The sequence below is a fragment of the Aythya marila genome, assembly GCF_965140915.1.
Source record: "Aythya marila genome assembly, chromosome: 4".
Taxonomy (NCBI): Eukaryota; Metazoa; Chordata; class Aves; order Anseriformes; family Anatidae; genus Aythya; species Aythya marila.
In genome coordinates, this window is record NC_139045.1 from 48362417 (window position 1) to 48506595 (window position 144179).

Here is a 144179-nt window from a genome sequence, read left to right on the forward strand (position 1 = left end):
ATTTTCAGCCTTGAGCAACTAGGCAATAAGATTGTCCAAAGAAAAACTTCAGCAGGCGAACATTTGGATAACTTTACTGATAACTCCTCTTCTCATCATAACTCTGTGGTTCTTTCCTCATTTAAACCTTTAAAAGTCAGAAGCTGTCTCTGAATTCGGAACTTTTATCACAAAGGACTAACGACAGAAATGTCAGGTCATGTATGTCTAGTGAAGTGTTAGCTCTCCAACCCCGACATACACTGAAGTGGTGGCTTTAAAATAAAAATTTCCAAAACAGACACTAAATATATTGACAACTGATTGGGCTTCATCAACTGTTATATCAGTTTAAAGCTGGTACAGCTCTGTTGTATCACCTCTGTCAAACCAGGGTAGCAGAGCAGGAGTCCTTTCACCAGGGACTGACCAACAGATGAACCGGTGAGTATATTTTATATCTACCTTAGAAATGTAGCTATTCAGGTGGCAATTGTATTCCCATTAAAAAGTCCATTGCTATACGATTCTGAAATAAATACATTTTCACTAATTGCAACCCTCAATCTCTTTCTTTTATTTCTATCCTCTTTTCCTTAGTGACATTTTTTCTTGTCAGGGAAAGGTCGCGACATTTCAAGGTGTTCACTTCCCGAAGCATGACTCCTTGGAGTAATGAGATTCAGCTGATCTGTCAGTAAAAATCTGCCACCAGGGAAGACAAGCGCAGCAAAAGCAGAGCTCAGAAGCATCCACCCGTGGTCACTGTGATGGCCGATGATGTTGGTGATGATGTTGATGGCCGCCCATGATCTCGGTGTTGTTACTGGGTTGTCCGGAAAGGACACGAGATACATGATTCTGTGTCACTGAGATTTGTTATTATCTTAACCTCTGTTTTCAAGCATCCTGCTAATTTACATACTGATTCAAACTCAGACTAACTTTGTGTTGTTTTAACCTTAAACAAGGTTGTGTCAAAATTCACCGTAGAGATTTTTGGTTCCTTGGAGAGTATAATTAGACTTCAGACCATGAGAGTCAGCTTGATCTTTCCTGACTGAAATTTGTAGGCCTTTTTATAGGTGGAGCAAGATGTGAGCTCTCACCTTCTTAACCCCCACAGAGCCTGCCAGCCAGCAACATCAGCCGAACAATCCTTGTCAGAATTTTCTTTGGCTCTTGGAGGGAGAAAAGATGCAATTTGACCACATACATACTGTATTCGTCTGGCCTACTATATAGTATTACGAAGTATTATATAGCCAGCTTCTCTTTTAGCTGCTGTTGTGCTTTAGGCTGATGGTTTTTCTTTTGAAAAGTTCCCTTCATTTTATAGCCCATTTAAAAATAACCAATATATATTAAGTATATAAATTAATATAAAAATTGATTAAGTATTATATGGCGTGATTATTAAATTAGACTCTTAATATATGCTAATAATATATCAATGTGATTATATGTTAAATAATTAATGTTTATTAATGCATATTACATACAATACATAGTTTAAGCATGCAGTTTGAATTAATTTGTTAATTTGTGACAGAACTCTCAGCTTCATAGTTTGCTTGGTCTTTCTGACACGCTTGCTTTCTGAGTCTTCATTTCTAATATTTAGCAGAAGACACAAATGATAACTTTTTACTTATGTCACCAATAAAACTGTTGTGTTTTTTTTTTGTTTTATTTACATATATTATATGTGTGCTTGAGGAGCTCTTTCAGTGGAGAAGGCAGCAATATAAAATCCGAAGTTAAAGAATTTAGGAAGGAAAATCTCATTACTGTAAGATGAATTGATCTTTCCCTGGAGGATATGACACCTTATGCTCTTCCCAACAGCTAAAGCTTTTTTGTCCTAAGCTTCCAAGAACATTTAAAAGAAAAAGAGAAAAGCATGCTTTTCTCCTGGTTGTGATTTTTGCGCTTTTTACCTACTAGGATATGATCACCCACTTTATTCTGCTTTGTTCTCAGGCTTTGGCAGCCAGCAGGTCTGTTACGTGGGCTCCTCAGCCCCCAGCCCACCAGGATGCTGGGCTGTAAGGCACAGGGTGTCCCTCACATCAGTGAGCAACACGAAAGCTTATGAGGGAATGAAGCTGACAAAAATGCTGGTGTAATGGCAAATGTCCTGACAGCAGTTTCCAGTATCTCTTCCACTTTGCAACAGTGATTTCCCAGTGACAGAATAGTGCTCTGCATAACCCAAGCAGAAAGAGGGGCAGCTAAAGCACAGGATGCTGTTGGGTGCACACCCCAGCAGCCAGATGTGCTTGGTGGGAGCTGGTCATGCCCCTGAGAAGTGATGCTGGAGTCTGACCTTGGCAAGTGTCCTGGTTTCAGTTAGAACAGAATTAATTTTCTTCCTAGTAGCTGGTGGAATGCTGTGTTTTGGCTTAGGATGAGAAGAGTGCTGATAACACCCCGATGTTTTAATTGTTGCAGAGCAGTGCTTATACCAAGCCAAGGACACCTCAGACTTTTGCTCTGTCCTGCCAACAGGCAGGCTGGGGGTACAGTAAGAGCTGGGAGGGGACAGACCCAGGACAGGTGACCCGAACTAGCCAAAGGGGTATTCCATACCATCTGACGTCATGCTAAACAATATATAGGGGTGGCTAGCCGGGGGGAGGGGGCCGGACTGCTCGGGGTTAAGCTGGGCATCGGTCAGCGGGTGGTGAGCAATTGCATTGTGCATCACTTGTTTGTACATATTATTAGTAGTAGTACTATTATCATCATTGTATTATTATTATTATTATTATTATTATTATTATTTTCCTGTCTTATTAAACTGTCTTTATCTCAACTCACGAGCTTCACTTTCCATTTCTCTCCCCCGTCCCAGAGAGGGAGGGGGGAGGGTGAGCGAACGGCTGCGTGGTGTTTAGCTGCCAGCCGGGTTAAACCATGACAGTCTTTTTGGCGCCCAACGTGGGGCTCGAAAGGTTGAGATAACGGCAGATCTGACCAGAGTGTGTTAAACTAAAATTGGTATAAGTATTAGACCTGCTTAATAGTCACTTGTCATAATGCTGATTGCTTTAATCTCAACTGTGCTGCGCCTGTTTTCCAAATTGAGTATTATAGCACGTTATTTTCCGTATGTGCTCTCTGTCATGTTGTTTATCCTCTCCGGGCCCTGGTTTCAGACCATTATGGTACTGTGTGTTGTATCAGTGGCTTATGAGATGATGAAATATCTGGCCATGACTCTAACCTGGTATTTGTACTCAGTAACATCTTCGATTCTATACTTTGGAAACTGTATTTTGGAAACTATTAGCAATTGTATCTGTTGCCTTTTTTCATTAGGGAGTCAATCTGTGGAGGGGAAAGGGGAAGATAAGGGGAAGATAATTTTTCTTACTTGATCACTCTCCCTTCCTCCTTCACCACCCTCTTATCCTCCGAGTTTATTACAATAGCTCTCCAAGATATTGAATATCCTTGGGATACTCAGACCAGCATAGTCCTGTTGTTCTGCCTCCTGAATGCACTTCAGGTTCTGCTTAAAGTTAAACAACTACTTAGGAAGCTCATCCGGAGATCTGCCCGGAGGCAGTATAGTTGTGGGTGGCAGGGAGTATGGGAGGATATGGGCAGGCATCTAGACCAGTTGGCACCCCCAGTGTTTTGGAAATTTAGCTGCCAGCCGGGTTAAACCACGACAGCAAGTCAGTCTGAGCCTGGCAAACTGACGGAGCTGACTGAGTGAGCAGGAGCCTGATGCACTTTACCACTCATGTCTGCCCAAATGGAGGCTGTCTGGTGCTACTTGTTTCCCTGTGACGCAGGGAAACAGCAACCTGGAGGTCTAAAAGAAAGGATGGTGCGCTCCTGACACACAGCATGACTCCTGCAGGCACGTGGGAGTTCTCTACCAGAAATTAAATTCACTTTATTTCATCTGATGTAAAGGACAAGAAAAGAAATAAATATAAACGTTTCCTACTGTTTTTACAAAATTTATTTCAACTGGCTAGGCTTCTGTTAAACTTATTGAGTTGACAAAAAATAGTGGAAGGTATGAGAGTGCTGAAGGATTTCTTTTCGTGTGCCTATGTATCACATAGCCATATATACAGGTATATTACGTTCACATGAAGGAAAGTAGTAAGCCTGTTTTTTCCACTTCCACTCTCAGTTGTTCATCCAAAATGTCTCTAGAAGTCTGAAAATAAAATTTCCCTCCTAATGATTTTGTTTTTTCCATCTGCCTACTACTGATTTTGCTTCATTTTGTTTTGGCCAGGTATGAGGTTAACAGTACCTGCTTTTCCTTGATTTCCTTAGTACTGTGTCAAAGAATATTTGTTTCTGTACCAGAAAAATCAGTTTTGCCATGGCTTTAGTAACAGCAATATTAATCATTATTCCACATCCAGGCAACAGTGTTCAGTGTAAATATGTTCCACTAAAACTTCACTTATTAAAAAGTAATGATCTCAATAGGAAAATACTTTCTTAAAAAGAAAGCTAGTTATCTAACTATATGTTCCTGTAAAAATATACTTCCATGCTCCTAAATCAACTTGTGCTGTGAAATCTTCTAGGCAAGAACTGATTTTTCAAAACTTTTAAAAACTGTATGAAAACCTCTGCATTTGTATTCTTTTCATAGCCCTTACCTCCATACTAAGAGTAACAAATAACGATCCTGACAACTGCAGGGCTGCCACTCAAGATGCAGAGTGCACCAGCAGTGCAGAGGGTTTAGGTTTATTTGCTGTTGCAGGGAGAACTACCACTCGTAGTCGTAGTTGGAAAAGTCTTTATTTTTCTGTATTTGTAAACACTTCTGCATGCTAAGTAGCATTTTTCATAAGAAAGTCGCCTCCTGTTTTTCCAGGAGGCCCCTGTGTGACCCACCAGATGCTATGAGTAGATGAGCTCTTAAGGAGGAAAACAGGCTGTGGTTGCTGTAGCTTACGTTGGGACAGTTTGCTTGGAGGATTCATTCCTACTACTCATATGCTGTAAGTAGTTACGTATATAGCTGTGTGAATATTCATGCAGGTGCCAAATGTCAGGTAATTACACAGGGAAAATGTCGCTTTTGTCATCCAAGACATAAGAACTTCCATACAGAGTCAGTCCAGCAGCTCTGCTAGTTCAGCATTCATAGTTTTTGGATGCTTTTGAGTAGAGCCAGAAATAAGGCTACAGCTTTGCAGTGTCAAAGAGCTTGCGACATCTTGAGTTGGTTGGGTTCTTCATTTTCCTCGGATGAAAAGAGGAATGAATTGATTTAAAGTTGTTTCTTACTGCATCTTCCCAATCTGTGCCATGTACAATATAGAACCTAAAGAAATTAGGTGTGGTACAGCAAAGAAAGTAATAACTAAGCATGAGGTCGCTGTTGCACTGTACTTGATACATAGATATAATGACAGCATGATGCCTGACCCAAGAACTTGGCCATAAATTAAAGCAGTTTTGATCTCAGTTGTCTCAGATATCAAGTCCAAGGCATACTGTTTGCTAACATCAGTTCAGAGGGCTGCCTCAGCCTCTTATAAATTGGTCTTGCTCTCTTCCATGCAGCTCTTATTTCTTCTCAATGACTCCTGGTAAATGGTGGGGCATTTATAATGTCCCTTGTAAATTCTGGGCTCCCCAGCACAGGTTCTGGATAGTGCTGGTGATGGAGCACAAAGCTCCCATGGCAATTGGCATGGGGTGAGGATCCCAAGGCTTGAGGCTTTACAGACAAGCGCATGTTCCTGGTGGGTAGACACCAGAGGCGTATAGGGCTGGGAGGAGCCATGGGGATCAGTACATTCAGTATATAAGCAATCACTGATGTGCAGCATTTTGCAGGATTTAAGTTGATGTGAAGTGAAGCTGGTGACAGCCTGAAGCTCAAAATCTAATCTGGCAAAGAGCGAGCAAGGGACAGTGAGCTGACCATCAGTGACATATTTGAGCAGTCTCTTCAGAACTCCACTCAACTTTCAAGATAATCAAAAACGTGATGTGTATAAAGGTTTTAGTCATTTCTGAGTTGCAGGTTATCACTAGAAAGCCATTGAAAAGTTCATGTGGCAGATCATGCTGTCTGGGATTAGATAGGTAAGACACATTACAAAACTTTCCTATGATACTTTATTTTTCAAGACATTGCCTCCTAGGCTAATGACTGCAGCTCAGTTGATCTCAAGAGAAGTGAAAAGAAGAGGTTGTCTCCCAAAATACAGCTTTGCACAGAAAAATGTTTTATCTGTTAAACTTCAGAGATAGCATGAGACTCACAGACTCCAAAAATCTAAAACCAAGCAAAGAGAAATTTATTTAACTTTGAGAATTGTAGGGCAGGGTTGAAGGGCTGAAGACTCTATGGATGATGGTGTTTTTTTGTTTTTATTTTTATTTTTATTTTTTTTTTGTACTCTTCAGCATTTCATGGTTGGTTTAATAATAATCTTAAAAAAAAAGAAAAAGTTGTAGGCAGTGTATCCAGAAATAATATCCTGCCAGGTAAGCTGCCTCACAGGATAACCCACAGCAAGAGCAGCTTTGTAGTGCTGCTAAATTGGATTGCTAGAATTGATTTTGTTTACCATTATTTTGACAGAACAAAATCTATAAATTATTCATCTGTTGCCCGATCTATTAACAAATAAGATTTCTAAGTAAAATTGACATCTCCTGAATGCTCTGTTCTTAGGAGGAGAATGAACAAATTAACTGGGGAAACAGCAGCCTGCAGGGATCCCCCTCGCCCAACACTTTAGGCAGAGAATCACTGAATGATTCAGGCTGGAAGAGACTTGCAGGAGGGTTGTTCATTTTTTCTGCTCACAGCAGTCAATGCTGAATTAAAACTGTGTTGCTTGGGCCTTTGTCCAGCTGGGTCTTGAGGATGGAGATGTCACCTCTCCAACCAACCTGTTCAAGTCCCTTCAGATGACTGAGCTAATACTGACGTGGTTTCTGTGCAAAGATGTCCTCCAGTAGGTATTAGTTATACCTCACAAGCAAGCTGTGAGGAAACATGGTGATTTTGAGAATGTTCTCAGGTAAGATTAAAAAAAATAAAGGGAAATGTTCAAAAGTGTTTACATCCCTTCATCCTCCTTCCTTCCTTCCTTCCTTCCTTCCTTCCTTCCTTCCTTCCTTCCTTCCTTCCTTCCTTCCTTCCTTCCTTCCTTCCTTCCTTCCTTCCTTCCTTCTTTCTTTTTCTTTCTTTCTTTCTTTCTTTCTTTCTCTCTCTCTCTCTCTCTCTCTCTCTCTCTCTCTCTCTCTCTCCCTGCCTGTTGCTGCATAGTTACAATGCGGGAAGCATAGGTACAATTTTTGAAAGATTACAATATTTTTGCTGAATTTAGACACCGTAACTTTCCTTTAGTCATTAAAGAGCTCAACAATATATCTTTTATGGAAGAGCAGTTTATACCAAACAGGCTGGGTCTTCTGAAGACAGCCCTGAACATTTGCTGCAAGCATTCCTATCACTCTTTCCTAATGTAGTCCTCTCCTAGCCCAGGGGCTGGGGTCTCTCTCTTCATCTCCAGCAATCCAGACAAGTTATCCTCAATAGTTCATTATAGACTCCTAAGGCCATTGAAATGTTACTTACTCATAAGGGAAGAGCTGAGAAATTATCTTGGCTAAAATAAGAAAAGAATATTCTGAGAAAATACAGGCCCTTGTACACTTTATATGGCTTGGTGGTGGTTGTTTGTCTCCTATTTGTAGGGAGATAGCTCTAAATACTTCTATGAAGTGAAAGTCTTTTGGGGTTAATTCAATACAGCCATGAAAGCCTATTCAGGGAGGCTGATTCTTGAACTGAGTCCCTAGAGACTTTACTTCATGGGTCTTTTTTCCAGGACAAGCTTCCTGTGCAATATTAGTAAATAATGAAGAGAATGCCTTGAAGAAGTGCAATACCTAAGCAGGCATTAATTGATGATTGAGACTTGCCTCCACAAAGTTTAATTCTCTGGAGCTTAAACAAGAAGGAAAGCCAAGTATGCACCTTTTTCATTGTAGAGAAGAAGGAAGATATTAATGGGCCTACCTGGACTTGTGAGAGACATCAGTACATGTCAGCACACACTGACCTGCTTCAAGCAGTCTCCAGAAAGTTTTGAATATTTTGTTGAAAAAAGTGCAGTACAAACCAAAACTCTCTTGGTGCTTAAGTTCAGGTGCAAATGGAATGATTTTTCTTTATTTTTTAAGAAATTAAAGTCACAGAAAAAACAGCATGCACTGACCTCTTCTCAGGCTTTGTGCATGTGCCCAGCAAGGGAGTGGATTCAGTGACGTGCCTCCTGACCTTGATTTCTCTGAAGACGGAGAAGATGGTGGTTTCACATGCTCAGCTGTTTGATTTCCTTTCCACTAGCCATAATTAACATTTATTCAAGCACCATTAGGAAGAAAATAAATATTTCAAAGCAGCTAATTACAGCATCCAAAACATCCTCCAAGCTATTCTTTTAATGAGGATGTGCTTTGTTCCTGCAATAGTGTAATATTAATTTCATCAAGCAATTAAACAAACCAAAAACAGATACAATGCAGAAAGGCGTATTTTTTTCTCCTGTTTACAAGAATGCTCACTTGCATTTCAATGAGTTACTTGTGTAAAGTCAATCATCATAAGCTGTGTAAACCTCACATAAATTGAGATCCAAGCTTGGAGAACTTGCTTTGATCAAATTTGTAAAGATTTCAGTAGAAATTTTGTCTGGATATAAACTTGGGCTTAATGCAAATGTGCTCTTTTGTTGAAGTGCATTAATCTGTACTTTTAACAAATGATTAGTTATGTTTACTTTACCCATACACGAGGAAATGCAAAAAGTAAAAGTAAAAAGGCATAATCTAAAATGAAAAGCAGTTCAGACTGGGTTGAAAGTACTGGAAGAAGCCAGCCTGCTGGAGTTCAGCTAATGTAACTCAGGGCACAAAGAGGATGACATGTTTAATGGTTGCTGCTTTTGCTCAACAGCAGCAATCAGTTGAAAATAAAATTCATGTTGCAGGTGAAAGATGATGGAACAATACAAATCAAAGCACAGAGAGAAGTATTAGACGGTTATTTTCTGGTAAATGGTTAACCAGAATTCATCTACCTGGAAGTTTTTCTCATTATCTTCAAAATCTGTTTTAATGTGTTCAAGCAAGTGGATTCAGCAAAATATTTCAGTCTGCAATATTGAAATAGATATCATATAAATTCAATTTCTGCGCTAATCTGAACTCCTTCAGCTGAAAATAATGTTTAATTCAAGAGGTATCATTTTTTTCACTATACAGGAAACATTCTGTGCACCACTCAACAGGGGAAGAATTTTTACAGGTATTTAACTTTCAAATTTATAAAATACTGTAATTTATTTTGCCACACAACCTATTAAATATTTAACAACAAGGTATTAATTAACAAAATTTACAACATATTAAATCCTTCTATAGGCCAAGGCTTGGGACACTGATTTGTATTTGAATCAAGATAGATTAGGGAGATATTTTTCAGCACTGGCGTCTTCCAATTTATGATAATGTCTTCTAAATAAATATATTCTGTTTTTATTAACAGACAACAGAACCAAATGCAGCTCCTTGTTTTGGATTGTTTTAAAACAACTCATTTAATTAGGTAGATACAAATACAGTAATAAATACAAAATATGTACATCTTTAATGTTTGTACTGTTCTATCTGGTGACTGGCTTTCCACTGGCACAAGGATTAACTCTGTACCCAGCCATATTAAGGAAAGCTTTGCTATTAAATCTGATAGAGAAGATCCTTCTATTACTGAGAGAATTTCATAGCATCCTTGCGTGCTGGCTGGCAAAGCTTGTGAACTTTTGATGGCATGTCAAAGCGTGCCTGGTGGCAGAGCAAAATTTGTAGCACATATGACTGATAAGAGCAAAGGCAAAGAGCAAGCACAAATCTATTGTTATAAATCAAAGTTGTCTTTTGTTTTGCAGTAGCATCCACTGCTCTTATCAGGCAGGTTTTTGTTTGTTTGTTTGTTTGTTTTCCACCACCCACCATTCACTCCAGATCAAAACCCACCAAGATGGTCAAAAAGCAATTCATGTTGCTTTGGGAAGATAACAGTCCCTAATATTACACCAATGTCTCATTGCTGGACCATTGTGTAGTGTTTCCTTTGCAAGTCCAGCCAAGCAAATAATATGAGAGAGTGGAAAAACAAAAACAAAAACAAAAACTGGGAAACGGATTGTAAAGCTAGACTGTGACTTGTGAGATGCTGCCCCAAAATACACATTTGGAGAAAGCCAGCCCCTGCTGCTTGGCTGGCTATGAGGGGCCACAGGTCTGCTAAGCCCTGTACTAAGATTTAATGCCCAAATGCCACCATATTACTGAGTTCTGCCTCATGGTGTAGCACTGTGTGTGTGTTTGTTCTCTCCTGTGTCCTAGGGGCCATTCAGTTTCAAGTTATGAAGCTGGTTTCCATGCTGACAACCTGTTTTGAGTTGCAACCAGCTTCCTCAACCGAAATACTGGAGATGAAAAGCACCAGCACTGCTCTCTTTTCAGCATAATCTCTCTTCCCATTTGTATGATTTGCAATTCTGCTATGAAACCTGTATACATGGGGAAGAAGAGGTGGCCACAGCTCACACCCGTGTTTCACCAAGTGGCTTCCTCGCAAACTGGGCTTGTCCTTCTCTCGATCAGAGGGTGCCCACACCTTTCCAGCCACCAGGTGGTATGTCCCAGTGTTAAATTGTGCCCCTTCTCCCCAGCACACTGGGGTTGGGCTGTCCCCAAAAGCCCACCTTCACCACCCCAAGCCATCATCTTCAACTTCCAAGTGTGGTGAGGGGGCAGCGGCCATTTTGTGCTCCATCACGAGGCTGCCAACACAGCTGGGGGGCTTTTTTAAGGCATAGATGTTTCTCTAAGAGGGAGGTCATGAAGAGAGGCCCTAGAGGCTGCCCAGCCCCGTGTCTGGAAGCCAAACAGGGCCATGCCCCCTTTGCAGCAGGTTTGGGAACAGATCTGCCCCCGAGGTGGGAGCGGGGCTGAGTCACCGGCGGAGATGAGGAGGGTCTGGGCCTGGGTGGGTGGGTGGCGGGGAGATGGGCAGGGGTGGGCAGGGCGGGTGACGTGTCCTCCGTGAGTCAAGCTGATGCTGGTCCACGTGTCAGGGAGACTTAAAAAGTTTGGGAAGGGAGCGAGGGCATGGCCAGCCGGCGGGGAGGCAGAGCAGGGGGCACCACGGTCATGGGACAGCTCTGCCACCAGCAGCCCCCCACGGCCACCCTGCCACGCAGCCCGGGGAGCAGCGGGGGGCTGCCAGGGTCCCCGCTGCTCCTGCTCCTCCTCCTCCTCCTCGCCTCCTCCATGTGTGCTTGCAAAGGTGAGGAGCATCCCCCTGCAGCCCCTTCCTGCACGGCCACTACTGTAAATTGGGGGGCTGGAAGGGTGACCCCATCATTGCAAGGGGGCTGAGAAATCCCAGCCCAACAAAATCCCTGCGGTGCTCTGCTTGGCTGCGGAGCCGGGGTGGGATCGGATGCTGCCGTGAGAGATGCGGAGATGCTCGGGAGACAGCAGGCTGGGAGGGTAAGGGGGTTAGGGCTGGGAAGGGGGGGCTCATCTCAGCACATTTTGGGGTGGGGAGGTGGGGTGCACCTTCCCCTACCCCAGCAGGATTGCCCCGTCCTGCCCAAACCGTGCTCCGGCAGCTGGGGGAAGTGGCTTTTGTTCCAAGCGGAGTCACTAAAGGGTTAAGCGGGGAAGGACAGAGTTGGCAGGCTGCTTTAGACACAGAGCCTGATTACCTTTGATTTAATTGGGAATGCTGAGTTACACCTGAAAGTTGCTATTTTTGTAGGAGGGAGTGCTTTGTGAAGACAGCCAAAGGCACCGTATTTCCAATTGTATTTTCCCACTCCAGCTGCATTAAATCCTTGCACCCTGCGAAGCAGCACAGCACAGCAAGCTGCTGTGCAATGAGCAGTTCTGCTTTGCGTGTATTATGAGTGAGTGAGTTACTTTCATCGGGAGCTTTTGTTCTAATTTTTTTATATTTTCCTTAATATCAAGAAGCAAAGAAATCTAAGTAGAGCATACTGCATGCTGTGTTCAAAATATATTCTGGAGATGTGGAAGAGGGGAGGGAAGGAAAATGAAAGCAAAGAATGGCAGTGGCACACGGTATTTTAGCATCACTTGTATAGAAATGATAAGAATGAGCTTGGGTATGGAGAGCAGTGGTGGGGAGAGATGATTTAAGAGGTGGATTCCAGGTTGAAAAGTGACTGAAATTGGGCACCCGGCACTCTGCTGCCTTGCAAGAAGTTTGGTTTTTTGAAGCTGGCAATATTGAAGTGAACAGATATGTCAAGTGTTAATTTTATTGAAGGGCTTCCTCCTCTATGTTCCTTTTGAATAGGACTGCTTTCCTGGAGAGCACTCTTCCCCTCCATCATGGATATTTTGTGTGTCTTACTAAATAATATTGTATTTCCTTGTGTGTGCCATTGTGTGTGTGTGTAAATCAATGAATTCCCTCCAGGCTGAAGCAATATTCTGCATGGGGCGATGTGGGGATGATGCTTGGCACTGGAGGGGACATGGAGCTTGCTGTGAGCATGAAACACAGGGGATAGCACACAAAATAAGACTTTTGTGAATAAGTGCAGAAGGGCTCAAGAAACTTAAGAGCTGGTGAAATAATTGCATCTCCTCTGTTCAAAAGTTTATGCTCTGGGCAAAAAAAAAGCTCCACAAGTGTCATATTTAGGCTTCCTCACCTGCTGCTCCAGGCCTTACAGGCTGCTGGGTTTCTTCTGCTCCCCCCGGAAAGCCTTGGGAGCTAGGCAGGAGCTGTGAGGGGCAGGCAAAGATTTAAGTGTGGTGACATGAAGGGTTGCCCTGTTCCACTCCTGGCAATCCAGACACCAGCTCCAGGGAATACTCCACCATGATCATACTAACTTAGGAATAGAAAACAAAACAAAATTTTTCAAATAAGGGAGTTGTAGCACCTTTATTTATTTGTGTTTTTTGAGTTTTTCCTTGAACTAAAACAAACATCAAAAAAGCATTTTTTTTTTCACTGGACAGCAGTTTTCTTTTCATGTAAATCTTTCAGAGATTTCAAAAATATCTCACTCCTCCACAGGATGAAATCAAGACACCCTCTATAATTCTTTCTCTGAGGAGAACAAGCATCCATAATAATTAACCATCTTAAGTCTGTGCCAGTACCAAAATGTGGTTTTGGAATTTACCCTTTTATGCCTGGAAGTTACTCCTGTTGTTATTTGTGGTACTTCTAAAACAAGTGGGCATGATGAGCTTTCACATCCTGCTCACCTGGCCATTCTAGCTATGTCTAGCTTCAGCATTTTTGTGTTTAATTTGGTGCAATTCTTTGGAAAAAAAAATACTACTAATAAAAAGCAATCACAGTTAATAATAGACTGTCTGGGAGGTTATAAAAACTGTTCACCTGAGGTGTGGTAGAACAGTGTATAGAGCTGTCAGGCACGGGTCCTGGGCAGTAGCTTTAGGAGAAACTGGATGGCTGCTTGGGGTTCCCTTTCCAGCACCAGCCCCCCTCCTGGGTGAGATGGAGACTCTGGTAACACAATATAATTAGGATTATGCTGCCAGATAAAATTACAGTAAAATAATAACTAGATAAAATAATAACTTCCCGCACTGGCACTGCAGGTGAGCTGAGCCCTCAGGACACTCGAGGCTGTAGATGCCACAATGTGTTTTCCTAGCATTCAGGTCCTAGCGTTCAACAGCAGCCAGACAAATTTTTTTCCTGCTGCTAACCACTGAGAACAAACTAATGCCAGCCTGACTCGTGATGAAAACTGAGTGGCTTTCACACTGCTTATTCTCAGAGACATGAGTGTCTGTATTTTGGCTTTGCAGGTTCTGGGGACCCTGTCACCCTCAGAGTTTTTATTTACAGCACTGACATGGGATACTTACAAGATGAGCCCTACTGTACAGTATTGCTAAGCAGTGTTTGTGCTTCCAGGTGCACCGATGCCATCCCAAGCACTTGATGCAGATCAGGATTTGCAGCTGTGGAAGGAGGTGAGCATCGTGGGCAAGCTGGTTCAGCCATGCCTGGGAAAAACCCTTGGCTGTGGGGTGAAAGCTGGGAATGTCTGTGGCAATTTATTGCTACTAGAGCAGGGATACAAGATTAAAAAAAAAAAACTGTTCTAGTCCTTGCTATGGTCACACCTCACTCTCCACTGTTTCTTTAGCATGGAGTTCAGGTCCTTCTTCTTCCAGTCTTACTTCTCCTGTATAGACCTTGTCCCTGGAAGCAATACTGTGTCTTGCCTGGTATCTTTATAGTCTGTGCATGACAGGCAGTAGTTGTTTCAACTCATCCAATCCACCTCTTGCTTCTTCTGTCTGCACGCAGTGCTGGGACAATGCATTTAATCACATCCTAGCATGTTAATTTACTAGATGGAGGATAATATCCTGTTGCAGTTTGCCCCTTCAACATTTTATACCAATTACAACTCTAACTTCCATTCCCATCTTTGAACTTTGCATTTTTTTTAGCATTTTTTGCATTCTTGGATGTTACTTGTGTGTCAACATGGGCTTTTTTGTGCCCTTTTGGAACAGACAGGACAGCAGGGCATAACACAGAGAGGGTTCAGCCTGCGAGCTGCATGCCCTGGCATTGCTGTAATCTTCAAGCGTGCTGCTGACATTAATTTTGTACCTTCTGATAACATTAGAAAGCAAGTGACTCACCATGGGTGCAGATATACGGAGTAAATTTCTTCAAATTGAGGCCATTACAGAACACACTGCCTTTTTGTCAGCTCATTTTGGAAGTATTGACTCAAACACTGCCTTCTTCCTAGACTGGCACTTGAACAAGCCCTGGTGGTACTTTTGTCCTGGGATAAAGTGATCTCTTGGGAAGCAAGATCCTAATAGCTAGAAGGACTTTATGAGAATGAGTTGTTTAAATTCCAGATTAAATATATACTTTTTTATATATTTCTACATTTATTGCTAGGATTTGCTATTTATGATATCGGATTAACCCCTATGCTTACTGGAGGCAAAGGCAAGGTTCCTATTGATTTCAGTGAACAAAGAAGTATACATGAAATACTAAATTCTGTGCAAAATTATGTAACACAAACAGTATAAAACTCAATTCTATAACAGGAATAATACAGGACTGGAGAGGATCTAAGAACTAAAAAAAAGAGAATTTGATGTGTAGGTATATACCTGAAATCAGCCCGGCTACAAAACCATAATGGAGTTTCTTAGAGTGTTCTTCCCTGCTTGTTACTTTATTAGCTGATCACTCATGAGAAGCACTGCCTCAAAATTAAACAAGTATTTTCCAGGAATGGTTCTGAGTTTAGAAATATAGGACCTTTCTAACATCCTTTCATTTCTTTATGTTATTTAACCAACCCCAAATAACTGGCAGGCTCCCACCCTCAGGCCACACTTCTGAGGAAGGAGAGAAAATTACTGAAAAGAAGCATCAAGGACCATAGGAATTATTAAATTAAAAAAAAAAAAAAAAAGATAAAACACTTTTTTTTTTTTTTAATTCTTTCTTTCAATTTTGAAAAGGAGGAATCAACAGAAACTGTGGGTTTTCTCTGGTCCTTGCTTTTTCCATGCAGATTTTAGCTGAGAGATGCATTGCTTTGGACTGTGTTGAACACAAAGTAGTCTTTGGTTTGTCCTGCCGTCGAAATACAGTAGATCTCTACTTGACACCTCAAACCAAAAACCAAGCAGATAAGCCAACAAATAAACAACCACAAGAAACAGGACATTTTTAAAATAGGTTTCCAAAATGACTTAAGCTTGGTTTAGGTCATTCACTGCTAATTTCTATCTCTACATTTTCTTACCCTGAAAGTGGTGAAGCTGAACAAATATACGCGGAGACAATCATCTGCAAGATGAAGGGAAAAGAGAGCAGGGAGGTTGTGTTACCAACAAAAACTATTTGAGGGGGGATCTTGTGAGCTATTAGCTTTCCCACTATCTCTGCTAATGCTTTCTCATAGGTTGTCTCTAGAGAAATGAATCATCCCTTGTCTTGGAGTACTCAGATATGCATTATTTGTTTATTGCTTTTTTCAGTTAATGTTTTCTTCACTAAAGACTGCTGTTTAGGGCTTTGTACCTATAATAAAATCATAAGACCCGTTGCATTGCCCACTCTTTATTTTAAAACCAAGCATTTTGATGCAGTCTGTGAACATAATAATGATTGGCAAAGCTTTTTGGCACCTAGAATAACAGCATCAAGTATTCAGTGGAAAAAAACCTGGCGCATATCAGTGCAGCTTGCAGTTGATACAATTTAAAAGTTAAGCCTCTTTTTTTCATTATTATTAAACTGTGCAACTTCTGTTGGAGCACTGGAGATTTTTCCTTTTCCTTACAGAATACTTTGAGCTCTCAGCACTTGTAAAATTACTTCCATGAATTCAGATGTCCTTTATCCACTTCTCCCTACCTGATCAATACTTCCATCAAAAATGGTTCAGTACTGTAAGACTCTTTCATCTTGGAAGAGAGACAATAGAAATAAGGTATGACTGTCCATACAATGTCATGAACAGTAAGGAGAGGATGGCTAAGAATCACTTATTTGTTACTTCTTCCAAGACAAGATCATGATAGCACTGAATGAAGATAGCTTTGGAAGGACTGATCGAGACAAACAAAAATGTTATTTCATGTGGTGTTCAGGAAACCCTTACCACAGGTTGTTGTGGGTGCTAAAAGCTTACAGCGTGTCACACAGAGACTATTCAAAGTCACTGAACAGAAATCCTCTGAGCTTCAGGAGAAACGGTCTACTTCCAACTCAAAGTATTTGCACTACAGTTTTGCTGGTGGTTGGAGAGCACGGGCCTTATTAAACCGTGGTTTTCTTCTTAGATTCTCTCCCAGGTGCTGACTGGCTTTTTTTAAGAGATAAGCCACACAGCTAAACAGACAGGGGCTTCTTGGTTTGGTCTGTGGATTTTTTTATTATTATTATTTGTGTCTACTTGTGTGTCTACACACCTCATGTTCCTCTCTTTGATGATGGGTCTAAACTTAATGACAACAGCTTCTTCAACAGCACACTTTGAGTTTAGATCCCTTGAACTATATCAAATGTGTTTCTTACTAGCATTGTAATTTGGGAACCATCTCCTCTAAACAAAATATTGTAAGGCCCCTCATGTGCCAAAGAAATCAGTGCAAACCTCAGATATTGTCTGCTGGGTGACTCACACAAATTGAGTAGCATGCATAAGATGTGCTGGCACATATCATAATCACTCAAGAGATGCGTGGGTCATACACCTGCAGGGATGCTCGAATACAATTTGCAGAGTAGTGTTTGAGGACGGTGTATTGGATCACTTGCTTTAGTTTTATCATTTTCTTTGCAGTTTTGTGTAATCCAAAGATTGTATAGAAGGTATCTATGTTCATAGCCCATGCCCCAGATGCTTACAATCATCATTTAAAATATGACTTAGTTAGAGACAATTTCAATTAGCAGGGGTATGAATGGTATAAGAGAATAAAGGACACGTATATGTGGTTGTTGAGATCAAGCATATATAAATTTGCTTTCTTTTTTCCCCCTTGCATTCAAAATATTTCATGAATGCTCCTATAATCATTCCTTCTAGTGGAAAAGCTTGACATGCCCCTGGCTGCACCAAACTAGTTTTGAGAATATAGATATTTAACTTGTTTATATTAATCTGCAGTTTTAAAAAAGGATTGTGTCAACTTTTACAGATAGACGATGCATGTTCTACCTACCTGTCCACAGATTCTCAGCCTCAGGTGAGTCAGACAGAGGTTTCTTCACTGTTTATGATGTTTATCATATGCAGTAGGATTGGTAGTTTGATACTGAGTTCCTATTTTCTTTTCATTAGGTGTCCAGTGCACTGGAAGAACTTTGTTTTTTGGTCATGGGATTTCTCCAGAAACCGCAGGTAACACACATGAAAGGCTCCTTAGCATTTCTGAAGCCTGATGTCTCCATGTGCCAGTGCCTACAGTGAATTCTGAGGACCCAGTACCTGAAGTGCCCAGCAGTGCTGGAAGTAGTATGGCAGTTCTTACTCTGAAAAAAGGAGCATCCACTAACCCCTTCAATTCTTCTAGTAGAAATAACCAATGCTCTCTGCCAGGTTTCAAAAGAGTAGTTATGTTGATAAGCAAAGACCTAGTATATATGTGTCAAGGAAGAACAATATTTCAATCCAGTATTGAAGTTTAAAATGTAATTTCAGCCCAGAGCAGAGGAACCCAAGGGGAGGCCTCATGGCGGCCTGCAGCTCCCTCACGAGGGGAACGGAGGGGCAGGCGCTGAGCTCTGCTCTCTGGGGACAGCAACAGGACCCGAGGGGGTGGCATGGAGCTGGGACAGGGGAGGGTCAGGCTGGGGGTTAGGGAAAGGTTCTGCACCCAGAGGGTGGTCGGGCACTGGGACAGGCTCCCCAGGGCAACAGTCACAGCACCAAGCCTGATGGAGTTCAAGAAGCATTTGGACAACACACTCAGACACAGGGTCTGAACTTTAGGTGGTCCTGTGTGGAGCCAGGAATTGGACTTGGTCTTTCCAATGTGATCTCTTACAGCTCAGGTTCTGCTATGATTCTATGAATTAAAACTGTCCAATATATATATATGTACATACATATATTTAATAAATAAAAGCCTCTCTACTGATTATTATTCCCACAGGGTTTAGATGAAAAAGACAACACCAAAAGGGTAAGATTTCTAAGTCTGTTTTATGATCACTTTAAAATTGTCAAGAAAATCCTAACTCCCTTGCCTTGTTTTGTAGTAAAACCCCACTTTTAATTTTTTTGAACAGTTCTTATTTCATTATTCTAAGACTCATGACTCAGGCAACTCAGACATCATGGTAAGTGGCATAGCACCTCCTTGTGAATACATGTGTGCCTGTCCATAGAAACAAGATGTTCCTTTCTGCAGTAATCTCTCCATCTGTGAAGCTTGGCACTTGGTGTTTCATGTTTAAAATACAGAATGTGTTTTAATAACATGGAGAGGATCATCAATGATGTAAAAGTGTGGAAATGGAAAACAACATTTAGGGAATCCCAACTGCATCTTAGTCTCGTAGTTTCAACATTAAAGAATAAGATCAAATTCTTGCTTCTAGAACATTACATATGCAGTGAAACAATGCTGATTTACAGAAGTTGAGAACATGACCCTAAATATTTAAAGCTCTTAGTGCATCTTTATTAATTCTTAATTAAATGGTATGTTTCTATTTGTGCATGTCACAAATATAAGGCAAAAGAGATCATTCAGACTTTGGAGTATATTATAAATGAGAAATATCATTTTAAAAAGAGACTAGTATTATTGTTATAAAAATATTCTAATAGCCAACAAATAAACTATGTGTGATCCACCCTTGCTTTTAAAGTGAAGACATAATCTGCTATGTCTGTGCATCTATTTTTTTTTTCTGTGTACCACAGAACTTGAGAAAGTTAAACATGTTCATGTCTTCTCATTTCTTAACAGTCATTTTTATATGTTTATGTCCATTACTGCCTTGTTGCTTAAATTTCTTCAGAAATAAGCTCTATATTCCTTAGAAAGTGATACTGTTTTCTAGGCCTCCTGAGAATACTGCTGATGTTGCAGTCAATATTTTCACAATAGAGTTGCTCTGGAGATTTTCATGACAATCAGGGCACAGGGAAATTAGCTATTTCTGCTGCTGCTTCTGCTTAAGAGGTTACTGCAGTGCCTTCTTCCCCATCCTGAAGACCTTTGCCTCTGCCTGCCCACAGAGATTACTGCTTTCTCACTTCTGGTTTAGATATTCATTTGGTTGTCTTCTAGCCCATTTCTCAGAGACAGTAAATTATATGAGCTAAATATTTTTTTGGCTTCATTAATCTCTCTCCACTAACTGCAAGACAGAGCCCAGGTGTCCAGGTGGGATGCTCTTTAACTCCTCCACTCATGTCAGACTTTTACTTTAGATATTATGGTTCTTCATTGAATACCTTAGGCAGACAGTGCAAAATTGACTCCAAGTAGGCAAGAAATTTTACCTATTAAAAATGTTATCACTTCAGTAATTCTACTTATTCTGTAAATTACATTTCTCTTTGCTGCATTACTTTTCTAAGAAGTATTGTATCAAAAATACATCATCTTTTAATTATGTTTGTAAGTAATTCACATGAGTTGAAGGTTTGACTTAGTTTATGGCATATAGGTTTTTCTACTTTCTCTCTCACTGTGGGCCTCTCTCTACAGGCCCACAAGGTTCTGTTTTGCTAGTCACTGCCTGGGGCAATACACACAATGCTGATGCACTTATCCAGGCTGTGTGTGAGCATACAAAGTCTTGTCAAGCATAAGGAATTTCAGGATTAGAGTTTGTTAGGGAGAGTGACTGGTGCCATGGTTACAAATTTTACTTCAGGTTGGATCCCTCCTTTGAACTGTTTTCCAGTTAAAAAAAAAAATAAAATCTTCTTTAAGTGTAAAGTAAAATGAACTTTTCAGTACAATGAAGATTAAAGATGTTACCTTCCATAGCAGATGATCACAGTCAGTAAGTGTAGCGTATGGGAATGTTCTCTGTGCCACATGCAGAGGATGATCAAGGTCTGAACAATTGCAGTTACCTGGGTAGGAGGACTGTAAAAAGTTCTTTCAGTGAGTAAAAGTGAGGATGCGTATCTTGTTCCTCCATCACTGTGCGAGCCACATTTGTATTGTAAATATAAATGTTGGTATCAGTTTATTGTCAATTCAGAATGTTCAGAAACAAGTTTCTCAATTAACATCTTTAGTCCTTTCTTGGTACATGATTGGTCTATCAGCCAATACTGCAGGAATAAACATTTTTTGCATCATGAGGTCAGAATTTCATTGTTGCTCATGTGTCTGTGTTCGTGTCCTCTCAGTCCTCTGTCCTGCATCCTTTGCTGCAACTCGTTCCCCAGCTTAATGAGAGAAGACTGAAGAGACACAAAGTGGACGTATGTAATATTAAACTCTGCATGCTTGCATTCTCATGTTTGATGACTCATTAGCACATCTAAAATGTCCGTGTAGACATTTCTGCTCATGGCACTTTTATTTTCAAGGTTTAATGTCACACTGATGTGTTTTCATTGGAAATGTGCATTGTTTTTTCTATTCCTTAATGAATGAAAAATAATCCTGCTGATCTTTACCATTTGCAACTCTAAAGTAATACATGCTTAACATAGAACACTGGTAGAGCCTAGATATCAAAATGGACCTGGTACTTTCTTCAAAAAAAGAAAAATACTTTCAAATTGATCACTATCATTATATTGCAGTTGAATTATATTTTCGAGGGGTGGGTTCTTTTTTTCTCCCCAGATGGAATTCAAACCATATTTACTCCTTAAGCATGTTATTTATGACTTATAGCATGAAGACTTTCCAAGCAATTTATAGGCAATGTTACTATTCAATTTAAGGTGCAGATAAGAAAGTTCTTTCTTTGTTACAGTTTTTGCCCAGAGTGTTTTAGCTTTCTGAAGCAAAAGCTATAGAAATGAGCCCTTTGAGAATATAATGACATCTCTTTATATGGAGATTTTATTTCTATTTGTTCTTATCAACCTTTAAGGGATGTTAAATTACTATTTAATTATCTTATTACCTGATTTAGTATCTGCAGAAACAAAACGTAAGAAAAGAAATATATCTTCTCACTTTGAGTATCATAGATGGAGATAAACATTTGAAAACTTTTTTGTTTGTTTGTTTTGTTTTTTAAATAATAAAATAGGCATTAATCAGAGGGGCACAAAACTTGGAACATCTTTTATTTTGGAGTTTTCAGTTTGGGAATAAAGAATGAGCACTCGCCAGCTGTTTAGCAGATGTAAGAGCTTTGAATTTAAGGTATTCTTCTAAAACCATTAGGGTACACAATTTGAACCCTATTTTAAAAGGTGCAGAATAACTTTATACTGTCATGAAGACAGCTAAGTCACTCAGTGCTTTGTAAAGTCTGACCCTTTCATACGTATATATTATTGAGCCCTGGAGGCATTGTAAAACTTATTTTCCATAGAAAAGTACTGTGTTTGGGAGCAAAATTTTCCAATACACTGAAATAGTTTTTTTTTTGAAACCCATTGTTTCCAAAATATTATAAAATTTGGGTGTTTTTGCAGCAAATACACTTTCCAATTTCAAAAATCAAAAAGCAGAGGTATATTAATGCCCTTTGCATGGATGCAGCACCACATCATAGCATATGTGACAGCATTACTGTCATTATGTAAGAGTGGTAAAAGATATGTATGCATACAGAGCCATCTTTTACAGAAAATAGCTAACTTTTCTTCTTGTAAGTATGATTTCAGTTACTTAACACTCTCCCTGATTCCATCCTTTTCAGACTGAAAACAAAACAAACCAAACAACAACCAAAAAAATGCATCCTTCTCAGGTTTCTTTAACCCATGAAGTTCAACTAAGGCAGAATGGATTTTTGAAAAAAGAAAATCAACAGCAACAACAGCAAAACACCTTCATTATTTTAAAGGTTATATGGAGGAAAACTGTCACGGAAAAGAAAAAGGCAATACTAGAATTCATGCAGAGACTTATGCTTTCAGTATTGACACAGCAGCACAGAATGAAACCTCAGGAAAAGCCTTGACAGTGAAAAAGTGAAACTGTGAGCTGAGCTTTGAAGGGCCAAGGTTACTGGAAATAGAAGCTGGAAGGAAGGAAGGGAAATGTAGTCACGATTGGGATGGGCACAGACGCTTTAGGTCTCTTTGATGAGGAACCGGTAAGAAGAAGAATGGTTCTGGCTAGCAAGGACAGTGAAAACTAGTGGGCAGGGCAATAAAGAGGCACGCACAGTTGACCTTAAATCTGGCATTTCACAACTCCTGAGTGGTTGATTTAGGGTTTAAAGGGTATTAAAGGTTAAAAAGGTTTAAAGAGATAAAGAGCAGTTCCTGGTTTAAGGACAGTGAGTTATTTCAGAAATTCTTTATTCCACCTATTAAATGTTTCTGGTCTAGTCTGACCTCTGAAAGGAGAAATAGTCTTGTTTGATATTGCTCCGATTTTCTGGGTCCATCAAAGTTTTCCAGTCTTTGACTTGGGTCTCTGTTGATCTTATGTCTTAAGACATAAAAAAATTAATGAAATAAAAGCATTTCTTTAACACTCTAGAATATAACATGGAAAAAAAAAAAAAAGGTGTGGAAGTAATAAAAGTAGTAAATGAAATTCAAAGCTTAGACTAACTTTTATTTGATTGTAAATATAAGCCACTGTGGCGACAAGTAGATGTTTGATTTTTTTCAACAAGGTTAAATGCTTCTGCAATTTCTTTTCAACAAGATTAGGTGAATCATTGATTAAAAAATAGAAAGCCAAGAAACGGTGATACATGGCATGATAAAATTCCTTGATATTTTAAGTGTTTGATGCCAGAGTTTCAAGTGAAATAAAAATCTCTGTAATTGCTGCTCTTAGTCAGACTTTTCCCATTATCACATTGAGTGTTTTTTTTTTTCTTTTTTTTTTTCTTTTTTTTCTTTCATTATCTTCCTATGTGCAAGAACAGGACATAGCCCTCCTCAGTGGATGGCTGCATGCTCCGTAGTTGAATGTAGTTCTAGTTTTCCTCATGTGAGTGAGAAGGAACAGGGTAAATATTGAGCCAGAGGTCCTCATGAGCAATTACAGACAAGCTATAAAATAAAATAATAATTATAAAAGATCAAACATTAAATTTATATACTCAAATTTGTCTAGAAAAATAGCATAAGATGGATGTCCTTAACAGTGCAGTGCCCACACATATATCTAACTCACCAAACAGTAAAGGACAAAATCTTTGCAGTAAAAGGCAGGTAAAAATATGATCCAATTTATGAAGCAGCCCCTACTACTTTAATATGCGTAATATTCTTCCTGACTTCTAAATTTTAAATGGAGAGGAACTGTGTAAAAACTAGACTCATTTTTCTTATAATTTATGTCAGTCCAGTGACATAACCTGGCCACATATAAGAACTTTAAGAGTTGGCACATCTACTCATGAACCACTCTGCAAGGCTAAAATTGTTATGAAAAAAATTAACCCATTACTCATCTAATTGGAAAATACAGGTTGAAATTTACCTTCTGTGACAGCATTGACTTGAACTGCTGTTAGACCTTCATATTGGCAGAGAATATTCTTCTGTTTTTGTTTTCAAAATAACCATATATGCTAAATAAGACAAATAGTAAGGACAGCATAAATGAAAGAACACAGAATTACTATAGGTGAAAACAACCTGATGTTTAAATCCAATAAGGTCCTTTTGCTAGAATACTTTAATATCCTGAATTTGCTTCCATTGAGGATGGTGGCACAATTCATGGAAACAGAATGAATTCACTAATTAAAAGACAGCAACCTAAAAGTCATAGCATATTTGGCATACTCCAACATAGTTCAGCTTCTTCTGGGCAATTTCATTTTTAGTGGAGCGTTTCTCACCTGGGCTCAAATAAGAAACTGTAAGGGTATTTTTTCAAATAATAAGAACACAAGTAGAAAAATAATGAAATATAAACACTGTAAGACACTCCAAGTATCTGAAAAGACAGAATATAGCAATGTAGAAAGCTCCATTAACAGACAGTAAAATAAAATTTAAAATCCTGTAATATGTAATGGATTGTAGATCTGAGATGGGCATTTCAAACTCAGGTAACTCCAGAATGTGGTGGACAATATAAAAATCACACAGATGTTTTACACACAGCAAAGAAACTGTGTATAATGGCATACGTGATGAACGGAAGTCAAAATTAAAAGCAAGACTCAAAAATTACTTATAGTTTAAGCCCTGTTTCCTTTGAAAGTTTTCTTGGATTGAAGATATTTCTGTGTTTGGAAATGATGGGCGCCATCCTGTTTTACACAATTCTTACAGCATTAGAATAGAGCATGAAGTGAATTCTCCCTGTGACAACTCTGGTTATTATTATTACCACAGAGATTTCACATTTTTAAATTGAGAAACACTATCGTTGCTAAGAGAGCATACAGTAGATATATTCCATCTAGATTCTATGTTCTGCTAAGCACAAGATTTGAAGTATTTAATTTCTAAATTGGCCTGTGTCTCCCTCTACAGGACAGACATAGAGGATGAAAATTTTTAACATAGAGGATGAAAATTTTGTGATTAAGTTTATATCTTGTCTAATCATGAAGGTCTCATTAAAACAGATGGATACTTCATTCCCTTTACTTGCTACATTTAAACAGAATTTCTGTTTTCTTCACTGATCTTTTTTTGCTCCTTTTTGTGTAGATCAGCAGACAGTTTTTTCTCAGTGTGTGCAACATGAGTAAAATAGAATAGCATAAGCACTGGTCTTTTCTTTTAAAATAAATATTTCTCAGAGTCATTCTGAGAAGGGTGATCTGGATATATCTCTGGGATCAGTCTGCGATCTCATTCCTTGTCTGGAACCCATATATTTACAATTTTTTAAGCTTTACATTGTTGTTGTGCTGTGAGGTGCAAAGACCAACTCTATATGGAGACTCCATCACTATGGAGAACGGTTGTATTTGAGTGATGAAACCTGGAAAGTCAAAGACTGCTCATCATTACTAGTAGAATTCTAAAGCAATCTGAACTGATGCAAAACCTTAGGTGGATTTTGGCCCTCATTCATGTGTTTTATTCAGTTCCTACATGAAGATATGATCTTCCTTGTTACCCGAAGAAACATATATACCATATGGCTTAAGGGGGCAAGACTATATAGTAGTACCGAAGAGATTGCGTACGTACTTATGATAAGCATGGGGTCATTCACAAGACTAGATATGATTTAGAATACTCTCTCTCTCTCTCTCTCTCTCTCTATATATATATATATATATATTTTTTTTTTTTTTATTTTTTTTCAGGAGGACCTTCAAGGAGCTGGAGGAATTCAAAGCAGAGGCTACTTTTTCTTCAGGGTATGGTTTATTCTGCTTTTTATTTTTATTTATTTTTTTTTTTCCCCCAGGCTGAGTGTTACCCCCAAAAAAGTAGAGAAAACAGTAAAGTAGAGTAAGAATTGTTCTTACTTTTTTTGTAAGAGCTTCTCTCTGTAAGCAATTCCACTAGAATTGTTTGTTTTCTTTGTAAATGATGAGAAATACTCAACCAATGACTTCAGGTACGTTTTGTATAGCACAGAATCTGTCGTTGCAAAGTAATCAGAATAGCTGAGCTAGTTTGGGACTTCTTGGTGAAACTGAAGTATCAAAAATATATTAAAAATCAAAAGAGATTAACTACTGATACTTTTTTTGCTGTGGTAAATATTAACTGTCTTGGAAAACAAGTATTGCCTCTAATAGATCCATAGGAGGATCTTAACGTATTGAACTAATATTCTAAGATATATCAAAATAAAAATTTCTAAAGTATTTAAAAATTGATTTTTTAGAAGTAAGAGTGCATAACTACTGTACTAAACTGATGAAGATTTACAGTCTTCCCTGATAATGTAGGGCTTGAAATAAGGTTAGACATACCAAGTTCTATGGGGCTTTGCTACTGAAACCACTCAGCTTTATGCAGTGCTTATTGGATATTTGTCTTTCAGCCACGCAACGGAAAGAGATCAGTGGATTTTCGCTAAGGAGGTATTTATTTAATGCTTTTAATCATGACCTATACTGAAATTACATTATTCTTATACAAATATTCCATGGTACTTATGTTTAGAAGTAGATTTCTGGAGACAAACTTCTAACAGATGTGCTAAACTCACTTGTCTTTGTCTAAAGTGAGTAGAAGCTATAGCTACTCAGTTCCTAGAACAGAGAACACAGAGGGGTTTTGGGCAGCAAGAAAGGGAAAAGATCCCAGATTTGTAGACAGTTTGGAAAGTTACCAATGATGATAGGTGTACATCAGGAAAAACTGATTCAACCTCCTGCCAAATACATACTGAGAAGTAAGCTGATGACCTGGTGATAAACCTACTGTTCTTACACAGAAGAACTGCTCTCACATTGAAATTAGCGAACTTCAGGACTTAATTTCAAATCATGCAACTCTTTGGACAGAAAAAATAATAAATCTGTGCCAATATTATGATATTCTGTTTTGTAACATAGCTTACACCTCTGTCATATTTTAAGTATTTTGTGCAATACCATACCAACAGCTAAAACTTTTTCTTATTTTGCAGGATTTTAGACTCCTGACCTAGAACTTATGCTGCAGGAATGCCTGGGCATGGTGTTTTCCTTACAAAAATAGTTCCTTACTAATGTACAATTAAAAATCACTACAATGTAAATGTTCTTACATTAGATTCAGTAAAAAATTAAAATGTTTCTTTACTTCCTTGATTACATTAAAAGCATATCAAAATTATTTGTTTCTTAGTGTTATGTTTATAACTGTGTGTAATGAAACTGTAAAATATCTCAATGTATGCATGCAACTGACATTGCCTCTAACAACATTGCTTTGTATGTTTATTTGCCTTTATAAATAAAGGCCCTGAAAGAATTGTTTTAATGAGAATGTTTTCATTGTAGACTATTGCTTTTTTTCAGAATATTTTGCAAGTGGCTTGTGTAGTCTTTAGAATTACAGATTAATTTATTCTCTTGTGTTGTATTTGAGAGGTCCTTTTTTTATAATTATGCACACTTATGTAGCCAAAGTGTTACATTTGCATATAATTGTTCTCACATTTATTGGAAACACATTCTTTCATTATCTTAATATGAGTAAGCTTGGTCATACAAAAAAAGACATACACTGAAGCCAAGCTTTCATTCACCTACTTGATAAAATACTACAGTAAGTGTAGTTCATGTGTTATACTTTTCCCTGCTGTAACAGCAAATAATACCACATCACAACAAAATTGAGGGAGCAGAGAATGAAAATCTAGGAGAAAATGCTACACTTCAAAAACAAACAAACAAACAAAAAAAAATCAGCAAAAAAAATCTACGCAGATAGAAACTTTTCATAAGTGGTTTCTATAAAAGCCAAACAAAAAGTGTGGTTTGCTTTTCTAGATGATGTCCTCTGCCCCTGCACTTCCTTCATGATTGCCAGTGGACTTCTGGTAGCCTGTAGAGCCAAGATAAGTGGTCTACAGGTGGTCTACTGAATAACACTGATGATAAAAGTGTCTGGCAGATCAGAGCATGTCTTAAAGGTAATAGTGCTGAAGTTAGCTGAAAAAAAATGAGAATCTCTATTCTCTTAACTAAAGGTAGCTGAATAAATGGTATGGTTTGAAGAAATATCTCAACTTTAACTCAACTAAAATAAACGTTTTTTCCTTTTTTTTTTTTTTTTTTTTTTTTTTGACCTATTAAAAACACTGATACACTATGCCTCTGATTCAGAAGACTTAATTGCATTACTTGCGTTCTTCCAGATTTAAGATCTGTCTGAAAACTCAGCTGGCTCTGATGTAGTCTTAAAGAAGTTCTAGTCAGAAGAGTAAGTTAGCCTCACAGTCTTTCCAGCTTCTTGTTCTGAGTTTGCTTTCACACCAGAGTTGTGATGAAATATTTGAGGATACAATTATATTGACAGTAACTAATACTCCAGTGTAGAAATGGATTGTTGTTTTTAATACAGTACCAGCTGGCCACAGTTTGAAGTGACCTCAGCCCTTGAGCTTGCAAGCATGGGTGCGCAGTTGGGACAGCTTTTGTGAACTGAGGATCCAGCTTTGTACCAGCTGCCTGCTGTGAAGATGTATTGAAGCTGGGTCATCTTTAAACCGCGCTTCAAGATCTCTTCTACAAGGACGAGGGGTAGCTGGGGTGGGAAGGCTGCCTCATGGGTTGTAGGTCCTGCCTGTCATGGTGGGCAGCACCGAGCCAGCAGTAGGCACCATGTAGGCCCAAGTGGCCCAGTGTGGCTGTTAGAACCAGTGGTGGTTCTAACCTGGCCCCAACAGCCGCCGATGGGTCAAGCTAGTGGCCTCCAGGAGGAGAGGCAGGGCAGCAGGGGGAGCCATGCAGGTGGGCACGGTGACCGAGAGCAATGAGAGGGTTGGGGCTGGGGACTGCAGGGGAAATGGGGAGGCTGAGGGGTGGTGAGCGGTTGGGCCAGGAGAAGTCCCGAGCGAGCAGTTCCTTTGTGCAGATGCACCTCTGAGTTTCCAGTGGTTAGGAATTAACCCTCGAAAATGCCCTTTAAGAATAATAAAAGACTGCGCTTTGTTGAAGATATCCAGCTCGTGCATTCCCAAACTTGCTACACGTACCATTCCTGTCAAAGCTAGTGGTAACAACATCATCATTGGCAACTGTGAGACTTTATTTTATTTTCTTGGGATTGTGGCCTGCTAGTTGAGTAATACTGCTTCACACTGAGACCAATTAACCCTGGATCATTTTTGCCATTGCGTGGCTCCTTTGCATTTTTACCTTTATATCCTGGGAAGTTTTTGACACATTTTCATTATTTAATCTGTGCCTATTACAGCAAACTTGAATGAGTAGCTTAACGCCAAGTTTTGGAACTTTGGCTTAACTCAATTTGTTAAGAATTGTTGAAGGTTTGCTAGTTTCTGGTCTGATCTTGCTTGAGACTGGAGCTGAGGTGTTATGAGACACCTATTTTTGGTATGTTTACCATGACCGAGGATTCCTGATCCAATTGATCCAGACTGATTTGTCAATTTAGTTTTGTTCCATAATATCAAAACAGGATCCAAATGAAGATACTGAATGGAATGAGATATTGAGAAAATTTGGAATTCTTCCCCCAAAAGAAAAACCGAAAGATGAAATTGAAGAAATGGTTTTACGTTTGCAGAAGGAAGCAGAAGGCAAGTAAAATAAAAAAATATATATGCCATTAGTACAACAAGATGATAGCATTGCAAACTGCTGCATATGGCACCATTTTAATTACTGTTAGAATCACAGTATGGTTTGGGTTGGAAGGGACCTTAAAGCCCATCCCGTTCCAATCCCCCACCATGTGCAGGGACACCTCCCAACAGACCAGGTTGCCCCAAACCCCATCCAGCCTGGCCTTGAACACCTCCAGGGATAGGGCATCCACAGCTCTGGGCAACCTGTGCCAGCACCTCACCACCCTCTGGGTGAAGAATTTCCTCCTAACCTCTCATCTGTACCACCACTCTTTTAGTTTAAAACCATTTACCCTTGTCTTGTCACCGCAGACCCTGGTAAAAAGTCTTTCCCCACCTTTATTATAATCCCCTGTTACATGCTGAAGGGCTTCCATAAGGTCTCCTTGGAGCCTTTTCATCTTTAGGCTGAACAAACCCAACTATCTCAGCCTTCCTTCATAAGAGTTGTTCCAAACCTAACAGGTCCTTGGTTTTGCTAACAACTTTGGGTTTTTAAGACTTAGTTTTGACTCAAGTTTCCTAGATCTTTGATCATTCTTTTGCTGTTATCCAGACTCTTATAGATTACTTTGGGCTAACTGGTATAGCTAACAGGCGTAGGATGGAATTTGAACCCAGTGCAGGTGTAGTTAGATCCATGGAAACAGTAATGGCAAGTAACTAAGCAAGCAAGTATCTAAGTAACCAAGTATGGTTAAATAGATTCATTTTTTAATTCTCTCTCTTACCAGTTACCCAAAGTTGACTGGTTTCTGAAATCAGTATGTATTTTCCTTGCATTAGTTCCATGTCTGTGTAATAATTTTCATACATTTAAAACATGTGCAGGCACTCCAGAGAACAAGAGGTGACTAATTTTGTTTGCTTATTTCTAGTGAAACCATATGAAAGAATGAATCTTAAAGAATTAAAGGAAGCTGAAGATGACTTTGATGAGGCTGATAGGAAGGCTGTTGAAATGTACAGGTATAGTAAGCTATTCCTGGCCAAATTAACAGCGGTGTCACTATTGCACATTCTGAAACATAAACTCAGAATCTTTTGAATAGTAACATCTGCTGACACAACTTCTGCCTTTCACCTCCTGCTCTTCTGCTGATAGCACTGATGGTACTGTCCTACATCTTCCCAATAGCCAGTGACAAAGAGAGGCAGTTCACACCATACTTTGCTTTGAGGTTTTGTTAGAATCAAATTATTCCCCTTTTAAAATATTAAATTTAGTCTCAAAGCTGCATACTTAAAGGAAAACAGAAGGGGCCACAGTGGAAGCCACTGTTACACATTCTCAGTTCAGCTGTACCATGCTGCCATATGCAGAGAAGTGTTGTATATTTGAATTGTTGTGTAGTCAACAATTTACACACGTGTGTCGTGGTTCCGCTCGAGTGGGCAGCCGAGCTCCACCACAGCCGCTCTCTCACTCCCCCTCCTCAAAGAGGAATGGGGAGAAAATATGTGAAAAGGGCTCAAGGATTGAGATAAGGACGAGAAAATCACGCAATAATTATTGTAACGGGCAAAACAGACTCGGCATAAGGAGATAGTAAGATTTATTGCCTACAACTAACAAGCGAGAGAAGTGAGAAAACAAAGGAAAAAAAAACCAAAAGCACCTTCCCCCCCCATCCACCCTTTTCCACCTCCTCCCCCCGAGCGGCGCAGGGGAACGGGGAATGGGGGTTATGGTCAGTCTACAGCACTTCTTCTCTGCCGCTCCTTCTCGGTCACTCTCGTCCCCTGTGCTGTGGGGTCCCACCCACGGGATGCAGTCCTTGATGAACTGATCCGGCGTGGGCTTCCCACAGGCAGCAGCTCTTCCAGAACTGCTCCAGATATGGGTCCGTACCACGGGGTCCATCCCTCAGGAGAAAACTGCTCCAACCTGGCTCCCCTACGGGCAGCAGCTCCTGCCGGGTCACCTGCTCCTGCGTGGGCTCCTCTCCACGGGCTACAGGTCCGGCCCGGAATCTGCTCCGGCAGGGGTCTTCCACAGGCGGCAGCCTCCGTCGGTGCAGGGCCACCTGCTCCACCGTGGTCTCCTCCACGGGCTGCAGCGTGGAACCCTGCTCCACCGTGGTACTCCATGGGCTGCAGGGGGACATCCTGCTTCACCATGGTCCTCACCACAGGCCGCAGGGGACTTCTGCTCCGGCGCCTGGAGCACCTCTCCCCCTCCTTCTACACTGACCTTGGTGCAAGGCTGTTCTCCCACTCCCTTGACTCTCCCGGCTGCTGTGTGGCGCAGCGTTTTTTCCCTGTCTTAAATATGCTCTCACAGAGGCGCAAAACAACATCGCTTATTGGCTCGGATCTGGAAAACAATGGGGCCCTTCCCAAACATGGGGCAGCTTCTAGATCTTTCTCACAGAAACCACCCCTATGGCTCCCTGCTACCAAAACCTTGCCACGTAAACCCACTACAACGTGTCTGTTTGGTTAAACTGTGATCCTCACCCTACCACTCTGAAGATACAGGAGTTAGAGCAGTGCTGATAAATATTCGGAGAAAGGAGAAGTTCTATAGCCCATTTTCCCTCTTTTTCTGTGTAACATCTTCTGTATAATATTTTCAGTGGATTTCAAACTGGGAGGAAAATGGAGAGTTGGTCATGGGTATCCTTTACATATTATATTACAGAAGAACATTAAGGGAAAAACAAAGTCCTGACATACATGGTTTCAACATACATGGCCCCATCTTTGTGAAAGATTCTGAGTTTTTGCAGATGAAGTGCATGCTACCTATAAAAGGACTTTTACTTCAGGACAGCATGCCATTAAAGAACAAAGCTGTATTTCAGTGCTGTACTCAAACTGCTCAGTATTTATAATTGAAAATTAACTAATTAATCCAAGTATTATGAGTGTAACACTTCTCTGCCTTTTGGATAACACTCATTTCTGGTATAGCATGCTTTCTAGACATATTCAAATAAAAATGCAGTATGAAGTTAATTAGAAATTAGAGCTTCATTGTATATGCTGTAATGCTGATAGCTGATAAACTTTGTGTTTAAAACAAAAGATGTTTAAAGTCAGCTGTGAGCCCCTTATACATAGCTATTGTGTTTTGACTCATACGGAAGATTAATTTTAATGGCCTCTCTATTTTTTACTACATGAAAATATTCTTTTGAAGTTTGTATAGAAGAGAAGGCTCAAGGGAGAGCTCATCAATGTATATAAATACCTGAAGTGAAGATATAAACAACGCGGAGTCAAGCTGTTTTTGGTGGTGACTAGTGCCAGGGCAAGAGGCAGCAGGCACAAACTGAAACACAGAGGGTTCCCTCAAAACACCAGGAAAAACTTACTCACTGCAAAGGTGTCTGGGCACTAGTACGGGTTGCCCAGAGATGTTGTAGAGTCTCATTTCTTGGAGACCTTCAAAAGCCACCTGGACAGCCTGCTTCTATGTTGCAATTATTTTTGAGATGAAGACTGCCATCTACTGGTTTTACATTCCAAATTTCATGAATGATTTTAATATTAAATTGTATAACATTAGCACATTAAATACTGGTAGTTCTTCCTCAAACTACTAATGCTCAGAATTATAAAAATGATTTGTACCTTGTAAAATTTTCTTGCTGTCTCTTAAATGATCAAGACACTTGTGTAGTTTGATCAAGACACTTGTGTTTTTACTTAAGTTTCCCAAATCTGATACTGATACATAAACATAAAACTAAGAAGATGTATTTTAATGTTTTCTTACTGAGTAGAGATTAGTATAGCAGCCTTTCTAACTCTGAAATGATACTAGAAGACCTTGAGCTAGAGTAAATCTCAAAGCATATTTTTTTTTAGAATTGAGAGAAATGCAGAAGTTATTATGAAAAGATGCATTTTAAATGTTCCAAACGTGCTTATTTTTATTATTGTTTTTTAATTAGGCAGCAGCGCTTGCAAGAATGGAAATGTCTTCAGAGGAGGCAAAAGTATGGGGAGCTAAGAGAAATTAGTGGACAACAATATGTAAAGGAAGTTACAAATGCTCCTGAGGATGTTTGGGTCATAATTCATCTTTATCGGACAAGGTAATTACTTTCTAGTATAAGGTATTAAGTACTTCAAAACAGAGAATTCAGCTGGTAATTAAAAAGCAATACCAAGAAAAATGAAATATGATAGACTATTGAAACAGCAATTGTTTGGAGGCAGTGGAATCATAGAGCACAGGACCTTCTTGATTTGTTAATTCACTTTAATTAGTTTGCCTTCGATCTTTTATATTAAAGATTTATTTTGCTGTGTATGCTTCTGTGCTGTGTGCTCATGTACTGAATCTCACTGAGATTTCTGAATTTCACTGAGAAACTGTTGTTGACTGTCTAGGTGAACACAAGTGCCTTTGAAGACTCATTGCTCAACAGGAGTCCTTTAACAGATTTTTTTTTTCTCCTTTAACAAGTAAAAAGCCCAGCAGGGAAAGTCTCAACTCTGAAAATCAAGGGCTGCCAAGGGAGTTTGTTAGCTTATTGGTTCACCTATATTGGTTCTCTAATGGTAGTGGGAGTTGTGGCAGAATCCAACAGAAATGTCAAACTGCCATGATTAGCCCACATATGTTAGCAACACTTAAAAGCACTCAGAATTAATATGGAATGTTTCATGCTGTTCAAATTCAGACTTTCTTTTCCATCTTTTTAAGCATGTAAGGAGGAAGTTTATTTGATTCTTTTCAATTGCCGGGAATCAAGCATTTTTTTCCAGGAGGAAGGAGTAGGTCAATCAAATGAAATTGTTGAAATCACAGTAATTTAACTTTATGGACTTGAAAGAAAATAGCAAGTTTTCTTCCTCTTCATTGGTTTTGTTTACTGGAGAATCAATTCTGTACTTGATCAATATGTAGATACGAGTCTGTAAGAAACCTCATAATTCCTTAGGAATGAATACGAGATCTCTGAAGTCTCTTATGGCGAGCGAGGAAACAAATCCTGTTCCCGAACCGTAACCTCACCTGTTTTTGGCCACCAGAGGGTGCTGGTGGAGCTCTCTGACAGTTTAGAGGTTAAATCCTCTTGAACTTCAGTCTCAACAAAAATCTGAACGTCGCAAAGGTTAACGGACAAGAGGGGAACAAACCACGAATTTTGTTGTTTTTACAGAGGCTTATATGGTGATTGCACTGCAAATACTAGCTACGAATGTAACGAACAGGCCTATGGTGGTAATATGACTATAGAAAAATTTCCCTGACACTATTTAGATTTACTAAAAGAATGAAGAGGTAATTCAGTGTTAAAATCAACACCTATTCAAATAAATTCAAGTAAAATGAGATCTAAACTCTCTTTTAAACTCTACAATAAATGGACAAAATGAGTTTTAAAATCTTAGATAACAGAATTGAGGTACAATGCTTGCTTGAGTCATCTGGTCGCTTTAATGACATGCTTCATAAACTGTGCCTATTATATGCATTGACAGTTTTTATTTGGACAGTTCTTTAAATCAAATGATCTTAGAAGAAGCTACATAAAATCTGTGGTGCAAAACTCATTACAAATTAAAGTAGAAACAGAATAAATGGAGAGGTACATTTATTCTTCAAAGGCTCTATTTTAAATAACATTAGTTCTACAAGTCATGTACACTAGAGTATGATCATACTCTCTTCTCCTTTCCTAGCATCCCAATGTGTTTACTAGTTAATGAACATCTCAGCCAGCTAGCCAGAAAGTTTCCAGAAGCCAAGTTTGTCAAAGCCATTGTGAACAGCTGCATCGAGGACTACCATGACACATGTTTACCCACAATACTCGTATATAAATCAGGTGAAATAAAAGGCAGATTCATAGGAGTAGCTGAATGTGGGGGGATATATCTTAAAGTGGAAGGTAAGATAAATGCTTTTGAATAATTCACTTTATAGAAAAGTTTATGCTGTTTATAATCATAAGATCTAAAAATCGCTGCTTAAAGATAAGAGAGTTTTAAATAATTTTGTAGAAAAAAAAGACAAAAATCAAAGAATGACTTGTGTTATGCTACAGTGATAAGAATATATAGTAAGCAAAGATATTTTGCAGTTTCAGTTTAGATGTTTTACTGGGATAAAGCAGGGTTGTCCAAGGCTCTGTTTTTCTTGTTGAGATGGATCTTCATATTTAATAAAAATTCTGTTTTTCTTAACTGAGAATTTATAGCAATTATCAGCATAAATTGTCATTTGTTATTACAGAACTTGAATGGAAACTAGCAGAGGTTGGAGCAATTGAAACTGACTTAGAAGAAAACCCCAAAAAGGAAACTATAAATATGATGACATTACAAAAGCAAAATACTTCTGCTCATGAAAACACCAATACAAAAAGCAGCGATGTGCTGAAACCACATATTACCTAAGGAGAAATCTTTAATGTGGATAATCTGTTCCAACTTAAACTAGCTCAAATACATCTTTTAAATTCCTCTAGTAAACCTGAAACAATAAAAGAGAGTGTTTCTTCCACTTGTGTATATTTGTGATCTTTAGAAAAAAAACTAATGTAGTAAACATAAGCCCTACTTATCCTCTGGAAACACAGAAATGGCTCATATTGACAAGAGAACCTGGATTCTTCTTTTTATACAACCTGCTTAAATGGAAAAGGAAGGGGAGGTATTAGCTGGGGAGCTGTGATCCATACTTTCTTTCTTATTTTATCCAGCAAGTTTAACACCTGTAATTCTCAGTGAAATGAGCGTAGCGGGACTCTGCTCTAAGAAATTTTTCAGTTCCTGCCATTGGAAAGCTGACCTGAAAAGAATGTGTACAGTGATATGAAAACAGGATTTAGCCCTGAATCTATTGATTAATACTTTTGCTTGTTCGACATGTATACATGCATTTTCTCCAGTGTCAAGGATAATCTCCCCACTCGGTTCTAATGCTGGTGGCTGGATCAGTTGTTCCTTCCCAACAAAAATAAGTACATCCCTAGCAAAACAGTTTAGAGTCCATGTGTATATAAGCCCAACAAAACTACACAAGTGAACGAAGAGATCACACTCCTGATTCAGCATTTTTATTCATTATGAGTAGTGAATCAAATTGCATAGTATTTATGTTATTTTTCCAGTGACTTGACTAAAAAAAAAACTAATATGTAAAAAAGTTTTAAAGTGCTGATGAAGATTATACACACTTGACATGGTTTACTGCATCAGGATGCAGAAACAAAACAGAAATGTTTCACTTAACACTTGGCACTTAGATATCTAAGGAAAACAAGAAAATGAACATTAGCTTGTTTATTTATTTTTTAACCATGAGTATAAAGTAGATATGTACTGACAGACAGCTATACTAGAAGCTTTTATTTTGTGGATTCAAAGAGAACTGGTGGATGTACTTCAGAGTTAATAGCTCATCTGCCACTTAAAATTAGAAGGCTAACTAGTATGAGTTTTAAATGTAAATAGGTCAGCAGTGACTTGGGATATGACTTCCCCATTGCTTCAGGTGAATACCAGTGTTTCTGTGAAAGGGGCACTACCACCCACTTGCTCTTTGCAGCAAACCTCCTTCCTGCCATTGCAGCTGCAGTGAGTTACAGGAGCACAAGCCCAATACTCACTGCTTATAGTTTGGCAATGTCTGAACATTACGTTGCCCCCCAAGGAACCATTGGAGGGAACTCACGTTGACAGTAAGATTCAAGAACACAGGATTACTACAAGGAAATAATTTCACCAAACTACTATTCCATTTCTAAGCTTTCTGTCCTGTTCTTTCAGAAGTCCTTAAAGTACTTTAAAAAGAGAAGATGCATTAAAAAACATTGCCTCAGTTAGGCTATAACCTTGGCACAAACACAAGTGTATGTGAACTGCCCAGGTGTGTTCCCTGCTTTGATCTTGACAGATCCCAAAAGGTAAGGGATTTGCAAGCTTCCAAGAGCAATTTGGTACTGCAGCACTGCAGAAGGCTGGTGTTGCTCTCCCATACACACAAGGTATACTTTGAGTCAGGAGATAACGCTATCGTATCTCTGCTGTGTTTGTCTGAAGAATTACTACTGGTGACTAAAGATCCTGTGGCAAATTTTATACATACAGCTTGATGCTAATTTTAGCCTCTGGGTTTCTTGGCCACATTCCATTCCCAGCAATTATGTATTTTTGTTGAAGATGTTTCTACATTTTCTCCTTTGAGTTTCCATCCCTGCTGTGTTATCATTACCGCGTTTCATCATAGGAGCATTACTCCTTTCCCTAAGTAATTATATGATTAGCTTTGCTTGTATCAATATTCCTCAACTGAAGGCTAGAAATAGGGTACTATATATCAGTAAATATCAAAACCCAAGTGTTTTTGTTTGTTTGTTTGTTTTTTACTAATGCTTTTCACAGTTTTTCTGTCAGAAAAAATCTGGCTCACAGTTAGTTCCTTGGCAGCATTACAGCTAAAAAAAAAAAAAGGTTCGTGTCCCCACACTACCTTTGTGTATGGTCACAAGGTGAATCAAACTGGGAAACTGAGCTACCTGAAAAGTAACCCATAAAGGAAGATCTAGGAGATTTTTGCAGCCAAATCGAGTTCTTACATCATTCCAGACACAAACACAAGTTATAATTCTATAGATACATATTAGTAATTATAATTTTAGGTGTATCACTGGAAGATCAATTGAAAAATAAACATCCTTGGAACTGAGAAAAATGGGAATAGCTACATACTTCTGCCACTAAGCAGTGTTTTATTTTACAGAAGGCAGTTAGTTATGCATGCAGAACAGGTTTATGCTAGAATAACCACTGCACATTTTAAGCATCTTGCAGTCCCACAGCAGGCAGTATGGGATACCGCCTGGAACATGGTACAGCTATAGGTAAAGCCTGTGTAGTATCAGCGAGTTATCTGTTTGATTAACTGTGGCACTGTTTGCATTTATTGGCTGGATGGTGTTTCACAACTTAGCCTGCAAAGTCTGTAAGACAGCCGCATCTTGCAGCTTTTATACGTTTTTAAAACACACACGCACACAAAGACAGGGATGCCAACTTTTATTATCAGACCCTCCTGCGAACTCCTATTACAGTTCTATTTTCCTGTGTGTATCTTCCACCAGGTGTTCCCGCCGGGCCGTGCCCCCCCCCTCACCGCCCGCCCGCCATTTTCCCCTCCCTGAGGTGAGCCGGGGCGAGGTGAGCCCAGGTCAGGGCCCCGCGGCTCGCACCGCGCCTGCGCGCCGCGCTCCGCTCCCCCCCCCCTCCCAGCGGGCCTGCGCGGGATCCCCGTTCCCCACACCCTCTCCCCCCCCCCCTCCCTCCCTCCTCCCTCTGCGCATGCGCAGGCGGCGGGCCGTGAGGCGGGGGGGAGCGCTGCGGCTGGCGGTGCGCGGCGGCGCAGGCGCAGTGAGGGCAGTGGCGGGCCCGGCGGCTGCGGCGGGTGGAGGAGGAGGAGGAGGAGGAGGAAGAAAGGAGGAGGAAGGAGAAGGAAGAGGAGGGCGAGGAGCGGCAGCCCGGTAGGTGAGGGGCCGTCAGGGCGGCCCCGGGGGCGGCGCGGCGCGGGGGGCAGCGCTAGGCCCGGTGACCCACTTTGCTCCCGTCACGGCGCCCCCAGCGGGCCTCAGGGGGCGGCGGGGCCCGCGCCTCAGGTGCGGGCTGAGGGAAACGGCCTTGTCCGCCCCTCACCGGCCCTGTTCGCCCTCACGCCCTCAAAACCCGGCTGTTGGCGCATAAAGCAGCCCGGCTGAGGGGAGCAGGCGAGGCGAGGGGCAGGTCCAGCCGCGAGGTGAAGCGGTAGGGCGCAGCCCCCGGCAGTGAGGGGCTGGCCGGTGGGCGCCGTGACAGGGCTGCTTCAGGGGGCACCGCTGGCTGGGGCAGGCCCGGTGCTCCCTGAGCTCACCTCGTTGCTGCCCCCCCCCCCCCCCCCCAGCTGTGCCAGCACAGCGGTTCGTGGAACCATGTCCCGTAACTAGGTTGGGGAAGTGATCCAGGTTAAAATTAACTACTTTTTTTTTTTTTTTTTTAATATGGGGTTATATTTAACCTGGATCATTGCTCTGCGTGACAGGTGTGCCAGAAGGCAAGAGGGATTGTTTAAGCAAACACGCCGGTGAAAGAAATGCTTGGGAAACGCACCTCGACTCTGGTAGTCCTGGCAAAGTGCAGTGTGAGCAGCTGTGCCGCTCTCTTCAGTCACACAGGAACAAAATTGATAACGTCTATGAATATTTAGGGTTTGGAGGCTGCTATTTTAGACAATATCTGGTTATTACAATAGAGGGATTTTATTCAATGGGACAAGATGCTTTGCAATTTATTTGTTTTTGAAGAAGCTACCAATTTTTATATATATATATATATATATATATATATATATATATATATATCCATTTAAGATACTTTCTCAAAATCATTGAAGACTTTGTTTTCAGATATACCAAATACTAAATGTTTGTGTTTGTGTTTTTTTTGTGTGGACCTGGGTGCTAGTGCCTTTAAGGGATAAGGCTTCTGTTGTTGGGGTAAGAGTTACCTCTTTCTAAGAATGGTCCTAATGGCAAAAAAAATAACCCCCAAGTTGATAAAATAGTTTATGATCTCTTTCAGGTGTGTCTTTTTTTTTTTTTTGTTCGTTTCTTCTGTTTCGTGTTCTTACATTAAAAAGTTTAACAAATATAGGTAAAATAAAAGGATGTGAGGAAAGCTATGAGTTGTTTTTTTATGAATGCCTAAAGGAGCCTGTAAACCCCCTGTTTTCCACTTTTTATACTCAACAGTTTAAAAACTGAGTGGTAATTGCTTTTAATTTGTAGTAGTGTTGGCTAATTATCTTATTAGTATAGAATTTCATCTAAATCTTCATAGCTTGGTCTTCTCAGGGAAATTGTTGCTTCCAAGAAGTCCAAACTTTTGCTGTTTTCTAGACAAAAAGTTGAAGATGCATATTAGCAATGGAGATATCAATTACCCCCTGCCCCCCAGCATGTTCCTTATATGAAATGATTGTATCAACTTGAAAGGCTTTGAACTTTTTGGTAAACAACAGTTTCCCCCCCCGGTGTAATTTCATGTGTTTCAAAACAGCCTCTTTAGCTATGCACCCTTTTGGGGAGAGATGCATGGCTTGCTGTCTGGAGCCTTATAGCCTCTGTGTAATTTTGTAATTTGAAGAATAGGGATATTCCCTCTCTTAGAATATAAAATCAGTATCCTAGTATGTTTTTAGTGCAAACCACACCATGTATGTATGAAGAAGTGGGGTCATAGCTAAGGTGTCTTCATTTTCGGCACATTGCAATGAGTTAGTTTTTCTTGAGTAGAAGACTGGTAGATGTTTGAAGAAGTAAAAAGTAAAGAAGAATGCATTTTTGCATTTCAGTCTTTTTAAAGTACTCATTTCTGTACGAACACTAGAAATTGCAAAGGCCATGTTATAAAGCAGGTCTAGAAGTGTTTCCTTGGTTAGATGGTACGAGTAGGTAGCTGGGTAGCAAAGACAGTAGTGGTTCCTGCCCTTCTTACCTCTCCTTACTTATTTTGCAGTGTTTTTATCCGTTCTTTGTTAATTGAGCTGGGTGACCCTGTTAGGAGCTGCACTGGTGGCACAGGAACAGGAGTGAGTTGCCAGAGTGCTGGGAGAGCAGGAGCTCTTCTAAGGTGCCTTTGTCTCTGCAGGGGAAAAGATGGCTCAGAGAGACTGCAGCCAAACGGCAGCCAGACCATTCAGCTGCCTCTCTGCTGCTGCTGGTCCAGAATTATTGGCAGTAGCATTGTTATGCTGAATTTGGTAGTGTTTCAAGATAGAAAGAGGTGTAAAAAGGGCACCTTTGGTCACATTGTGGAGCCTGAAGGGGAAGATGTCAGTGAACTGGCACAGGGAAATACAGCTATGTCCACTGGGAAGATGCTCATCTTGTTAGCTCAGTGAATGGAGTTCTGTGGGAACTGGAAACCGGGACGTTCCCCCCTTCATTTGTTGCAGAAGTTAAAGGTGTACAATGCAAAATTGTGGCAGAGGAAGGAGACTTAAGGTTCATACAGCTGGGTGCTGCCCTGAAGGATTGAATTCTCAACCCCTACTGCTGCCACAAAATTCCTTTGTAATGCAAAGGCCGCTTTAATTTTGGCATGCCTCATGCCTGAGTGTTTAATTTTATAGCCTTAATATTCTCTCACCGTACTTTTTGGGTATAATATAAATTCTTAATTATAGCCGCTTTTGGAATACATAATCATATATTTAAAAAGTTTCCGTGCTCTGCAGTTCCCATATATTTCATATTATGTGGAAGCGGCAAGGCTTCATCTGTGCTTAGATTCTTGCCTCAGTTTAGTCGTTTGCACGCTTTGGACTCTTTCCAACTGTTACATTTTGTCATTAACATCACTGAATTAGTTTCCTTATTTTGCTGTCATGTTCAGAGGAACAACGCTGAGTATATCATAAAATCCTCTCCAGTAGTATTAATATTTTATTAAATATAGATCCATAAAAAGTAGATATGCCCTTAAGATTCAAGAGTGGTAAAGAGTTGCGTTTAGAGAATGAATCTTATGAAAATTAGCAGATACTTTGGGCATTCCTCAGCTTCAACATAAAAGCATAGCTAAATTAGGTGTAAAAGAGGCTGCATAAATGCTTTGTCCTTTTAACGGTCTTTAATAATCTCAAAATACGTGAGAAAGCTTCAGTTCTGAAGCTGAAGTCATTTTACTACTTATGGCAGCCTGCTACCACAGAACAAATGGGATTAGAATAACACCCCTATGTTAAAACAGAATGAAACCGTTCCTGGAGTAAGATCTATTTTAAGCGGCTTTTAAAATAACTATACCTGGCCTTGTTCTGTAGAGGTCCTTCTAGAGTCCCGTAGAAGGGATATTTGCAGGTACCTGTGATGCATGTGATTTTGGTACATGGCCAGATCCATCCAGTATACAGAGGAGTCAAAGTTGTGATGTAGATGGATTCTGGATATCCAGTCCAAACTAGAATCATAGCTGTATGTTGGCTATATTTTACAGGTCTCTGTTGAGTAAAGTTTTCCAAGCACCTTGAAGTTTTATTCTCGCTGAGATCCTTCACAGTCTTGTCAAACCGAGCATCTTGGCATGTAAATCTGTTTAGCATTCATAAATTAAGCAATCTGTAAATTAGGCATTCACTTGTCCAAAGGCATGTTGAAACCATACCTCAGGCACACCTATGGGATTGGACTGGGACCAAGGTGGTGACTCTCCCTTTTGTTCAGGAGCACAAAGCAGGGAGGAGGAAGAGAGGGTTTTTGATGTCTGCCTCCTGAAAAAAAAACACAAGAGGAACTCCAACCAACCTCAAACAAACAAAAAAAAACAACACGCAAAACACCCCCAACAAAAACAGCACCCAGACACTAAAAATCCACTTTTCAACATGTACAAGGTGATTAAAGTTTAATTGGGCTAAAGAGGGATATTATGCCGCTTGTTTTCTTGGAGATGGGGAAAAAGGAGATGGGCAGCTGTGCTGTGGCCTGTTCCAGAAGCAATGCACTTTTTTTTCCACTTAAAATTTTTAATGCCATTAGGGATTTGAAGCCAGAACTCATCTGCATGATTTTGGGTACCCTTCTCCCTAGAGGTATGCACACTGCTGGTTCTGCTCTGTCCAGCAAAGCTTTTACTTCTTTTCTTTTTTCTCTCATGCTCTGAGGAATGCTGCTGAAAAGAGAGGTTAGGAGTTGGTCCAGCTTCCAGTGCAGTGTGGTGCGTGCAGAGGGGTTAGGATCTGAACCCCTTCCGAAGACTAGCTGTCAGATCTCTGTTCGGGGTCACAGCGCTGTAACTCAGTCTGGTGGACAAAATGAGAACATGTCTTTTTCCACCTGCTAGTGTGTTTTGATGGGAAAAGCTCAGCTGTGTGTGTCCCAGGGCTGTGAGTACTCACCTTGCCTGTGTCCTGGGTCGTCAGAGACGCGTGGTGGTGAAGACACGAACTCATCACAGGGTACTGGTGGAGCTCTGGGGCGTTTGGAAGAGGTGTGATACCTGGGAACAGGCTGATCATCCAGCACGGTCTGAATTTTAGATGCTTTAGAGTAGGGTGCACTATTGTTAACAACATAGTGCTGCTTATCTTGGAGATAAAATCTATGAGAGCTTTTAGCTTGCAGTTCCCTCAGCATGTGAATGTATCTCAGGTGCTTGCAGAAGGCTGATCTCAGATCCTCTAGGCATCCCATTAACTGCTGACCTGCTACTTACAAGTGTTTGTGAATGTATGAGAGACAGTCCTGCAACAAGTGGCCATTGGAAGAAAGAGGAATGATCATTTCCTGAAATAGACATTTAAAAAAAAGAAAAAAAAAAAAAAAAACACACAAAAAACCATGAGAAACATGCATTTTTACATATTAAATAATGATCTTGGAGGATGTATGAGATACTGAGATGAATAATAAAAAATAAAGAACACTTTGAAGTAAATGAGTGTATGAGTGCAGCTAATTTCACATTTCCAATTCTAAGGCTGCAGTGGTAAATAAAGCACAAGTTATCATTTTTACATTTTGTGAATTGCATCCAGCATGATAAAAGTTTGTAATGATTTAGTAAACGTCTTTCTGGCATTTAAAAGCATTTGATGTTTTTGGTGATGTTTCACTGGTGCAGTGAAGTAGTCAGAGAATGGTGTTTCTCTTGTGAGTTGTTGTTATTCACGTGCACCCCGGAAAAGCTGTGCTGACAGAACAATATTCCCGTGGTTGGGTGGCTGCTGGCAGGAAGGTGCTTGGTAATACTGAGAGGTTGAGCCCCAGCTGGCGCAGGCAGGTAGGAGGTTCAGGATTCTTCAAGTGGGTCTTGTCAGGGGAATGCCAAAGGCCTGAGACTATTTTAGTTTTCATTGGTCATCCAAAAGCTTCAGGGTATGTTAGGGGGAAAAATCTTGGCACGTGGAACAGCTTGTCTAGCCCTCAGTCCCCTGAAAGTGTATTTGAAACTGAAATGTGAAGAAGTGAGAAGTCACAGAAATCAGGAAATGTTTTGCCAAAATCTGCTTATTTCCCTTGGCTCAGAAAGCAAGCAAGAACATTTCTCCATTAAAAGCTACAGGGTTTTTTAGCCTGATTTCCTAAGGAAAGTGATTTATGCCATTTCCCCTTTTTCTCATTCTTTCCCTATGTCTTCGCCAACAGCTTTTGAAGTCACAGACCAATTTCAACTGTGTTTGTAGGAAGGACAGCAATCTCAGAGACTGTCTTGTTCCTACAGTTTGGGGAAGATAGGCAAACTGGACAGGGAGAAACCCGCAGTCCCCTTTCTTGAGAGAGACAGTCTGCAATGCAAGTTTGGTGCTGACCTGCTTTTCAGCCTGAGCAGGGTCTTTGCTGGACAGAACAGGAGGTGCTTGTAGGTAAGCGGGCTTGTTACAGCGTGGGAGAGAAGAGTAGATAAAAGGTACAGCTCTAAGAACTGTGCCTTGCCATCCACTGAAGCACTTGCTTAGTGAGGAATTGGGAAAGGGTTTTTTGACTGTTAACCAACGCGTTACTGATCAGAATTAGGTAATGCTGTGTTTTGATGACTGTAGGGTTGCCTGGTTTTTATTTTCAATTAGTATGTGAAATAAATCCTTCTGAAATAAAGAGAATAGCTCAAAGCCATGATTAAATTCACATTCTCACGATGTTTTTTTGGGGAAAAAATATGATTTTGGCATATTTCTTGGAAAAGGCTAAAACTTAGACCTTGCTTTCAGTAGGAAAGAGCAAAAGAAAGTGTAATTTGAGTTTGAGAAATGGGACTTTTCCGTCTGAAAGTATTTGACCGGCCATGGAAAATCAGTGGTTTTGGTAGTGGAGGTATAAAACTGACAGGGTGCTGTCTAAAGATTTCTGTTTATTCCAGTTGCTGTATGAAATATATTCATTAGTAGCCAAAGATAAGATGTTTTTCTCAATGTAAGAATAAAAGCAAGTACCTGCCAGGCTGGATTTCCTGCAAGCCTGCTCCTCTGTCTTGTAACACGGAGTTGCCAGTTGAAAAGCAAGGGGAGCTGGGCTTCCCTCTAGAATCACATTTCTAGTTCTTCTGCCTTACCTATTATTTGTGGTGATTGTCGGACCGAAGTTTATAGCATAATATTCAACTTGCAAGATTCTGTCTGGTCTCAGCGGAGTCTGCCCTGCTGGTAGGTTTAGAGAAACTGCTGATAGACTTTGTAATGGTGAAAGTGAAGAAAACCTTATTAGCGTGCTCCTATTAATTTCTAGACCATTCCCTGCTCAGTGATGTCAGACATACTTTCCAAGCCTTCAGTAACACATGTAGTGTTTACAAATCGTACAGTCTTTAGAAATGTTAATTCAGAAGTGTCAACTCTTACAACGTGTTGGTTTTAAAATAACGTAATGGATTGCGGCGTAGTTGTGTGGCTTTGACTTGTGCTTATTTTAAAGCAGTTTTTGTAGTAACAACAAATATTCTAAAGGAAACCGGATTTTCCTCTGACTGCGAGTAGAAAAGCAAGTAGCAGCATGAATCACAGCTTCCAAGAACTGTCAGAATAGGAATGCAGATTCTCCCCCCCCCCCCCACACACACTTTCCTCGCTGTCAATTTTAACGTGGTAATGTGGTTTAATAAAGTTTTTCTTGCCATCCACAGCAGCAACACTTATTAAATGTAATCGAGCAGCTACTAGCAGTTGTGTGGTTGGAGGTGAAAGTACGGTTTGGAACTAGTGTGCTAGTTTCAATGATAATTCATTAGCATCTCAGTAATTTTGCTTAAAATAAGTTTTCTGACCTAACTACAATAGATGATAAATTTCAGGTGAAAATAGTTGTGTTGTTAAAATACCAGCCTTCAGACTGTATTTTTTTTTTCCAGCCCAGAAGCATTAAACATTTTGTGCTGCACTACAGCTTTGCATGATGTTTCACAGATAATAAGATACAGTTCCAGCCTTGAAGAGCTTGTGATCTAAATTTCACTGACATAGAAAATGAGGAAAATGACCTCAGAAAGGGGGACAAGGATTCAAATGAATGTGAGTCAGAGAATTAAGCAAGTTGTAATTTCTAAGAACAGAATAAGGTAGATCAGCAAGGAAGAAGTTGAGAATTTAGAAACAAAAGACAGCATAAAGCAAATCCAAATAGAGGATTTGAAGGAAAAGATGGAACACGTGTTGTAGTGCAGGATTTGCAGAGTGTAATAAAATCAGGAGAGTGGGTAGAAGCAAGATGAAGAGGAACTAGAAGGTGGTAGGAAACAGGACAGGAAAAAAATATGTAGAAATTTAGAAATTATGTTGGTGGGTTTGGCTTTTCTGGGAAAAAGTAGAGAGGAGACAGGAAAAAGGTTGGAGAATGTGCTGGTTTGATTGCCTTGGCAGGAAAGCCAAGATACAAATTCTAGCAGTAAGACTCCCTTAGCCCCCAGCCCACCCCGAAATTTAGCTGTCAGTTTAGGTTGCTTTTAAAACGAGTGACAAAACAACAGGAACCCTGCCTAAAAACTCAGTCTCGGGTATTGGGGTTGCTTTGTCACCATCTGCCTTTGTATAAACTGGAGGACTTTTATCTGAGTTTGTGTTGTTGAGGTGGGGTTATAGAAGCATCTAACACCAAAGCTGATTGAGGCACTATTGCTTTATCAAAGTCAAAAAGGACCTAATTTTTTTTTTTTCCCATTAAAATAACTCCATGCAAACCAACCATAAATCTAATTTTCCATGTAAAGGTAGTGCCAGCTGAACTAAAATAATTTGGAAAAGGAATTTCAGTTAATTTAATCTTGTTTGTGTTGCCGACATAAGAAATAAAAAATAATCTCTCATAAACTTGTGTAGAATATGCTTAAAATGTCACCTAGACACTTTTCCTGCCCCATAGAGCATAGTTTGTCCTTCCTTAGCTATGTGTTATACTGGGATTTAATTCAGTTCATTGATTTCTAACGTGAGCATATTCCATTTTAGAATGAAACGTACGGAAATACATAGAATGAATGTATAGAGCAGTAGATCAGTAGATAAATGTTCAAGGCCAGGTGGGATGGGGCTCTGAGCAGCCTGGCCTTGGACTTGGTGGTCTTTAAGGTCCCTTTCAACCCAAACCATTCCATGATAATGGCCTGCCTTTCTTCTTCTTCCCACATTAGAAATGTCCAATAAAATATACATTTGGAGTGTATATATAGCAGTACGTAGCACTGCGATCTGCATTAAGTGGGGAGTTGTTTTTGTGGAATGAAGTAGAGTCTTTGTGTATAAAAACATTGGTGTGTGGTTAGCTTCTGCTTAGGAGAGCTTGCTGAAATTCAAGTTTGTCATCAGTAAGGGGAAGATGCTTGAGCCTTTCCCATGCTGTTGTATGCCATGTTCTCTGAGAGGTGTAAATTATGTTCTGAGGTGGATCACGTGTCCTGTTTGAACCATAATACACAGGGTTAAGATTGTATGGATGTATTTTCTTTCCAGAAATTTGTCTGGTGTATTATTGATGTTCTGGAAGCAAATCTCCTCTGCAAAGCAATATAGAGTAAAAACTATGTTAATGCTTGGTAGGCAACGTTAGAACTGTAACTGCAGTGTTACCTTTAAGCCATTGCATTTGTCTTGCAGATTTGGACTAGGTAGAAGGTGGTATGTACCTCTGAAGTTCTCCTTCCTCCTTTATGTAGAGTAAAGGAGTTGGGGTGTGAAGTTGTGGATGCTCTAGGGTAGGAATAATATGAAAGGAGAGGAAACGGGGAAGCAATCAAGGGCTCATCTCTCAAAGTTGTTTTGAATAGATTCATCTTTATAGAACTATGTTTTTTTTGTTGTTGTTTTTCAGAAGACTGTGCCAAAAAAACTCTTTTGCTCAGATGACATCGCATTTGGACTACTAATGCTATCCACCCACTCTTCAAGACACAATGGATTTCTAGGTAATTTAAGTAGTAAGTATGTAGATTTTATTGCTGTGAGAACAGTAATGCTTTAAACAGAAGCATCTCTTTTCAACCTCAGGCAAGGTAGACATTCCACTTCAATTTGAGATTGAAATTAATTTTGTGTGGGGCAAGAATAGACTTCAAATAAGCTTTTAATAAGCTTCCATCCTGTACGCTGGAGCTTGGAATAAAACAATTATACCTGAGCTGCTGTGGAAACCAGAAGGAAAAAAAAACAACAAAACAACCCATGATGGCACCGTCCTTAGCAATGCCATACACTAATGTGGCTCTGCTGTTTCAGGAGCCTGAGTTAATGTCTCTCCCAGGGATATGTTGCAGTCAGTGAGCATTTGTGTTGCTGTGCTTGCAGCTTGTTGGGGTCTTCTTTCGCAGAGCTCTCGCCAAATTGGTGATGGACTTAATACCCCATTAATATGAGAATGTATACAAAGGAAAACAATGCGTCTTAGTAGGTTCAAGAAGCAATCTCTCTGCTCGGATGTCATCTTGGTTGTGAAAGGGTTGCACCCCTCACTTCCTTGATACAATGGTGTGTACTGTCTTTCTGAAGATGGGCTAGTGGTGCAAGATTTCTTCATATTTTACCGTGCAGTAAGCTTACTGATTGCTTTGTATGTCTGTGGGCATGCAAAGAGGCACACAAGAGACAGGGCAGATTGTCTGAGTTTCCTCTTCTGAGCAACAAAGGGTTTTTAATTTGATGTTTTATGATGATCACAGCCTTGGGCCCAGTAGCCTTCATGCATGTGTTTACGTGCTTTTTCTTTGTAACTGGGTATTACTGTTAATTTTTTTCCCAGGTGGCCCTATAAATAAAAAAAAAAAAAAAAGGAAACAAAAAAAGAGACCTATTTAGATGTATCAGACTTCTTGCTGATCTTTCTCAAATTGAATAATTTTGTCTTGCTGGCAGACTCCCTCCTTATATTCCTAGCAGTTTGTCGTTCATTGGAAATGGTTGATGGTGCATGAAGGAAAGTGAATGGGGTTGTAGGCAGCAGCGCATGTAGTTAATGACGCTTGACGCCTTCTAAGACCTTGCTTTTGTTTGCTTGTAATTTAGCAAGACTTAAATTAGTGAGCAGTAATTCTGTGCGTTGTGTTTGCCTCAGTTCAGCCTTCACCAAAAGTCAGCCTGTGTCTGAGAATGAGATGGAGCAAGGGGGAGGATTAGTGTTTTCTTGACTCAAGCTGCGATGTTAATCTTACCACAGGAAAGATACAGGACCTACATACGCTGAGGTTTTTAGAGAGAAGTTGAGTTTTTAGGAGAAAACTAGAACTGTTATGCTGCAGTATCAGGCTATTTGTTTTGTGCCATTTAGATTTCTGAAAAATAGGTCTGTACCAGCTCAGTGACTTGCCTAAATCTTTTTCATCTGTCCAAATCAGATGAGGTAGGTATGTTCCAAATCCTTTTAGTTATAACCAGGCAGAGGTACCAGAGCATGTTCTAGCTGGACTGAGAGAGGTAAAGAGGCCTAATTTGCTGCTCTCTGTTGTTATGTCAGGCACAAACACTGAGTAAGGAGGCTTTCTTCTGGGCTCTTCCTTAACGTCTGCCTGCAGCTCCCAATAGGTACGATAAGGAGGAGTGGTGGCATAATCAGAGCCAACCCATAGGAGATGGGAGATGTATTGTAGGGCAGTTAGTTATCTTGGTCATAATTACTGGGGCTGCTCTGCCTATAACAGTGAAGAAAAATTGCAACTTGTTAAATAAAAATTTGTAGGTTATAAAGAGGTAAAAGTCTGAAAATGGTTTCTTGGTTCCTAACAGATTTAAGGAAAAAAAAGTATTGCTTCTGAACGAGCTAAGAGTTTATCCCAGTTTTACATTTGGATCAGAGAATTGACTTAAATTAATCAAACAGAGAAGTGGAGCTGCTGACCAAAGCAAATCTGTGCCTTGGGTCAGGTAGAGAGGTATGAGGAGAGCGAGTTTGTCTAAAGGTTTAAATTATGAAGCGGAACGTACAAGACAAGCAGGAGGCTTATAGTTCCACTTTCTTTTGCTGAAATTAGAAAGTATTTTGTGGAGGATGGTCCTAATGTTTCCTGTTGTTCCTTCTGTTTGTTATAGGACTGTGCTGAGCATTTCTCATATTTTGGATTTTTGTGAAGTGACCCCAAAATGTCTAGTGTTCATGAGTTACAGGATGACAGAATTTCTGTCCATTAGGACAGAATAGGAATAAATGGGATATAGGAATAAATGGGATGATTACTTCTGAGATTTTTATAGATGAAGAATGTAATATTTAATTCACATTAAAGTTTCATGTCTGCTTAATAGGGCTTAAAATCTCAACGGGATAGTTGTATCTACCGTTGATGAAAATTAGCATTAACTGATTTTTTTGTTGTTAAAAACAGAGGTACTTGCAAACTCTGTTCTTTGCTCTGAATCCCAGACCCATTCAGAAGGTAGCTTCTGAAATACATATAATGCTGATCATTTAAAAAAAAAATCTTCATTTTTTTGTATGTGAGAAAGTTTGTATATATTAGGTGTTTTTTTTTTTTAGGCATTGCTTGAAAGAGATCTCATTTCCTTTTCATGTAAATTTCAGCAAATGCAGTGTGAAGCCCATTCTTTCATTTGCAAAAATCTTCTGGAAAGTTATTTGGATGCTGTATATTGAACATCAGTGAAACTAGGTGAGTCTCGGTGAATGTTTTGGTTATTTTGAGCAATGAATGAGTTAATTGTGTGAGACCAAATCCCGTTTATAACTTGCAATGCTAACATATGCTCTGTCATTTAACCTAAAATCTAGAAGATTAAATTATTAGATAAACAAATGACATAGCTCAGAAAAAGGAAGGCAGATTATGCAATATATTCCTGGATTTTCTTTTTGGCTGTGTATATGCCAAATATATTTGTAATAAAGTTCTTTTATAACATCAGTTGCTTGATTAGTTTTCCGTAGTGTATTTGCCATGGTGTTCCTATGGCTGTTCTCTGATGATGTTTGGAACCAGACTAATTTCAGCCTCAAGCTAAACAAATATTCCTGTATCATTAATCTGTTTTCTTTCTCAATTTATGTAGTTATTTGCCTCTGGACTTTGGGATGTGTTTGTATGATGGGAGCAAGCACAAGTTCATCTTTAGCCCTTTTAAATAGAGTTTGGACAAGTTGAATGACAGTGGTAGTGCTTACAGGGCCTGTCATAGTCTAAACTTCGTGAATTGCAAAGTGAAAAACAATACTGCCAACTCTGTCTGAAAGTTTGGAGATGTCAAATCTTAAGTTTGCACTTGCTCTATTTAGTAGTACGGGTAATAGGAGGAAATAGTGAGACAAAAAATCTGAAAGAAATAGTTGGGAAACAAGAAAAGGAGTAAAATATTTAAAGGAAAGGGGCATAAAAGATGAAAGTGAAGAAAAGATGCATGAAGGTGAAGTGGTAGTAGGTATTGAGTTTTATGTCTTCTGCTGAATTATGGAATAGGGGAGATAAAATCTATGTGGCAGTCAGTAGATTGCCATGCAGTGTGGCTTTTGTTTATTTGCTTTTAACTGTGGTAAGGATTTAAGAAAGGCTTACAGAATTCTTCCAGAACCCATACCCTCAAATATTCTCTTGTGTGAGATGGTGCCTTCTTTGATTAGTCTGTTCTGGAAAGGAGGGTACAATTGAAGTCTAAGCATTACCATTTTGATTTAAGTTGTTAATACTGCTTTGGAGAGAAACTCTCAACTATTTCCCCTTATCCCCTACTGATGCAATATGTTTCAACTACATTCCTTTCCCAGGAAACTGTTTAAGTTCTGCTGCAGGTGCAAAGTGCTCTTCTGTCTCTACTGGGAGCACACAGGCCTGAATCAATTATTAAATCCCTGGAAAACTTTGAGTGGCCTGCGCAATGGTGGTTTGCTTCTGGAGACCAGATGGAAATCTAATCCAAAGTAAACCCACTTGAACAGCTAGTGTCAGCACCTGCTGCTTTGATCTACTGATCCGTTTCTACTGCTCCAGTTTATTTGCTAGTGGAGACAGCCAAATTTATTTACTTTGGTTATTGGTGAGTACCTTAGGGCAACGAACATCTCTGTGCGTCTATTTTCTAAATCCAGTTACAAGTTTCAGTGCGTTGGTACTGAGCAACACGACCTCCACAGATTTCCTTCACTGCCTCTGTGAATACAATCTGTCAAGGAAATAGAAAAACGGAGTCACTTAATGAAGTGGAAAATGAACCTATACGGAACCATACTTCATTTGTTGTGATTTAAACAATTAACTGTAAGATACGTCTAGTGCAACTTGATTTTTAACTAGATCCTCCTTGCTATTTGAGATGGCAGTCTCTAAGCAGTGCTAATTTTAGCATCTTCAGTAATGACCTGGAAGAGAAGGTTCTAAGTCTTTGCTAATAAAATATGGTGATGCTAATTTGGGAGGTGTTGAGAACTTGAGAGTGCAGAGAAGACTTCAAGAGGACAAGAATCAAACATACTGAGACATGTTTAGGTAGATAGAAGTAGTGTAGTCTGATGATTCTGTGAAAGAAAACCTTGAAGAGTGGCAAAAGAGAAAAATGCAGATGGAAGCCCGAAGATTTTAGAGAATCATGCAAATATAGTGAGTGTGGTCCTGAATAGTTGATACGGTTTGGTGTTAAATATAGTAGATAGTACAGGAGACTAATAGTTCTGATATAAGTACCTTTGAGCACTCATTTGAAACTCTTTAAAGCTTAAATGTAAGTATTGGGACAGAACATGAATTTCTGAAAATACCAATAAGAGCTGAGTTTGAGGAATTACATTTTTTCCCCCACACCCTATCTTGAAAGTTCTTATCTGAAATGTGGTAGCAGCAAAGCTTAAAGAAGCTTGGCTTAAGAATTCTACGGTTGTATTGTTTTCTGTCTTTCATTAAACATGATCTTAAAATATTTTTGAAAGCACTGAGGGAGTGGAAATGGTTGAGAAATTTTGTTGTGAATGTGAATTTCTCTGCAAGCTCTAAAAAGTTTTCGTTAAAAAAAAATCCTGATGTTTGAAGTGTAATATTGTCATCATAATCATCAACTTCATATACAATTAAGTAGACTGGGCTCAATGTTTTGCAGACCATCGTAATTTATGGGAAGAGGAATTTGTTGGTCTGCTATTGCTGCTTCTCTGCTGAACCTCAGAAGGTGAATCAGTGGATTTTCCAAGCTCCACTTTCTAAGCACAACCTCTGAAAGTTTCTGCGTGTGTCAGTAGCAATTCACAAAGAAAGTACATGTTTCTACTGCTCAGGAGAATGAACAAAGAATTTTAATAAACAAAATATCTGCATAATATGATTGGGCTTTAGAAACACAGAAGGCTAAAAATGGTCAAATGTAACAGTGCTACTTCAAATTACAATGATTTTCCCTCTGGTGTTAATTGTACTTTCAGAAATGTAGTTGTGTTGAGTACTCTGACATTTGAATATTTAAGCAAACATGTTCTTCCTTTATTTCTATGTGTATAAGGAAAGATGAGAGTAAAATTAGATTAGAGTTGACTTCATACACTTTTTCTGTTGCCGCATTACTGTTACTTACTTCATGCAGTACTATTCTTTCTTTTTATAATGTACTGTCTTCCCTGTCTGAACAAGTCCTCTTATTGACCGATTTTGTTGGCTGATGTTCCATTTCCTTTTGGTTCTTGTTTAAATCTTCCAAGGTGGCTAAAGGATGCCTTAACCTATATCTGAAAAGTGGTTACAGATTGTTTTGCAAAGGGCTTCTAGGGACAAGACAAATCCAAGGCAGGAAGACTCTTCTAGTTGTCAGTTAAGACAACAGTTGACATTTCAGCTAACGTGCTGAAATGTGCACAGACACTTCCTCTGTGCACCAGTTGTAAGGCTTTTTTATTTTATTTATTTTTATTTTTTCCTCTTTCCTGTTAAGGCACTTGTTGCATATGTAATATGAAGGACGTGTCCTGTATCGCAGGTTTTGCAAGCACTGTAATTCCAGTTGAGCCTGGATCGTTATACTAAAAGTTCTCTTGACAAACTCTAGTGCTTTGTGTGATGAGATGAAGGAGAGTACTGCAGTGCAGGTGTCTGGAATTCATAACTGTAGCATGGAATTCTTGTTTAATGTGTAAACTTGCTCTTTCTATAACAGGTAGTTGTACTGGCAAGGAAATACTGAAGGACCCACCAGCAGACAACAGAATTCTAGAAAAAGTAAGTCTTTACTTCTGTTAAATCTTGTTAATCTTAGGAATATAACAGAAAGTTTGCTAATGCAGACATGGGGGGAGAGAGGGAGCTGCAGAGAGGAGAAGCTGCTAGTTTGGTATTTTTTTGACTTGGAATGTCCTTCAGTGTTTGAACAGAAAAATGTTCCTACTCTCTCATTTTATGGTAACATGAATGTGAATTTTCAGTTCCTCTTTCTTTTCTAAGGCAGTTTCCTATGAAGTGCACTGCCTACTCCATTCCTCGGGCAGTGAAGCAGTCTACTCTTCACAAACGCTTTACAGAATGATTTAGTTGTGCATGAGTCACGCATGCTGGGAAATCTAAGCATCAGAAGCACTTGCACAGCTGCACAGATCGAGGATTGTGCAATCAACTTGGAAAAAACAGTGCCCATAACAAGATAGTTCTAAAGTGGTTTATTTGCATGCTTGCATTTCTGCATGAGATAAGCACGTTTTAGATTGAGTACTGGTAGCTTTCTACAACACCCGCCGTTTGTTCTTGCATGTTGCTGTTTTCAACTGTACTTCTATTTGTTGTTTTTTTTTATATATGTCCTCTTGGTTCACTTGTACAACCGTAAGAGTTACAAATAATCGTTCTTGGTGTAAGTCATTCTTTCAAAAAACTTTCTTAGCTTCATATTATTCATCCAGATGAATAATCATATATATATGTATGCATACTGATGATCATCTTAAAAATGTCACAGTTCGTGATAATTGTGTTGCTTGACAGATAGATTGATAACTACCTAGCAACATGCCAGGTGTAGCTACTCCTCTGCTTTGCATTTTGCATGAGTTTCCCATTGACTCCAAAGCTGAGTTCAGGGTTTGTTTTTATATCCAGAAGCTCTTCATGAGTCTGGATCAGTGCATGTATACAAACCTCATTCTGCCTGCAATATGATGTGGCGCAGTTTGCCACGTGAGATAGAGCAATGCATGCGAGAGGAAAATGTTTCATCTAAAATACAGAGCAGGCTTCTCAAGTAGTAACAACAAAGCTTATTTCTCTGAGCACAAGTTTGAATCTCACGTCTCTGAATTTTGTTCTCTGGTTGCATTTTAACGCATGAGGTAGGTCAGAATGAACTGGCATTGTTGCCAAAAGATGTGTCTAACCTGGTGATTCACTGCTTCCCCTTGCCCTGTGCCAACATTGCTTTTGAGCAGCTGTATGGTGAAACGAAGTTAGCTGATTTAGCTGAATGAAACATTGTTTGGGTTACTTTTAGGCTGGTCCAGCTTTAGGCTGTGTTGGCTTTGTGATTGCAGACAGCAATGCTAGCAGAAGAGGGAATTTTAATGGAGTTGTGGAAATGAGTGTCCATAATAACTTTCGTTAAAAAAAAAAAAAAAAAAAAAAGGAGGGTCACATTATCTTGAAGACTTTCAGCTTTACCGAGCAATTTGGTAAAGGTGATTAGGAATACATTTAGTTATGAAGTCACTAGTATCTGTAGCCGTGCCATTACCCGCGTGGCCGATGTATATCCTATTCCTGCTACCTTACGTGTAGTAATTTTCACTTACAGACTAAGCTGGAGGAGGTACTTAGTGTGTTTATCCCACATCCTAGGTGAGTGCCCTATGCAGCTGCTAGGGATAAGTCTTTGTCTCCTATAAGTAAATAAAATAATTGAGTTCATTTTGTTGTGCTGTCTAGCGTGGCATGTTGCTCACTCAACCCCTTCCATCCCTTTTTAATACTTGTGTAACTGAGAAGTGGTGAGATATTTCTGGATTTGGTTGATCATGGTATCTTCGAGGATTAAGTTGTTGGGTTGATGTGAAAGAGCTGGTTGTCCCTTAAAAAGGTAAGGTGAGTTGTAAATCAAGAAAAACTGACATGAGATTCATAGCTATACTTTAAAATTTCTTCTAAATAGACTGTAAAGGCATTGGGTGCAGAAATAACTTGCATAATTTAAATTCTTACCGACTGTCTTGGCCATCTGTTGACTTCTTTGATCTCTAAAGATTTTAGAGTGCAGTAGTGATAACAGCAAGAAACGTTTATTTTTCTTCAGATTAGTCAGTCTGACTCTTCATGTAAAATTATGCATGTTCATTTAGGTTATAAAGAAGTATTAAATCTTCCTTGGGTTGATTTTTCTTGGCCTAGGGTAGAATTTTGGAAAGGTTCATTTGTGTGCATTTCTGCAACTGCTTTAAACTGCCCTGCCCTGTCCACCTTGCAGCAGAGACATGCGCTGTTAATAAAAGTCTGGCACTTAAGCTGCTCACCAAACCTGTAGGTTTGTGGGTTTTCAGCAAGATTAATTATAGTGGGCAGGTAAATGCGTTGGTTTTGTTGCAGTAATAATAATTGTAAGGTCTCATTTTCTACCTTTTAAACATGGATTTCTATCAAAACAGCAGAAATGTTTTATGGAATTGAAGAATTTAATTTACGGTTTCTTTGAATGTGTAATAATTACAGCTGTGGAATTTGATAACAGATTTTTGCTAGGACAGTTCACAAAAAGTAGTTTATTTTCTATATCTAGGCATTTTTTCCTGTTATTGGGGTAGAAGAAAAAAAGTTTAACATTTGATCTGTCCCATTTCTTAGTGTAGATATTAATCTTAATAGATATTAATCTACATTAATCACATAGATATAATAGATATTAATCTACATTTAATTTTTTTCTCCTTGGTTAGATTTCATAGTATTCTTATTATTATTTCTCCTCTGTGAGAAATGTGACAAACCATTTTAGACAAATTGTTGTTTAAACTAGCACCTGAATGTGTTTGATACAAAACACTTAAAATTGCTAATGTGTCATAATTACGTACACTTGTAATTGGGTGAAACATCTCAAAGCGGTGACTTGGGGATAGACAACTTGCTACTGTATTTTAAACTTTTTTTCTTTAAATTTCTGCTAATTTTGAGAAATCAGCAAGTGAAAATAATTTTTTGCCAGGTAATTTTATTCTGTATAAAATATTTTGTACTTAGCACAAAGTTTTATGGGGTAATTAACAGTATTCAGTAGGGATTTCAGCTTTTGAGCATAGGGGAGGTATTTTTACCCCTTTCAACTTATGGGAAGAAAAAATAAAAGAAAGAAACCTGTCAATTGCATACATTCTCTCTTTTATTTAAGAGGATGGAGGAAGGAACATGGGATTTTTTGTTCATTGTGAAATATACCAAGTTTAGTTCCCTCATGTGAGCATGAATAACAGAATGTCAAGATTTTTGTACAATCTAGAGCACTTTCTCCTCTGCACAGTGAACACAAATTTGGAATCTCTTCTTGAGCTGACTGCCGGCTGTTCCTGCCCAGAATCCCATTAAAGTAAACAGCTTTTCAGGGGCATGACGGTTTTCAGTTTTGAATCGTCTCATTAACAGGTTAGCTTCTCTTGGTTAAAACTTGTGCTGAGAAGTACTGTTTTTTGTTAAGTACTGTTGGAGGCATTAGTTATATTTTTTCAGACAGTCCTGATTATGAGCTAGGTTGTATTTTCAATGTGCAAACACGGTGTGTACTCTCAAGACTTAACCTGGTTCCCTGTTACAGACCCAGCAGTGGCAGACTCAGTTAAGAGGTTCCTGCTGCCCTTTGTACTGTTCCTCAGCTGTGCCAATTTTCAAAGGTACAGGAAGCCACGGGTTTTAAACAGAACATAACAATAAAGGTATTTAAAACTGTGAGTGTGGTTATGTGTTTTTTTTAAGCACATCATCTCACAAATCTGCTTCACTGTGGCCAGAGCTGAAGTCCAGGAAGAGTGACAAGAAGCAGGGAGGAGCCTTATAAACAAAAACTGGTGCAAGTGGAATTGTAACATGTAGCTGCAGTCCTCCTCTTGTACAGACTAGTTGCACAGGATTTGCAAGCATTATTTTTGTCACGCTTGCATGGCTTTGTTATTGAGGGAAAGGAATCTCCGGTAAGGATCTGTGAGTACAAAGCACTGAGAAAAATATCTTAAATGAGAGTATGGAAGAATATTGACCTGATAGCCAGGTGCTTAAGGACAGGACAAGAGGCAATGGGCACATAGTGAATCTCCAGTTGTAGTTAATTTGGTTAATTCAGATCCTAGAGGGCAAAGATAATACAGGCAACCTGGAAAGAGATGGAAAAAGACTGAGAAGTGCTTGAGTGCCAGGAGAGGCCTTCATTGCCCCCTGTCAATGAGCAGTTTTGTCTGAAGCCTGGCAACTTGCTGAGCTCTTCCCCAGCTGCTGCAGGGAGCTGAAAGGGCAGGCTGCTCGCTGGGGCGGGTACCCAGGTTCAGGCAAGAGCCCAGATTGTCAGGCAAGTTCGTGACAAGGAGTCAGGTCTAAGGACAGGCTGGGAAGTCAAATTGATGAGTCAGAGTCTGAACCAACATTAGAGAGCCGCACTGTGTCGAAGAGCTGGCCTGGAGCACAAAACTCCTGACAGGGTAAGGAGCTGCATGCCAATCTCCGTGCTGAGGACGGGGAAGGAGAGGCAGACTCCAGAGGAGAGAGGTGGAAGGGTGGCCCCAGAACAGCTGGTCAAGGGGAGATCTGCCCAAAGGGTCTGAACAGAGAAATGGGAGATGGGTATTTCCTCTAACCATGAGCTGGAGGGATGGGAGTTGCAAACTGTATTCAGGCCCAAGTTGGAGAGCAAAGAGTTCTCCCAGTAGCAGGACAGGCTAACGTGGGAAGAATGCAGAAGAGAATTGCTTTTTCCTCTAACCCTTATCATCTGTGTTTCTGTGAGGATGGTACTTAGGATGTCTTTTAAACAGACTTCTTAATCTGATGCGACAAACTTTATCTGAGAACCTCATTTTACCTCCCTGTTTGCTATGTTGCCTCTCAGTCATGGTGATCTGCAGGCTCTTCCAGCTGTTGCTTTCTGTGGGGGCTATGCACAAACAGGTCGATGGGCAAACAGTATGCAGCCATCCAAGTGCCATCGTAACTGGACCAACTGTGATAGCTCTAACCACTGCCACAATAGACCTGCCAGGCAGTTCATGTCTGCTTGGAACTGGCCTCCTTTCTGCAAGTCTCACAGGAACAGACTTGAAATAGGAGGAATTACTCTAATAGTGGCAGCCCACACCACCAGGCAGCCATCCTACTGCGCTTTCTTTATTCTATCGCACATGGATGTGTACTTGTCTTCTGCAACATAGACCTAAGCAAGCCTGCACTATTGAAAGGCCAGCTGGAAGGAAATGATGTGGATGTCTGTAGTAGATGCAGCGCACTCCTGCTCTGGTTTCCTGTGGAGCAGGTAAAGATATATGTTTGCTGGTAAAGCGTGTTTATCTACAAGAAATGACATTTGATATGCCTCAGCTCTTCTCTACAAGTACAGACCAACAGTACAGTTGGATTGTTTAATATGATAGATGAATATATCACTGTTCCCAGCTGTTGGAATAATGTTTTCAGCTGCAAAGTTTGGACAGCATTTCTTGGAATTCCTTTCAGCCCCATCATCTCTCTTTGCTTTACTTTTGTTATTTTGAGGTAGAAAATGAGAGAGATACATCAGTTTCAGACTGTAACATTTTAACATTTTGATTAACGAGAAGAGGGGAGGGATCAATCACTCGGAATCATGTAAGCACAGAATGGTTTCGGTTGGAAGGGGCCTTAAAGCCCACCCACTTCCAACCCCACTGCCATGGGCAGGGACACCTCCCACCAGACCAGGTTGCCCCAAGCCCCATCCAACCTGTTCAGTTTAAAACCATCCCTCCTTGTTGTATCACTACACTTCCCTGACAAAGAGTCCCTCCCCAGCTGTCCTGTAGGCCCCCTTTAGGTACTGGCAGGCTGTTACAAGGTCTCCCCATAGCTGTCTTTACTCCAGGCTGAACAACTCCAGCGCCCTCAGCCTGTCTGAGTGTAGGAGTGATGCTCCATCCCTCTGATCATCCTAGTGGCCCTCCTCTGGACTCATTCTAACGTTTCCATGTTCTTCTTGTGCTGAGGGCCCCAGATCTGAACGCAGTGCTGCAGGTGGGGTCTCACAAGAGTGGAGCAGAGGGACCTTGCCCTGCTGGCCATGCAACTCCTGATGCAGCCCAAGGTACGGCTGGCTTCCTAGGCTGCAAGCACACATTGCTGGCTCACATTGAGCTTCTCATCAATGAACATCCGCAAGTCTTTCTCCTCAGGGCTGCTCTCAATTCATTCTCTTCCCAGTCTGCATTTGTGCTTGGGATTGCCCTGGCCCAGACTCAGGACCTCGCACTTGGCCTTTCTCCAGCCTGTCCAGGTCCTTCTGGATGCCATCCCTTCCCTCCCGTGTGTCAACTGCACCACGCAGCTTGGTGTCATCGGCAAACTTGCTGAGGGTGCTCTCATTCCCACTGTCCGTGTCACTGACAAAGATGTTAAATAGTGCTGTTTGCATTCCCCTGATGTGCTTTCTGGTGGTGTTTTCTACCATTGCAAGCAAAGAAGAACTATCTCGAAACGTGCTAACTGGTTCAGTTAGGTCAAACATGATCAGGTTAGAGAGCAGGTTGTGCTTCAGCTGTCTAAAGCTCTCCTGCTCTCTCCTGAAGTCCATGCTTACAACAGAGGAATACAAAGCAAATACTTCCCCTTTTCCTCTCTGCCTCTTTATCCAAAAAAAAGAAAAGGCTAAAGAGAAAACTGGTTGGGCTGGAGGGAAGAACAGGAAGAACAAAGTGCAAAGCATGAGTGGTAGCAATGCGTTATTCTGGGTGTGAGGTATGGTTCTCTGCTTGTCCACTGTGGTGGGATGTCCCACTAGAGTAAAACCCAGGCAGTCTGTAGTCCAAATGAACAGAAATAAATATTCCTTTGCTCCTGGAAAGGAGCATCAAAAAGGTTTATAATTATCTTCAGAATCAGTTTAATGACTAGGTTCTTGGTGATATGCTGGTGTTGGGAGGAAGGTACTGACTTGCTGTGGTCTTCCTGCTCCTTGGCTTGCTTACTGCGCTCTGTTACTGGAGAGTTGTGGGGCATCGGGTGCTGTGGAGGTGCTGACCGCTGTCCTGTGATTTTGATTCTTTAAACAAGATCTCTAAAGTTAATCCTCGGTGATTATAATCACTAGTTTGTGCCCCTGGCAAAATAGGATTATGGCACAGAGATCAGGTTGTATTAAGGATGTTAATCTGCTTCAGCTTGCAGACGGTGCACTGTTGGAAAACTGAATTGTTTCCTATATTTTCCTATATAATTCCTAATCAATTTGCATTAATTCTGTCTGAGGGCTGCAATCTGTGAAGTCATGAAAACATTACATATAAAAAAAATCAAGACAGTTATATAAAAACTTGTTTGCAACATAAGGACAATATTGATACTTTGTCAAAAATATTTAGCTAGGTTACTGTTAAAATGAAGTCCTGGAGACATCAAGGCTTCAGTCACTGACTGTACAGAAAATGAAGTAGAGGCAATGCACTGGCTGTTGTCTCATCTATTTTCCAGTCTAGTCCTGACAAAGTAAGTCATGAGCAAGACTGTAGTGTAATTTCGCATTTTATTCAATCTTTGAACTTGTTTCCAAGATTTAATATTGTCAGTGTGCAAAGCAGCCTTGATGACAAAATTGGACTGCAGTTACTGAAATTCCTTCAGTCTATAACACAGAGCATTTTATCAGGTGATGCAAACTTTTCACTGTTACCTGAGGTTGGATTGTGGCTTTTTATCCCAGGACTTACTCAGAACCACGTTTCTTTGGCCACCCAATAACTCCGTGCTTCTCTGTGACTGATAAGTCAGCATAGCCCAGAGGTTGCAGCATTGCTAGCTTTTGTGATTTTGCTGCAGATTGAGCAATGTTGTGTATTAATAATTTGTATTTCGATGGCAGCAGCTGAAGCTTTTGATTGAGGAACTTAGCTTTCTTAAAAATAGTAAGTTTCTAGCCTTTGTCATTGCAGAAAAGTTTGAAAACTTGTGCTGAATGTGTACGAGAGATAGAAACAAATGCAAATAATTCATGATATTAAAAAAAACCCTCATGATTTGTGGAGACAGACTTGTGACCTTTGAACACTTGTGGCTCCCAGTGCTGTTGTGTAGGCGTCTAGACCTTTCTGCTAGCTCTCACATGCATGCCATTTCGACTGAGTTAGAGATCTGTGCGGTTTTGGTTACAAAACCTTTTCCACTGTGATTAGCTTTCCTTTTGGTCTGGTTTAAGCTTGCCTATGTTCTTTTATAACATAAACATATTCATTTCCTCCTCATCTTGAAATCCCTTTTTGAAATATCCTTAAAAACTTCCTTTTTTTTTTTTCATTTTGCTTTAGACATTAACAAATACGGTTCTGTGCTTAAGGTCCGTGGTGTTTATCCTAAGTGTTTAATTGAGATTTAAAAAAAAAAATACAGCTCTACATACTGCGGGGATGAGATTTAAAATTTTCCTCATTAGAGCTCTGTTAGGAGCTGGGCGAGAGTTGGCAGAGTTCTTCAACTCAAAGCAGTTTAAAAACACAGGTTTCATGTTGCAGTCCCTGTAACCTAGCCTTCCTGGGACTCTTTGTCACCGTTAATGTTTGCACTTGTCAAATGGAACAAAACAGAAGAGGAGAGGAGCCTGCGAGCACCTAAAAAAGTAGGTCAATGGGCCAGCAGGTTATTTGGCCAGAAAAGAGCGAGTGGCTTCATTGAATCATGCTGTAATTGTTTTTCTCTTTTTGGCAGATTGGTCTGCTGTGCTTTAACTTCCTATGTTAATGTTTACATCTCTGTTTTAACCACTTAAGAGCCTCTGTTGCCTGCAGGGAAGAAGAAATTTAATTTTTCTAATCAAATACTTTTTTAAAAAAGAGAGAAAAAAATAGAGATAATTCTGATGTTTTCAGTAACATTAATTAATTTAAGAGTAGCATAAGCTTAGTTTTAGAAGCCACCTTATTTTTTAAAATTTAATTCATTTTATAATAACATTCATAGAAAATGGAATGGATATATTGTATAGCAAATATATAGGCACAGAGAAATGAGATAATGATGGGAGAAAAAGCTGATTTCAGGTGACTTAGACATGTAGAAAGTAGCATAGTTCAAGGGAAGAAGTGTATAAAATACATTTAATTGAAAAGTAATCATATAAAGAAGTCAGGAGTGACTGATTATTTAAACTAGAGGTGATTTTTTTATGGAAATACTCCAATTGTGAGGTAAGTTTGGAATAAATTTTTGAAAGGATTTTTTAACTGGGTTTTCAAAGAAGGGGTTAATGGCTGTGTCTGAGGCAGTAGCAATAATGCAGCTGGGCAACTTTGCTAGTCATCAGCAGCATTCTGCACATTCTGGAGTCCTAAGAGTCACAATTTTGGGGACGAGAAGACATCACTGAGAAAGCCAGTGGAAACCCAAGTAAGAGTTTCAGCAAATAGGATGTTTAAATAATGTTATATAGAAATTATTTGAGGGTGGCATATGGAAGCAAAGATGTAGATGGTGTTGTTGATACCACATTTAAAAGTAAAAATGACATCAAGATTAAAGATTGGCATAAAATGACAGCTTGAAGCAGAGATGAAATTATTTAAGAATATAGTGCTTAACAAGGAAAGAGCTTTAAGGCAAGGTGAATTCTGATAGTGAAATATTTGGCGTGTTTTTAATAGGCAGGATATTGCATTTATAAATTACTCATGTTGGAATTATTATTTCTCTTTTATTTAAAACGTATTTATAAAATTTACTAATTTTAAACCTTCCTTTTTGATTTTTTTTTTACAGTTCATAATTTAATGCTTTTCTGCAGCAGAGGATACATTTAACTCCACATAATTCTTCAGAAGAAACAGTGTTTCACCCCTGAAACTTCTACTTACAAGTCCCAAAGTGTAAAAGGTAAAATTGTATTCTTGTAATTAATAAAGCTCCTACAGCTTTCTGTCATCAATACTGAAGGGCTGAATAGCAATGGTAAAGAAGTGTTTTATATTCTGCAGAAAATGACTGAATTTGATTCTTATACATAGTCCTTGATTTCTGTACTGTTTGCATTAAAGTTGCCTGATTTCATTGGATTTATTTCTGCAGTCTTATCCACTGACACGCATAACCACTGAGGATAAGCTGCCTTTTGCAGCTTTGGATGCAAAGAGAGAATGATCAGACCTTAAAAAGAGAGAGAAAATGCACTACAGGTGCATTTCGTATAGTCTATCAGTTCCTTCAACTGTCTTGGGTACCAAATCTATCTGGGTCACCAGTTCTGACATAGGATCTGTATACAGTAACAAGCGAATGATATTGTTGAATTCTAGAAATTGAGTGCTTTGTTAAAGTGGAGAATATTGATTCTGAAATTCTGATTCTGCATAATGAATACATCAGTTATGTCAAAGATTTTTTTTGTGTTTAGTTACACACAGATTTTTCTTTTTCATATTAGTGGAACTGTATATCATTTAGCATATGGAATTTCATATTATTCCTGATCCCTGTAATGTTAGTTCCCAAATTTGTTGAAAAATTAACACAGAGCTGAAAATGTAGTTAGTGGCTATCTGTGTTAGTGTACATTGTACAAGCTTTATAAAAACAAGGTTCTAATTGGCTTTTGATTCAAAACTTAATTCTCTGCCAGTAACGATAGTTTCCTTTTACTGCTGAGCAACCTAACCTCTCTGTTGATTGCTTTTGACAAGAATTTGAACAAACAATTCTCCGTAATTTATTTTTATCCTGCTATTTCTGGCTGTTTTTCAAATGGTACAGCTTAGTGACTTTATAAACCATGGCCAACTAATCTGAGGAATTTAACTTGTGGGAATGGCCAGTGCAATTGCAGTGTTGAAGTATTAGAGTGAAGGTACGGTTTACTTCCAGTGTCTCTGGAGAATAAAGGCAAGACAAAGTTGGGCCTTACTAGTTGAAGAAGCGGGAAAGGGGACTTAAGGGGTCTTGTGGGGCTCTTGGGCAAAATAGCATGCACACCCTGTGATGCACCTTGGGATTGTGCTACAACCCAGCTTTCCCATTTACTTCCCTGCATCACTCAGTTCTGAAGCTTTGTGGAGAAAAAAAAAAAGCTCATCTTGTGAATCAAACATTCTTAGTATGTGGCTGTTGTAGAGCATGAGACAGTTTGGTTGGAACATAAGCTTTCTTCCTCAGTTTCCCTATCTATTCAAAAACTGGGATAAGATTTTCCTGGAACATTTTGCAGGCTGTCTGGACCTTGGAGTAGCAGCTGCCATATTTCTTGTGGTATTAACACTGCAAGTTCCGCTGGATTTGGCACTTCCAGAAACAAACAAATCCTTCCTGCTCAGAAACTATGAGTCATTGAAGTAGCTAAAACCAGCTCCTTTGAAATAAATGTAATGCCTTTATACTATTAAGTTTATAGCATATAAAAACTCCTGAAGATCTGCAAATTTAGCTCTTATATAAAACTTTTTGCTGCACACGGTTGTTCCTTAATGGCTGACAATGTTCCAGTCCTGCTGCTCCCCGAGCAGCCTCTGACAGCTGACTTTTTATTATCAGAGGGAGAGGTTTAATTGTATTATCTTTGGTTTTTGGCCTTTCCATATATCTGTGCAATTTTATAATTTTTGGGTATCTTGGAATAGGTACTAGTTGAATTAAATACTTATTTTAATTTTAAATCCCTTCTCTCACTGTTAATGTTTAATTCACATTCTTTATTCAAAATAACATATACACTTTAAAAAAAAAAAAAAGGCAAGCAAAAACCTCCTACTGAAGCTTTGTAATGAATAAAAGACTGCTTTAAGGAATGGCCAGGTTAGCTATGAATTTAGCTCGGTATAAGGATCACTTTCTAATAGGTATCATCTTGTAATTTCACGTCTAATATAAAAATGTGCTCAAAAAGAAATTATAGTAAGAAATAAATAACAGCTGTGAAATACTATTTCCCAAATGCTTTCTGTTTGCACAATTTCCAGATGGAACGTATTACTAACTAGGAGGTTATTTTACATCTGTTCAACCTTCAAAATCATATAAGTCTTCTAGATAAAATCGTTGAAATAACAATAAAAAGCTATATCTGAATTTGTAGTCAGAAAAAGGGTTCTATTGGCTTAGTTCAAATTTGTTCATTGTGGCACTTAAGCTCTGTCATGTAAAATAAAATATTAAAGTCCAGGTTATAAAGGTAATGTAGGCTATATTAAAGAAGGTGAGGGTGCAGAGCAGATGGTTGGAATAGAGGGGAAGATTAAAAGCAGTTTATAGAGCAAATAAAAACTTCGGTATGCTCTACTGAAATACACGTTTGTTTCTCCAGAGTCACATTTTGATTTTTTTCCTCTCTTACAGGCAAACGTACAAATGTCTACCACAAGACTAAAGTGTGATATGTTATGTTTTTTACCATAAGCACCCATAAAATGAGCTCCATTGCAGACAGGTATGTTAAGAGACACTGAGAGTTTGGGGGGAATTTCTGTTCAATGTTTTCTATAATAGTTGTATTATTAGAGTTAATATATAGAGAACAGTAATTTATGCAAAAACAAGGAATGAGTTTTTTGCTACCTTGATACTGTTATTTTTATAATCTTTAGATTCATTTAGAGTCATTGGAAATAATGTTTTTATTGTTTGAGATGAATCTTAAAATGTATGACTTTTCAGACACGGAACAGCATCTGTGCAAGTTGAGTTGATTTTTTCTGTTTACTTGATTTTTATTTTTTTTAAAGTACTTCAATATTTGATTAAGGAAAACAAATACACTTAAACGATTAGTGGTGCTGCAGATGACAGTAAAGTGACCTGCTAACCTATTTCAAGGGAAAAGTAATAGCTGAGCCATGGTTTCTGCTTGATTTCTTACACTGGACTTTCGTAGGAGCTCAGGTGATAGATACTAGGTCCTTAATATGCTGGTTTTGAGACTTCAGGAAATGGAACTTGCATAAAACTTACAGAAAGTCAACCCCATTCTGAATAAATAACAATAAAAATGTACAGTAAACCTTTTAAAATGTTTATCTGACTTTTCATTTTTTGGTGAAGTTTGTTGATTTTCACTGAAACCTCAGCCAATTGAATATAAGAATTCCTTCTGAAAGCTTACGTTTATGCAGTGATATAGAAAATAGTTACTTCCTAACATCACCACTGTCTGTACTGTATGATTGCTTGATGATTTATCAGTTACAAATCAGAGAGATGAAGTAAGCTTGTTAGATGGACTTGCCTCAAGGGAAGGAAATACTATGTTGGAAAATTAGCCTGATGTTAATGGGTGGACACACAGCAGTCAGTGAGAGGACAGAACTAAATAGGCTGAAAGCAGGCAGAAGAAATGGGACAAATAAAATGTGAACAGCAGTTTTAGAAACCAGAATGGTTTTGCCTTGACTTTTAAAAGGAAATCAAACAAAGGTATTGTATGAAGTATGTTAAGGCATCTTGAAAGGAAAAAGTGTTCTGATTTTGGTATTTTAGGACCTCTTTAGCAGTACAGTGGCAATTGTCGAGTTAAAAATAAATGATACTTGGTTAGGAACCAAATATAATGAATAATTACTGGTACTGTTTAGAGTCAATTGTATATTTATAATATCACTTGCGTGGATGAAGTATAGCATATTTCACAGCCCTCTTCCATTATTGATACTTCATTACTTAAGAAAAATGTACTTTCTTACTGTAAATTATTGTCATATTTGTAATAGGAGTTGTGAATAAGTAGAGGTAACAAATTATTTTTGTTCTCTGATGTTTTCAAAAGGATAAGGTAATGCAAATAATCAAAAAGATGGAAAAATAGAATTAAGTAGTGCTCAAGTAAGGGTTTGCACAGGGTTGTGAGTTATCGTGAGAAGCCTGAAAATAATTTGGGTCATGTCAGAAATGTACATCTTTTTTTCTTTCTCTTTAGTAAATGTCCTACAAGAAGAACTTGTAGGTGTCTTGGTTTTGGGTTATTGCTGATGGTCCTTGTGAGACATCACAGTAAAACAGTTCTTCAATTTCTTTATGTAGATGAATGAATGATGAATATGGAAGTCTTTTTTTTTTTTTTCTTCCTTGTTGTGTTTGCACGCCAGAAGAGAGAGATTTTACCCTCTCTCATTTATTTATTTCTTTATCTTTCAGAAATGATGGAAGCATTTTTGATGGGCTGGTGGAAGAAGATGACAAAGATAAAGCAAAAAGGTAATTTTTTAGCTTACCTACGCTAAGAAATGTTGTATACTTGGACCAACCAAGAAGATTTCTAAACAGAATAAAAATGTGATTATTGTGTAATCAACCATATTATTTAACAGCATTCTCTTACTGTTATTCTCTAGATATGTTGTGTATTTGTAATTGTGGTTCAGTTATTTGTATCTTTGTTTAAGGGAGCTTTATTCTGAAGGCTCAGGTGCACCCCTCCATGAATGAAGAAACCATTCTTCAAAAACTGGTGTCTGTGATTTTGAGTAGGTGTTCCTGTGTCAGTTCTCACGGCAGAGATTCTGAAGGGGTTGTTTCCATCAGGAACCTGGCAGTAGAACGAATCTTATTTTAAGTACGTGTCATAGTTGCTGTAAAACGTTTTCTCTTTTGTTTTTCAGAGTGTCTAGAAACAAGTCTGAAAAGAAACGTCGAGATCAGTTTAATGTACTTATCAAAGAGCTGGGTTCCATGCTTCCAGGCAATGCTCGGAAGATGGATAAATCCACTGTACTGCAGAAGAGCATTGACTTTTTACGGAAGCACAAAGGTAATTGTAACAAGAAGAAAAGTATTTCCAAGTTGTTAAAATGTTTATGATATTCACTTGGTACATAAAAACATTAACAATTCTGCAGTTCCTTTAAGGAAATTGTCAAAAAATGTAAAGGGTTCTTGAATAAAGATATTCTTAAGATTATAATTTAGGTAGCAGAGCTATAACTGTTTTTGACAGTATTTTGCAGAATCAGTGTGTACTTTTTTGTTTGTTTTTATCCCATAGTTGTCAAACAATTCTGTTTCATAAAGAGAAGCATGCATTTTTGAAGTAACCTTGAAGTTGTTACGTTCACATGGAGACCTTTAGAATACAGCTGCTTTACAAGGTGCAGGTTGTAAACGTTGTTGTCTCCAGCAAGCTTTATTGGGCTAGGTTGTTTCATGAGAGAGTGTGCCACACAATGGGAATACAGACATGGAACACAGGCTTTTTCCTCTACCTAGAACATTGAGGGGGGAAAAAGGGGAAAAAAAGAACTACACAGAAAATCTGTAAATGCTTTAAGCTGAACGTTCTGTTTTTTAAGACATATCCATTGGTACATAAGCCAACGAGTGTGTGTTTTGTAAACTTGAACACTAAATGTCAAAACTAGGAATATCTTTGAACATCTTCGCTATGTTTTTGTTTTGAACATCTTCTCTATGTTTTGGTTGTTTGCATCAGCTGATGGTTGGATATACTGAGATATGCTGTACTGAAGTTCAATATAGATTCTTATTTCTGTTATCAAAAACTTCTACCAAGCCTACACTGTTTATGGCTGATATTTCTGTATGTGAAAAATTCCTATTCCTGCTCCTACACTTGTTCTTAATATGGCACCCTGTGGTTCACACTGCCAAAAACAAGATTAAAATTCAAGAAAACAAGCTCTTTTGCTGGTTAACCCATTTCCCTGAGGAATTTATAAGCATGTATACTAACTAGAAAGCAGCAGGGACAAAATAAGCTACCATTAGGTTAAAAAACACAATAGATGAAGCTAGCTTAGGCAAGGCTAAGTGTGTGAATAGGTAAGTGATTATCAACAGTATGTTTGTCGGTTTAAGGTATGTTACAGTATGGTAAATATTTTTCCATGCCTGAATATGTCTCTTCGATTAGTATTATGGTCACGTTTCAAGTGGCACCAGATGTGTACTGAATAGTGCCATTAGAAGGGTAAACATAATAATTAAAATGGAAAGGGAAGTGGAATAATTTGTGCAAGTATTCATAAGTTGGTTGATTATTATTTTTTTTTGCCAAATAAATGCTGATTATGCTGGTTTAGTTCCATGAGATAAGTTTTTCTCATAACAAATAGAAAAGTAGTATGAAAGCGCCTTTCCTGTAAAGGTTCTGTAGGCTCTAAAGTCTTCATAAAAGTTTGTTCTGTTTCAAAATGACTTTATCTTGTATTAGTGATTCCCTGTAATATAAAGTATAGAATGAACACAGCTGTCAGCCAGCAGCACCAGTTGTAACTCTGTCTTTGAAGGGCTTTCTTATTTCCATTGTTTGGTTGCTGTTTTTTTATGTGGTTTTGCTTGGTTGTTTCTGGTTTTGAGGATAAAAGGGAAAAAAAAAAAGAAAAAAAAAACAGCACTGGAGATGAATGCTTTTTAAAGCCTGGAGCTTTTGTCCTTTACCTGATGGGACAGAACATAGCTTTGTGTGACTACACATTGCACATTAAGGTCTCTGACTACAAGTGCATACCAGAATCGCTCTGAACTTTTTAAGATTAAAATATTTGGGACAAAATCTTGGCAGAGTTCAGAAGCTCTCTTTGCCTCCTGAGGCTCTTGGATCTGTTTGTTACATTAAAATAGAGTGACCCTAGCAGCGAATAAATTTTTGAGCAATGATTAGCTGCTCTACTGTTGAAAATCCTACTGTGTTCAGCCACCAGGTTTTGATTAACTGTGTTGCTTCTGGTTCTTTCTGGACCATTTCCACTTTGGCTGAGCTTGGTACACTGGAAGCAGGTCCAGATGAACTATGTTATCTGCTTATTGGCCAGAGCGGATTCTGTTTCTTATTGTAAAAACCAACAGGATAAGCACTCTGAAATTATATTACTGAGAGCTTCTCACTTGGCAATTCAGCTTTGAGTCCTGCACCTTGCTTTGAATTGCTAAACAAGAAAATTGTGAAAATGCTGAAATACTGAAAAATCTGGCTTATTATGATTACAGCTAGTAGATTTATATTAATACAGCCCACTGATAAATGCTACCGTTCTTGGCCCAGTAGGCAGTTTCTTTTGAGGACGCTCAGTACTAATGCCGAGTTGCTTCAGATCCACGATCTGAGGGCTGAGTGAGTTGAAGGTGTGCAGGTTTGGTTGGGCTCCTGTCTTTGGTGCCTGGCTCAGGAATGTGGCCTCAGTGTCATTCATCTTTTAGCACAACGTTCTGCCATCATTTTAAAACATTTCTCTAAAGGTACCAAGTGAATGTTCTTTTCCGGGTTGCTTTCACTGTTTTCCAATATTATCCTTATTGCTCTCTGGGAAATGAAAAAGAGTGCCCATAGTTGTGGTGAGATCATTCAGAACAGTTTGTTAAAGGCATAAACTTCAGCTTTTCTTCAGCGTAAATTGTCTGCTGTGGAAACCAAACTGATTTTTTTAGTTCTGCACTGGGTTGGCTATATGGGCCAGAATAAGCCAAGAAATGGTGCTTTTCCAGTTCTAAAATGAAGATTTTCTGTTTTGTGGACAGAATGTATTAAGCTCCTTGGATTTCACCTCTGTGGTGATGGCAAAGCTTTTTATTTTCATGTTCTTTGACTTCCCACTCACTGTGAAATGTATTTGTTCAGATGGAAAATTTAGGTTTGGGGTTATATTTAGATTTTGTTTATTCTCTAGCCCACTCTTACTGCTTTATGATACCATTTCAGAATGAATAGCAAAGGCCTGATGAAGTTACGCATTTTGTGAAATGTGATCGTTGAATATTCAGGTCCTTCGTATTAGCCAGTCTTTTTAATTCCTCCTTGCAGCTTTTGATTTGTTGCCAGTTCCCTGTATAATATATATAATAATATATTAGTTCCCTGCATAACATATAATAATAATTCCTTGTTGTTCCCTCTTCTTTTAATTGAGTATAAGGCTCTTCATGAAGTTTTGCCCGGTTTGAGAAACAAAATTCTGAAATTTTCCAGCCTTTTGCATATTTAAGTCAATTCCAGGTTTTCTGTCATGTGAATTTACAAGTTTTGAGCCATGTGAATTAATAAAATTCACATGAACTTCCTACAGATTTCTCCATTTGAAATCAAAAGCATAAAGACACATTTTTGTTCTGATTCATCTAAATGCTTGATTCACGTTTACTCGTTCAAGGTTGTTTTTACAACCAGTGCCTCTGTAATGCCCCTGTTAGTCATCAGCACTGAGGTACTACGCAGTTTTTCTTCTTGTTGTTCCAGTTATCATTTGAAAAAGAAGCAGTAGCTTTCACAACCCAGGGTCTAATTTTGCTCAGCAGCCTTTGCATCTCTCATTTACGTATGGAAAGTTAATCTATACATTTCTCTTAAGTGCTACTTAAGAGAAGACTTAAGACTGAGGGGGAACCTTACCAGCATATTACAAATATTTGAAGGTAGGGTGTCAAGAGGATGGGGCCAGACTCTTTTCAATGGTGCCCAGTAACAGGACAAAAGGCAATGGGCACAAACTGAAGCACGAGAGGTTCCAGCTGAATATGAGGGGGCACTTCTCTACTGTGAGGGTGACAGGGCACTGGGACACATTGCCCAGAGATGCTGTGGAGTCTCCTCTGGGGATATTCAAAACCTGCCTGGATGCCATCCTGTGCAACATGCTCTAGGTGACCCATCTTGGTAGGGGGGTTGGACCAGATGATCTGCAGAGGTCCCTTCCAACCTCAACCATCCTGTTACAGGAATCTCTGTTCATTTCCAAATTTGTCTCTGTGTACAAAGCAGACTTGTAGCGATTCTGGAGTGGGGTCTGTCGTACAGCTCGTAAAAGTCTTTTTTCCAAACCTACTCTTTTTTAATGTAACTTTATATCTTTATAAACAGCAGAAAAAGGTGGGAAGAAGAGAAGGGGCTGACAATTTTTAGTGTAAAGGTTAGAATGACCAAAATTGGATAAGATAGTTGGGTATTGGGCGTTTAATGACCTTAACTGATGGGTAAATCCTTATACTCTGTATTTGTTTGATTGTAGAAATTACTGCACAATCAGATGCCAGTGAGATTCGACAGGACTGGAAACCGACATTCCTTAGTAATGAAGAGTTCACACAGTTAATGTTAGAGGTACATTATTTCTATTTTCTTGGAAGTACAATGTTTCCTGAAAGGGAATGATTCCATGATGATGTTTTTCTGTTTGATGGCTTGTCTTCTCATTTTCATATTTTAATTGTTTTCATGAAGGTAAACAGCTGAATTTTCTGTGCATACAGTTTAATGAATAATTGTGTTCTTTTAACTGCATTTTCAATGACATAAAACGAAGTCTACAAATAAACATATTTACCATAAAAGAAAAGTTGGTATTTTAAACTATCAACATTAGGAAGGTACTAGTCAAATGAAACGTTACACGTAAACTAAAGTCCTAATTATAAAAAGACTCAACATATCCACTGTAACTTCTGAGGGATAAAGAACTTAACGTATTTACTTGATTCACTTCCCAAAAATGGTGCGTGAGTTTTACTTTGCTAAAGACAATTGCTGAAATAGTTAGATTACTACTAGAAATAAACTTTCAGTTTAAACTATCATTTCCTTGAAAATGAGGCTAAGTCAGTAAAACAAGTTCTAATAATAGCTGAATGAAAAACAAAGCAAATGAGCAAGCACTGACTGATTTTCATTCCATAGCTAAACCTGTTCTTTGAGGTGCAGATTAAAAATGTTTAAAGTTTCATTTTTTTGTACTTAAAAATGTTCCCCCAACCCTTTGTAGTTGGGTTGTGTATTTTTACAGTAAGTTAGTGAAATAACTGTTTCGGCTTTTTGAGATGTTTTGTAGCTGTTTCTGGTGTTTTTCCAGTCCCCTGACAAAATAGGCATCCGCAACTAATGACTTAAAGCTAGAAGAAAGCAATATAAGACTATTTTGTGAAGAAGTGACCTTTAAATTTTCTATTTAGAAGCTCTGTCATGCTTTTCTGTTTGGTAATGTTCCACCAAAAGACAGTCATGTTATTTTAAGCAGGAATAAGTTTGAGCTAAGTGGAAGATAAGGCAATCAGAACTGTATCTCACAGTCTTCAGATTTAAATGAAATCTGGTACAGGTTTCTTTTATGGAGGTTGGGGCTATTGGGATTCTAAATACTGAAATAAATGGATTTCACCACCTCTTTCACTTGTTCTTTTCTTATGATCATTTTTCCACCTCTTCATGCGTTTGCCTTTAGCTCATTTTCCTGAGCTTTCTGGTGTTTAAAGTGATGATAGAATTAAAAACAACAGGCAGGCAGAGTGGGATGCCACAAAGATGGAGGAAATAGTGGCCTCTGAAGTCATAGTGTTTAAGAACAGAACAATACAGAAATTGTAATGCTCATAGTATAAATGCAAGACTAAGAAGTTTTAATAGTGAAAAGTAATGTAATTTTATATTAAACTCAACTAAAATTGGCCTAAATTCTTTTCCATGTTGAATATAACTTTAACATTTTTGATATGCTGTTTCTTTTTGTTTAACTGCCCATTATGTTTAATTTCAGGCTCTTGATGGTTTTTTTTTAGCAATTATGACAGATGGAAATATAATATATGTGTCAGAAAGTATAACTCCCTTACTTGAACATTTGCCAGTAAGTATGAATTGCTTTCTGTAACACACCAGCTTGTCTGTGGATGCTGTTTTGCTATGAGTACTAATATCTTTATTCTTTTTGACCTTATAGCACAGATGTGTGCTGCATTCTAATACTCTGCCTTTTCTTCAGCACAGCTCCTTGCTACTGGTCTGTCTCCTATATTAAACATTTCCTTTGGAAATGCAGAATACAGTCAGCACATTTATGCAGGATTGTGAAGTACCAGACTAGCTTCAGACTTGACTCTCCAACATAACTCAAACAACAAATCTGACTGTAGGAGACCCTTTAGAGTTCACACCTATCATAGCCTCTACGTGAGTTAGAAGAATATTGCTAAGGAACAATTTATTGGAATATATTTACACTAGCGTTTTACTACTTATTTGCCAAAGAACTCTTATAAGAAATACATTGCTGCCGATTCTGCTTTTTAGGCTAGGTATATACTTTGTATTTTACTATATTCACTCATTTTTAATCTTGGTGGCATTGCTCACTGGTAAATTCAACATCCTAGTGTTTTGAAGTTACCTTTAAATAAAACTGCTAGGAAATGCAAAACATTAGTACTCAAAGATGTAAACAGTTGATGAGTGTAACGGTGACTTTTTTTTCTAGAAAAGATGGACAAATTATTAGTATGGGCTAGTTGTCATACTATATTAAGAGTAGTTCGCACAACTTGGAGAGACATATTTTTAAAATGATTTGTCCAAACAAATTGCTCTATGGTATGCATCATACCAGCTTAAGAATTTTGAAAAATACACAGGTAATCGTGATTTCTAAAATCTAATGTTTACCCAGTTCTCAGAGGCAGAGTTATCCATTACTTTTAGATGTGATTTATGTATTCTAAACATATATGGTATGGTGTCTCTTTTTCGAACACTTAATTACATACATTAATGCATTTAAACAGTTGTTCAGTTTTATTGCAGTCATCTGTAAACTCCCAGTTCTGTGTACGTAGTTGTGGAACTGATTCTAAAATATATTCATAAAATCAATTCCAATTGGCTGTAGCTATTGATAATACAGTAAACTATTGTAGGGACATGCTGTCTTTTGTTATAAAATACTGTTTGGTGGTATTGGATGCCACCGAGAGGTTGTAATTCCCTAGAACACCACTGTATAATTTCTAAATCAAATGCTGCTTTACTTGGAATTGTTGCATTCCAGGGGGGTTAATACAGGCTCCAGCATACTTCAGTGTGTATGTTTGTCTGCTTAATCGATGGCATTTTTCATGAAGTGGTTCAGAGTGTCAAGACAAAAAAAATGAGATTTTTAACTTGCAGAATGTTCTTGTGTATTCCAGCAGGTGGCTTTATTGAGTTAGTAGGATTTTATAGATATTTTTCTGATCTGTGGCATTGTGTTGCATTAAAATAGTAGGCTTTCTGATATTGCGTGCATGCCTTGCATTATTTTAATGTTTATTAAATCTTTTTCTTTCAGTCTGATCTTGTGGATCAGAGTGTATTTAATTTTATCCCAGAGGGGGAACATTCAGAAATTTATAAAATACTGTCTTCTCATCTGCTGGAAAGTGATTCGTTGACACCAGAATACTTAAAATGTAAGTAGTTGCATTAAAAACAATCTGCACTGTATCATAGCTGATCAGTTTCTTTTCCAATGTTATTAAAGCAGAAATGTGTAGGTGAGGCCAGCAGAATGAAATATACAGCTTGAATAGAAGCACTTTTTGTGGAGGTATTTTCTTTTTTTTCCCCTGAAGAGTAAAATCTTTAGTGTTGCATTGCATTTCACTCTCTATATTAGAAATGCTCATCTTGTTCATATAGTTTCCATTCTGACAATTCTAGCAGTTTACAAGAATGAAAACAGTTCAGTGGGCGTCGGAAGTACATGCAGTTATGTTTAGGGCAGCTGTTGCTTTAAGATAGTTCTATTTTTCATGGGTTCCCTGTTTCATTGGCATTCAGTCCTTCATGAATAAATTCTAAAGTTCTCCTTTCCTTTAGGTTAGTAGTATCGCGCTGGTTAAAAGCAGAGTCTGTAGCTGTTTGTGATCACCACATTTACAGTATCTCAGTATAAGTATGCAACTTAATTATTCCTGCTTTCCATTTCACGTTGTCTGTGTGTTTCATCAACCATGCAGTGTTTTAATTTGTTTGTTCTTTTTTCAGCAAAAAATCAGCTAGAATTCTGTTGCCATATGCTGCGAGGAACAATAGACCCAAAAGAGCAACCTACATATGAATATGTAAAATTTATAGGAAATTTCAAGTGTTTGAATAATGGTGAGTAATTTCCCCCACATTGGAGTGGAATACATAGGAAGCTTCATAACTGAACAGGCTTGGGGTGATTGTGCTAAACTTAAGGAAGAGCTAAAATTGGTCTTTTAAAAGAAGAGCCTGAAACAGAGTTATATCACTTTCATGTTGTTTTAATGAAAATGAAGTAAAACTGCCCATTAGGTATTACATGCATCTTGTAAAGCATTTTTGAATTGAGTATAAGAAAAATTTGCATCAGTGCTTTAAAATGAGAGCCCAAATTAACTTGAGTATAATCAATATTTAAGCAGATGACTAAGTAACTTGAGGATTGCTAGTACTGAGTATTCACAATTCTTATTATTCTTGCAGTGAGCTGGGAAGTGAAATGTATGTTTTTTCCCCCATTTCAAGTCCGTACTTTTTGATGACAGGAGTTACCGCTTAGATGAGTCGATTGGCCTTTACAGAATTTGACTTTTCTGCACTGATTGGTTTCTCTCTTCCACGGAAGTTATTTTTATTGGTTATTTCCACTTTTGTATTGCAGTATTTCAAGTTAGTTTGGCCAGCCTGTGCTGAGTAGCTACTTGAGAGGCATGTTTATTTGGTTAGTCAGACAAATGGATTGTGTGGTATGGTCAGTAGTCTTCATGAAGATCACCCCTCCAAAAAATTATCAAAAACATTGTCTTGCCTATGTTTTTTTTAATGTGTTGTCAGTATTTTTCCCATAGGGAAGTAGGGAGAGGTTGAGTGTTAGTGACAAAAGTGTGTATCTAATACTGTAGGAAAGATAAGAAAAAACAGGTCTGTAAAGGCCAAATATGATGTTAGTTCCTGAAAGAGGAGTTGGGAAAATGCAGGCAGGCTTGTCAGGTGCAATTCAGTATCAGGAAGTATTCCAGAGCAAATAATTAAACTGTATAGGAGCTTCAGGAAGCTAACAGAGTTTAATAGCAGCCATTGTGGATCTTTCAGGTACAAGTAACATTCACATCAATTCAGTTTTTTCTACCAGAGTAATACACTGTGTGATAAAGAGGACAACTCATGTACTTTAATTCAGCTTTTGACACTTATCATATTACATTCTCATGAATGTGTAAAGGAAGCACATATTAATTGAAATTGCTAGAAAGTAGCTGTAGGAACTGGTTGGAAAAATTATCCCTGTTCACTGTGAAAATGAAATTTTAAGGAACGTCTTCTGGATTTCATCAGTATTTTCATTAATGTCATGAATAATGGGATGTAGTTTGCAGTCATGCAGTGATGCAAGAACCTGCAAGAATGCTAAAAACATTCTAATGCCCCAAATATAGAAAATATTTTGGTTTTGGTGAAAAAACAGCAGACGCATTCAGTAAGAACAAATGCAACACACGGCATTCAGGACCAGATGACCTGCAGAGGTCCTTTCCAACCTCAGCCATTCTGTGATCCTGTGAAAGAAAAAAGAAATTGCTTTTCTATTTCTAATGGAAAGAGTAAGGAGCTATAAGCTTAAATTGCATAAAGAAACTTCAGTAGAAGTTCTAGTCTAGCGTTGACCTAGAACCACTTAGGCTTGGAAGTGCCTGAGAAAGGTTTGGGGTCACCATCATTGGAGCTTGTCCCTTTGTGACTCCTTCCATCTCTGTGATCCAATAAGTGAAATTTGTTTGTTCTCAGCTTGATGTCCAGATTCTCTCACACATAATTGTGTCTTTGTTCTGTTACTCATTTCTGTCTTCAGCTTGTGTCATTTGAAGGTGATGAAAGCCTAAATAAGAAATACTTAGCTCAGAGTTCAGAAGGAAAAGTTAGCAAAAGCTGATACAAAATAAATTTTAAAGGTATTTTGAAGGAAGATATATTCTAGTAATTTTTAGTAGTTACAAAAAAGGGTTGCAATTGTTATTAGTTTCTAAAAACTGCATTATCACAATTAATACATAAACTGTAATTTTAGTTGAGAAAGTTACTTGATGGTTGTGTTCCCATTGCTATTATTCCTGTGCATAGCTGTATATATATTATATGTAGCACTTTTCATAATGTATACATTCTAAAGAAATGGCGTTAGATAAATACTTCTGATTTTGTCTTGCGATATTCATGTCATTCTCCTCCATGCTGATACTATAATCTATGTTGGCCTCTTGTTCTCTGTCTTCCCTCAGTTCCCAACTCAGCACACAACGGTTTTGAAGGAACTATTCAGCGATCACACCGGCCTTCATACGAAGACAAAGTTTGCTTTGTAGCCACAGTTAGATTAGCTACACCTCAGTTTATCAAGGTATGAAGAATTGAAATCACTTTCATATCATTTTTAAATGTACTCTGACCAGGAAAACTTCAGAGAAAATGCATACAACGCTTCAAATATTAATGAAAACTAAAAGGAATTTCATTATGTGAAACTGAAAATATCTATGTTTCTTACTTCACATACAGATAGGTTAAATGTTATGCAAAGCATCAAATGAAGTTGCTATGGTGAGTGCCATTTCTAAATAGTCATAAAAATAATATTATGCAAAAAATAAATTTGCGAGTCCTTAAGAGTATAATTTAGCTAGTTCACTTGAAACAGTTAAAGATAACACTGAGGTTCCACTTTCACTGGAAAAGTTAATAATTTGAGTTGATATTGCTGATGGTCTTGCTCTAGTTGGACACAGAAGCAAATCTTGTAGGGCTTAATTAAAGCTTGTATCATTTGTCAGTACCAAAGTTAGCTTTATAGACCTCTTCCATTTTGTTTCCGCACTGTTTGTTATTCAGTAACTTGTTTTTTTAAAGAGAACATTTCACATAACTGCTAATGCACAACAAAGATGTCTTTACAAGTCTAGAATTGACATGGACAAAACGTAAGACTTTATTAAGACTAAGCGTGTTCCTCGCCAAAATCTGTCAAAATAAATAGGATTTAGTACAGGATAGTCTGTGATTGCGATTTGAATTATATATTTATACAAATATATATTAATGAAGGTACAGGACAGTCTACTATCCCATGTTTGTTTTGATAATTCAGTTCTAAAGAAATGCCATGAAATGTATATGGCACGTGGTTAACCTGCTGTTATGCAGAACTCTCTGAATATTTCAATATTCCACATGTAAATTGAATGCACTGCTATCTTAAGCTGAAGATTGTTAGTAGTAGACTCAGAAGATATGGTAGAAGACATGGTCTATACCTTGCACTTTGAGTTCATGCTTCATGAAGATTTGCAAGAAAAGATGGCAGTATTTGCAAATATTTTGATTTTTTGAAGTCCTGCTTCTGGAGGAGGATCTTTCAGGTCTCTCTCAGTCTCTTGAGGGCCATTGAATTATGTGTTATACTCAGGCCAAAGTTTCATTCCCGTTTATCTGAACTTAGTACCTAAGGAAGCTTTCACGTTACAGAGGTTTTAAGATCCTCTCAAAGCTTTCAACTAGTGCTGTTCATCTGAGAAATCTCCTTGTGAAGCCTGTGGACCAAAATTAGAGTGAAGATTTTTAATTTGACAATGTTTGTACATACTCTGTTGATACCTTAAGGTGATACTGAGGCTAACATTGACTACACTTCAGCAAATAGTGTTATGTCAGGAATTAGATTTTAGGATTAGTTTTTAGGAATTAGATTTACTAACAGACGTGTGACTGAGATAGCCAGCAGTGAGAGAAGTATTTTAGCACTGCTTTGTCATATTTAAGGTGGAGCCTTACTGCCCGCTCATCTGCCAACTTTTCTCGTTATTTCAGATGGTTTACAGTTACACTTTTTTTTTTTGACCTAAGATGTCATTTGTCAAGGACATACAGTGCTTTTACAGAAAGCCATAATATGCATGAGAATTAAAGTAATCTCTGAAAGTTCCCGTTGAGGTGTATTTTCTACGTAGGACTGCAACACTGGTATTTTTTGTGACAACTTGTGACATAAGTTTTGCAGAGGGATTATCTCTCTCCATACCTTCCCAATGGTGGGATTTGGCTTTACACATTCTTTAAACCCTTTATCTTGCAGTTTGGCTGGAAAATGATTGAATCCTATCAAGAAGTCAGGATTAATCTCACCAAAAGGATTCTACCAGAAAACTTTTTGGTCCAAATGAAAGTCCTTTCTTTTCTAGATGCCCTGTTGACAACTTCAGTAAGATGTCTTGTTCAACAAGGCAGCTTCTGCCAGGGGTATTTACAGTGGGATATATGTAAATCATGAATATAAATCATTGGGTAATCTGATGCTGGCTCCTCTGTAACAGTAATATTTTTACAGTGCTTTTACTGCTTGCACTTAAGTTATTTTTACTTCTCTCTTGACTTGTGCCAAAATAATTAGAATAAAAGAAAAAACAAATCAAAAGTGTATATCATGGATATATGCTTGCTTCGTCATTTGTTTTACTGTGCTGTTAGTGGTGGTGCTTTATTAAATCCTGTAGCCTTAGCAAGGTAGGTGAGTTTGGGGTTATAAAGGTAGTGTCAGTTCTGAAGGTGAGGCCTTGCTGACTGTAGTCATCTCAGGAGTCACAAAGTTGTGCACAGTGATTTTGTTCATTACCTTCATTGTGCAGCTCACTTTCTAGTCATTGTCTTTAGATTTCAAACCAGCAAAGGAGAGGAAAAAAACATTACCTAGTTATGTTCACCTTTTATTTTTCCTTCATAGAATGAAAACTTTTCAGTATCTATTTTAAAACTGCAAAATCCCCACTCTATAAATTCATAGAGTTGTAGAGTATCCTGACTTGGAAGGGACCCGCAAGGATCATCGAGTCCAACTCCCACCTCCACACAGGACCACCCAAAAATCAGACCATGTGTCTGAGAGCATTGTCCAACTTGAAAGAATGAAAAGGAGCGTGGTCCCTTAGTAGGAACAACTGCTGCTCTTCTCTTGTGTGGAACTGTTTCAGTTACAGATGTTTACAGAGCAGCAGTGTGCTTGTCTGCCCACATTTAACCAGGGCAACAGCAGTTTCTGTGTTCCATGCAGTCCTTAGGAAGCTGGTGTGGTACCTGGTTGTGACTGGACTCTGCTGTTCTCCTACCTATGGGAACACTGTTGCAAGCTCCTACAAGTGTGTCAAACGTGCGAGCATCCGAAAAATAAAGATGTACAGATCTCTAATTTTACTGCAATACTTTGCGGGGTGGGTGTATCTGTTTGCAAGCAGCCCATTGTTTGCTTGGAAGGCAGCACAAGAGGAGCTGGCCAAGGACTGACTGGCTGGTGGCACGGGGCTCTGTTATTCTCTCAGCGTGAGGCACAGCACTTGGTGGGGCACCTTTACCTCTTGGGTAGGGGATGACAGAAGTTGGCTGTCACACATTGGTTGTTTGGATGTCTGAGTGGAAGACATTTGAACGGATGTACAGAACACCTTGGGGATTTGTTGAAATAGTGGAAATATAATGGTTCTCTTTTTGTTCATGAGTTTAAACGTAGAAATAAGGTGTTGTTGTTATAGGATGTCTGTGCCCGCAAGCCAGAGATTTAGGGAACTCTGTATCCTAGTTGTATAGTCACAGCGAGGTGACCATCTTCCCCATGTTGCTTTTTACCCATTACAAGCACGTACTGTAGTCAGTGTGTCTGGTGGGAGCATTTCACCTCTTCTTTTGCTTTTTACGAGTTAAAAGTGTAACTGCAGGAACTGTTGATTTCTGCTTGTACTGCTGTGCTTGTAGATACTGAGCGTGAGTTTAATGTCTGGTCGTTCCTTTTAAATCAGCCGAATGTCAGCCTGGCATAGCTGAGTTCAGATTCCACCTCAGTACAATGCATCTAAACAAGCAACAACAATAAAGCTGAATACAAATAATATTATATCTATTGTAGAGGTATCTACTAAATTTAGGTAAGCCTGCATTTCAAAAGAACTTATAAATTAGATTAGAGCAGTTTTGAGAGAGATTTTTGTGTTGTTTTTTTTTTTTTTACTTCTTAGGAAATGTGCACTGTTGAAGAACCGAATGAAGAGTTCACATCTAGACATAGCTTAGAATGGAAGTTCCTATTCTTGGATCACAGGTGCAATTCCTTCTCTGTATAGCAGCAATAGTAGCTCAATCACAGTGATGGCTATAATATTTAGAGCTCACTAATCAGCATTAACTACTCATAGCTTTATGTTGGGTTTAATTTTTAATTTTTTTCAGAACATGTACTGTAAACAAGAAAACATGTATCATGATTTTTTTTTCTTGTGAAAATAAAATGACATTAATTCTTTATTAATTAGGGCACCTCCAATAATAGGTTATCTTCCGTTTGAAGTTTTGGGAACATCAGGCTATGATTATTATCATGTGGATGATCTAGATAATCTGGCAAAATGTCACGAGCATTGTGAGTATGACCAAGTTGCTAACATGAACAAATCTGCTTTACAGATGTTCACTTTAAAGTTTGTTAAATGGTTGGAATGAATTTTTATGATGTATTTTGTTAAAGTTTTGTTATTCCCATTCATTTGACATTATTGTACTGCTGATCTTGATTATTTTTTTTTTTTAATTTTGATACAGAACGAAAAAATAGATGTAACTCTTTGTTATAATATAGATTCTTGATTGTGGTGGACTGGGGTGCACAGCATTATGACTAATGTGTCTCCATTCTTGTAAGAGCATTTAAAAGGCTCTGTAATATTTAATAAAACAATAAAAATATCTAAATATGTAAATGAATAAGATTTTGGTTTAGCTACCATGTACTTATATGTTTTTTTCTTATATTGTTTTTTCTTCTGATTTTCTTTAAAATTTTTTGCATGTAAATATTTCACAATATATAAAAAACCTGCAAAAATAGAAGTTTGAATTTTGGAGTTCTCAGACAAATACAGTATAGATTCCTTCTGGTAGAAAACTGCAGTTTTAAACCTGTTGTTAGTCACTATCAGATTGGACAAGGGTTTGTGATGCGTAGAGTTGGGAAATAGAGTTTGTTATGTAATTGCAATATTTACAGACTGGAAAGACAGTAAACTTTATTTTTCACTTTTATAGTAATGCAATATGGGAAAGGGAAATCGTGTTATTATAGATTCCTTACAAAGGGACAGCAGTGGATTTGGCTTCAAACACATTACTATATCACGTATCACCAGTGGAATTCCAGGCCAGAGTTTATTGTCTGTACGCACACTGTTGTAAGGTAAGTTTTTCACCTAAATCTATATTAGGGAAGTTCTAGTGGTACGGGAGCTGTACTGCTAATATTTTTAGAGGTAGAAAATACAATAAATAATAAAGCATCACTGCAAAGCTTCCTGAGATACTTTGTAAGCAATATACATCTGAAAAGTTCGTTTATTGAGATGTATTTTTAAAATCATCCAGGGATATAGCAGTTATACTTGGTTTGTTCTTCTAGTTATGCAGAAGTTAGAGCAGAAAGACGGCGAGAACTTGGTATTGAGGAGTCTCTTCCAGAGATAAAAACAGATAAAGTGAGTGTCTTCAATCATTTTGTTTTACTTCTTCTTTCTTTCTTTACGTAATAATACGTAAGCAAATACACACTAGCTGGAAGTGTTTGTCCTGTTTAAGTAATTATTTTCATCTCTAAATAGAACAACTATTTAAAATGATCAAAGAAATCTAGGAAGGATGTTTAACTGTAAGTCTACTGCTCCTCTTCTTGGGAGTTCATATGCATGTGATTATAACATGATATATAACAAGATCCGATTTCTGCAGTTATATTCATACATAAATATTCTTCCTTACTGGAAGCACCCACAATCTGAAAAAACAAGGTCAACACTCAAAGATGACTTAAAGGAATTCACAAGAGGCCTAGGAGCTGTTCCATGATGTGACTTTCTCACACTTTTTAGACATATGCAAAAATCATTTTGAATGTCCTTGTAAGCACGGCGAGTCTTAGATGAGCGAGCTTGTGCAGATACTCTGTGGTGTTTTCCCTTGGCAGTTCAGCAAGTTTCATCTGACAGTGCTCCTTCTAGTGGAATTAACTTATCCTTCCTCAAAAGGATAAGCAGTTCACTTGTTACACAAGTGCTCAAACTGAACTGAGTTGCTACAGCAGGAGGTCAGCTGAGCAGTCAGTTTGTGGCATGTCTGCATGCATTTTGGTTAGTAGGCTTATATGGCTCTTTTTTTTTTTTTTTAGTTTCTTTTCCAAGGATAAAGATTGACAGTGGAAACTGAGCTTACAGATATCAAACAGGACACTACTTCTGCAGTTAAATGCGTTAAGGGGATTGATTAACCACAGCATGGTCTTAGATATTTGCTAACAGAAATGTACATTGTGTGCTGCATCAGATAAAATAGATGTTTCTGTGTGTCTCTTCAGAGTCAGGACTCTGGATCTGACAATCACATAAACACAGTGAGTCTCAAAGAAGCACTGGAAAGGTTTGATACCAGCCCCACACCATCTGCTTCCTCCAGAAGTTCAAGAAAATCTTCACATACTGCAGTATCAGATCATTCATGTAAGCACCAACTGTTGAAAATATGAAAAAAGCCTTCTAAGTGAAGACTTTCTGCGCTTTACTTAAATTCATATCTAACAGTTAATCATCGTTTTATTAAAAGTGTGCAGATGAGAATGTCCTTTATGATGCTTCAGATCTCTGTTGGCCACTCAGGTTTTCAGAGGTTGTATAATGATTTCTACTTCTAAAAGTACAAGAGCAGACCCTTCAATACCTTAGTTCACTCCATCAGGTCACATTATTGTTGGATATTCAGGGAAAAACAACCAAGCCTTAAGCTTTATTTTTATTCAGGAAGAGCCTCCTGTAATTTGATTATTGCATTTGCAGAATTGAGATTACTATTAACACATCTCTTTCTGTTGTAACTCTGAACATTGTCAGCAACACCAACTAAAATGACAGTGGACACTAGCACTCCTCCAAGGCAAAGCTTATCTGCTCATGAAAAGTCTACACAAAGAAGATCATCTCTGAGTAGTCAGGTAACTCTTCAAAGAAAAATTTTTGTACTTAAATCAGTGCAGTTTACCTTTAAAAGGTATTATTGAATCCATGTAACCTTCATTTTATTTCCTCTGAAAACACATAATTTAAAATGTAACATTTTCACTTGGTATACTTGACAATCATCAATATGGACCTTCAGTGTACAATATTGTAAGAGAATACAGTAATTAAGTGTGTAAGTATTTATGGTTTTGGCCTCAGGGTTTGCAAGATTGTATGTGAATCTATGCTTTCAGTCATACACAACTTCTTTATATGATTCTGCATTTTTAATACATGTATGTAAATATCTGTGTGTATATATAAATATATATATGCAATTGCCAAAACATTACTGTGTGTCCCTACAGAGCATTCATATAGATTTATGTCTCTATGAGTATTGGTGAATACTTTCTGAAATTTTGGTAACATGAGAAAATGTCATGCTTCACATGCTTGGTGCTCATATTCCACTTGAACTAATGCATTTGTTTCAAAAATAGAATGCATATTAAAATATGCATTGTGTAATTTATTGTAAGAATAAATCAAAATTGTCAACTTCTAAACTTGTTGAAAAGTTTTTGCCCTTACTACAAATAGGACTTTGAAGACAGCTTTCATTGTAATTTTTGTTCTTCCTGTTTTATACTACTGATTCTTATATATTTTTAGCATTGGGAACAGTCATATATAGATTATGTATATTATCAATTGTTCTTGTATGTTCTTAATTCTTTAATATTTAGGGTTAGATATTTCAGGAAATGTGTTTATCAGATGTTCATATGATGCTATTTTGGAATTGACAGTTCATGTAAAGAAATATTTCATGTCAAGTATGAAGTTCATTCTCTTCCAGTTACGGAACAATTTTTTAAATCCTAGTCTTTAAGCTCCCAGTCTCTTGGACAACCAGTAACACAACCAACAGTGTCTCAGCCTGCAACTTTACAGCTCCAGTCCAGCGTGTCCCAGGTATGGATTAAGTTGGTTTGTTATTTTTAAACAGTCTTGGTCTGACTATAAGGTTAAATTCTCTTTCAAAAAATCAGTTCTTTGATGCCAAAGTTACCTTTAATGTTATTCTCTCTAAGTTTCCTGAAGTTTCTCGAAATTTCCTGATTTGGCATTTTTTCCTGTATATTTTTCTTCCCATTATTTGTGTGGAAATAGTTTTTGGCCATTAAGAACGTAGATGTAAACACAATTCAAGAGAAAATATTTTGGGCATGAATTTAAAAATCCATCTAGGATCATGATAACTTACTACACATATGCTTGTAACACAGGTTAACTTAGTCTTTGAAACAATTTTATGAAATAAGAACAGCTGTTATTAGGTCTGACCGAAGATCTGTCTCTGTTCTGCAGATACCGTATAGATAGCAAGAGCTTAAATTGACTTATGGCCAGTAGCAAATACTTAGGGAAGAACAGATGTGGCAGACAGTTTCTCTGTGGGCTTAGCTTTCAACAGTTGGTTGCTGAGAGTATCCCCCCGTTATCTGTGTATGTATTAGCTCCAAGTGAATTTTTTTGGTAAACTGGTACAATTACCATTTTTAACCTGTGAAAGTTTTTAGCATTCACAGTACCGTTTATTGCTAAAGCTTTCACAGTGCCAGACTGTTTATATTGGGTGCCAGACTATTTCTTTTGCTATGGTTCTTTTTTTTCCATTATTTCACTACTTCTGATGCATCAATTAAATGTGAGTTCTGTAACATTTTTGTACTCACAGATTTGTCCTTAGATGATGATTACTAGCAGTTTAAAAAGCAGTTCTTGATTTCTTTGCTGCTGTGAGGAAGTACATTTACTGCTCGTGAATTAAATGTTGCTTTTGCTCGTCGTATAATTTATACATGGCACTACAGCCAGTGTTTCAGTTTTCAGCTCAATTAGGAGCTATGCAGCATCTAAAGGACCAGCTAGAGCAAAGAACACGCATGATAGAGGCAAATATTCATCGGCAGCAGGAAGAGTTGCGTAAGATTCAAGAACAGCTTCAAATTGTCCATGGTCAAGGACTCCAGGTGAGTTTGTGTAACTCTTCCACATTTGCTCTATAGAGAATTTAAGTATCAGAAGTGAGATTTGGGCACATAATTTCACAATACGATCTTTGCTGCCTTCTGTCAGCTACCATCTATCTGTACCTTGTGTACTTAAAATTCATAGCATCTAAAGGTACTGTTCCAGAGGCGCCTACCATTTTGCTCCAGAATGTATCTGGATGTGCCCCCGTGTATCCTTTCAGTGCTGAGCAGCTCAAGCCAAGCTTGTGTATGAATCTAAATGTAAAAGGATGTAGTGGTTTTCACTTCTTACATAGTTACACAGCCATTAGAATATTCGTTCAAAATGTGCAGGATGAGCCTTTATTTTCCCTTTTAGCTCAAGGGTGTAAAATTCCTACCTCTTGAATGAATTCCTGCCTCTTCAGATCTCTTAGGAGATTGGCAAACTATCAGGCTGTGATCCTCCTACACACCCTTCTGGTGAAGTGATTCTGCTTTGCATGATACACTGAAGTAGTCAGCCACAAAGACAGAGAGTCTAGAGGATGCGTTCCCCAGTCTAGCAGCTGAGAGTGAGTGACAAAGACTCAACTACCTAATTCCTGTATTTTGGCCAATATATGTAATTTTGTAATTTTCTTTTCAGCAGCTATCTTTGGAAGAAAAGAATGGATTTTTCTAGTTAAAAACAAAAGAAAAAAATAGTACCACAAGGAAAGAATCTAAGTATTTTCAGGGTGGACTTCGAATAAATAGTAGAAAAAATTACTTCCTGAAAGTATTAAGTATGTTGCTTAAATTCTCTTGAGGAGTAGGAGTTTCTGGCATGAACAGTTTTCAGTGTTTCACTGTGTCTTATGCAAGCCTGCCAGCAGTAGACTGCCTTTATAGATGCTTAAGAAGAGACTCACACTGTGGAGGGACTTTATTCAGTACTGTGCAAACTAGGGGACAGAATCCAAGTGCTGCAGATTGCACGTTATTACCATGTCTCATTGTAGTCTTGGACCTAACGTTTTGTCAAGACTCAGAATATTTTTCTGCTGAATTCAGTATATTAAAATGGTGTGATTCAGTATAACCAATATGGTTTCTTGATCGCCAATAAATACTTCATTCATAGTGCTATGCTTGTATCTATTGAGTGTGATATTTTCTTCGTTTGAATTAGTTTTACTTCTGGAGATCCTACAAATGATCTCAAGTAAGTTTTATCTTTAGACAGTTACAGGTTACATTGTAAGTTACTCTCTAAATAGTACTTGTTCTTTAAGAACAAATATTAAACCTCAAAGTTCAGGGCTCTAAAATTCAGGATTCTGATTCTTAATTGTTAAAGTAGAGTCTCTGAATACTGGCTCTACACAGGAGTTAGCCCTTGGCTCTTTGTGGTTGCAATGCTGTTCCAACATCTGTAATAATTAAGATGAAACTCTATCTTATATTGATTTAAAAGTAATTAAATACGTTTTTTGTTTAAGATTTTGAACAATTAGCAGATTTTTCTTAAAAGCTAATTTTGTGATTTTTTTTTAAGATGTTTTTGCAGCAGTCAACTTCTGGACTCAACTTCAGTTCTGTGCAGCTTACTTCTGGAAATTCTTCAAATGTTCAGCAACTTGCACCAATAAACATGCAAGGTCAAGTTGTTCAGACTAATCAGACTCAAAGTGGGATGAACACAGGCCATACAAGTACACCGCACATGATACAGCAACAGCCTTTGCAGAGTACTGCATCACAGGTAAAACTCTCATTAGTGATTTTGCTGGATAGAGTTGAAAACTGTAGCTGAAACACAACAGTAGCTTCCCTGACTCCTCCCCCTCCCAATTTTTTTGCAACAGTGTCCTTTGACTCAAGTTAATTTCTCAGTGTTCGAAGTTTTACAATTGAAATGTGCTTCTGTTCTTGCTAATGCAATTTCAAATCTTGATTTTATTTTAAAACTTACAAATGTAAATAATTAGTAACTAGTAGCTTTTTAGAAAGAAAACATTCAGCTTGCCTTTTTTGAATTTCTATGAATTTTCTGTTGATAGAACATACAGCATGAGAACATTTGTAGTAGGTGAGCTTGAAACCCAGTGAGCTTGAAACCCAGTGTCCAGACACTGATCTCTACAGTAAATACCTAGAAAAACATAAGAACAGGCAATGCATATATTGCTGCTACTGCAGGTTACTTTTCTACACCTCAGCAATTTCAGTCAGATGTCATAGGTTTTGCAAGTTAATAGCCTTTGCTGGATTTTTCTTCTATGAGTTTTTCGAGTTTCTTTTGATTTCATGTAAACTTTTGAAATCCACAGAATCTTAGAGTGAATTCTGCAGCTTTAGTTCCTGTGAAGTATGATGATGCGTAGTTTTTGAACCTTTCATCCAGCTCCTGTACTGGGAAACACATTGAGTTGTTACTCACTTTTCATCTCTGTCATGTGTAATGTCAAAGTGCTCTGTCATATGGATCTCCATAGGTACACTAGTATTGGACAATTTATCACCTTAGCATTAAGCTAATTCCAAACTTTGAAGTATGAAGCTAGTGGACTGAGGTGATGTGCATGTTAGTGTGGCACAGAGATGCTAAAGGAATGGAAGACAGTTTCTTGAGCAAACAGCATGCAAGTAGCTGAAATAATAAGGAAAAATATATTCTGGAGAAGAGATTCTCAGATGCCCTAGAGCCAGTCCCACATCCACATCCTGAGTTGATAGAAATACCTGTCTACTTCAAATTAAGAATTCATATGTAATAGAAAAGCACTGACAGTTGTAAAGCACGGGTAATTACGATGAGGAGGAGAGTTGTAGTACCTGGCTATTTTCAAGTGACTAATTCATAAAACGATCTTCCTTTTCAGCATAATCAACAAAATGTACTTAGTGGACACAATCAACAGTCTTCTCTTGCCAGTCAGTCACAGAGCACAGTGTCGGCACCTTTGTATAACACTATGGTGATTTCTCAGCCAACAACAGGAAACGTGGTCCAGGTTCCTTCTAGCTTGCCACAGAACAATAACCAGAGTACTGCTGCAGTAACTACTTTTGCGCAGGAGAGACAAATCAGGTAATTCTTTGAGACCATTCAGGTGATTTGCTATACATAAATCATACATCAGGTGATTTGTAGCTTATATAGATACATCAGATATAGAGAAGTAGCCTGAAAAATCATGTGATTTCTTCCTGTAACCATGTATTTAGATACAGCTGGTTAACTAAACTTTGCCCAAGATACCGTTTTTGCAGACTTACAACTAATGGTGTTACAAAATGGTATCAACCTGACAAAATCTGCATTTGTTGAGAGCATCTGATACTTGTTATATTTTTCCTAAGGGACTCCAAATGTCTTCTTCTATTAACAGATTTTCTCAAGGTCAGCAGCTCGTAACAAAACTTGTCACGGCCCCGGTAGCATGTGGAGCGGTGATGGTACCGAGCACTATGTTTATGGGACAGGTGGTGACAGCGTATCCCACTTTTGCTGCCCAACAGCAGCAGCCACAGACTTTGTCTGTAACACAGCAACAGCAGCAGCAACAACAGCAGCAGCAAAGTCAGCAAGACCAGCAGCAGCAGGTCACCACAGTTCAGCAACCAGCTCAGCCACAGCTGACCCAGCACCCACAACAGCTCCTACAGGTAATGCAGCATTCTCTATAAACTTTTCAGTCCTGACACTGTCAGCATTGCTGGATTTTCTTAGGGGTACTTACCTGAAACCAGAGTTCTTCAAATAGTGACCTACAAACAAGCCTGATGCACAAGATAAGTTTATTCTGTAGACATTCTTTAAAGTCCTGCTTCTTTAAAGAGAAGTACTCTTTCCTATAACTTCGCTCTGTGCTAGGTCCTATTTTTTACCTTCTTCCCTCTGAATTGCTGCTCTTGATTGAGAACTGGAGGAAGAGACAGATGTTTCCTTTCCAAACTGCTTGCATTTTCTTTGCATTCTCGTATCAATGTAAGAAAGTGTGAGAGATGGTCTTGAACAGAACAAGTTGCTCTGGAAAGCATCAGGCAGCCCAAAGCAAGACATGGGGCATGAACATCTCTCCAGGCTACAGGGGAGGCTGAACAGCAAGTAACCTCGTAAGCAGAGGGTAGAGAAAAACCTTAAGTGGAGCAAGAAGAGAGATTGGATTGAAAGAAAAGGAAAGTAACACTCGAGGTGTTTAGAGAGAGAGACAAAATGCACCTCTCCCCTTCCCCAAATAAATCAGAAGGTAAGAAGGTGGAAAGAATGAATAGGAAAATCTGTTGCTATTTTAAGATTCTAATTAACCACTGGCATGTAGCTCACCCAGAAGGTAACATAGGTGAAGGAGACACAGTGGTAGCTAGAACACAAGAGAGGAAGTGCCTCCAAGAAAGTGTGGGTTCAGCCTCCAATGGTGCTTTCTCCAAAGAAAGGTAAAGTCCATATAACTATCACTCTGCAGTTTGTGCACATTCTTAACATTCTTTAACTACTCTGGAAATATTTTTAATTTTTTTTTACTCTTAGAGTGTACATAATTAAAAATCCTTATTTTGCAGTCAGTATTTCTTCTTTCTTGCTACATGCAGTATCCCCTTTGCATTAAAAGAGGGGTCCTGTGTGTAGGTGGAATATATACAGTGGAGTAAGTAACAGGATGCTTCATCTGTGTTTACTTGCACAACGAATAGCTAAGGTTCTGTTTAGGGTTAAATAAAATTTCCTTTGACTAGGTCATTGGCAGAAACTACTGACTAGCTAAAAACATTTTTCATAGGAACATACAATTTCACGCATCAGGCAAAGGCTTTTCAGCCACAAGTTGACATTTCTAATCAAAAAGAGAATCATAGAATCATTAAGGTTGGAAAAGACCTTCAAGGGAGATGAAGAATGCCTGGTGATTTGAATTTCAGCACTCATTTATGTAGTGGGAGTCTGAGGCTTTGGAACTGAATCAAACCAGAGCAGGTTTGAATGTGTTCTCTGACAACTCAGATACTTCAACAATAATACAGTTTAGCAGGTAGGTAGTGTCTATCTGTTTTTAAATTAAGACGTTTGTACAGTTTTGACATCATTCTGATGAAAAAGAGTAGATTTGGCGAAGATGAAGATCTCCAAAGGTCTGTTCCTGTCCTGGATTTTTTCTAGGCAAAAGTTTGGGATTTTTAATACAAACTAGCGAAGTGCAGGGATTTGAAGTAAATAAATGCGTTTTATTTTTTTCCCTTCTTAAAAGGAGAAAAAGATCAGTGTGGTTTTTTTCTGCCTCTGTTCACTGGGGCTTCTTACAGTCTGATTCTGCAGGTGCAGCAGTTGATGTAGTTGCAGAACATGTTTCTGGGTTGAGCTGTCCAAGTGCATTAGCTGCTTTTCTTCAGTACCATCGTCTTCTGGTTCTACAAAGGTCAACATTATAAATAAGTACTATTTCCAAAAGTGATTAATCCCTTTCAATGAGGATGTTTGGTTCTGCAAACATGGCAGTTTCTTTGATGGTTAATTTTTATCTGGGGATAAGTTTGATCTGTGCCAAGTCATGTACTGTTTTCTTGCCTGATTGCATAAACAGCCATACGTACTGTTAAAATAGATTCCTTAGACCCGGTTATGCTCTTGTGGTTTGACATGGAGATGAACTGCCATGTGTTCTACCTATTGTTACAGGAAATTACGAAGACCAGCTGCTTTATTAATTAGATGCTGTAATCAGCTTCATTAGTATGAATTAATCTTTGCGTTGTTTGTTCAGCTTAATTGACCAAATCAGAAGTTTGTTGTGATTGAGCTCTTCTGAGAAGTTAAAAAGAAGCTAGGCCTGTTTCTCAGTACAGCAGGAAAAATAATCTTCTGTTTGCATGTTTCAGACATCCAGGTTACTTCATGGAAATCAGTCAGCTCAGCTTATCCTCTCTGCTGCTTTCCCACTACAACAAAGCACTTTTACTCAGTCCCACCACCAGCAGCATCAATCTCAGCAGCAGCAGCAGCAGCAGCAACTTTCACGACACAGAACTGACAAGATGACTGATCCTTCCAAAGTTCAGCCACAATAGCTGGGGCTCTGCCTCTTTTTGAAGCAAACTACCAGGTAGGGGCTGCTCCATAAACAGTTGCACTGAGGTTACAGAGGTAGCAGTACAAAGCCTTTCTAACACCACGGTCTTGAGATCTACAGCTAACTTCTGGAACCTGTTAAGAAAAGCCACAAGGTGATGATGGGGACATGGCCAACTTTGATAGTTGCCCCAGTTTCTGTGTTCTAAAGGATTTGCTGCCATGTGTTAATTTGTCCAGGTGAAATCTCAAAATGTGACTGAAATGAGAGGGATGCTGAAAATATTGGTATTTTTTATCAGTCCTGTACATTTTTAAAGTATTAAAATGGACACGGAGCAATCATTTGAATTAGCAGAAAAAATGCCAGGAATATAGTCCAACAAACATCTAATTTTTTCAGATGATTAAGGGACAGTAAATATTTTGAAAATGTTGTGTGAAATCCAGTTCTCTGTTGTACAGATGCTGTAAAATATTGTGTATATGTCTGCATAAAAGGAGAAAGAGCAAATTATTTTATATGATGCATGAAAATGTAATCTGTTATTTGTAGGTTTGAATATGTTTCCCTTATTTCTTATGCCATACTCAGACTAATGTTCTCCTCTGTTCTACCCTTTTGTTTACAACATGATGCATCATAATTTTCACCCTTAGTGTGGGCACAAGTCTCCTGTTTGTGCTTTGTCTGTGATGTCACAGTTTGTTCGGTGAGGTATAGTGTGTTGGTTAGTTGACTTCTCGAGGTTAAATTATTGATGAAGCTGTTTGAACTGGTGATCATGCATCAGGGTTCAGGACATTCAGATTCATGAATATCATCCGTCATTTCATAACTAATTCATTTTATTTGAAAAATAGGAATTTGCACTGCTTCCTTGTGGATGGTTTGGAATTTTATTCCCCAAAGCTATCTTTTGATATAGTTCATAGTTGGAAATATTTATGTAAAAGGTTTAAAAAAATGACAGTAATTTTCGAGAATGTTTCAGTTATAGGAGTAATTTGCACAAAAATATATTTACATTTAATAACCTTTTGGGCACTTTTTAACCACTTTCTCTGTGGTGAGAATTGTAACTTGTTAAAATATGTTGGAATCTTTTTATTCTCCTTCAAAAATTAGATCTTTCTTTAGTCAGAACTAATTCAGGGTCATTTTAACAACAACAACAAAAAAAACCCATAGTGCCTTGATTTTAATTCAGGTGATAATGTTGAACATCTTGAATTACAATGTCTTGAATCTGTAACCATTCTCAATTTTGAAGTCTTAGTACATTGTCGACCAAACCTGTGTATCTGCTTCATAGCTATTTCTGTACTGTGTTCATTGTAATGATGGTCTGAGTTGAGAACATGAGCATTTTTGAGTGCTGCTCCCCCTCAAACACTAGTCAGAAACAGAGGCAGCTCTAGAATCTCAGACCTTACAGGTAATGCTCTTAAAAGATCTCAAAACAGAGAGCACTCCTTTTGCAGGAGTAGGAACAGTAACCTGATTTAAAACAAAACAACAAAAAAAGAATTGTTGTAGTGTTTAAAGCATGTGTTGGGGGAGATCAAGATTGCATTTAACACTACCAGGCTATTGATTTAAGAGGTATCACTGAACTAAGACTTCAGAAGGCAACTTCACTTTATAAAGAAAATAAAAAGTTCCAACAGATAAGATATGCTATTTTAAGTAAACGTTCAGTAGGTTTTTATGGTACTAGTTTGTGAAAACAACAACTTCAGAGGAAAATGAATAAATGCAGATAGATCTGATAAATAAACAGCAAAAGCAGTTAAAATTAGTAGGAAGGAGAGAGAGCTGGATTAATCTTGAATACAGAGGAGGAGTTGAATGAATGTAACCAAATGGTGGTGGACTATTTTGTACTATGGAACAGTTTGATTGTATTACTGGATGAGCCAAACCCATAGGAAGGTGATCCCAGTTTAGCAAGCGTTGGATGCTGTTGGCTACATTTTGAGGCTGGCCTTTGCCTCTGCAGGTGTCCCACCATTGCATCCTTGTTATTCCCCAGTTACAAAGCAAGAGTTTGGCACCAAAAAGCACAGTAGTGAACAAGGAAGGAGAAATATAGTACCAAAGAGAATGAGATTGGTTTCTGCTCCAAGAAGCCTCTTTCAACCTGGAGTGAGGAGCAGGTGCCAAAACCAAACATAGCTAGGAAAAAAATCCTGTTCTTTGAAGGGGTTTCTGGCATCCTCTGAGCTGGAGTAATGGTCAGAAACCTGTTTCTGTCAAGCTCAATGTAAAGAAGTTTGCCTTGCTCTATCTACTCTGACTACCACACCGTTCCACCAGTTTCTAAAATAAGCTGCATTGACTAGAGATCTGTGCTATCAGCACTTCTGTTAATGGAAAATAGGTTAGATAAAAATTGTTAACGAATTACAGTAATAACAGAGCACTAAAAAAAATCTGGGAGAGCTTTAATAGTGCCGTTAGAACTCTGGAATAGTGGTAAAATAGGTGTATTAAGCTGTTATATGGGAATTACAAGAAATAGAGATACCAGCCAAGCAGTTAATGATGCAGCTTTTTACATAAAGCTTTGTTTAAACTTCTCTTCCCATCTCCCCCTTCCCAAATACTCTGGTGTGCTGCTATAGGTCTGTTGGTAAAAAGGCTCAACTAGGTAAGAGAGAAGTTAGATGACGACAATAGCGTGGCTGCTGAAAGAGAACTGTAGAAATGTACGCTTTGATCAAGAAGCTTTTTGTAACCTCAGAGAGAGGTCATCCAATTACAGAACTACCAGCTCGTAGGGAAAGTATAGAAGATGGGGAAATTCAAACTGGAAAAACAAAGAAATCCCTACCACGAAATCAGGCAAACTTTATACACAAGCAAGTACGTAAGTAGAACTTGGCCCAGATCCTGTGCAAGGATGCAAATGCTTTGTTTCACAGCTAGTGACTGAGAGGTGCATGGTTAAGGTGTCTGCAGCTTCCCCTGTTGCTGAATCAATTCCTGAGCTGTCCTTGATTTGTAGTGGGAAGAGGACCAGGCTATTGCCTCTTTCTTAATCAGCCTTTTGCTTCTGCCTGATTCATTTACTGCAGTCATAGACTTATTTGCAACATCCTAATGAAGGGCACGATAACGAATGCTGTGATGCTGCAGGTCCTGGAGCGTAACCGTTACAGAATGACTCTGACAGAAGGGAAGGAGCCTGGTAAGGAGAGGACGGTGTTTATGAAGAAACGGGCTGGTGGCACGTAGCGGAGTGAGACAGACAGCAGAGTTGCATGGGGTTTAGAAGACATTGCCTGCAATGGGTGAGGATTTGAAGAAAAGCTTCTAGGATAATTTCAGAGAAAAAAAGAATATAGCTATTTTTATATTATATTTAATATATATTATATTTGTATATAAATATGAAAGGATTCTAGTAGGAGCTCTCCATATGCCTTCCATTTCATCTAGAAGGTTTACCTTCTGCACTACGGTTCCAGTGTGTCACCACCTTCTGTGGGCATCTTGCCTGCTGCCAAACACCAAAATTAGTAACCCAGTATCCTTACAACAGATAGGTTTCATTTCAACTTTATGTAAAAAGAAATACAAATAAAGCTATATCAGGCAGTTTTTCACAGAAAAAAATTTCTTAAGATTCAAATAGCACTTTTTTTTTTTTTGAGTAATGACAAGCACTTTACTGAAAAGACTATTTGAAAAACAGTTTATTTCTTTAGTCAGTGAAACTGTTAAAAAAGGGGGGGGGGCATCAAGGAAAAACATGCATAAAACTGTCAAGAGAGACATTTCTGGAAAATGTTTCTTTAATATGGTGATCCTTTGAGGCTCAAAGTGCAAGATTAAAAAGGCTTCGAAAACTGGTTGGCTTTGTGTTTTATATGGCACGGGGAAAGGATTACTGATTATAGCTTCCTTTGAAGGAGACTTTTTAAGTTGCACAGTTGCCTATGAGAGAGAATCATCTGGGGGCTTACTCGCCTGCTCAGTAATTCGAAGTGTCCCTTAGGATTATAATTTGTGTGAAATTGTACTGAAGGTTTAAAGATGTGGCCTTTTTCAAATGTTGAAGTCGATTCAAAAAGCGTTTATATGTTCAGAGGTTTAACCCAGGTATTGTTCTGAGTGTTGTAAGTGTCGTGGCACTGGGAGATGTCAAATGTCAGATTCATGAGTTTCTCTATTTGAAATCGTTATTAAAATTAGATGTACAGTCAGAGGGCTGGAAAAATGGTTATTTTGATTAAAAGGAAAGAGACTAGTTTTAATAATTAACTTTTTATTTTTTTACTTATCCCTGGTGGAAAAAAGTTGCAGAGTTAAGTAAGTGAATTTGGGTTTAAAAAGACGTATTTAAACAAATCATAGTAGATGAGACAACTGTGAGAGAACGTTTGGAAGTGTCTTGGTTGTCCGTGAGACTGGATACTTGCTTTTTCAGTATCATGATTTTTAACACTACATTCCTTGTATTTGTTTTTAAACAGGTAATTTTAAGCTCTGTTATGCTTCATGCTATGTCATCTGCATGAGTTTTGCCAGCATGATATGCTATATTCAAAGAAATTGTACCTAAATAAAAAGGAGGGAAAAAAACACAAAACAAAACACTGTGTCTGAACAAAATCCTGTGTGGCCTAATACAGAGACCCTAGCTGAGACTGAGAGATGCTGCATTAATAGACAATCAAGGGGTAATTATTTATGATACACTTCTGGGAACGGTCTTAAAAATGTTACTGCTTTGAAAGCGGTTGGTGAGTTGTCTTTTTTAAGCAGAAAGGTAAAAACTATTTATTTTAAAATATATCAGATTTGAGTTTTTAAGCAGTGTTGATTTCACAGTGTCTTGGGTTTCAGTTTTGTTTTGTATTTTTTTAACTGGCATTAGATTTGTATACGTAAAACAAAAAAACCCTAGTGCCGCTCATATTGACGTCAGGAAATGTAGATACAGTTCCCTGGTGTTCATGTGACCATTACTAACTGTCAAATTTTTTTAATTGAATAAATGTAACTCATTTAAAATTTTGCTTTTTGTAGCTTCTAAGGTTCTAGATTTTTTTTCCTGAGTTGCTTAATGTCACGCTGATCAGAGTTTCACAGTGAAGCGCGCTCTCACCATTTCCACCCAGACACCTGACTTGTGAGAATTTGCTTGATGTCAATTTTATCTTCTCTCCCCTCCCCAGACACGACTTGTGAGATCTCAGTAAAAACGCATACTGTACTCTTCTCTTGTCTGCTCTCTGTATCTCTTCATAAACCGATGGCCCACTCCAAAACCTGGAGACCTTTGACTTGTGTGGTTACATTATTATTTTGCCTTTACACCTGCAGCACTTTTGTGCACAACCAAAAATCTGTGTTGGTATCTTTACACATACAGTCCCTGCTCTGTCAAAATGATTGAGCAGCACTGCAGATGGTTTATTTCTAGGTGTAAGGGAAAGCTTCTCAAGAATACCCCTTCCCTCGCTTTCTGGCAGGGGCAAAGCACTCTCCTTTAATTCCTGTGACTCTCCTCCCTGGGAGTTTCTTCTGCTGGTGGATTGTCAAAGAATAGTATTTTAAAGGCACGTGGATTATCTCACCTGTCAGCTATGCCACTGAAAAAGAAGCAGAGAGTTGGCTGAGCACAATGCCTTTAGAGCAGGCACTTACTGCTCTGAACGTAACCTGTCAGGGTGGTCTAATCTTTTCTCACTGATCAAGGCGTGACTGTCAACGACAAGAAATTAATAATTTGAAATTAACTAAGTGCTCGAGGAAAAGGTAGGAGGGAAGGAAATCCTGTAATTGAAGCTGAATGTCTGGAGAAGTGATACATATGCTTAGCTTTTTCTACAGTCTGCAGTTCTTTTCCTTCTACAATCTCTCCAGATGCCCATGTAAAGATACTGATCTCTTGCCTTTGGGAATTCAGTAACCCTTGTGCAAGTTGTATACAACCTTCAGATGCCACAAGCCCCATGAACCAAAACAAAACTAGCTGCAGAAGTGCCACACTTAAAGACTGCCTGTCTACACCTGCCCGTGGTAAGCCTGATAGCATGCAGCAAGCAAGCTGAGCAGTTTCCTTAAAGCTGAACTTTGGAAATACCGAAGTATTTTTCCATAAACTTATCAAGCAATTATAACTGCTGCAGCACCTGAAGCAATGCCATTCAATGTCATTTGGCTGCTGTGCAAATTGAGAAACAAACCCTCTGTTTACAGGAGAACGCAACCATAAAGTGCCTGCGAAGATTAGAAATCCAAAGGTTACTTAACTCTCCACGCTGGGCCTCAGCCATTGGCGAGACAAATTCCTCAAGACTTCAGCTGTCAGAGGGCAGCATGCAGTAAGAACAAAAGCTCCAGTCTTTGTAGCACAGCCTCTACTGAACACCTTTGGCACTTCTGTTTTCACATAGGATGTAACTGCAGAAGGAACACACCTCTGTAGTATGTCACAGACAGACAGATGGAGCTGTTACAGAAGTGTTATGGATTAAGTTTAGCAATAAGATCAGCAGCAACTCACCAGGAGCACTGACTTTTGGGACAGTACAAGGTAAGCTGTGGAAAAACGCCACGTCAGCATGGCAGAAGCCTCTGCACGATGGCCAGAGCCATGCAAATAATTGAGGATAACCAGCTGCGCGAGGCTGAAACCACATGGTCCTCTTCATTCAAGAGCTTTTTTTTTTTTTTTTTTTTTTTTTAAGCATACAGGACCGTGAGTAGCAGTGCCAGGACTGGAACTATTACACAGCCTGCCCCTGGCCAGCTTTCAGACTTGCAGAATTAGTCAGTACCTGCCTGTCACACCCCCAGGCAGCAGCCCAGAACAAACACACCCGTTTGCATTGCCCTGAGAACGGGCTTGCTGTCAGGCTGGACCTGTACTGCGGTTCACAAGGTTTCTCCTGAACAACTTTGCACTGGCAGGACTGGAGATTACAGGTCTACCTTAATCTTTGCTTACTGCACTTTGCCACATGCAACGTAGGGAGGATTGTGAACCAGTAAGCACCTTGGAAAACAACAAGCAGCAACTAGTTTTTGCTCATTTTAAACTTGACATGATTTTTTTTTTCATCCCAATAGAACAGCCTCCATTATATCAATTTTGTTTTTAATGTTCAAGCCTTGGAAACAAGTAGCTGCGGGCGGTACACACCTTTAAGTCTGCGTGCACAGCCTGAGAGGCTAGCTCCTGTTTTAGAAGCCGATGGGGAAATGCCTCTGGAACTGACAGGGAAATCACCTGGAGCTGATGGGGATCACATTGCAGCAGGGATGGGAAATCTGTGCTGGATCACCACCCACGTTTGTATTGCTGAGAGGCAATAGGAAGGGAATGCAAAGCCTTCCTTTCACCACTTAAGCGTTCACCCACTGTACTTAATATCCTCCAGCCACAAAAGAACAAGAAATTGCAGAGGACTGCAACAATTAAAGCTCGAGCTATTGTGGTGTTTCTAATATGCAAGGCAAACCCAAAGCTTACCCACGCTTCAAAGGGAAAGAGCACTGTTGTTTATGTTTTATATCCTTTGCTCCTGGAAAGCAGGGCCTTGCCTGGCTAATACAACCCCCAGCTCCTTCCCCAGAAGCACTGCTCTCCAGGAAGCAGCTGCACCTCAGGACAGCAGCAGTTATACCAGCACAGTATCAAGCCCGCGCTGCCGTCTTGTAGTGGAAGATGTTTAACAGACTTTGTAATTCCCAGCCCTGCAAAGGGCTCCTCCTCCCCATCAGCAAGCAGGTCAAGTGCTGCCACTGCAGGACTGCCCAGACATGCACTTGTTTGATCCCCTTCCACGTGAGCACGCTGACGTAGCCAAGAGCAGTAAAACAGAACCACACCTGGCACTTCTGACTATTCCTCGTGCTTTTTTTCCTCTGCTGATCTTATTCTTGCTTGTAAGGCAAAAGTAAATCAATCCACAAACTTTAAAACCAACTACTGAGTACTTCTAACACAACTGAAAGGAAGATGACTTCTGTTGTCCCGGTTACTTCAGGTGATTTCTTACCCCACTTTTCCCCTCCACCCTCCACAAGTGCTTGGCTGAAGTTTCATAGCTTGGGCATCTCTATAAACGTGAGATCTCAAGCCCCCCTTGGTGCTTTAACTGGCAGCCTGAGCACTCCTGCAGTTGGTAAACAACTTGTGACATCAGGATCTCCAAGAAAAGGCAAAATAATCCACTCTCATATGCCCTACTCCACCGTTAAACACATTACAACTTAGTATGTCAAAAGAGGAAATGAGACAAAGGTGCAACAAATAACCTACCACTCATTCAGACATGCCACAGTTCTTTAGTTCTTGGCACAGGGAATTGCAAGACAGTGATAAAAGTTTGCTTTTCTAAGTAAAGACCAGTAACTTCTGCCAAATTTAGGGCAGGTAGGGGAGCGGGTTGGGGGAGAGCAGGAGCGAAGGACTGCTTGCGTATGTCAGCATCTCACACGCCACAACGTTACCTTTCAGCTCCTCACCCTCTGAATTCACAAGGCATCTCAAGTGGCTGCAGCACCAGTCTGCATCGTCTCAGGTTCTGCCTTCAACACCTCCCACACGGGGTATTTTAGCCCAGCAACCCATCTCCCAAAATATGTTTTAGCTGCAGTAAGCAGATTTACTTCAGCAGCATACCTACCTCTTCAATTAACACCTGCCACTTTAAGGAAAGCGTGGGCAACGAAAAGGCTTTAACAACATCATCTAGAAGCTTATGCTACAGGCTGCCCTTAAAGGGTAAGCCACCACAGGTGTGATATCTTTTGTATCAATCCCTACACACACACTAAGATGTTACCTGTATCGGGATTTCGAGATGAACAGTGCCACACACCTCTCTGATGGCAGCGCATTAGTAGGATGAGTAAGCAGTGATGAAAGCTGCCAAAATCCCAGCTCCTGAACCAGCCAAAAATGCAAGCCAGGTGGCTGCAGTCCAAGCCAACAGTCGAGAGAGACGGCTGGGGTCCGAGCACTACGAGGCCATGTGGAAGGACAGGGCAGCGGACACGGAGCTGCCAAAAGTAAGTTGGGAATCTTCGATCACCTTCAGCAGGCTCAGGGACACCGTAACAAGGCTCCACCGGATTTCTTGAATTGTGAAGAACTCCAGCAGGCAAGTGACAACGTTAAATCACTGTAATTAGTAGCAACTGCTAAAGTACGTTTTAAAGCTTTTTCTAACTTTTCAGAACCTGTTTAATTTTGTAATAGATTTCTAAGCATAAGTCCATGTTTGTACAAAAAAACAAACAAAAAAACAGTAGGACCATTATTCAGACTAAAGTCTTACCTGCCTATTGTTAGATAGCAGCCAGATAGCGGTCAAAAGCAGTACTTTGCATCACATACAAGCCTGGAACAGTAAAATGTAAATGCAGAAGTTGCCTGGATGCGTTCTGCAACTTCACATTTACCTCTACAAACACCACAGTAAATAGCTTCTTTTTTCTGTTGTTTGTAATTGTTTTAATACCAAAACAGCTTTAAGCGGTGTATATAAAGACTGGAAGGTTTCTACATGAGAACGCAGCCAGCTAGTCTGGCTTTGTCTTTTGACAAGAGCTTTTGGCAGGATGAGCAGCAGCCTGCAGCACCATAATTACTTGACAAACACGCTGTAATCCAGCAGTACCACTTCGGGGTAACACAACAAACAGCTGTCCAGCGAGCAGTTAGAAATTCAGGCTCTTCCTTGCACCTTCTGTTTTGACATGACCTGTGTGACACATCCCCTGCAGGTATGAGTTTAAACACACTGCCCACAGCATGTTTCCAGGGCGTGGGAGAGAGCAGGCTGCAGTGACTGGCTAACGTTGGGTTCAAACTAAACAGAACAACACAGCACATTGCCCAGAAACTAACCAGGGCACTGCCAGCACACCTTTCATTCAGGTCAAGGCATGAATATTTAGGCTTGGAGCCTGAAATTGTAACCTACTTTCATACAGCTGTGCATGAAAGGGAGCAAGCTGCCACAGCCTTGGGTTTCCAGCAAGGTGGCACTAAGTGCTGTCTGTCTGTTGGCAGAGAAACCCAAGGGAAGGGCTAATGCTCGGTTCTCAAGCTACACACTGAATGGTCAGATCTGTGAGGCTGCATCTTACTTGAACTTGAGTAAAAAGCCGACTGCTGCCACTAGAAACCGTTATCTTCAACTCCACAAGACTGCCACTGAATAGATCTCAGAGGGTTATTTGAGCTATTGACTCAGAACCCAAACAGGCACTGAATAGCAGAGAAAAACACGTTTCAGTAATCCACACATCTTAAGCTGTCAACATTCTTGAAGTGTTTATAACTGGCATTTATAACAGTATCCAAAATAAATTTATAAACTTTCCTAGCCTTAGATATATAACCATTACTTTAACCTTTGTGGCAAGAATTATGGGAACTGTCAAAAACAATACTGAAAATAACTCAAACGGAGACACTATGTTTTATTAATACTCCTCCAGATTACATTTCTATTCCTAAAAAGAAAAATATGAACACATCTAAATCTAAGAATTCCATTATTGTTCAATCCTGGGAATGGAATATCGTTACGTTGGACCATTTCATTATTTTCCACATACCTTAACGTTTTAAAATTCAGAAAAAAGGAGAAAAAAAGTCAAATAATAGTAGCTTCAGACAGTTTGCATATCGAACATGGTAGGTTGTTAATCGCCAGACACCGATTTCCTGATATAAATCCCTGATTAAGAAGTTTGCCCTCTACATTAAATTTATAAAATGCTCTGTTGGTGGCTCAGCCACTCCATGGTATAGGAGCTGCTCCCAGGCTTCTTGTTGCTTAGATTATCCAGCCTCAGGCACATTCTGGAACCCAAGTCCTCAGAAGAAGGAGTCAGCCGTTTTCTCTTTAATGCTTTGTCAAAGCAATATGGGACAAAACACTTATGGTCTGCTTCAGAGAAGACTTAAGAATAAGCTCTTGAAGAGAGGTGGAAGTGTGTAATGGAGGAAGAAAAAAAAAGAAGCCTCGCTATTTTTGATGTAGGTCCTCAAAACTCAGCTGAGCCAGGTCCAGCAAACAGAACCGCACAAATCCTACCAAGGGAGCAGGCACCACTGAATATACAACCAGACAGTAAGCAGATCTCCACCGCAGAAGCTGTCCATAAATGCGTCAATCCCACAGATCATTTGCTATAAAAAGTTCAGTGTCTCATCTTCAGTGCTTGTTTAACTCTAATTCTGTACATTATATACAAAACCACACAAGGATAGCTGCTCGATGCTTTCAATCCTTGTTTTGCAGTGATGAAAAAATTTAAAAACCAGAGTCTGGACTTATAAATAGTGCAGAAAATGCAAAAGCTAAGAAGACAATGCCTCCTATGATTGTCACTGAAAAGGAAAAATAAACCAAAAAGAAATTAGATACTAAGAAAGTTAAATATCTCCCATGGCACATTACAGATTATTTATTTGTAAGAAGTCTGATTCCCAAAACAATCTTACTTTTAAAATATATACTGCAAACAGTAGACATTATTTCTAGCTTAGTGTCAGGATGTCCATATGCCACCCCCTTGTCTGATTTTATTTACAAGAATGTATTTTGGTCCCTAGAAGGAAGCTTTGACTTGTATTACTTCAGCTCATGTAAAAGAGAGGTTGATTCCTACTGTTGATTATTTGGCTATATGGAGGAAATTAAGATACAATATTCTCAAGCTGGAGCAAGTCATCAGTTAAGAGTAATATTATTGATTAGCATTTTTAGAACAGTTTAAGTAACTATATTGAAAGAGACTATGAAAACCATTCCCTGCTTACAGTGGCCACAAGCCGCTAGGAAATGGGGCAATATCACTGCTTTTGGCCCATTTTACTACTCTAAACAAGCTAATGGGCTAGGTGGGTCTTTGATCTAACCTAGTAAGGCCATTCCTCCAGCCACAGATACACACTGAGCTTATTTATAGGACATTAAATCATTGTTAGATTAGCATCTATCATCTACTGCCATAACAAAGGAGACAGAATATGCATTTCACCTTTTGTAGATGTTTACACCACCACCCCCTCACCTTTTCTGAAACTACAGAAAGCGCACAGACCCAAACCCTGGCAGGAAATTACAGAAGCTTCAAGCAACACCCTTCCCAAGCACGCTACTACTGACATTACAGCCATTTCGCCAACATTAATACATTTTTCAGTTGGAATGAGTTTTTACTTACCAGTCCTCACAGAAATTTTTTGTGCTATCATTCTCCCTCCAATAACTGCTAAACCAGTGCACAGACAGTGTCCCACTGTTCCTCCTACTGCCACGCCATAGGGATCCTGAGGAGAAAAGACAAAAGGGAAACATCAGTGCAACTGAAAGCCTACTAGTCCCATGACAAGCGCCTACCATGAGAGGGCCATAACTTGGCTCTTTGGTTAGGCAGGATGAAGCATGAGGAGCATTCCCTGGTGGTCACTCTGCTTCAGCATCTATCATCGTCTTAAGGAACAGTAACAGTATATTTCAGCTCGTGTGACAGGCTTAAATCTAAACCTGACTAATATGGGATGTTTCAACCAAGAAGCACCTTTGAGTGGTTAAACACAGATCCGCAAGTGTTTAAGTACAGCAGAGTGATTTAAGTAATCTCTGGAGGTAAAGTGGCAGCTGTTGCGAAATACAATATGCATCAGCTGGAAGAACACCAACCTAATTATAAGGAATGGGGAAAAAAATAATTCATGGACTGCAAATGTATGTTTTCAGTAGCTAAAACATTCCAGCTCCTTTGTCCAGCTTCACAAGAGTGCGCTCTATACTCCAGCTCCCCCCAAAAATACAAATCAACTGAAGAAGGGAGTACGATAAAATTTTGGTCTTGAGGATAATAAACTGCTTTCAAAACGTATTGTCAACAAATGCTTTCACCTCTTTGCATAATGCGCACCTTCTCACTGCAGTAACAAATTACTACTTAAAGACGTCTGAGATCTGTTTACAAATTGCACAGTTAAGGGCAGCATATATATTAAAAGCCTCACAGAACAGAAGACTCAGCATTAGAAAGAGAAAACAAATCTTTTAATGATAGATAAAGGAGGCTAGATAAGAGCGTGGTTTTCTGCTGCACTAAGGAAAGTGGAGTCGAGTCCTCTGCAAGCCTCTCCTGCAGGAAGGAAAGTGAGACTTCCAGCTCAGAGAGCAGAAAAAGCTACTGCCTCCACAGGAGGAACACATGAAGCCTCTAAGAGAAACAGGAAAACTGTCCAGGAAGTGATCTGATGTGAACAAAACAGACAACACCAACTGATCAAAAACCAGAAGCACGAGCTAGTGAGAGAAGCTACGGAGTAGTGGACAAAGAACAAAAAGCTGCTGACTAAGAAGCCCAGGAGGGAAGTAGAGCTGAGCCAGCAGAATACACTTGCCTCCATTATTGGAAATAGAATCAAATATTCCTGGAACCCCTCATTTCTATGCTGTTGGCAGCCCTCTAGGCAAAGGGTAGATCTTGCTCTCCCTCTACCCGATTCCTGACTGCGGTCCCTGGCAGATAATAATTTATGACTTCTTCCATTAGTATAGTATCTTCAGTAGCACAAGTGCTCAGATACTGCCAAGAAAGTCAGTGTAACGTGATGGGATAGAATTTCTTTGGTTTCCCTTTCAAACACAGAGTGATGAACATTTCCTATATGCAGGAAATTATTAAGGTATTAATATTATATTTATATTTATTTTTATTAACATTTATATTTATTTATATTAATATTTATATTAATATGCAGGAAATATTAAGGTATTTAACCATGTTCTTAAGGACTCTTTTCAGGATTAGGTTCATTAAGACAGACTTAAATCTTTCTCCTGTTTTATACAGGAGACAGTTTAAACTACCATTTATTTTCCCATCCAAAGGAACCCTGTTTCACTCATTGTGACAGGATGGACACTACCCACTTAAAGAGCAGAGTATTTTGCTTTCATGTCATTGGAGAATGTATGGTCACAGCTAACTTCCCACACTACTCACAATCTCTGTATAATTTTTTAACTCGTAATACTTCTGTAACACTTCTGCTATACATCTTAGCACTTCACAAAGAATTCACCTGAATACATTACGAAAGTGGTATAAAAACAATCCCATGGATAACACAAGAAGAGATCCAGATCATGATCATTCGTTGGTTTTGAAAGCCATGATCAAGACACCTCGAATTCATTTTCATAGTATGTGTTTTCATACCACTTATAGAAACACTTAATACATTAAAAGCTCAACATCCACAGGCTTTAGTTGCAATGCTCAGCACCTTCACAAACCACATCAGAGTCCAACTGACACTTCTTAACAGGATGCTCAGAAAAATGCAAAAGAGAATTCAACAACTACCTGTGGCAGGATGGGCTTAAGCAATTTACCCAACACTTTATAAAAACTTTGGCAGAGGCAGTAGTAATAATTCCTAACTTCCCCAGATGGCATGTAGCTGCCTGAACAATGAGATCATCCTCTGCTGTTCCCTGCCTCATTAACTCTAAGCACCTTCCCTACACTGCAATAAAGGCAAGAGGTTCCTACAGATTATAGCCTCCTTCATTACACAGCCTCAAGAGAAGGTCCGAGAGTCTGCTGAAGGAAACCTGAGTCCTAGGAAAAAAAAATTAAATCATCTCAACAAATGGAGAGCACAGGGAAACTATGTGAGTTTATTAAAAGGCTGACTATAAGCCTTAATCTTCCTTTAAATGTATTACAGTTACATACATTCTGATCATCACGCTGAGTACCATTTCATTTAAAGTATTACTGTAAAGTTGTTTGGAATTTTAGTGTCGTACACTAAATTTAATATTTAATATTAATATTTAATATATATTTTTTAAAGTATCTTCTTAACAGTTTTAAATTTGTTATGAGGAAGGTCTCCTTTTAAAGCCACTGTGTTAAAGCTGTATGATCTCACAGATCGAAGAAAGAGGTTCTGTAACATCTATCTTTCTACACCGTAACAAATAACAATTGTTTTATATCATGCAGCTGAATACAACTACTTTCAGAAATGCCTGTGCAGTCCCAATCATGCGACAATAGCTCTAATAATATGCAGAGCCTCAATGCCTTTATTTTCAGGTCTCACTCAGCACAGCTGTGACATTAATGCATAATACAGCAGCAGGTGAATCTGACACCTCCTGCAAGGATATTTTGTCTGCCCCACTAATCTACACACAACTCAAAGAGAGCAAAAGGACAGGGGGCGTTCTGCAACACTCACCTCTCTGGCTGCCAAGACAATGGTTGTTAATTGGGAACGATCACCCCATTCTGCTAGAAATGTTAAAGTAAAAGCTTGAACAAAGATTGGAGAAATAAAATGTAGCCATTTCTTCTGAGGTATAGTGGTGCCTGACCCTGTTTCCACATCTGCTGGACCATTTAACAGTTTAGTTCTCTGAAGCTGTAGAGGACAAGGGAAAAAAAAAATATATATGATTAGAAATATCAACTAAATAACCTAAATGAAATACTTAAACTGTAAAGCTAGTAATTTAATATCTGGAATGTTATTACCACTGACTGGTGCATTAGCAACATTTTATATTAGATGGCATTTTAAAATGCTTATTATACACACAAATACATCTGTAATCACCTCTAACTTCCACTTGTTGTTCATCTTAAAGCTTATATCTGCTTTGTGAACACAAGAGGAACAATACCTGACTTCAAACTACGGATTCCTTCCTATTCCAAAGCAGGTATAGACAACCTGAGAGGTATAGACGCCAATTCAAAAGCGGTGGCTCTCTAATTAGGAGTTCATAAAATTGACCAAAAAAATTTAACAGAAATAAGATTACTATTGCACACTATTCCTTAGAAGTGGACTAGTTTATTTATAAAGTTATTGTAAGAGGACTTTTGCTGCAGCACCACAAACCTCAGTGTTATCTTACCTGACCATGAAAGCGATGAAAGAGCAACTGTTCATGCCCTCTCTGCTAGCACATGCCTTTTTTAAAAATGGGCTCTCTGGAGAAAACCCCTTTTCTCCACAGAAGTAGGATATGCCACAGAACCGGAATCATGTGCTAGAGCAGCCTCCCGAGGCGCACTTCTGTCCAGCTGCCCACACATTTGCTGTGCAGACTCTCACTAATCCCAGACATGGCTGAACACCACAAACACACTGCAGTTCTGCAAGTGGAAAGCTGTAGCTGTTTCATTAGCCATAATTCACAGACAGTTTTGACTTACTTCCTCATCTTTTTTCTTAATTTCTGCTTGAACTTCCTCCAGCTCTTCCTGACCCTCATCCGGACTCATTTTCAAGCCTTCCCGAAGCATTCGGATGCCAAAAATTGCAAACAGCGCAGTTGACACGTAGTACGTGTACACACGAGGAATAACTGTTGTGGCATAGCCAAACAAAACTGAAAGAAAACAAATGTGTATTTTCAAAGTCAAGCATAAATATTATTTTCCCCATACCTTAAAAACACTTGCTAGCAAAGTCTGGGATTCAAGTTTCCACTAATAAACAAATGCTTTGAAAAAAAAGTTTCCTATCATTTCCTATTTTTGCAAGACAACACTCCAGAAACTCCAGCTGTTACTGGTCATACCAGAGACTGAAGTCTATTAACACAGAGATGAGGTACACCAGGCAAAGTTGATGTGCTACTGTTCTAAAGAATAGCATACTGACAAAGCGTAAGTCCAAGCAAAATTGCCTTTTCACTCAAGGTCTATACAAATCCTGCTTTTCTCCAAGCAGATCAAGAGATTTCATCTATAACCATGTTACATTAGTCATGGCATACAATACCAGTTAAATCTATCTATATGTATGGCTACATGTGGCATGGCATCTCTTTCCAATCTTTTTTCATTTATTTCAGACCTGTCTTTATTTATTGGATCAAGTCAGAATAGTATTTTCTGCAAGATGGATTTACTAGACAAACCTGCTAACCATCTGGTTGCCTGAATTCACTCATTTCTTCTTTGCCAACTGCAAATACCTGCACATTACTATTCCTCTCTCCCCCACACTCCCCATAAACATGCATGGTGACAAAATTCAATTGTCCTTTAATATAAAAGCACTGATCCCACTCAAAGACTAAAGGACATCTCCACAGAGCATCTCAGAGCATCTACTTTATGGGTATCAAAGGTGATCATCCCAAGCCAAAACTAGCTCTCAAAAAGAAGAAATGTGCATCCAGGCATCACGGACATAAAAGGCCTGTGTAAATAAGAGGAAACAGCTGTTTGGACCATGCACTCACAATTAATTGTCTCTGCTGTTTTACTGCACATGCAGTGAGCTACATGGAAGCGTATTACATGCCTTCACAGTTCAAACTGGGCTCAGAAGTTACTACGCAGCCTGAAAGTTAATCCATCCACACTGCCACTACCCCAAGTACGACTATCAGACCAAAATAGAGTTAGGCTGTAGTATGAGTGATCACAGTACATACGCACATGAATAACAGCATTAGTTCTATTGCCAAGTAAAACAGAAGAATTTCACCTAAACTTGCTTTTAAAGACTAAAAATACTGTAGTAAAGCCATGAAAGAAACTACACAGAAAGATGGTTTTAGCCTTACTTACCATATACAAAGCACAAAAACGATGAAATGATCAGAATGGTAAGGCAGCTTGTTATGTCACAAGGGTAAAAATGTTTCTAAGCACAGCTTGGAGAAGAAAGAAACAACACAACAAACCTACACACTGATTATTTGGAGCTAGTGAGTTTAAATGAGCAGGATTTCATGAAATCAAGGTAGGAAAAAACAAACAAAACAAAAACCAGGAAGTTCTAAACACAGCTTGCTGTGTTTGTAAGAAACAAGGGCAGAGAGAGGGGAAAAAAGGCAGCTCCTGTCTGAATAAAAAAAAACCAGCAGTTGGGAACCCCTGAACTAGGGAAGAAATTAGAAAAGAAAGCTTTCATGAAAAAGCATCAAGAAGGGAAGATTTGAAGGAAGGCTTGATATAAAAAAAGGGAGGGCTGTAATGGACAGATGGCAGAGAGAGCTCACAAGCTACACATGGTGCACCATCACCTATGATACTAGCTGAAGTTAAATGAAGCAAGCAGTGCAGCAGTGGAACAACGCTCAGAGACTGGTGTGACTAATAGCAGAGACTCTTACAATGCTGCCATTATGCACAGTGTGAATGGAAACTGCTCTGAGACCACAGTGATAATTGCAGCAATGCATACAGCAACACAGAGCAGTGGCTATACGTCTGAAGAACAGAGAGGCCTGAAGCCCGTTCATAGGCTTCAAGTACTTCTGGAATAGGCATATTTAGAAAGGAGCACATACACAAACTACATGCTGCGTCTGATATACCTGAAGGCTGCTCCATTTTATAATTACAGCTATGTAAGCACCCAGAGCTACTTGTTCCTCAAGTGCCATTTGACACCTCACTTCCCCTCCAGCTCTTTGCTCTGTCAGTACCATGCACTGCAAAGGATCAGGACAGAACGTAATCTTTCACTTGCACAGCTTCCAACCAGCTACACATATACAAGGCAGATGAGGGAAATTTGGCATTGTGTTAAGGATCTTTCACCTTAGGAGAAAAAAGTCACCCCTACAGTCTTTTTAGATGTGCTAATTTAATAGGTGCTAAAAATAGAAAGGAATGTAATAGCACAAAACCCAAGGAAGTACTTCAGACTTCCAATTCCGCTCCTTTCCCTTATATGCATATATATACGTCTAGGGAGTATAAACACCTAATTAGAGCTATGAGCCTAAGTACTTGATTTGAGCTACAGCCCCCTGACAACCCTTCAGAATCTCCTCAAAACAGAAATATACCTCCTCAAACAGCATATACCTACTATCTTCGATTTAATTTCAGTTAAGAAGTATTGATTAATACATATTTACCCAGTATGTTTTAATAGACAAACCAAAACACTGCGAGGGCTAACCTGATAAACACGTCATCAGGCCTAAGGCAAGCATAGCACCAGCCAGGACAGTCAAACGGTTGTACCGCATCGCCATGATGGCCGCGATGAAGAAGGTCTTGTCCCCCAGCTCCGATACAATGATGACCGATATAGCAGCCACGAACGCGTGAATAAAGCCCAAGTTAGTCTTGTCAGGTGACTCTTCGCTGACGAGGTGAACTGGAGCAACGGGCGAGGACCCCTTCTGTAAGGGAGAGACAAAACAAAACAAAGACCAGTTAATTAGGCTTGGACATCTGACTCCTGGAAGTACTGAGCTCGGTATTGCTCCTGCCATATGGTACAGCCTAGGGTGGTGTTGCAAGTGTGCAGCTCTTGTGCAGCATTAACTATCATTAACACCTTACTGGTGGCCACCTACCTCGGACTAAAAGTCAGTCTCTCAGCCAGAAGATGCTGCTCTGATTACTGAGGCAGTACTTCAGCACGCAGGCTATTACCACTGCTACAGTGAAACAAGGGGAAAGCAGCTTTAGCTCAGCTCCAATATTGCTCTGCCTTTACAGTCTGTGCCTATTTATGTTATGATCCTCGACCAAACAAGCAATTTTGGGATAAAAATAGTAAGAATTAGACTCTTCAAACAGCTCTTGAGCAATGATGACAGCTTAGGAAAAACGTGAAGCCTTCTGAATGTCTGTCAGGATCCCTTTCTTCCCTTGCAGAGCCCGAGCATCCCAACCACGTTCACATTTCATGCAAGTCTGCGTAAACTTTTTTGGTTATATTTTGTTTGCTGAAAACCATCTCTCCGACTTCCAAGTGGCCAGACCTGACCGGCACATTCCAGATTCTCCTTAATAATTAGTGTTTACGTTTTAAGAAGACTGAGATACCCGTCATCGAAAGCAGGACCCACGACAAGGAGGCTGCTGTGCACGTTTGACCAGAGAAAGTGGATCCGTGCACGCTCAAGGATGGATCGCCGCCTGACAGGATTCGCAGCGCTGTACGTTTTTGGGGTTGATTTTTAAACTTTTCACCCGTCATTTACCAAGCGGCGAGCGTGTAATTCTCCCTCAGCTGCCTGAGGTGCGGCGCCCCCCGCCCGTTGGGTTTCTCCTAACGGCCCCCGGACCATTTTCCGTCAGGATTTAAAACCCGCTCCCCCCTCCCCCCCCTCAAAGCCTCACCTCGGCTCCCTGCGCCGCTCCCTGCGCCGCCGGCACCTTGTTGCGGCCGGGCTCCTCCTCGGGCGCCGCCAGCAGCCCGCCGGGCGCCGCCAGCAGCACGAGCAGCGCCAAGGCGGCGGCGGCGGCCGGCGGCGGAGCCGGAGCCGGGCCCGGGCGCAGGGGCCGGGGCCGTCCCGGCGCGGAGCGCGGCGCCGCGGAGCCCATGGCGGCCGAGGCCCGGCGCGGCGCTGCTGCGGGCCTCTTAAAGGCGCCGCGTCACCGGCAGCGCCGCGCGGCCCAACCGCCGCGCCCCCGGGGAGGGAGGGGCTGCGCCAGGCCCCGCCTCCCGCCCCTCAGCCGCGTTTCCTCACGGGGAGGGCGCCGGGAGCAGGCCCGCAAAAGGGGGAAAACGGAATAAAAATGCGCCCCGATGGCTGGCCAGGCACAAAATGCGGCTCAAATGGCTCCCTGCACCCTGCTTTCTCCTCACAGTTTTCACACAGATACATATTTTCGCTTACCACACGACAAGAAGTGTGTTACGTGTAACGTAAATATAAAACACTAAGTACTCAATTAGCATTTCTTCAGTTTTCATTCTTTCAGTCTTCACTCAGCCTCTTCATAGCTTTCATGATACACATATATACCTTACTCCTCGATTTTAATAGAGGTCTTCAGTCAGCCACTTCATATCTTGCATGATATACATACACACCTTACATTTCCCCCACAAAAATCAACAACACTCATCAGATTATCATAAAAATTATTCAGATTATCATAAAAATTATAATCTTTTAAACTAGAATTAGAAAAACGTGCACTTTCACTGTGGCTTTATTAAATGTAAATTTTAATAAAATTTTAAATTTTAAATTGCTCAGTCCCTCATTGAAAACACTTCCAGTCTGTAAAAAATACTTTAGAAGACACATTTTAAAAAACAAACGGTATAAATGCTTTCCGATGCTTTGGGTAGGAGGTGAATTTCGTCTGGTAGAACTCGTGACACAAAACAGCAGCCAGCGCCTGGTTGAAAAGAACGTACATCACTACAAGCCACCAGGTCACGTTGTCAAGTCCAAATGTGATGGCCATAGACACATAAATGAGGAGTTCTGCAAAATAATGAGGGCAAGAAACTCTTTCAAACCAGTCTCCAAAAGGTATACTGTGGCTCAGACTTACGACCTTTCCTGCAAGCAAATGGAAAGAAGTAAGTTCAGAACAATATCCATTAAACAAATTTCTCTACTCACAATTATAGAACAACACGTTCATTAAAATGATCATCATGCAGCTCCAGCTGATCTGGCAGCTTTGCACTTCTTAATGAAATAAGGTATCACCTCTGGCTGTTTGCATAAATTTGGTGTAAGGAAGCCTGTTTTTAACCCCCACAGAAAAAGAAGTGACATCTCAGAGGAGTGACCCAAGTCCTAAGCGTGACCATTTGTCTTTAGGATAGCGTAAGCCAGACCTTTGAATTAAGCTCTGAACATTCAGCTGCCCAATCTCTTCTCCAAACAGCTTCACTTAACCTGCTGAAAGTCTTACAAAGGCTCCCACACTACAGTTACTAAAAAATACTGCTTTTAAGGTGTTAGAAGCTACAGAAGCCTATTGAAACAACCAGGAAAAAAGTAGGGAAGTAAATGGCTCACATAAACGAAACACCTTACCTGATTTACTTTTTCTAAGATTAGCTAGAATCACAAGACATCTGTGCTGGTGAAGAGAGGCCCAAATGTACACCACAATTCCTATGACGTGATACCAGCAGATCTGCACGGAACTTTCTTTTCCTACATGACATATGCTTCATTAATAAAACGCCAGTAAATACCTTCCCAAGCACTGTTCCAAAACACTGCACACGTATGTTATACGTTATTGTCTTACAAAACTTGGAAGATGCTTTTGAGTCCTGTGTGATTTAAGTACTCAGCTACTAGTTCCTTTCCTTTAAATGCTCTACACTAAAAATATCAAAGACCTAGTTTTTAATCCAGTAGCTTGAAGTATACTATTATGTATAACTCATATATAACTTGCAGTCGAAAACCTCACTATTCAACTTTGTTTATAATTCTTACCATCCTAACAAAAGATATTGTCATGTCTCAGGTCAACACATAAGTACACTTGTATGTCTTATTCACAGGAAGTGGTATATATAGATATATGCTCCTATCCACACACACTGTAAACCACTTAACCCATCAAAAACATTGCATTAAGGATGAGGTCCAATGTGCATGTTAATATACCAGCTCTGAGAATCTACAAGATGAGAAAAGTAGAAAAATGTGTCCAGATAAAAAAGGGTTTTACCTACTCAGATGACCTGAAGGTTGTTTTTACAAATAACCATATTAAACTGGAGCTGATGTGATTGGAAGTGGTTAAAAACGTGACTAAAGTTACATACTTAGTAACAACCATTTTCCATAAATCGGTCATGGAAGAAGTGCTGCAGCCAGTGGAAGTGTTGCAGCTCATGGTTTATCTGTGCAGAGGAGCAAGTAAGAGTTCAGTCGGGAGCCTCAGTGGAATGCGTTGGCAGAAATAGGTCATATAATTCAAATTACTGCTGTATTAATGCAGCCATTACAGCACCAAGGGAATGACGAGTGTGACTGGCGTAAGGCAGAGCACTGGGGAATTCTGAGTGGAAGGCAAAAGAGTTGGCCAAGATGGTCCCAACCTTAGTAGGTCCACCCTACAGGAAAGCCTACAGCAAAAAAGGAAACTTTATTTTAACTGGAGTTGTGTAGTAATATTTGAGAACTGGCACCGATTATTTTCTTTCTTAAAGCAAATGGATCTTAATGGCAAAACTGACCTGTAATGCTCCTGAAAGTATCATCTACCATGAGATAGAATAACAGTGAATTTCAGGGAACTACAGTGGTGGTTAACATAAAAATGAGTAAGCGAGTGAGCGTGAGTCCGTGTGAGTAATACCGGTTGATTATTATGCAACATACTGAAGTGTAGTTACTTTGGACTATGACAGTACGTTATTTTTACTTCTCACCAATTAACACACTTCTCATGCAAGCCCTCTGTGAAACAAAGTGAACTGTTTGCCATGATGGAAAGAAAACGGAGCAACAAAATGAAACTGGTAATAAGTAAGCAGGTACTTACCATGCCTGACATTAATAGGCACTTGCCATAGCACAGTTGTGCCAAGAACAATGTAGTAACCAAGTCCAAAGCAATACTGCACAACATGAATGACGCCATTGGAAAACACACTGGTACAGAGGCACTCTGCAAGTCTTCGAAAGCTATGCAGCCAAAGGAGCAGGAGAACCAAAAGTGCAGAGAAGTGTTCGCTATCTGCTTACAAATGAAAAATAGTGACTTAGGAATAGCTAGGACCAATTTTACCCTTTCAAAAGAGCTAATTTTCCCCTCCCCACAGCAAAATCTTATCCTCTTTTTAAACTAACCTAGCACTGGGAAAAATATTTGCACATATGAGACACTGCTGACCACAGTGATTGCACAAGACTACATGTAGAAGGTAAAAATGGCCCTTCCTACTAAAATGAGTGCTGAAAGCTATTATATTAATAAATTAGAATGATTTCTACCTTAAATAAAAACAAACGGACTTGGTATGCTAGGAACATTACCTGGAGCCTAGTTTAAGAGCAGCTGATGAAATAGCACAAGAAGAATACTTATCCAGCAAAGGATGGTAGTGCAGTTTTGTAATATTTATATGTCTGCTTTACAGTAGCTGGAATACTTGCCTGTGTTCTGGCTCTGCAAATCTCTGCCAAAAGCACTGTGCAATTGCTGCATCCATGGTGGGAGTGCTGCTCCAAGGAATTTAGCTTGGAAAAGCTCGATCAGCAGAAAGCCATTCCAGAGTACAGAAACTATATAGAAGTGAGTAAACCACCTGTGGGAACAAAAAGCATCTTCATTACACTTAATGTTCTTGTTATTTTTTAGTTTGACATGTAGCTGCAGGACACACTTGTCTGATGGTCAGCACGTGCCTTTTCGTCTCACCCATCAATGAGCAGAGAACTCAGGACTCAGCTGTACCAAGCAGGCAAAACCCTAGCATCTCCCCCCTTAAATGCTGCCTGAAACAACAGGCAGCACACATCTAACTTAGCTGACCTCAGCAACTGTAGCTGTACTAAGAGAAGGTGTAAACCATGCACTGCAAAGACATTCCTCAATACTGACAAATAATCATGACTTACACAAATTTTCTTCATAATTTATACCACTGAAAGCATGTCTGAAATGACTTTCTGGACATTTCCATGCTGTTGCTCAACAGCAATACAGCAGCCAAGTCAGAAGCCAGCAAGTTTCCTTGCACACTCCAGAACAACCTGACCATTGCAGCTGGTGAGCTTTCAACAATCTCAACTATTCTGGGGATGTGTCTGACCTACAGAGCAATCCAGCACTACAGTAACTACGTGTCAACCCTCAAGGAGAGAGGAATGGTATGCGTTTGCCAAACCAACCTGAAATGAATCACATTTGACAAGATGGAATAGTAAAGTTTAAAAAGGTCTAGGCTAGTGAAAATACAATGCTTGTTTGGAAATACGATGCAGATGAGTGGAAATAGAAAATGTCTCAAGAGTTAGCTTCAGGATCTTCCGTCCTCCTTCAGCCAGCATGAACAACATGGTTACAGGTTCAATACTGCAGTAACAGAATCGCCTTGTAGATGCTGAGAGCCTGAGACCAATTCACTGAAAAAGCCACATTCTTCAGATAGCATCTTCCCTAAGAAGAGGTGGTTAGAAACTTCTGTTGAAGACAGATCAACTCAAATCAGACCCTACCTCAAGAATACCTTACTTTGCAATACACTGCACCTAAACCAAAGCTTTTATGAACCCTTCTTTTTGCTGTGGATACCACAGAGCCTAAATGCATCTGTGGGAATTTTCTGGAGCAGAAGCTTGATAACTAAGATACAACATTATAACCCTGCCATGAATAATATGCTGTGTCACAAAACCTTTTTAAACATTTGTTTTGAAAGCTGCATATGTAAACTGTGTTACTGATAATGAAGTTATATCAGGGATGATCAGGCCTTTGGGTTAAGCAGCACCCCAGTCCTGTCCTTCTGGACCTGCAAGCTCCTGTCATGCCTACGTTCAAGTCAAAGGCTAGTTCTGGTCAAGAATCTCAGGTGATCAAAGCAATGAGATCCCAGTAATGTATAAAAAGCTGGAGAGGTGTTTTTTTTTTTTTTCCCCGTTTCCCTCTCCTATCCTATTAAAAAACATCTATTAAGAAGTCTCCATGGCAATTTGTTTCAGCATCTGTTTCAGAAAAAAAGTGTGTTTGAGTAACACAACAGTTCTTTTGCCTTGTTAGACTGTGCATACAGCACTTGGATACTTAGATTAACATGCTATTATCAGGATCATGTAGTATATTTTATCAAGAAACCCTGAAAGTAGAAGACAACAACAGACTTGATGATCCTTGTGGGTCCCTTCCAACTTTGAATATTTTATGATTGAGAACTGATTTCAGAAAGCAACGCCAAAGTATGTTTGAATAGTCACAGTTACACTCAGGTGTCCACACTCCCAGGTCCCTGATCTCGTCTTGCTGGAAGGTTTGTGTAGGTACAGCATGGGACTGGGGTACAAAAGAGTATGCTTTTATTCCAGTTTGGGGCATATGATCGAGGCCTCTACGTTCCTTATCCATAAACAGAGAATAATAATTTCTCAAAAAACTGAGGCTAACTCTGTAAAAATAAGCATGTTCCTTAGAAGCCATTACTGAGGAAGACAGAGTAAGTACATAATGCACTTCCAGCATCATTCAGTTTGCATATGAGACTTCAGCAGGTCCGATCTGAAGCAGAGTTTTACACATCTTTCCACTCAAAGTCTTTTCCAAAAGAACTGTATAGTAGTACAACGTGCTTCTTGCTGTCAGCTGGCTCCTCAACAAGTTCTGCTCTGCAGCCACAGATTTTCAGATCCTCACCGAAGGGCAGCGTCCCACGGGACCACAGACTTGGCCATTCTGTAGTGCCAGTGGGCAGCCACCCAGTACATATGAAAAGGACCCAAACACACTTATGCTTTTGGTAACATCCTGAGAATCAACACTCCATTTTGCGTAGGCTATTTTGCAGTTAATTGAAATACACGTTGCATAAGGCACGCAGCATTCACTCAATAGGAGAAAACGCAGCATTTCATTGCGTGCTGAAACACTTCTCTAAGCCTGTGCCCTACCTCTCCTGCGACCTGTAACACCCCCCTCCACCCGCAGACCCCACAGGGAGCACTGCAGGAGACCTTGAGGGGCTTTTAGAGACCACCACGCCGCCCGCAGCCACCACAGCCCCGCTCACCTCTTGGGCACCTGGCAGCGGCGCAGCCATGCGGGGCGCTGCCCGCCGCCGTTCTTGGTCTTCCCGTAGCGGATGAGGTCCTGGAAGAGGCCCAAGGCGATGCCACCACCACCACCGCCTCCAGGCCGCCTCGCCTGGGCCCGGTGCAGCAGCAGCGCCGCCAGGAAGGCAGCGGCCAGCAGCGCCCAGGCGGCGCCCAGCCCCGCCGGCATGGCCCCGGCCCCGGCCCCGCCGGCCGCCCCGCTCCGCCCCCCGGCCCGCGCTGGGTGATGGCGGCCAGCGCCAGGCCTGAGGGCCCGGGGCTGAGATGCCGGCTGGCCGTGAGGCAGCAGTGTGCCCTGCTGGCCGGCAGGGAGAAGGGTGTGCTGCTCAGCCGGGAAGGGAGACGACCGAGGGGAGGGAGACCTCGTGGATGTGGATAAATATCTGAGGGGAGGGTGTCGGGAGGCTGGAGGCGGTCTCCTTTCGGTGGTGCCCAGCGACAGGATGAGAGGCAAACTGAAGCACTGGAAATTCCAGCTGAATATAAGGAAACACTTTAGTGTGAGCGTGACAGAGCACTGGCACAGGTTGCCCAGAGAGGCTGTGGAGTCTCCTTCTCTGGAGATATTCAAAACCCACCTGGATGCCATCCTGTGCAATGTGCTCTGGGCTTGTTGGACTACATTACCTTCAGAGTTCTTTCCAGCCTCAGCCAGTCTGTGATTCTCTGAAAAGCCTTTCCTTGCCTTTCTTTTGTCTTGAGAAACCAAGACTTCAGAACAGCTTGGCACCACAGGGAAACAGCTCCCTTTGGCCCCAAGTGAAAAACGTCCTCCCTGCACCCCTCCTCTGTGCATCCCTCTTTTTGTCACTCTGGTGTTATCTGGAGTAAAGTAACAAGTCAGGAAGAAATTGCTGAACAGTATTTCAAGGCCTTTACATACAGAGCAGCCTAATTTTGTTAGTCTTTAGTGCTAACCTAATTTTTCAGTCTTTAATGGTACTCCAAACCATCCTAAAGTCAATAAATCAGGAGGATAAAGCAGTGGCAACCACCATGTAGATCACAGAGATTCGAGCCTGGAGCACACACGGGTTTTTGACTTCAGGTGGAAGTTCCCCAGTGGAAGTACATGCCTTGTCTGCATGCTTGTAGAGTGGTACCTCCAATGCTCTGAAAGGTGTTAATGACTTTTTCCTATACTGGACTGAATTATGTCATTATAAGCACTTTAATTGAATCCCAACCTACTGCAAAATTCATACAGTGTGTTTTTTTGTGTGTGTAGATCAGGTTTGACTGAAAGAAAATTTTTAAATTTTACTGATGCACTTTCCTAAACATGAGGTGTAAGCCTAAATGATTTTGAGGATGCATTTATGACTGTGTTAATTCATCCTATCAGTGGATCCTGCAAGGCAGCCCATGCTCAGCTAAAGCACTCCTGGCATCAATAATATTGCTTTGGGAAAAATAATCACTGAAGCTCACATTTTCTGCTAAAACATATGATGGTAGCTCTATAGTTATATACACATAATGTGCTGTAATAAATATTTTAATGTCAATATAATTTATGTCAAAGTTCGGGACTGAGTCTGTTTTTCTTTCAAATTCAGTATAACAATCACAAGTCTGGTTTGGGGATTTCATGCCTAATTGTTTTTGATAAACAGCATGAGAAGAAGGTAAGCATATGACTAAATACATAACATATTGCTGTTACTCTCATTTTTAAAAAACTCAAATGGCTGGTAGCTTCACTCAGAATTTAGTAAATTAAAAAATAAGATAATAACATCAGATTAACTTTTTGAATATTTTAGTGTAAGGGTGAGAGCTGATTTTATCTGAATCCATCACGAACTTTACCACAAGTTTTACTGAGAGCAGAATGAGCTCCTACACCTGCCATCCCCTGGAGATGATTGCCTCCTGGACATCGGCCATCCCAGGCCAAACTTTCCAACTCCACATGTGGATGCTAAGGCTACCATGGAAGAGCCTCAGATTTCACCCATCAGCAGCCCACCCCAAGCCCCATAGCGTCCCCGTGAGTTATCACCACTGCTGTAGTGGATCAGAGATTGCAGGTGGCAGATTTAATGGAGGAGGAAAGGAGATGACATTATTTATGCACTGGTTCTTCCTTGCTTGTGGGTGTTTGTTCTGCTCCTGCTCTCCTGCAGAGCAGCTTTAAGTTAGGTGGGCAGGTGCTGGTCTTCAGCAAAGCTGGTGATGGGCAGAAGGCTGTGAAATTGCAGTCTCAGGGATTTCTTGACTGTGTCTTTTGGACGTCTTAGATATCCAAGGCACTGCTGCCATCCGACTCCAGCGGCATACAGTGCTTCAGCAGCACAGGGAACTGTGGTCTGACCTCAAAATGTGGTCAGATTGCTGGCTGTTTCCTCAGGGTGTAGAAAATTGGAGGAAGAAATGGAAGGAGTACAGCCGTGAGGCTGGGAAATGGCTTGAAGGAGAGAGAAATTGGCAGTTGGCTGTCTTAAGTACATGTTCTATATTTATATTTGCAAGTTGTGGTGAGGACTATGACACCTTTTCAACACAAGTTGTACTCTTCTACTCCTTGTTATTGTGTATAATTTTTTCACAGTGGTAAGTACCATTCTCTAGGATTTTTCCTTAATACTATGCATCTGAGGCACATTATTGTGTCCATGCGCAGTGATTTTCACACTTTTTATGCGAATGGTCCCTCTAGGTGGCACCAACACTCTTTGGTTCCTCGAGTGTCAGAGGAACCTGCCCTGCACTGGACCTTGTCCAGCTTCCAGCAAGAGCCCGAGGTGCCATCAACCACCCACCCTTTGGCCAGAAGCTCTGCAGGGGCTGGCACTCGCAGTCACTCCAGGCTTTGGAAATCCTGAGCAGCTCATATACCGTGAACATTTGAAAGCTTTGGGCAAGTATGGCTGTTTGTGGCTGCTTTTGGTTGAAAATACTTGTGCACAGATCTACGACACTGTTTTCAGCTCAATGGATGGAGTTCAAGCTAACTTGACTCAACCAGAAACTAGCTGAAACTAGTTAGCCTGGTTCCTAGTGGGGACAGGTCCCTCCAGAGTGCCAGGGTTTTCCTTCCAAAATTCATCCGTCTCTCAGCTGTAGAGCTGAATTGTCCTCCCAGGTGGAGATCTTCCAGATGGAGAGAGAAGTATTCAGAATTAAAATGGCCATTAGTTATTTATGTTCCTAGATCTAGGGTTATTTTGGTGTGTTTCATGCAAAGAAGCATTCGGTGAGACTAGAAGAAGACATCACTTTTCCACAAAGGCGCAGAGCACGCAGGAGAGTCATCTTGAGATGTAACTGCTTTGAGTTGCCTGCCTGTTGCAGAAGATGTGCCAGGACAGGTTATACCGTGAGGAACAAAAATGAGTATTGGTCACTGGTCAGCCCAGAGCAGATTTCACTGCAACTCTGGACTCGATAGACAAACCAAATGATTTTACAGGTTTATTTGATTTGATTTAATTTGATTTGATTTGATTTGTAAGGGAGGATAGGGAAGTCATCCAGTTATTCAGATACTTTTTGCTGGTTGGCTCAATCAGATATTTTTCCAAGGTAGATTTTAATTTGCTAACAAAGCCCAAAAAACTTTGTGATTAAAATAGCTACAGGTGGGTGTCCTGGTAATCTCTATGGGACACGATTCAATTAGAATTTAGGACAAGGGCAACCTTGAAAGTACCAGTTGAGGCCATGGTCCTTCAGACATTTATGAACGTGCTAAAAGCCAATGTGGGTGGAGACCCTAAAATCTAGATACTCAGCTACAGGGCATGGTAATCTATGTTAAGTTGTTTAGTACCGGAAGGTCTGGGGATTTTAATTAGTAAAAAGAATCCTTGATTCAACTAATTAGCACCGCTTTTATGATTTATGGGAAAATAAACCAAGAAAGCCATCAGATTGCTACATTTTGAAGGTTAAAATACTGGCCCATGTCTACTGGTTTTAATTGCTGGAAGACAATACCAAGATAGTGGGGCCAAGAAAGCATAAATCACAGAGCACACAAAATAAAGCATGCTTTGAGATGTGAGAAACTTACTCCAAAATGCACTTCCCACAATTCAAGGATGACTGCATGTCCTTGGCTTTCCAGTTAGAAAACGTGAGTGTTCTCAGTAGCTGATGGAAAGCAGGAATTGCTCGCAGATAAGATGAAAAGTCCCGTGCCCGATCGGTGCCGGACTCTCAGGAGGGCAGGAAGCAGCGCCCACGTCACGCGCTTCGTGAGACTGGCGTTGGCAGTGTGCTGCATGAGCAGCTTAATGGGGAGATGCAAAAATCTCCATTTTCACATCATGTACAGTTTGGTAGGCCCTACGGTCTTCTACGAATCCAAGATGGTCACTCTCACATGAGAAAATGGCTGTAGTGTTATGTGTACATGGCAATCTCAATGCAGAACTCATACGCACGAATCCATGGACTTCAAGGTGTGACTTTACATCTCTTAGAGATGTGATGCTAAGAAATAGGACTTGCTTGCTATTCAGCTATATTATTTGCTGAGTTTCCACTGATCACAGCTAATAAGTATCTTTCCAACATGGCAGGCTTGGAATCTGAGACTGTTTGGAGTTTCAGCCTGGGAATAAAACCAGCTTTCTCACTGCTCTGAAGATGTATGATATGGTTTTGGTCATTCGCTAGCTGCGTGCTGTGAAGGCTGTCTGGGCGAGCTGCTGTTTGCTGTATGAACCTGGATTTGGGGTTTCACAAGAGTAAACTAACCTTAAGAAATTTGCAAGGGAGAAAACTACCTAAAGCTCATATAGAATCCTTTTGATTTGCAGAATAGCTTACTGAGAAATAAATACACCTTTAGTTAAGATTATAGGTAAGTGGTGGTTAAAAAGAGAGCAGGTCAGACAACTTACAATTCCTAGGGATGCATCATTATTACTTTCTTTGTCGAAGTGCACTGATCCATGACACAACCCCAGGGCTTGGCAGGGGCAGAATTCAGATCCATAATAGTAGCAAGGGTTCAAATAATTGTCTATCTCTGCACCTAAATTTTCAAAGAATTTGTGGAAGCTGTGCTTACCTGTGACCATCATCTATATATGATTTTATGTTATTTTAGAAATATGCCAGAATGTCTGTGCTTGCAAAAATGATAGGGGTTTTCCTGGAATAGACAGATTCTGGCACAGATTTGGCAATAAAGCTACAAGTGAATCTGGCAGGCAAAGAGAAAAGTAACATCAATATTTAGAACTCAAAATTGGGAAGGGTCAAAATTTCCTCAAGGAAGCAAAGATCTTATGTACGTTGCTTTGTGCACTCTGTGGAAATAGATGGCATTAGGGGCCCTTTCCTACCCTCTCTGGGACTTCGAACAGAAAGTAATGTAATGCTGGAGCCTATTTCAGAAAAATCAGCAGGGAAACAAGAAGGGGCTTGTTCTAGAAGGATGAAAGTTGCTTCAGTACAATCTGCGGAGAGTGATTTTGTCTACAGCACACCTTGAGGACCAGTCCATGACCCCTTTCAGTTTTGAGGCCATTTTTTATTATTTTTTTCTCCTGAAATGTGTTGTAGAATAATCTTGGCTTTATATTGGCTCTTTACTACATAGAAATGCTAGACTATTTTCCTATTCCAGAATGCAGATGTGTATTTATTTATTTATTTTCATATGCTATCAGTGTTTTGCTGCATTTTGCAATAATGTGAAGACATAAGTTTCATTCATGTATCTGCTCATACTTGACAGTGATTCTGCCTTGGGAAAGATAGAGAGGCTCAAGGAACACTTACTGCCCATGACCTGTGACTAGAAAGAAATTCAGGTTTTCAACTACTAAGTACAGTTAACAGCTGTAAAAACAGCTGTAGAAAATCATTTGTGTTCCTCAACTTAAACATGTCACAGGGGAAATGAAAGCTGTTTATGAATATTCTTTTTTTTTTTTTTTTTCTCATTTATTCATATTGTATAAATATAATTGTGGCAAATTAATTCTTCCTGATAAACTCAGTGCAATATCTGAAAGACAATTTAACGTCTTTGCTTTCTTATTAATACAAGTATTCAGACATTGTGATAAAGGGCAAAAAGACAATAGCACAGATACTATACTACCATACGGTTTGTGCTTCAAACTGCTAGCTTATATTTGCAGAACTGGATCCTAAATATGTCTAAGCTCAAGCTTTCAGTTTGATGTGTGGGTTGGAAATTAGACAAACCAGTGCTGGCTGTGAAAGACAGAGCATCCCTTTTTAGTATTTCCAAATGAAAGTCTCTGTGCAGGAGAATATGATTTTATTCAAAGGAAATTAATTTTATCTGGAGCTGTCAGTTACAAATCCGAGTCTAGTTCTGAATGAAATTGGGAGTGGAAACAGAGTCAGTGCCACTTTAGCTCACCACATCTTGTTTTATTCTGGCAAATCCTTCCTTTGCTGTGTACTACTTCCCTTGCTGGCATATGCTTAATTTGTATACTCTTTTTTTTTTTTTTTTTTTTTTTCTTTCCCAGCTGTTTGATTGATTTGTATCTTGGCCTGCTTTTCTAAATGATTTTTTGTAACAGCCTTTAAAGGATGATTTTTTCCTCCAGTGTGCTTCCTGACAAAATATCTGTAGTAAATATTTATCAGGAAAGTGTTGTACTAATAATTTTCTCAATAAATATTTATCAGAGGATTAACACCACAAACTCGTATAGAAGTTATGATAAATACTGACTACAGCTGGAACAGAAACAGCATCTGAAGAGCCCTGCATGCTGCGAGCACATTCAGAGGCGGCTCATCAGTGATAATTTCTCTGTGGTGGTTTGTAGGTCGTGGAGCTGAGCTCTGTTTGCCATGTGCATGATGGTGTGGGATTAAAGGCCAAGCTGGGGCACAGAATTCAAGAGACAAGCTTAAGGAGCTGGGACACTGCCACATGTAGCCCTTCTGTCCAGGCTCATCTTCTCTTTGCACTTTGAAAAGTGCAAAGGAGAGCTGTGTATGATGCAGCTAGGCAAGGGTGCCTGTGCCCACGTCATTCGGGTCTCCACACATGGTTGGGAAAACGATTAAAAAAGAAAAAGTCTGTAAGCGGTGAAAGCAAATACAAGGTCATGTGTGAGTTAATTACTTGTAGTGCCGTGCCTAAAGATTTGCACTGGCATAAACTACTCTGTTGCTCTCTGAACCAGAGGCTAGAAAAATAAACCATTAGGAACAAGCAGATATGACTGAGGCGTATGGGGTCTCCGACAATAAATAATCTCAGCCTTTGTGTCCAGATACTGAAAGCAGCTTTGGCTAACGTCACATCTTGCTTGCCAGAATCATTGTGTGCTGTTCAGCAGCCAGAGTGCTCGAGAGAGCAGTTAATAAATATTCGTATTGTCCGACTCAAAACAAAGTGAAGGTCACGCGGGGCTGGCTCTGTTACCTAGGAGGACGCAGGCTGTGCTCCCCACACCTCTGACTGCTGCTATAATGAAGTCTTCACATGACGGGCCTCAAAACCCTTGGAAGGAGAGCAACAAGAAGAGTGTTGTAGCAATAGGGACGTGGTACTTGTACAGGCCTCTGTCCTTCATGTCCTTCATGGATTAAGGGTTGTGGATTGCATAAGCAGTAGAGACGTGAGAAGAAATACAGCCAAGTTAGGATTGTTAAACCTAATTGTCTGGTTGGTCTGAGGCAGCGTTCAGAATAGGCTGAGCACAGGGCAACAAGCAATGAAGACCTCTGCTGTGCTGCCGGCATTTTACACAGCTATAAAGGGGTATGTGGCTCTGTTTCCTGCTGTCCTGGCCAGGCTTTGGGGGCAGAGGACAGACACACCAAGCATCGTACATGGTGGCTCAGGGCCTGGTGGGCTGGCAGGGCAAGGAGCACCAGCACTGCTGGGCAGAAGGACAGAGCACGGCATGGTGCAGATCTAAATGGGAGAGGCTGCTGCCTTCTTTCTGCCTCTGCCAAAATCAGGTGTAGCAATGCTTGCCCTGGCTGCTGGTGCTCAGAGAGCCAGGTGGAAATCATTCAGATTCTGGATTTTTAGCCTTCAGTTAAATTCAACTTGATGAGCTCTTCTGAAAATCCCACATCCAACTTCGATTTCTTCATGTTACCCCAGCACTGAGAGCTTTAGCCCACTGTCCTCCCTAATTGACCTCCAAAGGAAGCCAAGGGCTTCCAAGTTGCTCAAGGCCTTCAGGAACAGAAGAGTTTATTTTCCAAGTACCAGTGCTGGAACAATGCCTGCATTGGAGTGCTGCTGTGCTGACTGTCACACCTAAAGGTGCTGTGCCAGTGGATGCTTTTCTCTGCTGGCTTCCTTCCTTCTATCTGCATGCAGGATTTGTTTCCACTTACATCTAAAGAGCCTTGGAAACTGATCTGATGAATTAGAAGAGGCTACTTAGGAAGAAATGAAAATAACTCCATGTAGTTCTTTGTTATTTCCTCAAGTCCCTCTGTGGCTAGTGCTAAGCTGTTATGATACAGGATTTCTGAGATGCCAGAGAGGAAGAACAAAGGGCTTTCTGTGTACTGCTCATTTTTTCACCTCAGAGTTTTGGATCCCCGCTTGTGAGACCGACACAGAGCCACCCTGCCACTGCCCACCAGCAGCACTGAAATCAAATGGTGGTGGTGGGCTCTGCTGCCAGCCTGGGGCTTTGCTGAGGCTAACATGAACACACACTTCACACACTTGCTGCAGATCTGATGAATTCTGCTACTAAATATCTTTTTTTTTTTTTAATTAAACTTTTTTTTTTTTTTTCCTGTACTAAACCTCCCTCTCTCTTTTTCTTTCCCCCTCTCTCTCTCTCTTTTTTTTTTTTTTTTTTTTTTTTTTTTTTTTAAATAAGCAGGAAATGTTTTGGAAGGGAGAGTCAAGAGACTTAAGTCTGGAATTTTTATGTACACCAGAAACTTAAATGTGTGGTTCAAGCTGATAAACTTACCACACCTCTTTCTGTTTTCTTTATAGACTTATTACAAATATCTGGCTTGGAACCGAGATTTATGGTGTGAACAAAAGAAATATAGACCGTAGAGACGTGAACAGATAAATCTCGGGAGGAGACATGAAAGGGTCTGTTCAACTTTTAAACTGCTTCTTAATGAAACAAAGCAAAACAAAACAAAAATCCAGCTCAGAACACTCATTTTTAAAAGGGTTCATGTTTAGAGAAATTGTTGAACATCAGTAATGCTGCATATAAAATATCCCTTGAAATTGCATATAGAAGGTCCGGCCCTGAGTGTCTGCTAACATCACAAATTGCATTGCTCTCAACTGTACAATTTTATTTATTTATTTATGTATTTATTTTGTACAGAGAAAGGAAGACTAAGCCCAGAGCGTTCAAACTGTATTTTTGAACCTAGAGGTAGCCAAAATTTCCCAATGAATCATTTTTAAGAACACTTTTTTAGATGTGTTGAAAACATTTTCACAATGTTTTGTGAAAATATGTACACTTTCATGATACTGGAGAAAAGAATAAATCATTTCTATTTCATTTTTTCTCTTTTTCCTTATACGGCATTCATTTCAAATAGTTTTAATCAGAATGGCAACTTTATGTTTGAATAAAGAAAAAGGTTTTGATGAGTCTGAAACACTATTTTATGGTATTTATTTTTCTGCAAATTTTCCCCTTTGGAAAGGAGCACTTTTAAAAATCAGTCTTGTTTCCTGTGAGGCGGAGAAGCCAGCAGTGAAAGCCCAATTTGTGCCTGCAAACAGGACCATGATAAGAGATTTCAAAATGAATCCTTGTGACTTCAGTTTTGCCGGTGGCATGGACTCTGAAGATGCTGTGATCATCTATGCCAGCAAAGTTATGAGTTCCTTGGAAGTTTGAACTAGAACATCTTTTATGAAATTAAAGGACATTTACTAATGACTTGTTAGCTTTCCGCGGTGGAGAATTCCCACAACTTGGTTAAGTTGTTCCAGTGACTGGTTATCCTCACAGGTGAAGAACTGGCACTTTTTCTCTAGGCTAAATTTGTGTGACTTCAGCTTCTCCCTCCAAGGACTTAATTGTACTTTGGTCTTCCATAGTGAGGAACTTTCCAGTTGGAAACTAGAAGATCTTGGAGGAGGAACTTAATTGTAGGCTTACTCTGTCCTGGTATCACTGGTGAGAGTTATTGACCATTGAGTAGTTACTTGGTGTCCCTGATGAAATGAATTCTTGTGTCTTCGTACCACAGTGTCCACAGCATGGTACCACCACAGCTGTTCCTAGCAGGCACCTTTCCCAAAGGCTAGGTGCCTTCTATATAAGGCCAATATGGCTACAGAGCAAGATCTGTCTATCTAGCCCCATTAAGATGACTCTGGGTAAAAGCAATGAGGCAGCTTAGTAGGAACAGGTGGGGAATTTATGCTGCTCCTACCTGAGCTGTCATTTCTCTGCGGTTGAATAAGATATTTGCTCCTGACCCTGTGAAGCTGATCACTTTCAAGAACACTAAATTAACTTAAAAGAAAGTCAGGTCTGAGTCCAAATATAAACAGATTAACTCTGGGCCCTAACAAATGAGATTGCTGTGAAGAATTATGTAATTCTCAAATCTGACCTCTAGTCAGTGTAAAACCCTCAGAAGCAGATGCATCTTTATGGGGATATACTCAGAGCTTTAAAACATCTTAGGCTCTGTGGTTTTGTCACAAGCACGTAGTAAATGTGTCTAAACATCGCTACTGCAAACGTCTGGAAGCTACCAGTGAAGTCAGAAGTAGCTAATTGAATACAGCACCAGCAGGCTTAATGAACTTGCACTGATTTTAATGTTACGGGGAAGATTTAATATGCAAGTGAATACATTACTATTAATTGCCTTGTTTATCCTTAAAAATGCACAAGATAAACAATTACTAAAATTTATGTTAATTCAGCTCAAATGAAGTGATTAAAAGTAGAATGGAAAACATGAAAACAAAGCATTACCAAATTCTTTTACTCTCTTTGGTAATCAAGATCTTTCTGTGATACAACTGCTGTTCGATTAAAAAGGTATATTGATAATTATAAAGTATTGCGAACAAACTGTTTTCCATTTGACCAATGATTTTCACTTAGCACATTAATGTTGACAGAAAAAGACCAAAGGCACCCTTGTGACTTTACCAGCATGTCATAACAAAATGAAGGCTTAACCTGTTTCTGAAGGATTGACTTTCAAGCAGGAAACTGGGCTATTTTGGAAACTTAGCTAATGACACTGTTATTTTTTCTCCTGAGTGATAAGGTTGATGGATACATACCACTTGTATTTTGCTTAATCCTTTTTCTCCCATGCTCAGGACTATCACTTACACCATAACGTTGATCAATCAATGTATATTAGTATCTAGCTCTGCTGACGGTGCTCTTGATCTGTCTTTTGCGGCTGTGAATTTATTTCAGGAGAATTATCTGGCAATTCAGGAGAATTTATCTGTATTTCTTTTCTTTGGGAACCCTGTAAAAGCTAACATTTTCAAAGGATCAAGGAGTACTTGGAGTCCACATCTAAATGATATTCCATGAGGACTGAGCAACTGGATGCTGTAGGAGTCCTGAAAAACGCCAATGTAGGCTAATTCAGCTCCAGAAAAATGTTGCAATAATCTAGAGGTGTATAGAGTAATAAACATGCAGACTGATGAGATTTAGAAAAGGTACCAGTAACAGTAGCTACCACAGGTGTTCAAGCAGTCAGTCTTTTTTCCAAGCTGTCTCCCTAAAGAAAATTCTTACAGGGAGCCCACAGTAAAGGATATAATTGGATTATAGAGCTCTGCAATATCAGTCCCTGGCTTCCTTATAGAATTGAAAATCTATTTTCACTGCTGGTGGAGAGCTTCCAGTTAAAGAGGAGAGATGCTCAATAAAAACATGATTTTACCATCGCCCGACACTTCTGAAAGGTCGCGAGGGCAGATAAACAACTTCCTGCAGCTGTGGCAACATCTGGCACACGACCGAGGCAGAGAGCGTGCTTCGCAAAGATAAACATATCAGGTTGTATCTCCATAGTCTCCTACACTTCTGGATAAAGCTTAGGGAACTGAACTTGGCCCTGCAGTGCCAGCAGTAATTAATATCTGAAACTGCTTTGCCACTTATGAAGCTTGGATAGCTTAAATTCAGCTGATTTTTGGGGGAGTTTTGGGCATATTGTCACACAAGTTGTTTTATTTTTTTTTCCTTTGGCAAAGGCTGTGACATTACTTTTGGGTGCAAAGAGGGGCAGTTTTGTTTACTATCTGAACAAACTGGAATTAATAAATGATTTTTGACTGACCCCACATTGAAGCTTTTTGACATGCGCAATGAAGCAAGCCAAGTTAGCTTTAACCTGACCAGGAACAGCAAAAAGGAATCAATTACATTTTGTGCCATTTTTGTATTTGGACTGAAGAAAAGCATCGCACTGCTGGCGAGGTTTTTCCCTCATAGTCCCTTGGTTGCATTACACCTCTGAAGGGAAATCAAGCTCCAGGTCCCCTGTCTGCCTGCGCTGATGGAGCCAGGCTCTCTCCACAGCATCTCCTGCACTCTAAGCTGTGGGCCACCACACTTGCCCCTCTGCAGGTTGAAGCTGCTTCATTTCCAACACTGCCCTCTCAGAAAAGTTACCTTAATCTTTGAATTGGAAAGGGTTATCACAAGTTCCTGCTGATGTTTGTCTTCTTTTATAAAGGAATGACCACGCAGGCAGTCCTGCTTGTGCCTGCAGTGCCTCTGTAGGAAGCTGAGGGATGCGGGTGCCTCTGAAGGTTTCTGGAGGGAGATCCAGTCTTCCTGAAAAGGTGCTGGGGAGGGCAGGCAGTGCCCGGTGTTTAGATTATATTATATATTATTATTTTGGGTATTGGTTCTACGGGGGCTGTATTGGTATGGTCAGAACACCCCACCAGCCAGCAGCGATGCAGGAGTCACTGTGCAGGATGGGGATGAGAGTGAGGAGTTTCTGAGCTTGCCCATGAGTCACCTCTCCAAATCCAACATGTGAAGCCCTGGCATGTGCCGGGTTTCTCTGGGTGTCAGAAGGAGAGGCAGAGCTTTTCAGATCCCGTGGTGAGAGATCCCGATTCTCTGAAAGCTTTAGAAACCTGCACACAGTGGCTCAGCCTGCTGAGGAGGCTGGACTCTGACACCTGGAAAATGTCCACCACAAGCTCTGCCTGAGCAGTCCTCAGAGAACCTGTGTCCCAGGCAGTGCCCAGACAAGCCTGTCCATCTCCTGTCTGTCATCACTGTGAAGGAAGCCCTCCATGGATGCATCAGCAGAGATGCTGGGCAGACCCAGAGCTCACGTGGTGGCTTTTGGCCGTTCTCTATTCCAGGAACTGTCTGAAGAGCAGCTGGCCAGGGAAGGAACACATATACATGTATACCTTTCCTACCAGCCAGATCCCGATCACAAGGAGCTTTTCCCCTCAAGAGGAGAAAAAAAAATTGCTCTTAGCTTGGCAGTTTGCACTGAGGAATAGGTGTTGGGGTGTGTAGCTGTGTTGGTAGGAGCACTGATTTCTTGCTTGCTTGTGTGTCAGGAAATGGCTCTCTCTCTTGCCTGTAGATGCTTACAGTATCTTCCACGCGAAAACTGAAGTTGCTAGGACCCTTGGCCCCAGATTTATCCTGTCTGTAAACAACATGGGTTTAGGCTGAATTTAATTCAATTTAGGAAACAAACAAACAAACAAACAAACAAACAAAAAACAAACACAAAAAACAACGTAAGTTATAAAACTTTTGTTTTCTTTGCAAAACCATGTTAGGTAAGTACTTGTCCACATCCTGACATGCCATAGAGATTACCTCTATTTAGAAATTAACTCTATTCTAGTTGCTATTCTAGTTGAAACCAGGACAGGTTTCACAGGAGCTGACAACATACGAGCCATTTGATGTGGTGTTCCTACCCTACTTCCTGGCAGACACCTATCAGGGATGACAGCGGAGTATCATTTTTACATTACGGTGTTTCTACCAAACTGCTGATAGAGCCCTTCACAAGATCACAGAAGGGTCCGTATCATCTGATTAGCATTTAGAGAAGCTAGTCGGCTGGGAGGGAACCGCAGGAGACCAGAGCCTGCCACCCTCGAGGGCTGAGAGAGGAAAGACTCAATCAGTGCTTGATAAGGCTTAGCAATGATAAATCACAAACAAAACTTCAGGCTTAGGAATTCACAGCACAATCTGTCATGAATTTCCTTCCCTTCCCTCCCTCCCCAATATCTGACGAGAGTTTGCCTTTTGAAATGGTCTCTGGCAGTACAAGAGACCAAGTTAGTGAGAATGACTGAGCTGCGCCTGCCTTTTGTTAGCTTTGTTAGTACTCTATTTTTTATACCTGTGGCTCTGTGTGCATGTGTATGTATGCAAATTTGGTTGCTAGTAGGTGGTATAGGAGGAATTTTGAAGTTCAAGGATTTTTATTTTTTTTTAATATTAAAATGCAAAAATGTCTCCATACACGGCTGTGATCTGGTGCTGGGGATGGTGCAGAAGGGCCTTGTTTCTCATGTGCATCAACACAGGGGTTTGGAGGTGGGATCGAATAACCCAAATGGGCGCAAGAAAAAAGCTAAAAAGGAGGTAGGAAAGAAAGGACTGCTAGAATGGACAAAGCAAGGAGGAAAAAAAATACAAATTTGAGGAGGAAAGGTGGCAAAAAACTATCAGAGATTGCAAGAAAAAGCTTTAAAGAAGAAAGGAAGGCACTTGGAGAAATATCTCAGCAATTAATCATAGAGCAATTGGATGTATGCTGCTGCCTAATTTGAGGGATGGCTGGTAGGAAATGTGCTGAGCATCTCACAGAAGAGTGCTTTGAAAATACATTGAAACTTTGGCTAGTGAACTTCAGAAGAAGCCTGTAGGCTTTCTGTAGCAGCTGATGGACTGAGCTGAAGAAAGCATAAATGTTCTTTGCAAACACATGAGAGAGAGAACTGTTACCAGCGAGGAACACTGGGGATCTATTTTAGATTTTTATCTTGTTAAAGACCATGTTTTGCACTCCTATAATAACGTGCTTTTACATCTGTAACAATTTCTGTCCTGGAAGAGCAGCAAGACTCCTCCGAGGGACGCCCGAGTGCGCAGAAACGCTGACACTAGGCCAGTGCTGGTGCTAACAACGTGCACAGCTCACTGTTATTAGACAATAACACATACCCTGGGGCGTCTTCTGCCTTTTGATTAAGCTCCCTGGGATTCCGGCTTTGTAGATTGGCCATTGTAAATGAAGAGGCAGAAGAAAGATGCGGTCGTCTCTGCTCCAAGGGTGGTGCAACCACCTCTCCCGGCAGGAAGTGTTCGGATGCCCTTGATGACAATGGGCAAACAGTCAGTGTTTTTGTTTGTTTTCTCATAAAGTGCTGATGAACAAATGAGGCAGAGGAATTAAGAAGTTCACGCTGTGAGGAGAGATTCGAGTTTATCAGCTGCTTCTTGGCAGGGTAAATTTTACATACAGTGAGGATATAAAGCAATCCCTCCCTGAGGGGTGAAACTCTCAAGTTTTATTTCATAAATAAAAGGGGAAAAGTGCTTTCCTTAGAGCTTTGCTCTTCTCTGAAGTCAAGTTGGAATAACACCACTCCATTTATTTTCTCTGATCTTCTTTGGTGTAACATGGCCATGAAATATATCACAGCTAGATAATTTAGAGTTGAGGGCAGCAGAGGATGAGAGAAAGCGTCCATGGAAGGATGAAAGGACAGACTGGAAAATACTGGGGAAAGCCTTCTCTGACTAAGGCGAAGCTGTTATCAACGAACTTTGTTCATTTGGTGGCCTAAGCCCTACGACGAAATAAGCTGTTCAAAACTTGGTCTGGTTTGTGCCGTGAAGGCATCCTAAATGGCTTAAGCTGCTGTGTACAGACAGTTCTGTGCCCCATGAGAGGAGGCAACGATGACTCCAAGCGATCACAACACAAATCATGTGTAGAGCTCTGTCCTTCCAAGTGGTGAGAGCTGAAACACTGAACCTTACAACTAGCACACAATTCTTCTTTGTCCTGGTACATTACATAGGACATCCTTATAAATTTCTGCAGAGAACTCGTACTACATGGCAGGTCTGGAAAACATTTTGAGATTTACGTTGTGAAGCCAAGTGGGATCTTCCCTCCAAAACATCTAGAGGCCAGTGGCGAGGTCCACACGATCCCTTGTAAAAAGGTGATGCCATATGGCAGGAAGCCATTTATCTGGCTTCATTGCTGTGGGGAGTGAAAATTGACAGGACAATGCTATCTGCAGGGCTCACGGCGCTGGGTCAAATCCTGCTTACCTTACTTATGTAAATACTTCCATGCATCTCAATAGCTCGGTGTTGTTACAAACTGTCCTGATTTGCACTTTGCAAACTGAGAGCAGAAATTGCTTCCAAATCTTCCAAACGGAGCTTTTTCCACAAACAGAAAAAAACTTTGTCCTGCCCAGCAGAGTCGTCTGGACTTCTGCAGAAACCCAGCGGTGTTTCACGGGGAGATTTCTTTTTAAGTTTGGTTGTGTAAAACAGGAGGAGAACCTTCCCTCCCAAACATAATCCTGGAGTGCAAAATCAGCTTTATATTTATTTATTTTGACATTGAAACCACTCTTTTTAATGTATAAGCTCTTAGGGATTTAGGTCTCCATCACTTGGTGATTTGCCCAGCATTTCTCACTGTCTTCAACACAAGGGAGCTATTTTTAAGAAACTCCGAAGTTCCTACTTTGTGATTCCTTTATGATTATTGGAGGAGGAAGTCTGGGAATGAGGGAGGCGTTTAAACAAAATGTTGAAGGGTGTTTTTCCAGACTCACTGGAAACCACAACCAAGAACTCAAACGCATGAAGGGCTTAACAGGACTTAGTGGGATTGCCAGCCCCGATGCCCAGGAGCACAGAGCTCATTCCCCCCAGGCACCCCATCTTACACCCCATCTTACACCAGTGCTCTTTCTGCAAGTGGTGGAAAGGGACTCAGTCCTGGCAGGGGCACGGTGCCCATGTCTCACCCATGAGGCTGAAAAAATAAAGATTTCTCAGCGCTGGTCTCACCTAGGTGGTATGCTTTGAATATGTAAGGCTTTTTGCTAGACAGGCTGCCCCATTGAACAATTAATGAGCCTTACTCAAAGGGTAGAAATGTATCTTTCTCTTCCTTTGCTTCTTCTAACTCTTTCCCTTTTTCTTACAGCAGCATATATAGGATTTGAGACCTACAGTCCCTTTCTTCCATTGCCTGACACCATTCAATCCCAGTTCCTTAATTCCCCCTTTCACCAAATGACACTGACTGGGGAGTGATGGGGAGGACTCATTTGGATCCATAATATTGGATTCAGGAAAAGAGACGTGAGCTAGAAATTGATTTGGAGATGTTTTGCTGAGCTGTTTAGGTATGCAAGTATTTCCTCTGAGAAAGATGCAAAATATTATCATAAGATGGAGCAATTCAGATGTGCTCATCTGGAATTAACTGGAATCTTGATTTGTTAATTTTGGCATTTGTGAGCGTGTGTGAAGCTAGACAAAAAGGGATTCCTGCAGATCTTTGTGTTGGCCTGGCAGGAGACTAAAGAAGCTGAAACAGCATAAGACCTGGGATAGGGTTCGGTCTGCCTAAATCCTACACTGATCCCACACTCTTGGATGGAATAATCTCTGTGCTGAAGCCAGAAATTATAAGCATGGTGTTAACAACCTACATCAATGCTTTTAGCCTTATCTCCTTTCTGAAATGATTAAATTGCCAGAGAACCCCTCAAAACCAGGGGGCCGCCTAAAGGAAAGCAGAGCCCGACTGGGACACGTGAACATCCCTGGCCTTCTGGTGGAGGGGTGGGCACCAAACCTGTGTGGAGCCCATTGCCCACCAGGAGCACACTCCTGCCAGGTTCAGCCAGTAAACAGTGAGGAGAGTCCAGGTCACTGGTGAGGATCTGCTCCTGGAGGCTTTCAGAGACCCCTTCCTCCTGCCACTGCCTTCAGAGGGATTTCACAAGCCTGCTTTCAGAAAACTAAGTCACCCTTGTTAACATTTTCCTCCATCATTCCTACTGTGAAGTCTGGAGGACCTGATTTTACCACTTTGAGGGGAAATTAGCCGCCTAAATTAAATAATGGGTAAGCTAAAACATGGTAAAGACTGTCTTTGCTCCTAAGTGAAGATGTGCCACACTGAGCCCTTTGGTTTCCACAGATCTCCCCTTTTTCTCATTTGGGTTTTCAGCAGCACGCCTGACACACAGCACAGCTTTGAAGGAAGGCTAGGAGGAATAGGTTCAAACAACTACACCTCTCCAATTCTCGTATTGAGCTTAGGGATATGGTTTAGTGGGGACTGTTAGTGTTAGGTCAGAGGTTGCACTCGATGATCTTGAGGTCTCTTCCAACCTAGAAATTCTGTGATTCTGTGATTCTGTATTTGAATGAAGAAAGTTAGCACAAGTGACATATTTTCAAGTATACACAATTCCACACTGACATACGGGAGGAACATTACCATCACACTTTGGCATCAGTTTCCACACCAGTTTAATCTTCTGAATCATAATGATAAAGTCTAACATTTTGCTGTTCTTAAAATCAGGCTCCAGATAAAAACATATTCGTTCTTTATGGCTTTGTCTGAATAACATAGTGCTTTTAATGTGGACAGTAAGAGCTTGACAGAGTTTTCTATTTAATAACATAGATATAAGGTGCCATTCGAAATACCCTGGTGCACCAAGGGCATCTCCATGGGTTGACAGCTATGACACATGGCCTTCAAGAGACTCACTCCTTTCTGGAGAAGACTACTGGAATACTTCAGAGCATCTTGAGAGCTACTAAATGCAAATTATGGACAGATGAACCAAGCCTTCAGTAACTTAATCTGGGCCCTCTCTGCTACAATTTTAATTGATTGCTGTAAAGACTCAGAAAGCTTTGGCTCCTGAGTCACTCAGCTCCCTAACTCCTTGTTTTATAAACATCAATTTAAATATGAAAGAGAAAATAGTATTAACTGAGGGACCCCACCTCTACTGCTAATAATTTGGCTTAAGGAAGCTACTCTGTGGAAAGGTCTGCAATGGCTTGTTTTTCCAGAAAAAAAATTGCCTATGAATGAGGAAGGAAAAATGCATTCAAAGGGACGCAATTTCTAAATGATAATTTATGTCATTTTCATTACACTCTGTTTCTCTTTGAAAAAAAGTCCCATTGTTCGGTGTTATCAGGAATTTAAGTGGGAACTCCCTGGAGAAAGGTGCAGTTGGCTCACTAAAAAGTTTCTCATTTAAAACATCACCGTAGATAGGCCTATACATGAGATAAGAAGGAAGGGGCATGGTTAAAAGGAAATAATAAAATATGCCAAAATGTTCTGAAATGGTGGTGCTGAGTTGATATTATTTTTTTCATTTCCTTTATTTTCTCCTGCATTGTCATACAAAGAACGTGGCTCTTATTTTCATGCTTTCATCAAGCGCACAGCTCTGGGAGGAATGGGAAGTCTTTTCTTTTTTTACTTTTCACAACTTAAGATCTGTCAGTAAAGGCAGATATCTTTAAAGTAGGGCCATTATTTGAAATTTTATTTACTGGAGAGACTTGCAGTTGTTCTTTTGGGTCCATACCCCATGGAGCAACAAGAGTTTTCAGACTATTAATGATATGTCTTCTGACCTACACTGTTGGTCTGAGTTGTGGTAGTTTTGGTCAGTCCATTTTACCTTTATTTATTTATTTATTTATTTATTTTTCTTTCTATCACGTTTTCAGCTCCCAATGCAACCTTGGGGCGATGCAACCCTATCCCAGTCCTTGCAGGTAACCCATATTTTAAGGAATGTTTTCAATTTGTAACCCATTCTCTTCCTTCAAGAGCCTAAATATTTTGTGTACTTACCCTGTGTAAAGGAGTGTGGTTCTTACAACCTCTCTTCAGTTTTCTTTCACACAAATCTCAGCGTATCTGTGTTATGGAGCTGAAGGGATAAAAAGAGATTGTGTTAAACCCCCCTGTTTAATGTATTCGTCAACATGTTCATCTTCTGCATTCAAATGTTCAATTCTTGCTTTCTGTTCAAGGAACTCTGCTCTTCCCCCTTGCTGCCTGAAAGACTGAAGCTTAAATGCAGTGATATTAAGGTCAACGTCGCTTTTGCTGATAACTGAGTTTTCAAAGTATGTCAGGCTTTGTATAGTTCCACACATGCACACACACACAAACTGATGGTCTTTGTATTTCTGTGGTGAGAGGAACGTTTCAGGATTCTCCACCCTACTTGCTGTCAGATTTTACAGGCTGAAGCAATGCAGTTTTATTTGCCTGGTACTGTTAGTTATTACCAATGTTCCTTGATATTCCTTGTTGCAAATGTCAGCCTTTTGAATTGGTATTGTCCGTGATGTTTGTCTGCTTCAGGATACTTTAAAAAAATGCTGGGCTAGAAACAGTTTAGTTGTTTTCAAAGCTAAGAAAATAATATATTTATTTCCAGTAGTAAGATGCTGGGTTTCGTTTGGAAAACTGTCACCCCTAACTTAAAATAGAATGAAATTCAGGATGTGTATTGGTTCATTTAAAAAAAAAAAAAGGAATAAAAAAAAAGAACATTTTTTTGGAAAATTGAACATCTTTTGAAAAGTATCCCCTTGCCATGACCTGAAAATTTGATCTAGGCTTTATTGCCAAGGTGCAGAGGAGCCTTTCCTCATGGTGTCAGCTGCTGGCACAGACCATCTCCACCCAGCACCTGCATCGTTTGGGTGCCTTGGCAGAGATTGTGCCCAGGCACTGACTGCCAGCTCCTAAGTTTTAAGAATTATGACAGCCACCTGAAGAAGTGGAAAACTGCGGCTCCCCAGTAAGGCCAAGATGATCTCTCTTGCCCATGGACTACATCCTCCGAAAAAGAATTTAACACTGACTTCATCTGTTTCCCTTCTCTCACAGCCTGTGTGCTCAGGGGTGTCACCACATCAGACAGACAGAATTAATATTTATTCATCACAAGACCCCGTGGCAGAGAAGAGAATTTCATTCCTTGGCTTTGCATTAAGATGAACGTTCACTGCAGAGGTTGTATAAAGCAAATCTTCCCTCCCCAGAGGTTCATACTTTCAGGGCTTTGTTTGAAGAGCTTTACTTTTTCAGTATTGGTAACGCTGCTTCCTTCTTAAACTCAGGAAGATAAATGTAAATGGGAAGGTCAAAGATCATTGGGGAAAAAAAAATTAAAAAAGCACACTTTTCTTTCCAAAATTGCCATTTTTGATCTGATTTCTCTGGGTTTCTTTTCCCTAGCTGTTTCTCAAAGCAGCCCTCGTCTGCATCAAAGAGCTACCTTGGGTGTTGCTCCTGGGAAAAGTCAAAATATTTCTTTTGCAGTTTCTTTGGGTCAAAATCAGAGTGAGATAGCAAATGTGCTGTGCTGAATGGGAGGGGGAACACTGGCGTTCGACCAGCAAACATGTCGATGTGCAACAATGGCCAGCTAGCAGGGGTAAGCAGAAAAAACAGGAAGGGGAGCACGCTCACTTTCATTAGAAGAGCTGCAGGATTTCACCTGTAACACTATCTCCCCTCCCCGTGTTTGTGTAACTAACAGGCTCCATGTGAGCAAACAGCCCTGCCGATACCTCCCTTGCAGGGTGTTCACAGCGAGGCTTTTTCTCTAAGTCCACATCTCACGTGCTAATTGATTCCAACTTCCCAGCCAGGAAGGGTTTCGCGAGGTGGCGTGTCCTCAGCGCCTCCCTTAAATCACGCCGCGGGGACCCGCGGAGAAGAGAGAGGAATTTTTCCAGTGCATCTCACGCCCTTTGCTCGTCGTTAATCAGATAAGTGTAAAAAATGCCCTCTAGACTACTTGTGAAACTACTTTGTGCTTTTCACGTGTTGCTCCTGCAATGTTATCATTCCTGCATCACCTCCCATCTGTGTCCTCACAGTCTGAGCAGCTAAAACGTGAGTCAGGTCCCCAGGACCTCTGTGACTTTATGGTAGCTGGAGGGTTTTCACTCCTATATGGTAGCGTTCTCTCTGACTGTATTTGTGGGCTTGTATTTCATAAAATCATTTCTAAATTTTAAATGGTGGCAGCTATAACAGTGTATCTGACACAGGATTAAAAAAATGAATGACTCTACTGTTTATGGTAAAGATTTAATTTCATGGGGTGTTGTGTATATTTTTTTTACCATATCCAGCACTCTGGAACTGGTTGAAGATAGACCTCAAGTCCCCCAGACAAGGAACAAGGGAAGGGCAGGTAACATAAAGTGTCTCCACTGTGCCTCTTGCAGAACGTCTCAATGATCTCTACCTCTGTAGAAGTAATACTTTTTGCCTGTAACGTAGCAGAATGGCACCAAAATGGCTACAAACCCTCTGTCCTTGAATGGAGGCCACAGGTAATGGCTGCAGCATTATGGCCTGCACGCTCAGTCATCTAAGGAACATCTCAGAGGGATTTGATTCTGTGGTGCAAAGCAGAAATACTCGGCAATATTTACAGACTTCTCAAGGGCTGGAAATTGTTCCAGCTGTCCCTCTCCTGCCACTGCCCAGACAAGTTTTTTTGGGCTACTGGGGCTCACTCCTCTGCAGGAGATGCTTTGCAAGAAAGACCAGAGCAGAGGCTTTTTTTCCTGAGAACATACAGCAGATGACCAAAGCATGCCTATCATCATCAGGATTAAGAGATCCCTTGTGTCCTTCTTCTGGTTGAACTAAGATGCCACTACACCAGCTCTCATATACTGGAATCAACTTTGTGACTTAATTGCAGTTATACTAAGACAATTTCTGTCTCTATGTGGCAGCTGATGCCGTACTGGACGTGAAGCATGGAGCTGGGTTTTCCATGGCTAGGGCAGCCCTTGCAGTCTGTG

General features: G+C 39.8%; 5 protein-coding genes and 1 long non-coding RNA gene across 18 annotated transcripts in view; 4 read left to right on the forward strand and 2 right to left on the reverse strand.

Annotated features, from left to right (window-relative positions):
* Positions 1 to 4906, forward strand: part of LOC309877317 — a 12578-nt gene extending 7672 nt beyond the window's left edge. Inside the window, exon 3 of the long non-coding RNA XR_014317347.1 lies at positions 4841 to 4906. This is a non-coding gene — a long non-coding RNA (uncharacterized lncRNA). The remainder of the gene's footprint in view (positions 1 to 4840) is intronic.
* A 6266-nt stretch (positions 4907 to 11172) lies between these two features.
* Positions 11173 to 27350, forward strand: NMU (neuromedin U; the record flags this gene model as incomplete). The annotated part of the gene is made up of 10 exons (XM_082759579.1): positions 11173 to 11350; positions 13997 to 14055; positions 17779 to 17826; positions 17922 to 17981; positions 18736 to 18765; positions 18872 to 18922; positions 20961 to 21035; positions 25982 to 26035; positions 26671 to 26710; positions 27262 to 27350. The coding sequence occupies 9 exons, from the start codon at positions 11173 to 11175 to the stop codon at positions 26704 to 26706; spliced, it is 591 nt and encodes a 196-aa protein (XP_082615705.1). The 3' UTR covers positions 26707 to 26710; positions 27262 to 27350.
* A 1715-nt stretch (positions 27351 to 29065) lies between these two features.
* Positions 29066 to 36291, forward strand: PDCL2 (phosducin like 2; the record flags this gene model as incomplete). The annotated part of the gene is made up of 6 exons (XM_082759580.1): positions 29066 to 29101; positions 29763 to 29883; positions 30810 to 30900; positions 33834 to 33977; positions 35575 to 35783; positions 36128 to 36291. 6 exons carry the CDS (start codon positions 29066 to 29068, stop codon positions 36289 to 36291), a joined length of 765 nt encoding a protein of 254 aa, XP_082615706.1.
* A 3009-nt stretch (positions 36292 to 39300) lies between these two features.
* Positions 39301 to 99838, forward strand: CLOCK (clock circadian regulator). 12 transcript variants are annotated; one of them, XM_082760269.1, is made up of 26 exons: positions 39301 to 39395; positions 48702 to 48804; positions 51399 to 51486; positions 52593 to 52861; positions 54959 to 55020; positions 64744 to 64857; positions 67306 to 67396; positions 69097 to 69156; positions 69561 to 69709; positions 73917 to 74008; positions 75435 to 75524; positions 76998 to 77118; positions 77696 to 77809; positions 79954 to 80072; positions 83728 to 83810; positions 84022 to 84128; positions 84791 to 84938; positions 85158 to 85233; positions 86106 to 86247; positions 86635 to 86735; positions 87631 to 87720; positions 88623 to 88781; positions 90304 to 90510; positions 91631 to 91839; positions 92141 to 92417; positions 94626 to 99838. In XM_082760269.1, the coding sequence occupies exons 7-26, from the start codon at positions 67350 to 67352 to the stop codon at positions 94812 to 94814; spliced, it is 2580 nt and encodes an 859-aa protein (XP_082616395.1). In that variant the 5' UTR covers positions 39301 to 39395; positions 48702 to 48804; positions 51399 to 51486; positions 52593 to 52861; positions 54959 to 55020; positions 64744 to 64857; positions 67306 to 67349; the 3' UTR covers positions 94815 to 99838. The 12 variants fall into 12 exon arrangements, with proteins under 12 accessions (XP_082616395.1, XP_082616390.1, XP_082616398.1 ...); XM_082760264.1 differs by lacking the exon at positions 52593 to 52861 and having other exon boundaries at positions 94626 to 94849; positions 97958 to 99838; XM_082760272.1 differs by having other exon boundaries at positions 48702 to 48795.
* Positions 99839 to 99977: 139 nt separating this feature from the next.
* Positions 99978 to 115209, reverse strand: TMEM165 (transmembrane protein 165). The gene is made up of 6 exons (XM_082760282.1): positions 114947 to 115209; positions 113772 to 113997; positions 111059 to 111234; positions 110076 to 110258; positions 107024 to 107129; positions 99978 to 106184 (listed from the first exon to the last, which is right to left on the reverse strand). The coding sequence occupies exons 1-6, from the start codon at positions 115148 to 115150 to the stop codon at positions 106108 to 106110; spliced, it is 972 nt and encodes a 323-aa protein (XP_082616408.1). The 5' UTR covers positions 115151 to 115209; the 3' UTR covers positions 99978 to 106107.
* A 389-nt stretch (positions 115210 to 115598) lies between these two features.
* On the reverse strand, positions 115599 to 121516 carry SRD5A3 (steroid 5 alpha-reductase 3; the record flags this gene model as incomplete). Of its 2 annotated transcripts, none has more annotated exons than XM_082758628.1 (5): positions 115599 to 116046; positions 116611 to 116733; positions 118082 to 118276; positions 118696 to 118847; positions 121305 to 121516. In XM_082758628.1, 5 exons carry the CDS (start codon positions 121514 to 121516, stop codon positions 115865 to 115867), a joined length of 864 nt encoding a protein of 287 aa, XP_082614754.1. In that variant the 3' UTR covers positions 115599 to 115864. The 2 variants fall into 2 exon arrangements, with proteins under 2 accessions (XP_082614754.1, XP_082614753.1); XM_082758627.1 differs by having other exon boundaries at positions 115610 to 116124.
* Between the last annotated feature and the right edge of the window lie 22663 nt (positions 121517 to 144179).

What these genes read in the sequence shown, in the direction of transcription:
- CLOCK (XM_082760273.1), top strand. Translation starts at nt 67,350, where the DNA reads ATGTTTTTTACCATAAGCACCCATAAAATGAGCTCCATTGCAGACAG. An exon ending in ATGAGCTCCATTGCAGACAG is followed by an intron (nt 67,397 to 69,096) that starts GTATGTTAAGAG and finishes TTTATCTTTCAG; the next exon opens with AAATGATGGAAGCATTTTTG. An exon ending in TTCCTATTCTTGGATCACAG is followed by an intron (nt 83,811 to 84,021) that starts GTGCAATTCCTT and finishes TTTATTAATTAG; the next exon opens with GGCACCTCCAATAATAGGTT.
- TMEM165 (XM_082760282.1), bottom strand. Translation starts at nt 115,150, where the DNA reads ATGGGCTCCGCGGCGCCGCGCTCCGCGCCGGGACGGCCCCGGCCCCTG. An exon ending in CCTGATGACGTGTTTATCAG is followed by an intron (nt 111,235 to 113,771) that starts GTTAGCCCTCGC and finishes GTTTTCTTTCAG; the next exon opens with TTTTGTTTGGCTATGCCACA. An exon ending in TTAAGAAAAAAGATGAGGAA is followed by an intron (nt 110,259 to 111,058) that starts GTAAGTCAAAAC and finishes TGTCCTCTACAG; the next exon opens with CTTCAGAGAACTAAACTGTT.